This window comes from Patiria miniata, unplaced genomic scaffold (genome assembly GCF_015706575.1).
Source record: "Patiria miniata isolate m_02_andy unplaced genomic scaffold, ASM1570657v1 HiC_scaffold_7, whole genome shotgun sequence".
NCBI lineage: Eukaryota > Metazoa > Echinodermata > Asteroidea > Valvatida > Asterinidae > Patiria > Patiria miniata.
Window position 1 is genome coordinate 36,835,329 of NW_024037074.1, and position 142,480 is coordinate 36,977,808.

At 41.4% G+C, this 142,480-nt stretch overlaps 9 protein-coding genes, 1 long non-coding RNA gene and 1 pseudogene across 17 annotated transcripts; 4 read left to right on the top strand and 7 right to left on the bottom strand.

The window, feature by feature from the left end:
* Positions 1 to 807: 807 nt before the first annotated feature.
* On the bottom strand, positions 808 to 28,205 carry LOC119746458 (ceramide transfer protein-like). The gene is made up of 13 exons (XM_038223422.1): positions 27,785 to 28,205; positions 18,324 to 18,536; positions 16,438 to 16,591; positions 15,268 to 15,384; positions 14,126 to 14,280; positions 12,895 to 12,987; positions 12,350 to 12,460; positions 11,762 to 11,842; positions 10,562 to 10,651; positions 9,897 to 10,029; positions 9,229 to 9,431; positions 8,312 to 8,441; positions 808 to 1,781 (listed from the first exon to the last, which is right to left on the bottom strand). The coding sequence occupies exons 1-13, from the start codon at positions 28,064 to 28,066 to the stop codon at positions 1,654 to 1,656; spliced, it is 1,890 nt and encodes a 629-aa protein (XP_038079350.1). The 5' UTR covers positions 28,067 to 28,205; the 3' UTR covers positions 808 to 1,653.
* A 300-nt stretch (positions 28,206 to 28,505) lies between these two features.
* LOC119746457 (DNA polymerase kappa-like) lies at positions 28,506 to 39,106 on the top strand. 5 transcript variants are annotated; one of them, XM_038223418.1, is made up of 13 exons: positions 28,506 to 28,704; positions 30,128 to 30,349; positions 30,809 to 30,938; positions 31,273 to 31,384; positions 31,575 to 31,727; positions 32,153 to 32,822; positions 33,439 to 33,563; positions 34,913 to 35,079; positions 35,842 to 35,971; positions 36,678 to 36,849; positions 37,195 to 37,737; positions 38,156 to 38,213; positions 38,631 to 38,715. In XM_038223418.1, exons 2-13 carry the CDS (start codon positions 30,190 to 30,192, stop codon positions 38,713 to 38,715), a joined length of 2,505 nt encoding a protein of 834 aa, XP_038079346.1. In that variant the 5' UTR covers positions 28,506 to 28,704; positions 30,128 to 30,189. The 5 variants fall into 5 exon arrangements, with proteins under 5 accessions (XP_038079346.1, XP_038079345.1, XP_038079349.1 ...); XM_038223417.1 differs by having other exon boundaries at positions 28,506 to 28,695; XM_038223421.1 differs by having other exon boundaries at positions 28,506 to 28,659.
* Positions 39,107 to 39,375: 269 nt separating this feature from the next.
* On the bottom strand, positions 39,376 to 51,839 carry LOC119746459 (serine/threonine-protein kinase rio2-like). The gene is made up of 10 exons (XM_038223423.1): positions 51,677 to 51,839; positions 46,213 to 46,351; positions 45,379 to 45,492; positions 44,730 to 44,784; positions 44,410 to 44,530; positions 44,043 to 44,131; positions 41,701 to 41,892; positions 41,181 to 41,273; positions 40,781 to 40,853; positions 39,376 to 40,239 (listed from the first exon to the last, which is right to left on the bottom strand). The coding sequence occupies exons 1-10, from the start codon at positions 51,740 to 51,742 to the stop codon at positions 39,469 to 39,471; spliced, it is 1,713 nt and encodes a 570-aa protein (XP_038079351.1). The 5' UTR covers positions 51,743 to 51,839; the 3' UTR covers positions 39,376 to 39,468.
* On the top strand, positions 48,837 to 50,889 carry LOC119746460. The gene is made up of 2 exons (XR_005273751.1): positions 48,837 to 49,136; positions 49,857 to 50,889. It is a non-coding gene; the product is annotated as an uncharacterized LOC119746460 (long non-coding RNA).
* Positions 51,840 to 53,708: 1,869 nt separating the features above from the next.
* Positions 53,709 to 63,960, bottom strand: LOC119744493 (arrestin domain-containing protein 3-like). 3 transcript variants are annotated; one of them, XM_038220433.1, is made up of 9 exons: positions 63,717 to 63,960; positions 60,970 to 61,032; positions 60,483 to 60,633; positions 59,714 to 59,836; positions 59,136 to 59,371; positions 57,720 to 57,902; positions 56,279 to 56,464; positions 55,880 to 56,018; positions 53,709 to 54,626 (listed from the first exon to the last, which is right to left on the bottom strand). In XM_038220433.1, the coding sequence occupies exons 3-9, from the start codon at positions 60,604 to 60,606 to the stop codon at positions 54,418 to 54,420; spliced, it is 1,200 nt and encodes a 399-aa protein (XP_038076361.1). In that variant the 5' UTR covers positions 60,607 to 60,633; positions 60,970 to 61,032; positions 63,717 to 63,960; the 3' UTR covers positions 53,709 to 54,417. The 3 variants fall into 3 exon arrangements, with proteins under 3 accessions (XP_038076361.1, XP_038076360.1, XP_038076362.1); XM_038220432.1 differs by lacking the exon at positions 60,970 to 61,032; XM_038220434.1 differs by lacking the exons at positions 60,970 to 61,032; positions 63,717 to 63,960 and adding an exon at positions 63,398 to 63,672.
* A 373-nt stretch (positions 63,961 to 64,333) lies between these two features.
* On the bottom strand, positions 64,334 to 89,899 carry LOC119744492 (annotated as a pseudogene).
* Positions 76,382 to 89,821, bottom strand: LOC119744494 (arrestin domain-containing protein 3-like). Of its 2 annotated transcripts, none has more exons than XM_038220436.1 (8): positions 88,192 to 88,308; positions 84,052 to 84,196; positions 82,309 to 82,431; positions 81,035 to 81,270; positions 79,546 to 79,728; positions 78,303 to 78,488; positions 77,624 to 77,762; positions 76,382 to 77,470 (listed from the first exon to the last, which is right to left on the bottom strand). In XM_038220436.1, exons 2-8 carry the CDS (start codon positions 84,173 to 84,175, stop codon positions 77,271 to 77,273), a joined length of 1,191 nt encoding a protein of 396 aa, XP_038076364.1. In that variant the 5' UTR covers positions 84,176 to 84,196; positions 88,192 to 88,308; the 3' UTR covers positions 76,382 to 77,270. The 2 variants fall into 2 exon arrangements, with proteins under 2 accessions (XP_038076364.1, XP_038076363.1); XM_038220435.1 differs by lacking the exon at positions 88,192 to 88,308 and adding an exon at positions 89,722 to 89,821 and having other exon boundaries at positions 76,522 to 77,470.
* An 18,892-nt stretch (positions 89,900 to 108,791) lies between the features above and the next one.
* LOC119744267 (arrestin domain-containing protein 3-like) lies at positions 108,792 to 121,337 on the bottom strand. The gene is made up of 8 exons (XM_038220128.1): positions 121,196 to 121,337; positions 119,589 to 119,770; positions 118,857 to 118,979; positions 113,996 to 114,231; positions 112,908 to 113,090; positions 112,161 to 112,346; positions 110,575 to 110,725; positions 108,792 to 110,156 (listed from the first exon to the last, which is right to left on the bottom strand). Exons 2-8 carry the CDS (start codon positions 119,713 to 119,715, stop codon positions 109,933 to 109,935), a joined length of 1,230 nt encoding a protein of 409 aa, XP_038076056.1. The 5' UTR covers positions 119,716 to 119,770; positions 121,196 to 121,337; the 3' UTR covers positions 108,792 to 109,932.
* A 229-nt stretch (positions 121,338 to 121,566) lies between these two features.
* LOC119744268 (NADH-quinone oxidoreductase subunit B-like) lies at positions 121,567 to 136,734 on the top strand. Its single transcript, XM_038220129.1, has 6 exons — positions 121,567 to 121,668; positions 125,263 to 125,416; positions 132,073 to 132,181; positions 133,071 to 133,297; positions 133,542 to 133,630; positions 135,233 to 136,734. Exons 1-6 carry the CDS (start codon positions 121,656 to 121,658, stop codon positions 135,328 to 135,330), a joined length of 690 nt encoding a protein of 229 aa, XP_038076057.1. The 5' UTR covers positions 121,567 to 121,655; the 3' UTR covers positions 135,331 to 136,734.
* Positions 125,812 to 129,476, top strand: LOC119744266 (tigger transposable element-derived protein 4-like). Its single transcript, XM_038220126.1, has one exon. The coding sequence runs from the start codon at positions 125,961 to 125,963 to the stop codon at positions 127,572 to 127,574; it is 1,614 nt and encodes a 537-aa protein (XP_038076054.1). The 5' UTR covers positions 125,812 to 125,960; the 3' UTR covers positions 127,575 to 129,476.
* Positions 136,735 to 137,817: 1,083 nt separating the features above from the next.
* On the bottom strand, positions 137,818 to 141,264 carry LOC119744269 (40S ribosomal protein S15-like). Its single transcript, XM_038220130.1, has 4 exons — positions 141,160 to 141,264; positions 139,922 to 140,016; positions 138,841 to 139,075; positions 137,818 to 138,058 (listed from the first exon to the last, which is right to left on the bottom strand). Exons 1-4 carry the CDS (start codon positions 141,247 to 141,249, stop codon positions 137,945 to 137,947), a joined length of 534 nt encoding a protein of 177 aa, XP_038076058.1. The 5' UTR covers positions 141,250 to 141,264; the 3' UTR covers positions 137,818 to 137,944.
* Between the last annotated feature and the right edge of the window lie 1,216 nt (positions 141,265 to 142,480).

The following is a 142,480-nucleotide window of genomic DNA, read 5'->3' on the forward strand; positions in this document are numbered from 1 at the left end:
TAATCTTACTGTGTATTTATAAGTATTTTTTACCTCCGCATACTAAGTACACTGGGAAAAAAAATAGCACCCACTTAAGATTTACCCAATGAAACAAACTTCCCAAATCCTTGCGGAAAAATAGAATAAGACAATGTTCAACAAAATATCCAGAATGCTTTTTCAACAATATACACTGTACACACTTGTTAATTAGCACACTTTTATGATGGATTTACCATCTGTTTTTCTGCCACATATCCTCGATGAACCATTGTGATCTTTTGTGTCCTACATTCTACTTGGAAGCAGAAAAAAATTGACAATTTCCTGATCTAAATGTGAAACTACATTTATACTGAAGCCGTGTCCGAAAAACTTGGCGAAATTACACACGTGTCTATGATAGCGGCTGCAGCCACTTTACATAGACTCATGTGAATTTCAAGCTGTAACCAGGTAATTCGAACCCGGCCTAATATTTGGATTTTGAAGGTCTCTGCTTGAACTGTGGTCCTGGCTCCCTGCAGTATGAACATTGTAACTCCTGCTCTTATTGTCAACCAGTGAAGTCACCGGATTGTTGTAGTCTGGTTTCAAACAGTCGACTAGACTAACCAACCACTCGTGTGTCCAAAACTTAGTTGGATAAAACATAGTTCTAGACTGAGCTTGCTTTCTGTGAGTGTGGGTTACAATCACTTTGCAATACAGCTTTAAAGGGTGATGAGACAGAATATTGGCTAGACTGGTCCCCGCCGCCCAAAAATATTTGAATCAGAATGATAATGGAGGCATCGGGAACCAGTCCAGAAGTCGCCTCATTTATTTGCTTCATCAGAATTGTTCCTGTGCATAATACCGACCTGTGTGGGTTTGCTGAAGTGAGAAAATTTTGTTCTCTGCTGGGAATGATTTTTGTAAGTTCGATGCCGGATTGGATCAAAATGCCAGTCACCATATGCCTGTCTACCGTCTTCAATGCTCTCTCTGTTTTGAGAGTGCTGCCTTTCATTTAACAATGCCCGTAAGTTTACTGGCCAATTTTACTGCACTTCTGTTGACTTTTATTGTGCACTTTAAGACATTTCTGAAACCGTGACTTGGGCTTTGGCCATTTCAACCGTGTCTCTCTTTTAAAGTGTTAAATGCTTGAAATAAGCATAAAAAACATTCAGCCCTTATTTTAAATGTCACGTTTCACTCATTTCAAACCCAGAGCCTAGATGGCCTGAAACGTGGGGCTGGTCGATTGAAGCTGAGGCCAAGATTTAAAAACTGACCTTTAAAAAGTGCTTAACTATTTCCAGTTTCATACCCTACATGTCATAATCCAAGTCCACGATGTCATATTCCAAGTTCCACAAAGATGTCTTCACGGTGGTCTAGGGAGCTAGACAAACATCGCTGGTTTTGGCAAGCACGTCCGAAGATTTGAAGGGCAAGCCGTCATTTCCCATAATGCCATGCAACTGGTGAGCATGCCCAGTAGGGTTGATTTTTTTTTTTTTTGCCAGAGGTCATCGGCTATATATTCACCTCGGTCTTAAAAGAAGCTTAACAAACATGGCGGATGTGTCCACAGCTTTGTCCCATAATGCCGTGTAACTTTTAACGCATGCTCAGTGGAGTAAGGTTTTTATTTCTCGGACTAGGCTTTTGGACAACGGTGGACTAGTACGTGATGGGTTTGTTCTTAAAGGAGTCGACCACGTGTCCTGAGAACCGACGGAGGAATTTCGGATACTCTCGTTTGTAGACGGCGCGAATGACAGAACTCGGAACCCAACCGCCAGGATTTGCTGTGAATGTAATACAAGCGATGTGTCATTAGTATTTTTTTTTTCTAAAAAATGTCAAGACTGGGCCTACTTGATTTTATACTTGCCTTTTTTTAATGAAAGTTTCACACACCAAAAGAAATACAAAGTGCATTTTCTAGGGAATGTTAGGGATGGCAGTGTTTTTGGAGAGTAAGTGGTTGCTCTTTATAAAACATTTTACGCTCTCAGAATAAAATTTTAAGAGAAAAATTGTGCAAAGTTTGGAAGAGTGTTCCTAAAACATAGCTTCTGCTCGACATATAGTCTTTTGTCGGAATTTAAAGTAAACTACAAGTGAGTAACGATATGATGCTGTAAAAAAGGAACCACAAATTAAAAACAGATTGTGTAAGACAAAACAGATGTACGCTTCCGAAAGAAAGGAAGAGGGCACTAAAAGTGGGAAAGAAAAAAATACAATCATGAAAATGGTTATTTGTATTGAATGACTTATCAGGGTTGGCAATCACCGACCAAAATAAACACAGTCACGAAACCATTACACGGCAAAAAAACTTATCACATTGAAAATGTCATTGTAATATTAAATAGGCCACAGGACATAACCTTAAAGAACAAGTTTTGACAAGTGTTGAACAAGCGTTAAACTGCGAGAGCCTGCAATGCATAGTTTCATAGCTCCGTGAACATAAAATTTAGCAGTAGCAGGAAATAAAAAGTGGTGGGCGTGCAAGAACAAGGACGAAGTGAAACAGTTTGACTTGCAATTTTGCCTCCAAAAGCGAAAGAAAAGCAATACAAAACACAACTTTATTTTCTTTTTCTAATGTTGAGGGTTCATGAACATGCCACCACGAATACGACAGGTGATGCATAACAAACTTTTTGGCGGCTTTATTCTTCTTAACAGGTCTGTACTTGGAAAATAAATGCATTGTGTTAGACGCCAAAAGGGACCTACGTGTATGTATTCCCCCCCCCCCCCCCCCCAGTCACAATGGGAGAATGTACAATGCAGTAGCTTTCAAAATTGGGAAGTCATTCCCCAATTGTCACCGTATTTGTGCAAAGCATGGGGTGCTAACTGGCTCGGGGATTTAAAATACCAACAAATTTTCCTTTGGGAATTCTATTTTGGGGATCCATATTATGGACAATGCCCTATGCTTGAACTTCAAGAACGTCAACAACTTGGATAAACTCTTTCTTGGTACAGTGAACTTAACACGCAAAATCAGGAACTAACAAGCAATCAAAACTGCTGAACCAAAACCAAAAGTTTTTCTTTACCCATGAGAAATTCTCATAAGCAGTTTACTGGCATCATCACACTCTTGGGATATTTACTTCCTTAAGATTCCGTTACAAATTTGTTGTGTGCAATTTACAGTAATTTACACTAAAGACGTAGGTGGAAAGTTATCAACAACCCCCTCCCCTCCCAGCACCCCCCCCAAACCCCCCCCCCCCCCCCAGCAAATCCTGCGTAGAAAGAGGTCAGAACTTTTCTCCAACAAATTCAAAATTATGGGCAAGTTCGATCAAGGACCATAGTTAACAATAGTTAGACTAACTCTGATCAAACGCATGTTAGTTGGTGGACAAACCATGGCTGATCGAGTGATCGTGCCGTCATTTTAGCTGGTTATCAAAGCAATGTTCATAGCACAGTGCAGAGGGGACCAACTATCAGCAAAAATGGTGAAAAAAATGCAAACTGTGAGTGCAAAATCAAATTTTCATTGCACAGTTTTTCATGTTAGTTTACGATTCTGCCACCTTTGTCACCCTGGTACAAATAACAATGGTGATTGTGTAAGGTGTCCTAAAATACACAATCAATATTATTTGTGTAAATAAACAGAAACATCGAGTGTTGAAAAATTCTTTAGCCGATGTACGACAGCCATTTTCTCACGGTCGTTGCCAGGACAATAGGTTGACTAGAGTCTTTCGCACTTCAACGTCAGTACATCAAGAACCAACCACTAGTTAACCATTAGTCCTTGAATGAACTTCCCCTTTTTTGTCCACTTTGACCAGAAAAAAAGGCAAACCCTCAGTTTGATATTCAGACTGACTAATTATTGGGGGGAAAACAAATAAACAAACAAACAAACAAACAAACAAACAAAATGTCTAAAGAATGAACAAAAACATGTAGTACCCATAAAGAAGGCATTTATGTACATTATGCAATTATTAAGAGAACAAGCAATAAAAAAGTAAGGTCTGACAATAGAGGGCGCCCCACACAAAGCACAGTGTCTCATGTTGGTTGCAATGTTATGAAAAGAAAACCTTGATTTCATAATAGTTTTTGTCCGCTTTTTTTTGGTTTTGAAGTACACCTCTGAATAAACAGTACAGGAAGGGGTTCATGGACAAGTACGGCACAAACGTCCTTTCCATGACAACTACTCAAGGCTAGAATGAGTTCATTTGAATGACAATAGACGTTGCAGACAGGATTTACTGATGAGGAAAACAAACCTTTTCAGGTCAGGAAATGCTGACGTTAGTGTCTGGTGAATGCAGGTTGGGTGCCTGGTAAATACGAGCACTGGCCTATTTGAACATGTTTTCAGGTTTTCATTTTTACCGCAAAATAAATATGGGTGATACGAATGATTAAAAACAAAACAGCTTGTGCAAAGATCTTGATGGTACGGTGTCAATTTCTCTGTTTTTTCCCTCTAATTTTTAACACTTCCACAACCATGCGGTAGCAATTACGAGCCACCTCTATAGAAACCTGAACCAGGAAATGAAAAAGTTTTATCAGGAAATTGCCACATGTCACACACGACACCCACACACTGGAGGAAGTTCAGTTGTTGCTTCCCGAGAGATTTCTACTGAAAAACAAAACCACAAGTCCAGGATTTCAGCAGAGTTTATTAAAAAAAGAAAAGAAAAAAAGAGTGCGACATACGAGCAAGCACAAGTCATGTAATTAGAATCCCTTAACCAGTTAAAGACACTGGCAGCGCAGTGCAAAACATAGAGCTAGGTCCTAGCTTTACGGAGAAAACCTCCAGGGTGATTAACATGGCAAATACTAATTTAGGATAATAGTTTTTTAGATAAGGGAGGGGAATTACAACATATGCACTTATTTCAACATTGTGACATACATATATGAACCCCTTTTTTTCATTTTTAAATTTTTTTAGATAGCATGTCACTGAATACGACTTTGCTGTAAATGTCAATAACAATGTCAGCCATGTGTTTCTTTAATTTTTGGTTCATGTAATAACCAATTGGAAACTGTACGGGTAAGATTAGACGGTTTGCGTGGTGTACATGAACAATATACAATGTCACTATGTAATTAATGTACAGTATTCTCCTGTATTGATTCATGTGAAGATCCGGTGAATTCCGGTTCTGCAGTGAATAATCAAATCAAAATGTGACTTTGAGTTTAATTTTGTAAACGTTTAGCAAACATTTAAAAAAATGTTTAGGCAGTTAAAGGCTAAAGCTTGTCCGTCACAGTTTTTTCCCGTTTACAAAGGCAATGGGGGCCATCACAAAATCCAAGATGGCGGCACCCATAGAACGCAAAAGTGATGAAAAGTTAATGCCAAGTAAAAGCTCTCCCAGCATTTATTACAGCTTGGCACCGCTGGCTCATTGAAATCAACAGATTGGCAAGGATCTGATGATCCAGGCCATACCAAATCCACTGAAGAATTTGTAACAAATCAGCTTGATTCCGTGGCCGAACTTGGCGATGGAGTTGCCTTTCCAACCCGTTCCACAAATTCTCCAGTGGATTCAGGTCGGGACTTGGAGCTGCAATGGCCATTCCATTACCAACTCCCAACTGCCGACCCCCCCCCCCCCATTCCTCAAATGAAATGTGGGGTCGGGTCAGCCAGATATTCCTGTGTAATCAAAGCAATACGCGGCAGTGCATTGTCCTGCTGAAGCAGGAATTCTAGGCCGTTCAAAAGATGGTTAGAAAAGATCAGACTCCCGGGGATTCTAGTTTCAATATTTATGAATGGATGATGGCATTTGACCTGCTAAATATTCATTAAAACGGCCCGAAAAACTGTGTGCCTTCCTCCCACCCCCCCCCCCATTGGTTTAAATGCCAGCTTAATGAATTCATGAATACATAATGAGGCAATTCAATGAGGCGGTTTTACGTTGTCGTGACATGTGTTGCAAAGCGGCATGTTTATTTCAAGTAGGAAAGGATGTATAGTGTTGGAAACTTTAATATTACTGACTAAAATAATGACGCAAGATCCAGGTTTGGAAATATATTGACCATCCACATTTCAAGTTGAAAATTGTGCAGCTGGTGCATAAATCCTTTTGCAAGTACTTGGTACTTGGTTGGTGGTCCTCCGAAATATTCCATCTAGGGAATTTAAACTGGAGGTGTGGCACCAGGGTTTACAAGGTGCTGCGGCCACTGCCAGAAACACCCATTCTAAAATTTGTATCCTTGTGGAGACATTTCTTTGTTCTCGTGTAGTAAAGTGTTCAATTTTGAAAGTGAAGTTTCAAAATGCTCTTATTTTAACCAGAATTAGTTTCCTTGGCTGAAATTTGGACTTGATATCCCTTTTCTAAAACTCTTCCATTTGCGACAGATCAACCCACTTTGGAAATTCCTAGTTTTTGAGTAAAACCCATGTATCTATTTCGTGAAAACCTTGTGGAGACCTATTCATCTATAGAAATTGCCCTGTGGAGACCTTTACAATGTTTTGTTCCCTATTGTGTGTGTGTCTCCACAAGGATACGAATTTGTGGTCACCGGGGCGAACCCCTTCTCTTAGCGACAAGTGTTACTGGGTTCTTTAACGTGCATAATTACACAACACACAGGACCTACGGCTTTACGTCCCATCCGAAGGACGAAGCAATAGTGGTAAAGTGCTTTGCTCAAGAGCACAAGCACCATGTTCCCACGGCCAGGATTCGAACCCGTGTACCACGGCACACGAGTCTAACACCGTAACCACTGGACCACAGCACCCCACTGAGTGTTTCACTTGAAGGAAGATTGCGTCATTGTAGGTCCCTTTGATATAATTCAGGTTTCGCTTATAGGTTTTGGAAAATTTGTCCACGGATTTAGCTATTTTTAGTTCTGCACAGCTGGGGAGCCTTTTTATCACAGGCCACTGATCAACCAAAAAAAGTTGAATAGTTCTGCACAGTTGGGGGCCATTTTCTCGCAGACCACTGACCAACCAAACTAGTTGGCTCCCCCTACCCCCCTCACCCGTTTCCCTTTAAAGGTGCCCATCTATCACAAATGTCAACTGTTCATGTGGAAACCTGCTCTTAGCAACTTCGGCTTTGATGGCAATATTTACTTTGAGGATAAAGTAAAGCAATAAGGCTATCCAAACAATTGAAATGATCATCTATAAAAAAAAAAAATGTCTCACAAGAGGGCGCTTGTCATCTACACAAGCAGAAAAGCTACTAGACTGGAACCCTGGCCTCAAGTGATGTGTGGGGACTGGCAACCCCCTCAAAGCTTCTGACATTCTATTGGTTGCTACTGGCCTTGATGCTACATTGGATGTAGTCTGATTGGCTTTAATAGTAAATGTTAAGAACAAGAAGTTCTCAAGACAACATGGATATCTCATTGTGTCAAAGGTCATAAGGACAATGCAACGCTGGCCATTCTCGGACCCTATATATTGAGATACTGAGGATGTCCTCAAAATAATCAGCTACTAAATTTAACGGTAAGACGAAATTGCAAATACAGAAAGGAAAAAAATTACAGCTTGCGCACTGCTGTAATATTGGCATTACATAGGCTATATCAGTTGATTTTACGAGCACATAGGTCAAGAACGGAAAGGAACAGCAAAAGCTAGGAAGTTTTCAAACGAGAATGGAAAATAAAATTGCAAGAGACAATTAAGAGCTACGAATGAATGCAACAGACAAGAATAGAAAGTGTGCAGTGATGAACAGAGACCAAGTGAGATTTAAAAAAAAAGAGGAAAAGTTCACTTTTTTTGTAGGTTAAATCCAGGTCACCAATAAGCCTCTGTACTGATGACGTCACACTTTGTTTACATGTGCACTTTCCTATGGAGCCAGTGGGAGCCCATGTTCCACCATAGGAAAGCACACATGTAAACAAAGTGTACGTCATCAGTACAGAGGCTTATTGCATGACAGATCTGTTTTAATGTTTAGTGCAGACAATGGTGCATAAGAAAAACAAATACAATCCGCAAAACAGTCTACACAGTCCTACACATGGATTGAACATTATTTTGCTCAATAGGTTACGTGAGGATGGCTTCACAATCTTACCTTGCACAAGATTTAAGGCTACGTCCCAATTTCTAGGCTACGGCTAGGAATAACACACGTGGCTATGGGAAGTGTCTTCAGTGGCTTCCATGGTCGCACGTTTAATTGTGAGCCGTAGCCGAGCAATACAGATCCGGCCTAACACAGGGCAAGCTTGCAAGAGGTCAAGCAAGGTCATTTCAAGGGTCAAGGGTCATCCTTAAAAACTCAAGGAGAAAAAAAGAGGTACTCACCATGTGCCACGTAGTAAATCTTGCAGACGAGATTGTCTCTGGTGGCGTTTTCTAGCTTGGTGTCGGGCGGGTCCAGGAATGTTTGGCACAGCATGCAGACGTTGATCTTGGCACGGATACACTTACTCGCCTGGAGAAACAGGAATAAATGCATCACGTTATAGAGACAAATCTGACAATAATGGGGTGGCACCATGCTAGCGGGCATGCTTCAAATTGAGGTGTGCACAAATCCTGAGACGGATAGGCTTACTCTCCTGGAAGAAAGGTATATCAATGCAGAACATTTTGAACACTAATCTTAAGACCACAAGAGGAAGACACATTGAGGTGGTATCACACTAGTGGGCATGTTACAGAGGCACTTAAATTTGAAGTATATTGCACAAATTTTTGGCACGGATACACTTACTCACCTGGAGAAAACAAATCGGTGCATTTATGCTACAAAGACAATTCTGATTACCATAACGAGAAGACATAATTGAAGTTGTACTATTCCATGCACTGCTAAATTTGAGGTGCGCACATATTTTGGGCAGATGTAAGCATTTTACTGGATGTAGGAGCATTTACTACCAATTCAGTAATGGCATTTTTTTCTAGTCCCAGATTTAGTCTACAATTCAGATCACACCTAAGAGATATTTGGGGGAAAACTGATGCAGTTTTTCTTTATCATACTGTGTGAAATAACATCTGAGTGTTAACATCTGAGTGCTCAAAATTTAGTAAGACTTCAGGTTTTTGCACGGTGGAGAGCACATCCTGGGGATGTTTGTGAATCCACCACATGAAAGGACTGTAAGAAATCTTCGAAAATTGAGAGGTTGCTCGAGTTCTTCTCAAAACCACATAATTGTATTGGCAAACTTCTCCAGAGTTCTGAAACTAAAAGACTCCTTTCCCCAACTCACCGCGTCCGGGTGATCCACGGAGTAGTTGACGACGATCCAGGACCCGACGTCGCCTTGCGTTTGGTGGCTGAGATCCAGCTTGCGTATGTGGGACAGGAAGCAGGTGTCACGCTGCGTGGCGGGCCAGACACGACGCATCATCTGATGACAGACGAAGGTGTCTGGGGCCAAGGTCTCCAAGGACTTGCACCAGTCTAGGGTTCCTGCGACATGGTTAGAACGACAGTGTAAGCTGTTTTTTTCAAGGACTTGTGCAAGTCTATGTATAAAATGATTTTGCTTTTACACCCTTTTCAGACAAGCGTTCCAAGGTCATGCCAAACAAAACATGTCTTGAGCAACCCAAGTTGTCCGAAACAGAATTTTGTTTCAGAAAGGCAAACTTTTTGTACTAATTTTTCACTGACTGAACTCCAGATGTGTTTTGAAAGTCTGATCAATTGATTTTTCATGTGTAGTTTTTTGAATGGTTTCCCATGGCAAAGTTAATTTTAATCTTTGGAATAGCGTAGTTCCAGGCCGTTCTGGAAGACCAGTCTGACATGAGTTTACCTTAGCTAAGGGTTTGGAGAGAGGTAAGTTGGAGTAAAGTGACTTGCCTGAGGACACAAGTTTATTTTATGTGGGTCTACAATAAAGTGTTGTTTCAAAGAAGATGTTTGACTAACCATCCCAGTCCATTCTGTATTTGAGATCCCAGAACATTCGGCACATCTCATTTGCTGTGACTTTACGAACAGTGTGCGTCGCTTTGAGGGGGTCCAGGACGATTCCGTCAATCTCCTGTTCCATTTTGAAGATCTGCAAGGGAGGAGAAACAATCATCATAATGAAATTGACCTAGCCCTGGAGAGTGGTCCAATAGAAGGCATTCTTCAAGAAAATGACTGATGTTCCAGCGTCAAGCCAAACCAAAAAGTCTCCACCAGTGAGCAGGAGGTCGTGGGTTCGAGTCCCACCCGCGTTGGCTCGTGAAACTTTTCACACAAGCCCTTGGACAACAGTGAGCACAACCCAATAATAAATTTACGTCTACACAAGGCTGAAATTCAATAAGCCTTTTCGGAGTTCCAACTGCGCATTCATAACCTGTGACAACGCGCATTATTTGTCTCAAATGGCCTTTGACATTATCGCGCCACTGACTTTATAAAAAGGCTGTTTGTGCATTGTGGGTACTGTCAAAGGGCATTTGAGACAAACATTGTGCGTTGTCACAGGTTACGAATGCGCGCAGTTGGAACTCCGAAAAAGGCTTATCATACAAATACTGATTGGTTGACATCCTAATGCGGACAAAATGTATGGATTACGGGGAGGATGCTCCACCTACCTTCATTTCCCCTTCTTGATGAAGCAGATCCCAGTTGCTCTCGATGTTCTCAAAGGAGTACCTCACGTTCTCTTCCACTTTGTCGTGACACTGCAGAGAGATGGGAAGAAAGGACACATTTTGTGACCGAGTCCACAAAAAGTTGCGATGGAACAAAATACAAAATCAGAGATTAGTCAATGATCATTTCAATTCCACCCCTGCTGTCAAGTTTACTGTAATATACGGTGAACAAAATCAAGCATATGCACCTAGGTTTTATAGGCCTAGCCTTGCATTTGAGTTTCATGACACAAAACAGCTGACACAAGTACCGGTATGTAAAAATTGTGCATATTTTGAAGAAAGGATGCAGACTCGAACTTGAATCATAGTCCTTTAGTAAATGCTTTTTTGTGCTTGGTGAAGTGTTCTCATGAAACTCGGATTTCTACCCCTGTGTTGCGGTCAAGGTATCTGTTTTAGAAATGTAGGTGATTTCCAAGGATCAGTCAATTGACTGATTGTTAGAAATAAGAGTTATATAGACGGAATCGTGTTTCGTGATCAAAAGGTTGTGCATGGTTTTTCACCATTTTCTTGAAAGGTGTAATATCCACTGAGCTGAAACCTGAACAGGTTCGGTTTTGAATATTTATCACTGGATTTTCAGTGTTGTTATAATTGGTAATGAACAAAATGCATGTAACACAAATGATCTATATGCCTTTAACCCTACCACTGCCAGACGCAACACAGATGATGCATTCGGCTACCAACACCAGTGCATTAACGGCCAACTCCGAGACAATGAGAGCTACAATCCCGGCCAAAATGGTTGAGACACTTCCTTAAGCCTCCCACGGTCACCTACTCCCCCGTTCCCCGGTCAATGTTGTTCACTCCAGCTGATGGAGCACACACTGCGTCATGAGAGACAACACTGAGCAGGGGGGCCAGGGGTCGGGGGCCCAGCGAGATTTGGCCAGGACTGTAGTCTACCCGAACAATGCCACAGTTAAATAGAATTGAATATCTTGCTGCATATGGTGACCACAGACCATGAGGCATTTTAGGGCCTTGATAGTTTTGACCCGATGGATCTGGCTACATTTGGCAGGCTTGTCACTTAGTCAAGTGTTGCGTGTTGCTGCGTATTGACGGGGTTTTCTATGCAAAATACCCTGGAGGGTTAGGGTTACAACACTGGATCATACATACCTCCTGGATGAGTCTGTGAGGGTGGGGAGGCATGTCCTTGCTGATGGTGTTACTGGAGCTAAACGAAGCATCCTTGTGGGCCTGCAACATCAACATTTTAATATTACGTCAGAAAAAGTAGGGATTCCTTGCAAGAATCGATGGGGCTTCCTGACCACTGATGAGAGCTTGATGTGCTAGACACAGTGCATGCCGGTTCAAACACGTAGCGAGGGAGTACGGGCACAACTATTCTATCACTGTCTGAGGCCTGTCCTTAACACCGTGCTACTGCCGTGCCGCACCCAATTAAAGTGAGCTCGGCTGTCCAAACCAATGCATCTAGCAGGCATGCAACTGGGAATTTAATAGACAAAAACGAGGAAACTCCACACCCAAAAAGACTTTGTGCAGTATTTTTGTTAAGGCACTTATGAGAAGTTAAAAATAAAAACGAGGAAATCAGTGGATCCGAGGAAACTTTGCATGCCTGATCTAGACAGTTTGCCAGGTTTAAAAATAACTTCTAAGCAACTCAGTGCACTTTCAGCGTAATCGTATAATTGCGCCAATCCCCCCCTTCCTTCCCCTCCCATTATCAAGACTTACTGCCACGTCATCTGCTTGTTCAATGTCAGCCTCCGTCTGATCATGGATGTCCAATGCTGCATCAATGGCGTCGAAAAACTCATCCTCCTTCAACATGCTGTGAGGCCCCTCCTACAAAAGGGGTCATTACAAATGAGACATTGTTCAATGCAGATAGGACATTTGTTTTTTGTTTTATTACTCAAAAAAGAGGAATTATTGCAATTAATTTTCAACGGTGAGTAAATATGCTGTACACACTCCTCTGCATTAGAAAAGTTTTTTGAGGAATCAACTCCCTCTGGTACCCAAGTCCTGTTTTCGTGGGGTTTCAACTCTTGAAACTCAGAAAAAAATTTATTGTAGTAAAACGACCGGGGAGGGTTTATACTTCTTAATGTTTCACTGTTATAGGCATTATTTTATTGGGGTTTTGATGTGAAGAGTTTGTATCAATTACAACATAAACCGTGAATTGGTATCGATTTTACAAATATTTTTGAGTTCTGTGAGCCTAAAATTTGGAAACAAATATCATTTTTCAGGATCTGAGGCTTCTAACAAACCTCGTAGTCTGGACCCCCAAGACGTGCTTTCTGCTTGACATCCTTCAGAGCTGCTCTGTACGCTTCCACTGCCTTTTTTCTCCTGTCTTGCTCCTACCAAAGCAATGCAGTACAAAATCAATTGATCAGTGTATGAAAAAGTCACTCTCATCTAGAATACAATTTTTTTACCTTATGGCTTGAGAATGCTGCATAAACCCTAACTTCACAGGCAATTTCATGAATCCTCAAAATTCAGTCGTTGACATGCGATTTGACTTGTGACCGACTTGTGATGGACTTACGATTTGACTTGTGATTTGACTTATCGTCTGACTTGTGATTTGACTAACATGTACCATTTGATTGTGATTTGACTTGTTATTGACTTACGATTTGACTTGTGATTTGACTTATCGTCTGACTTGTGACTGACTTGTGATTTGACTTACATGCACCATTTGATTGTGATTTGACTTGTTACTGACTTACAATTTGACTTGTGATTTGACTTATCGTCTGACTTGTGACTGACTTGTGATTTGACTTACATGTACCATTTGATTGTGATTTGACTTGTGACTTGACTTATGATTTCACTTGTGATTCGACTTATCGTCTGACTTGTGACTGACTTGTGATTTGACTTACATGCACCATTTGATTGTGATTTGACTTGTTATTGACTTACGATTTGACTTGTGATTTGACTTACTACCATTTGATTGTGATTTGACTTGTTACTGACTTAGATTTGACTTGTGATTTGACTTATCGTCTGACTTGTGACTGACTTGTGATTTGACTTACATGTACCATTTGATTGTGATTTGACTTGTGACTTGACTTACGATTTGACTTGTGATTTGACTTATCGTCTGACTTGTGATTTGACTTACATGTACCATTTGATTGTGATTTGACTTGTTATTGACTTACTATTTGACTTGTGATTTGACTTATCGTCTGACTTGTGACTGACTTGTGATTTGACTTACCATTTGATTGTGATTTGACTTGTTATTGACTTACGATTTGACTTGTGACTTGACTTACCATTTGACCTGTGATTGACTTGAAATTTGATTTACAATTTGATTTGTGACTAACTTGTGTTTTGTTTTACCATTTGACTTGTGACTGACTTGTGATGGACTTGTGATTTGATTCACTATTTGAATCGTGATTCTTTTGTGATTTACTTGTGATGGGCTTGTTTTGAACAACCACTCCAGATCTTAGATGACCTCACCTTCTCAAGTCTCTTCTGCCACTGCTCCTCCCGCTGCCTCATCAGGTCGATGCAGTGAGACAAGGTTGCTAGGATACCAGCCGTGGTGGCCTTAAAGGTGAACGCCTCCCCTTTGAAGTCCATGCCCATCTGGTGGGGCTGGAAATTGGGCTTGTCTGAAAAGACGCACGAGACGCAAAGAGTCGATGGAAATAATTCTACAAATAAAAACTTAAAACTGGACAGGAACTAGCCTCAACATGTCTGCGTGCATGTCAAAGACAAAAAAGCTGGAATTACAGTTGAACAATGAACATTTTCCAACCACACAAAAAACATCACATGGGATCAATCAGATTTTATACCATAATTGCATTCTCAGTTTGTGGAGAAAGTTGGCACTCTACTCTTCACAACTAAAATGCAATTGTGCAAGTTCAAGATTGTTCCTGGGGCTTTTTTCCTGAGTTTCACCTGAGTTATTTTTTTAATAACTATTTTCCTAGCAATATACAAGATATCCACTTTTGAATGAGACACTGAACAAAAAATATCCAACAATGTTTAGTTATTGAATTATTACATCAGAAAATTCGAATCATTGGCTGCCAGACGATTTGGCTCTCGCAGGGCAGGCTCATTTGTGTGCACAATGAAAGCCCTTTTTCAGAGGGTTGCACATGCCGAAAATCAAATTAAAGTATGTTTTTTCGTTTAAACAAAACATAGAGGTTGAAAAGTTGTTGGGAGAAAGAAAAAATTCTGGTTCTTTTTTAAGATCACTGGGCATGCAACTTTCATTTTGGACAAACAAATTTTGGGTTTAATTTCATTTTCTGCAATACCCTTGTGATGAAATTGTCTGTGATGAAATTGTCTGTGACGAAATTGTCTGTGATGAAATTGTGTGTCGAAATTGATGCCATGGCACCCTCCAACTGAACTTTTATCTGAAGAAAATGCCCTACATTTACCGAATGCACATTATTAAGGGACGACAGCAGCAACACATTCCAAGGACTGCCGAGCTAATCCTCTGATAAGCTCATCAGCACCCTCCACATAACTCCATGGTGATTCTTTGCTGGTTGGGTTTTGCATCCAATTCGATTCATGTGGAAGGAATTCGCACAATTTATCCGCCTAAATGGCAAAGAGTGTACCTTTGTCTTTGTGAGCCGAGGGTCCATTTGTGTGGATGAACCTCATGTGGGAGTCAACGCGGGGCGTGGTTCCTGATTCATCATCAATGTCTTCTCCATCGTCATTGCCATCAGATACTGTCAAACAAACATGACCATTCATTCATTCATCAAGTTACATGTACGTGCATGGCCCAATATTAAAATCCCACACAGGAAACAGTAGCATTTGTATTCAAGGGTCCATGAACTAAATTTTTCTTAGGAACATATTTTGTGCAACTTTTTTACTCCTCTTCAACTGTATGAAAACTATCTGACATCCCTTTTGGGTTACTTTTATTAAAAAGTGCACTTCTTTTCACACTTAAAATTGTCCATGCTTTTCTGGACACCTGAGGGCGCTGTTGTTGTGATGTCAGAAAGACACTGTTCAGTTTAGGGGTTTTCTGTTCAAATGTGAACCCAAACATTTGCCCAGTGAAAACATCTGGGAGTAAAGTCTGCTCACTGGCTTACTGCCAGGTACGAGACAACAACGAATCACCAAAGAACAGAAAATTTACGACAACAAAATATCCAACATTCTAACAACTTGTGGTGCTGAAATAACTGTAACATTGAGATTTCTACCTGAAATGACATCAGACTTTTGCTCATGAATATGGAAGTTTTCAATAGCATAAAAACCAAAAATGCACCAAAATACCCTTGAAAATGGCAAACCAAAAATTAAAAATAAGCTTTATTTGGGATACAAAGGACTGCATTAAAACACATTACACTGCATGGGCACTTTAAGCCTTGTGCCACTGAAAAAGTATTTGATAGTGGATGTAATGCATTTGATTAAGTGAGTGCAGTTTTGGAATTAAGCGTCATGTTTTGTCTCTCCGCATCGCTGTGTTCCTACATGTACATCTGTGAACTTTTCCATTATGCAAAAAACCTCATTGGAATACTCTTTGCACTTATCTTTCACAGGGCACCAAGCCCCATGTCAAGAAAAAGTGACCGGTCTCTACCTTTCAAAATTCTACACAACATTCAAAAACCTTCTAGTTGATTTTGAAGGATTCAAGAGTTTTAGAATCGTTCTGACTGCTTTAGCTTTTCATGTCCGCTCACCCTTTACACTATAAGCTAGACAAAATATCAGCATTTTGAAACAATATGCTGGTTTCAACTTACACGGGTCGTCAAGCCACTTCCTCGGGTCTCCTGATCCTGTTGAGGCAGACTCAGCGCAGACATCAAAGTAACCCTGCAGGGCATCCACCTGACGACAGAGGATGTCTCGGAATGTCTCCATCTCGGCAAGCTTCTCCCGCAAGCCACGCCCCTTCTGCAGACAAATGGAACCAGTGATGAGTTCATATCTGTATTACAGATGGGACTTTGTGTTTAATTTTGGGAAACCTTTAGCAAATCTATTAATTAATTAATCACCGTTTAAACGTTTAGCCACTTCAAAAAGGCCCATGCCTACCCAAGTATATTGTTTGCACACGTTAACCCTCCTTTTGTTTGATCAGTCACAGACAGTCAACAATTCAATCCTGTTCCCCTGCCATGCCTTTTACACAGGCTAGTCACCAACAGTCAGATCATATTTCGTGTAGGCACTGTGACCGTCAAATTCCATCAACAGACAAAAGCATGTGACTGGTAGACACAGCTGGCTTATCAATCTCCTACAGTCAAAGCATGGCTATATCAGGCTTCACAACAATCACAGCCAGTCAATCCTGCTTCATGAAGGCAGGGGAGCACCCAACTGTTAAAAACAGTCACTTGATTTATTTTGGCTGCTGAGCTGGCCTTGTTGAAATTGCCAGCCAGACAGGGAGGGTTAAAGGGAATATACATCATTTGCTTTTGCTGTAATTTTCAGAAATGGATGGAATTGGGGGGTTGGAAATATATAGCAAATACAATTACACTGACTTTTTTGAGGTTTTGGGTTCGAAAATGCTATAAAAACCAAGAAAAACAATCATTTTTCTGTAGTCTGGTTCCCTGACTCCATATAAGAAGAAACAGAGCAGTTTACATACAAATTGGGGAATTGTAAGATCAGGGAACCAGTCTAGCTGGCTTGTACCCATTCATAGGTGTGTAATCGATTGCAAACAAGTGCGATGGTCAAATGGGGCCAGTATTTGAAAAAAAAAGCCAGTTTTTTCCAATGCTGGTCGGACCAGCGTTGAAAATTGATACAAAAATACCACTTTTCTTGAAAATGACAGTATACCAGGTGCCATGATTTTACAGGATGCTTTACACTGTCATTCACTAACAGTCCAGCAAGGTATTTCAAAATGATTTGGTAGTTTTATTTTTTGATGTTTGCAAAGGTTGTATTTTCCCTTTAATATGCATGAATACACATGTAGGTGCAAAATCTAAGCTTTGGGGGGGAACCCTACTACGGTGGTTTTCACACATCAGTAGCGCCCTCTTTTGACCAATAGTGAGCTGACATTTCTCACGTCCCGCGGCTGCATGCGGAGTCGTCATGAAACTTCAGCAATGAGAGGCTTTTCCCCTTCTGTTTCTTGGAGAAATCATAGCCACCTATCACTCTTCAACATTCAAACACGATGTAACCATGGGTCGTTTGACGTTCGGGAATTAAAAATGGCCCAAATAGTGTTTAATAAAACCAGTAGATTTTTTATTAATCTGTCAACATTTTTCAACAGCAATGTTCGGTACGTTTTGTACATAAAATACCTGGGAGCCAAGGATGATGTTCGGTGAAGCCGAATAATCAGCATAGCAGCCTTCAACTGTATCATATTATATGAGTCCCGGGGTCAATTCATAACTATTCATACAAACTCTGAAGAATGCATTCCTTGGTTACTGTTCAACCCATGTTATCTGTGATCACACTGTTGAATTGACTAGTGATTCATTTTGTGATTCAAACTTGTGATGGACTTTGGTTCTGGTTCTGGTTTTGGTTGTTACTGCGCAAACACCTCCTAAGTGGTTATCTCGCACAGGTGTAAGTTTTCATGGGAGAAGGGTTCATTCCATACTTTTAATGCTTCAATCTTTGAACCACAAACCTTGAATGAAGAGGAGGAGGCCAAACTAGCGGTGGAGTGTAGCGACAGCATGGAGCCCTGACGCTGTAGGCTGGTGCTCTCTGCCTCGGCGGCCGCCTTCTGGGCCTCCAATGCATCCAGCCACTTCTGACGGTCGTCGGTGTTCTTGCAGCGCAGGTACCACACATTGTCATTGATGCTGACGTCAAAGCGAAGTTCATCAAAGGGGTGGGCCTACATAAAAAAATAATAAATAAATAAACAAAATTACTTTATATTAAAACAAAAAACAATTTCTTTGTTCAACTTTACAATTATTATAATGAAACTACATGTATAGTCAGTTTCGCTATGTGGTTTATTTGGAAAACTAAAAATAGTAACTTTCATTTCATCTGTAAATTTTACACGACATTTGATGTCTGTGTTAATGTTTTAATATTATTCAAACAGGACGCTAACAAAAGTAAACGATTGATTGATAAAACCAATCAGCGGACATAAGAAAATTACCAAAAATACAATTTTGGTACAGAAATTTGGATCTGCATTTAAATAATTAAATAATGGGCTGTTGTCAACAAGCTCTTGATCTGAAATGCGCTGTCAGAACTTGACACACAAAAAAAGAAGATTTGAAATCAAAATCACTTTTTCTTGTTTAATTCTTATTTGATTCTTTTTCACCAGCAGTTATGGGAAAGTTCTGATAGGGAAAGCTCTGCTAGAACTTTCTCGTAAATGCTGATGAAAAAGAATCAACTAAGAATTATAACTAATAAACAGCAAAGGAATCTTCATGCAATAATTTTTTTTATTTATTATTACAACCCTAACTCTCTAGGCCCTTTTGGCTAGGAACCATCCTCAATCCTGCAGAATCCTCCAATTGCCACCATGTAAAAATTGGATTCAGCTTCAATCCTCCCAAATCATCTGTTATTTCTTAAATTTGTTCAGTGGAGTGCTGATCATCGCCTTAATGCTTCAAAATGCTCCAACAAGCACTGTTAACGGATTGGGGCAGTGCCGATGACATTCAGAAGCAGCGTAGACGATATCGAGCATAATGCGGGGCTCAATGATGCATGACTGGACATCAACAATGCTGGGTACAGCCTATGAACTCTACACAGTGCATCCCACAAAATCAAGCGACACTTTTTCGCCATTCAGCCTTAGTCCTCTAAAATCCTCCAAAAACGCACGGAGGATTTTAGAGGATTTTGGAAGGCTAGGGTTAACAGCACTACACTGTTTAAAACCCTAACTCCCTAGGCCTTTTTGCTAGGATGTAGCCTCAATCCTGCAAAATCCTCCAATTGGCCTCATGGAAAAATAGCTAGCCTCAATCCTGCGAATTCCTCTGTTTCTTGAATATGGTCCATGGAGAGGTGACCACTGCCTGAATCCTGCAAAATCCTCCGGCTATGACTGTCAATAGGCTGAGGCAGAGGCAGTGACATCCTGGAGCAGTGCGGAGGATGTCAAGTATAATCAAGGACTAAATTTATGCACGGCTGAGCATAAACAACACAAGGTCCGGCCCAAGACCTTGACACAGTGCGTACTCTGAAATCAGCAACGCACTTTTGCCATGTAACCTCAATCCTGCAAATTCCTCCAATTTGCAAAAAGGATTTTGGAGGATTCAGGGCAGTTAGGGAGTGTATAGGGTGCGCATGAGCAAGCACTGCTGTAACTATGTGGACCTGTGAACAAAAGATGTCAACACAGTGCAGGAACTCTGAAGACGATATGTGGACTCACACAGGTCCACACAGTGTTTTCCACTTCCTGAAAAAACAGTGATAGAGGCATTTTTGGGGGTTCAGGGTTATCAGTCGCAAAATGAAGAGGAACACTCAAGAAAATCACTATCGAAAATTCAGGTTAAAAGAGTGTTCATGGTGTGAGTAAAATGAGGTTTTTCCTCCAGTTTTTCTTAACTACAGGAAAACAAAGGTAGATGTATGGTTCCTTATGGGGTACAAAATACAATAGAACAGTAGACACAAGGAAGTCTTTAGAAATCTATCTTCCCCATAAGGAAGTCTGAGATTTGGAGTTGAGATTTCTATAGGAACAGAGAACAAAAAAAGGGAAGCAAAGGTCTTCCCCACAAGCACACGCATGTACGGCTGCAGGAAAGTCCACATAGTAGATACACATGTATGTAACACTTGTCACGATCATGGTTAATTCATACAAAGTGTGTGATCATGCGCGAGGCGCGTGAGAGGCGGCATGTGAAAACATTGTCTGACAACGTTTGTTCATTCTGACTGCAGGTGGCAAATTTAGAGTTTTCGTCAAAACAGTTTTGTGTCTAATTTACCATCGAAGTAGTTTAGTCAACCCTCCTGTCACAGACAGTCAAAAAATCAATCCTCTTCCCCTGCCATGCCTTTCACACAGGCTAGTCACCAACAGTCAGAACTTTTTTTTCAGCAAGCACTCTAACTAGTCCAATTCAGTCAACAGACAAAAGCAGGCAAGTGGTAGGCACAGCTGGCTTAGCAATCGCCTACAGTCAAAGCAAAGCTGTATCAAGTTACCGTACATAAACAGTCACAGCCAGTCAATCCTGCTTTATGCACATGTGTAGTAGGCTGGGAGCTCTTAACTGTTGAAAACAGTCACTTAAATTAAATGCATGTTTGCATAGGAGGGTTTAATGCAAATACTGCCAATGCAATCAAAGTTTGAAATGCAAACAATTGTTTTTTTGGTGTATTGTACAAACTTACACGTCATCACACGATGTGGTAATAAGTTTCAGAGGAATGGTTTTGAAACACTTCCTAAGGCTTTACCCTGGCAATAAAAAATACTGGCATTATGGGTGACATTTATGAGTTTTCTTCTATGTTTTTTTTCTTTACAAATGTTCTTCTGGTATATAAAATTTTCCCCACCTCCCCCCAAAATTATATTTTGTCTGCAAGCTTCTTATAAAGGAATGTACATGTACCGTATGTTTCAGGGTAGAAACTCCACAAAAGCATGCGCAGTATACCTTTAACAATCTTAACTAAACTCATAGATCATAAAGTTGGCTTTCTGACATGTCAACAATCAATTTCATGTTTCATCCATTAACATCCTGTGCTTTGGACCACAGATTTAGACATTCCACCAGATCTAATAATTATTATGCAGGGCTATTTATTACTCTGGCTTTCAGCACTCAAAAGCCATTTGGGTCATAGCCTGGAGATAATCTACCCTATGTAAAATCAGTTAGACTTTGAACTTCGACCCCTGAATAAACCAAATACCATGGGTGACAGTGTGTACAAACATGGAGGTGAGTGGCATGGTTGCTGCAGGTCGACAAACTTTTACCAAAGAACCTACTGGCTCCTTAGCGGGTCGTGCTAGTAAGTGTCAACAAGCGATAACAAGCATCAACAAAGCCTTTTACAGCAAAAGAAAGGTGTTCACAATACTCAGTGGGTTCCTACAAATAAGCTTACCTGCAAATTATTTCCAACTTATCACATTATTTAAAAAGTACGCCAAAATATCATTCTAAAGGTACGACGACAACGGTGCCCTTCTTCCAACGAAGCTGGCTGCCATCTTGTTTTTCTGGGGTATGGTACAATCGGGCATGCCCAAAACGAATTGCCGCTGAGAAAAGAAAGATGGCTGCTTCCAGTCACCGTAAATCGTTGCACAAAAAAAATCCTTTTCTTATGTGAGATTGTGAACCTGAATTTCCCCCTATTTCTTACAATAATACAACGTATAGCTTGTTTGAAGCTCAAGAATGCATTTTGAGCATTTTGGGCTTGTTGATGCTTTGTTGACGCTAATCATGTTTGCTGACGCTTGTTGACGCTTTGTTGACGCAAACTAGCAGGACCGCCCTTTGCTGCTTGTACAAATTTGTATTGGAACATGCTGGACTGTGTATCAACACGATGATCACATTTGTCAGGAATGTTTCGTTAGATCTTGTTGATTTACATGTAAGCATGGAAGAAAAGACCTTTGAACAGTGTGTGTTACTGTTGGGTTTGTGTGAATCAATGGGGTTTACACCTAGATGTGAGTGCTAAATTTTGTTGGGTTCTACAGGATGCCAAGAAGAATGGTACATTTGTGTACAAGTGGCAAGTTTGGCACCCCCCCCCAAAAAAAAATTACTTCATTTGGATCACGGGCCTTATGCACGAGTTGGCCATTTTTGTCGAGTTCCCTGGGTGTATTTCATTAACCCAAACCCTGCTGAATCCAACAGGATCCAACTATGTCACATACCCGATGGAGCCTGTTGGATTGAGCAGTTAACCCCTTGTGTACATTCCTCATGCAAAATGTTGGATTTAGCAGCCAACTGAACCGCATTGTAACGCATTGTTGGACTCCGTTGGATTCGGCAGACAACCGAAAATGAGGCACAGTGGATTGAACAGGAAAGTCCGGTTGGACTCTGTTGGATTTAGCAGGGTAGTCCTGAGAAAGTACTAGACATGCTAGGGGGTTAGGGTTGCTAACTGTTGAATGAAATGGTGCCAGACTATTTTTATATGCAGACATAATGCAGCCTTATTTTACTCTCCTTTTTTTCAATCCGGCTTTAAACATTAGGGAAGGTTTAATTACAAATTTTAAATTATTCATTGAAGCAGACTGGAATTTATTTGCAATTAACTTGCTTTCATTTCTCTTCGCAAGTTCCAAAAATTAAGATTTTACCTCACTTTCAATTTAACATGGCCGACTCGTGCATAAGGCCCATAGAGTGTCCCTCTTATCTTGGATGCTACAAATGCAGCAGAATCAATGCAGAAAATGTGGCATGTACTGTTATGAACCTATCAATTGTAAGACAAACCCCTTGACTCCAGAGTTGTAACGAGCCACTGATTTTTGTGACTCGAGTCGAGTCGAGTCATTTTAAAGAAGTGACTCGAGTCGAGTCGAGTCATTAGGTCAAGAAGGTCGAGTCGAGTCGAGTCAAGTCACAGTGTGTAGTCGAGTCGAGTCGAGTCGGGTCAAGTATTTAGCTCGAGTCAATTCGAGTCACAAATATGTGAGCACTATACAATAAAAAAACACAAAAGCGAAGTCATTTTTTTGCTTTTTAAATATTACATTCGGGCTATTACATGTGGCGACACCAAATTTGACTCTTAATGAAAATAAAAAGGGGGTGCCAGCTGATCGTCATTCAACTAATGGGGACACTGATCAAACCACGTATGTATATGTATACAATATTTGCGAAAATTCTAACGTGACGTGAACAAAAACCGGCACCGGCGTAAGTCATTGCAAATATTTTTCGCAAAGTTTTGCTTTTATTTTTGGGACTCGAGTCTCATTAGCCTTCCTTGAGTCGAGTCGAGTCATTCTGATGAGGGACTCGAGTTGAGTCGAGTCATTTACCCTTTGGGACTCGAGTCGAGTCGAGTCACCAAAAATTGTGACTCGAGTCGGACTCGAGTCGAGTCATTGACTCGAGTCATTACAACTCTGCTTCACTCCAGGGAGAAGAGCATCATTGTCCCATGGTGATTCAGATAAATCTACACACATCTCGCCTCAGAGTGGTGATGCACTAAATCATGTATACTTTGGGCATTATTTTTACCAAGCAACAATTTTTCTACCCACCCTTCACAGTCTGTAATTCACCTACTACCTGAAGAAAATCCATACACACCTAAGACACAACCTGTAAACTATTTGATGTGTATGTCACGCCCCAACTATCGCATCGGTCCCAACTATAGTTGGGACTGTCCCAACTATAGTGCGGCAGTTGGGTCGGCCCAACTATAGTTAGGACTGGAGTTGCGCCGGATGCTTCATGCTTGATAGATCTTGTTGGATTAAATGTTCCGCGGCGCTGGCACCGTGTATTCGTCGTGCATGCATGCCGCAAGGCTGGCCGGTCACGTGGTACTGCCTAGTTGGATGAGTTGTCCAGCTGCTGGGTTGATTGTCCAGCAACATTTTGCAAAATTCAAAGATTGCCATGGCCGGCCAACTATAGATGGGCCCCACCCATAGCTAATGTCAAAGGTCCCAAGTAAAGTCGGACAGTATGTAACAGATCGAGCTGTAGGGAATGTTTTATAGTCGTCGTACATCAATGTAAACTATAGTTGGGACCGCCAAATAAAAATATTGCGGTGGCCCAACTACAGATGGTCCCCACCCATAGAAAATTTCATTGGTCCCAAGTAAAGTCAGATGTGTATTAGAGTTGTAGGGAATGTTTTATTATACAAATAACGAATGTTTGTGAGTGCGATGGTAAGAATAATTTCATGAGGTGACAGATTGAATGTTCTATTCCACGAGGCGAAGCCGAGTGGAATAGAACATTCAGTCTGTCACCGAATGAAATTATTCTTTCCATTGCACGAACGTAAAACATTCGTTATTTGTTTTATACAACACCTGAATAAATTCTCGTCATTTGATTGGTAAATTATAAACTACAATTTATTTTGATTTTAAAGATGTTGAACTACCCCTTCACGAAAATGTTTGAACCCAACGCTGTAGCGCTGGCTCTTTGGAACAATACGCGCTACGCTGAACGCGCACACCAGCATGCATTTTGCACGCAAATACCGCGTCATGGAACAAGCGCAAAGTGAAACGGTATAACGCATGGGTATAACGCATGGTCGCACCGTGCATTATACCGAATAATATTATGTCACGTGATCTACAATTCACCAATCAGATGACGGGGATTTATTCAGGTGTTGTATAAAATCGTACAACAATGTACACTATAGTTGGGACCGCAAAATAAAAAGATTGGAGTGGCCCAACTATAGATTCACCCCATCAATAACTAATTTCAATGGTCCCCAGTAAAGTCAGACGTGTATCAGAGCTGTAGGGAGCGTTTTACAGTTGTACATCAATGTAAACTATAGTTGGGACACCGCAAAATAAAAAGATCGGAGTGGCCCAACTATAGATGGGCCAGCCCAACAGTGGAACTTACAGTTGGGACCGTCCCAACTATAGTTGGGACAGGCCCAACTATAGTTGGGCCAGCCCAACTGTGGAACTACAGTTGGGACAGGCCCAACTATAGTTGGGACAAGCCCAACTATAGTTGGGACCGATGCGATAGTTGGGGCGTGACATGTACACCAACATGTGTCTTGACACCCCCCCCCCCCCCCCCCCGCACCTTAGGAGCACAGCGGTAATGGACATAACACACCCTATTGCACAATTCCCCAGGGATCATGTGATCTCTCAGACAATTGTCAATGCATTTTATCCTGTCTTCATCCTGTCTCATCAATGCTATAGCATGCCTCAAGATATTTTGTCATTAATCTCACTAGTCTCTAACCATAACAATTGTCATGTTTGTAAAAAGAGGGGTATGATTCATTATCCTGATGTCGTTTATATTCATCATGGCTTTTCAGTCATAACAATGTATCAAAAAAGAAATTTTTTAACTTGTTAGAAAATAATTGGAAAATATTCGCGACTACCTACAGACTTTGCACACAACCACCCAAGTGGCATATGACGAATGTGACTTGGGCTGGGCAATTGTGTGGACTTTACAGGCGCCACGTTTGTTTTGGTTCTTAAGAGTGTTATTATTTTCTTACCACTTATTTCACAAGCAGTCTTATTATTTCCAGACTTCACAATATTCAGGCTTACAACTGGAAATTCAGGGAAAAAATGTGGAAATTCCAGACAACGCAAGACTTTGTACAGTGTTTTTCAATTTGTAATAGCATTCCTGAGAAGTAAAAAACGAGGAAATCAGTGGATCCGAGGAAAAGTTGCATGAATAAATAGCCTGCCTCATTAAAGTTCCTGCTTGAATGGTCAGCACCTGGATAATAGTTTCTTTTAGGACCCCGTTCCTACATATGTTGGGCACGATCGGTCGATGAGCGCTATCAGTCCATTGCATTGTGCTATCTGTCTATCACAACGCTATCAGTTGATCCCGCTGCCACTAGTCGAACACCTTTTCTTTCAAATTCACGGCTCTGGAAGATTTTTTTAAAAGGTAAGCAAAGTCCGAGATATCCTACAGAATCGACCCATCGTGCAATGCCATCTACCGAACGTGCAGATCGACTGATCCCGCCCAATATAAATATGCGAATGAAAACCCATTCTTATATTTCAAACTCATCTAAAAAGCTGGAAAAATGCCAGTCTTATAATGTTTTCTGACTCATCTAGACACTAGAATATCAACAGGATCAATTATGAATGTGGAAAGAGGTTAGGGTTTTGATTTATGAGGGAAATTATGGGTTAAACACAACAACGACCAAACACAATAACAACAGAACACACATCACTGTTCAAAGCAATAAAAACACTTCCATCTAGGAAAGAAGTACCGGTAGTATCCAGATGCCACTTCAGCAGTTGTGTACAAAGTCTATGGAGAGTCGAGAAAATTTTCCAAGTATTTCCTAACAAAATTGGAAATGTTTCTCACTCAGTCCCAGATTCATGTCTTTTCAACATTTTTGCATTGATTTACCTTTATTGCGCTTTGCATGCACGCGCTTTTGCCAAATGCAAATAAATAAAGGTGAACTTGTGCATAGAAATAGGATGGCGTAGCTTTAGAGGGTCTGACGATATATGAAGAAAAAGTGGCATCAGGTTGCAACATTATTTACCCAATGCATAAAAAAGACTGCTTGAGCCTGAGGCTGCAACAGTAACTTTTTAGAATGATAAACACCTTGCTAGATTTTTTTTTAATGAGCGAAACCAAAATAGTAACTTTTACCAGCACCTGAGCACAGTCAAGTTCAAGTTGGACTGCTTGAGTTATGTTCCTTGCTCTGCTCTATCATTACTGAGTTGGGCCTTGAACATGTTGAACATTGTTGAGGATGGCTTTTTCAGTTTTTGACAAAAGAAATTAGCTGTCATTGGCTGTTCAACCTTAGCTTGAGTGACTCCAGCTGACATGCTCATATTCATTCACATGTAGTGAATGAATATGAGCATGTCAGCTGGAGTCACTCAAGCTAGTTCAACCTCATTTTACCCTTCGAAGTGGCTATCGTTACGGCACTCGTTGTTTAGCGCCCTCTACGATATTTTTTTGATACGCACGCGGGTATATAATTATTTGTTTCTCCACGTTTTATCGAGCAGTGCGCCAGCTCAGCCGATAGAGGGTAGGATTTTGCACCGCGAGGTTGCGGGTTCGAATCTCAGTTTTGCACTCGAATTTTTTTCCTTTTCTAACCTGAGGCTTTGGAGGATTTTTTTTAAAAGGGAAATAAAGTCCGAATTTCATAAAGTTCAAATTCACTTTTTTCCTTCTAATTTTATATTTTCTTGTCATGTTTTTTTTATAAAAGTTGCCAGGTTGCAGTCTACCGTAACGATAGAAAATGGGAAATGCGTTACGGCTGCCGTAACAATAGCCACTGCGTTTACCCTTTTGGTTTTATTTTATTTTTTAAAAGCCAAATATGTTCCATTCTCACCTCGATATCCGCCCTCGCCAAACTGATAGATCCCCTGCACCCAAGATGAATGTCCGTATGCGCTTTGAAGTAGCTGAGCGTACCGTTCCGGAGCGAGACCCACCGGTCCTGCCACCCGTGGATGTAGTTGGTCCACTTGTTCAGCTTGTCCTCCAACTCCGGTACGCTCTCGATTTCATCGCTGTCGAAATCGTCGTCATTTTCTTCCTCGTCGCTCAGTAAGATTGCGGGGTCGTCGGACATTTTCCGCTCTAACTCGATCCTACTTGTGTCATGCATCATCTAATAAGCTCAGTTTATGTCTTAGAATGTCGAGGAAAGATGGGGAAAAATGAAGGTTTTTGGACTCTCTCCGTTCTACTCTGCTAAGGAAGGGTGGGCAGTGTCATGCGTTCAAGTGGGTAGTTTTTCGGATATGCGTACGGGGGTTGAACAAACTTTTGAAGCATTTAATAATAAATTGTATGGCAGGGGCCCTGAACGCTGCACGGGTATCACATTTACATATTTTCTCTGTTTTCTCTTTAAAATTTTTGAAATTATAAACTGGCCAGGCTCGCAAGTTCTTAAATTGAGTTTTAAATACATTAAAAAACATGTGAACTGGAAAGCTCGAATAATTAGGTAGCATATTGGAAAATAAGCAAGTTTTAAATTGACAAACGACTGAACGCCAGTCTAAATTTTGCGGTAAATAAAGAATATCCGATATGTTCAAATTTATATCATGTCCTATCACATGCATGGCATATGGGGTCTTGCTTGCATGCAGTGGGTTCAAATCTGTCATAATGAGTCATGTGATTGTCATTGTGTTTGATCTCAAGGTGAAATCATCGAGCGGGCTTTGAAGATTATGGATCTTTCTTGGAATTGTTGGTCATCAGCTCAGGACATAATAGTTTGAGAAGGTGGCAGATGTGAGGGATTCAGAGACTAGTGAGGGGAGGGGGTGGGTCCTGAGATTGTTGGGGGGGGGGCAGAGGTTATCGATAGCTCTGTGGATAAATGTTCCTTGAAATTCCTCCATGCTTGAAGGTTGAAGGGAGGCATAGGACCTATTCAGTTAATTTATTAGGGAATATCATGGAGGAATAAAAACACATAAACAAGCTTAGAGTAGATTTAAGCCTTTCTCATTTTCAGCATCTTCCTCCAGAAATTTCATAGTTGAGCCTAGTCCTAGTTAGGACTCTAAGAATCGCCTTTTTAAACATTTGGACATGGTCGGACGATAGTGATTTAGACCATGTCCAAATGTTAAAAAAGGCAATTCGTAAACGTAGTCCTGGGATTAAGTTGAGCTTATGTACTCTAGAGATTAGGCCTAAGTATAGACTAGAGAACGAAAATACACCTTTATCTTTTGGGACTTAATACCTAAACATTTGAGTGTGATACAACTTTACAACTACAAGCAGGACAAGTCACTTTATGTTTTTGGACTCATCCAAGCAGTTCGCTATTTAAAGATATCATGTTAATATTATTAGGCCCCCCCCCCCAAAAAAAGTCTTCGATTTCTGGTATGGAGCTTGCCCCAAAAGTGGTGCGGCGACGCGGCTTTTTAAAACTTTTTTTTAAAAACTTTTTTCCCCGTCAAATGTCAGCTGATGACTGCAAATGGTATAGTACCCAACTAAATTTAGTGCAAAATGTATGGGAGCCCAGAGAGGCCACATATATAAGCTTAAACTCGATCGTAACCCCATCAAAAAACACGTTAAAATTGTGCAGCAGCAGGATTCCAGTCAAACCAGTGAGTTTGGCGGTTTTGAGACATCATTTTACATTGAAAAAAACCTTTTTAATTTTGCCAGTGCGCATGGCTACGGTGACGTGCGCGCATACCAGAAACCGGAGACTTTTTTAGGGGGGCCTTATCAGCTAGCTTAATTTTGTGGAGAGCTGAGCTAGAGCTGGGTTTCGATTTTTGAACGGAACTTGTGAAACATAAGAAGAGGTGTATTAAATAATTACATGATTACCGAAACTAACATTGTCTTAGAGATATGGTTAAACCTTCTATCTTGTTAGTACAAACCATGAAATTATGTTTCAAAAGTGTTAATAAAGCTGACCTTGCCGAGAAAACAATGACAGTTTTTGCACGTTTTTCCAACAGGAGGTAGACCGGCAGTGGCGCCTAGTCCGATAAGGGCCACACAGTCTTAACCTCATCACAAATGTGAAGAACAAAAGCAACTATTTGCAATATACAGTTTTTAATTAGCATTCCGGCATATTTATAAAGACAATGGGAACTCCCTCAAATAACAACATTTATAGCCATGCACCCCTCCCACACAAAGCAATAACTGTTCTTTGTTTTTTGTAATGAAGGTCTCAAATTTCTCATGCGGATGCTGACCTTTCTAGGATTTGATCTTTAAAACAAGCGAGCAATGGATGCGGAGGACATTGACTGGAAAGATGAAGATGAAGATGAAGGAGAAAATGAAGAAAGATGGAATGAACCAGTGGAGTCGCTCCTTGAAACACGGAACGATGGTCTGCAGGAGGCAAGCCTCTCTTCAAATGTTGGAGATGACGGGAATCCTAGTGGTAACTACACTCTCATAAAACTCAAAGAAGCAAACAAACATAAGTCCTTAAAAAATAAAGAGGAAGAAAGTAGCACTCGGCGTACTTCGAGTTCTAAGTTTGCACAGTCCATGGGAAATTGGCCAGTCTCAAGTCAAGACGCAAGCTATTCGAATGAACAGTGAAGAACTGTTTGTTTGCCATTGTTCGTCCTCTGATACTTGTGACTGAATTACGATTTGAGCTGTGACTGGACTTGTCACTTGTGGTGGACTTGACTTAAACTCTAACGCTTCCCACAATATTCTACAAGAAAATGTTGAATTTATGTCTAAAGTGAAAAATCTATTAACAAAATGAAAATGTTTATTAACTGAAGTCACATAGAAAGTGCAGCCAAGAACAATGTCGAATTGAAACTGAAAATCATCAGTTTTGATAATTTATATTTGCGTCGATTCTTCCCTCCCTTTCGTCAAGTTTCAACTTCCGATGCGAGGGGCGACGGCATGATGTCCCGCATGGCACTGAACGACAACAAGGCCGGCATGGACGGATTGGATAAGGAGAGGATTAACAAGATAATCCTGGAAACTTCCAAAGGATCAAGGTGCAGCTCTCATGGCAGTAATGTGATACCTTCTTGATCGGCCAGTCCTAGGATTAAATTATATCGAAGTTGTATCGGCTCTTTTTGCAGAGTAATAAGCAAGCTAGGCCTTTAAAACCTGCACTTCAAATCAGACACATGGGAAGGGGGCGTCAGATCCCCCTCCCCTTTCTGTGAGTGAAAAATAAGATTCAAGAATGGAAAGAAGAAAGAAGAAAGAAAAACCGAAAATGAAAGAAAAATGAGAGGAGAAATCATGAGATTTCTCTGACTGCCCCCCCCCTCTCCAGCTAGGTAAGTCCCATGCATGTATGGCTTTTTTGTTATCTTTCAGATTTTATGAGAACGAACGTAAGAAAGAAGCACAGGTCAACCAACGAATAGATCGCATGAAGCAGCAGCTAGCTGGAATCACTCAGCAACAGAAAGCCGCCGCACTGGTAGAGGTAAGGACTGGACTGCCAAAATTTTGAGTTGGTACATCTCTATTGAGATATTTACTCTAAGAACCAGATCTGAACAATTTTCCAACCAGTTTTCTTTTCTTGCAAACAGGCAGTGTCAGAAACTGTAAAAGTTAGATTTCTATGTGGTGCGGTCTTGTGACTCCTCTCCAATCATTTCTTCTGTATTCAGGTGGACACCATGGCTGCTGAGCTTGAGGCAAGCAGAGATTTTAGTCGGAGCATCGTTCACTTAGACATGGACGCCTTCTATGCTGCAGTGGAGATGCGAGACAATCCTTCCTTGAAGAATAAACCAATGGCAGTGGGTGGTATGAGCATGTTGGTAAGTTTCTCCCCCTCCCCACCCCTTCCCCTGGCCACCCTCCTTCCCCCAACCCCCTCCCCCCACCCCCCTCCCCCTCCCCCCACCCCCCTCCCCCAACCCCCTCCCCCACCCCTCCTCCACCCCACCCCCTCCCCCACCCATGGGGATATATGCATTAAAAGACTTGTGGATTCATCGTTACTGAATAAAAATAGGGAAGGAAAAAAAGCGCCAAAGAGATAGCCCATGTGGTGTCTTCACCATGTTTACCACAGTGTTCAACAACAATAAAAAATACCAAAAACAGCCCTCGTTTATCACATTCACAATGTAATCATGTGTAAAATGAGTGTTACAATCTCACAGTCGTGAAATGACTATTAAGGTCTTCTATGTGTTTTCTATGTACACACATTTTTAATTTTTAATTTTTTTATTTTTAGAGTACCTCTAACTACCATGCCCGACGTTATGGTGTCAGGGCCGCCATGCCGGGCTTCATTGCCAAAAAGCTATGTCCCGAACTGGTCATTGTTCCGACAAACTTTGACAAGTACCGCGCGGTCAGCACGCAGGTCCGTGAAATTCTGGGCCAGTACGACCCCAACTTCTGCCCCATGAGTCTGGACGAGGCTTATTTTGACCTGACGGAACACTTGGAAAAGAGGAAAGAACTCTCGGAGGCGGAGAGAACGTTTGATTACGGGGATTGGAATTCACAATCAGAACCGACGAATGATGTCCAGGAGGGTGAGGAGAAGGATAGTGTGGGGAAAACCCAGAGTCATGGTGACATTTCTGAGCAAGATTCAACTCAAGAAAGTTGTGTCTGTGGTGGGGCAAATGACGAGACTCTATCGCCCAGCAGGATGCAAGCGGAAGTCTCCTCGAACACCAGCGTTGCTTGTCGCTGTGCCGAATCAACTAATAACGCTTCAGATCCTTGTCATGCGTCCCTTGGAGTTAGTAAGACTGAGAGTTCTACTAGCCATTGCGCTGTCGGGGCAGTGACTTCTAGAAAGAGATCTAGAACTTTTGGGTTCACTGTCGAAGAGGTGGTGGAGGAGATACGATTCCGCATTGAGCAGAAGACCCAGCTAACAGCCAGCGCAGGTGATTGTTGGTGTATTAAGACCTTGTGGCAGATATGTAGTCAGGTTGTCATAAGTCGATCACAAGTAAATTACTAGCCATCACAAATAATTACAAGTCATCACAAGTCAAGCATAAGTTTGCCAGTTTGAAGTTAAGTGACAAATTACTAAACACAGTGACAAAGGCGTTCCTATGTGATTGTTCATCTCCCATTACTTTTAACCTTACTTGTGATTTAATAATGGCATCTTATTAAGTGCAACGGGTCTATCACTCAGTGACGTTCATGGGGCTATAGGCCCACAATGAATAATTTCACAAAATACCAAATTTGTAAATGCTAAGTCCTAACACATATAAATTCAAGGGGAAATTTTTTTCTTGTGATTAACTTGTCGTTTACTTGTGATTGAATCGTGATTGACTACAACTCTGTCAGGCGTCCAAATTTGCTTTGAAAAGGAAGAAAATGTTCTTACATTTCATTGTAAATTAATACAAATTAAGCAGGATGTCCAAACTGTCCAAATTCAAAATGCTGTCCTAAAAGTTGTTATCCTCAACATTTCACCATTTTTCTCAGACCCAGAGATTTTCAGCCATTCTTGACACCAAATCATTGCACTAATTCCAGGTATTGCTCCAAACGTCATGCTGGCCAAGATTTGCTCTGACAAGAACAAGCCCAACGGCCAGTACAGGATACAGCCTGACCGGGAAGCCGTCATGGAGTTCATACAACAGCTGCCAATTCGCAAGGTCAAAATCTCAAGATTTTCGTTTGATTTTGGAAAAATTATTTCATTGTTTTTGCTCTACAGATATGTTTTCACTGACTAAACATCTCAGCACCTAACCATCCTGCTGTCTAAACAGTCACAGACAGTCAAAATATCAATCCTGTTTCCCTGCCATGCCTTTTACACAGGCTAGTCACCAACAGTCAGATCATATTTCAAGCAAGTACTGTGACTAGTCAAATTCAGTCAACAGACAAAATAAGGCAAGTGGTAGGCACAGCTGGCTTATCAGTCACCTACAGTCAAAGCATAGCTGTAGCAATTTACATAAACAGTCACAGCCAGTCGATCCTGCTTTATGTAGACTGGGAGCTCTTAACTCTTGAAAACAGTCACTTGATTGATTTTGACTGAAAGGACAACTTTGCACAGAATGTATGTTTGCATGGAAGGGTTCATTCCTTGATGAATTCACGACACAATACATTTGTTAGGCAGTTATAGGTAGTACAGGGAGTAACACGCAGGGCAGTTGGGGGCAGTACAGGGACTATGTGTTTAAAGCTTTTCAAAAGGTTTGTTTACGGTCGTATCTGTTAATCATAGTTAGTTAAATGGGGACATAATGATATTGATGTTGAGTCTAATACACAATCTTTTGGAAAATGACATCGACTGGAATGGGATTTGAGTTTGTCCTTAAGTCTCTAATCCTGCTTTTTTTCTACAAATTAAAACAAAAATTAAAATGAATCTACTCGTTTCAGCTGGGGCAAATTTCTTGACACTGCTAAGCACAGAAATCTGCTAAGCACAGAAAATATCTGCTATGCAAAAACAAGTTCCCAGCCAAAATGTCATGCTTTGTACATGTATACTGCTTTTATATTTCGTTGATACTTGCTTAGCTCAAAAATTTACTAAGCTTATCACCTCCATGAAATTTCACCCTGGTCAGAAACGTTTGAACACATCAGGTAAAATTTAAGTCACAGAAGTCACGTTACTTATTTTATTTAAATTTCTTAAAGTTCAACAAAGAAATTGACTGGAGCGGGGTTTGAACCTGCGACCTCTGGATTGCCATTCTGGTGCTCTACCAACTGAGCTATCCAGCCCTATGTTGGCAGTTCCCCATTTTGTCAATGTCTTTGTTCAAGGGGAGCTAGTCAGAACTCGGAAGCCATAAACCGCCAACATAGGGCTGGATAGCTCAGTTGGTAGAACAACAGCAATCCGGAGGTCGCAGGTTCAAACCCTGCTCCAGTCAATTTCTTTGTCAAACTTAAAAAGATTTCTTACAATACACCTAGTCAGTTTCCCTGTGTGGTTTATTTGAAAACTTATCTTATTTTACTTTTTCCCCAGGTATCTGGGATTGGAAAAGTCACTGAGAGGATGCTGTCTGCTCTCGGCATACAGAACTGTACAGACCTCTACCAACAGAGGGCGCTGTTGCACCTCCTGTTCTCGCAGATATCGTCTCAGCACTTCCTGAGGATATCGATGGCACTAGGCTCGACAAGAGTCGAGAGGTATGTTGTGTTCTTCCATTGTACTCTTGCTTTTGTCTAGGGATATTGTCCTCGGGATATCACCTCGCACAATTGCAAATTAGTGGGAACATGTTGATAAGAGACATAGGGGGTTTTCGAAACCTTTGCTTCGGCTTCGGCTTCGGCTTCGGCTTCGGCTTCGCCTCCTACTTCTGAATCACTGAGAGGCGAACTAAACGAAATTTTTCCAACTTTTGTCTTCATTGAATGTTCCTGAAGCATAACAGGCACCAAAATGTAGCTGGAGTCCCCGAAGTCGGGGCCTAAAATGTCATTAAGCCGAAGATGAAGCCAAAGCCAGTCGTTTCGAAAACGCTCATAGATGCAGCTTTCAGCTTTCATTTCATACTCAAATGAATATCTGGTCTTGGAAAGATGTCGTCTGGTCTTCTGCTAAATGTGCTCAGTTCATGAGTTTTACATGGTTTTGTAATGACAAGAGTGTTTAAATGCAGCATGCACATTTTCTTGAGTAGAAAAAGTATATAATTGTAGTCAGGAAACCTAATTACCCTTAATGAGTTATTGTATGAGTACAGACTTTATTTTATGTTGTACACACAACCAAATCCCTCAATCCCAGATCATTTACAAACGAAAGTAAGATGTTGAAAGAAAACTATAGAATTTCAAACTGCAAATTGAATGTTGACTTCTAAAAGTGTCTTAATTTGATCAGTTTACTTCAACAGAATTCCCTGAAAGTAGCTTGTGATGCAGTTTCTGTGTTTACATTTGCAGAGACAGTGAACGCAAGAGCATGAGCACCGAGCGGACGTTTAGAGAGCTGCACAAGCCGGCCGATCTCTACAGCAAATGCAGCGAGCTGTGCCAGGCATTGGCCGAAGACTTGCAGAACGAAGACCTGGTGGTAAGTAGAAACTATGAACTCGGGAATTAGACCCAAATTGGGATGTGAAGACTGCAATACACATCTGCTGAAAGATTATCGCGTTTCCTCAGGATACATCTTGTCTTTATTTTTCAAGAGACATATTTAAGAAAGAGAAAGGGTATGCTCAGTGACCAGTCTATAGACTCTTTGCATGCAACATCTATCTTTGAGGTATAGTTTGTGATCGCAACTCAGTAACAGAGAATACACATTAGACAATTCAAGCGTATCTCTATTGATTTTAAAGTACACATCTCAAACGGCCTTTTCATACTAGGGACTCTCAACCCGGGTTGAACTCAACCTGGGGCGGACCCAGTGCCGCCCCGGGTTGATTTTTTTAGTTTTCAAAACAGCGTTCAACCCTGCATCGTTTCACACTGGTTTTGTGCAAACCAAGTTTATTTTGCTCGGTTTCTACTGTTTTGAACCCTGGCAAGAGTTTCAACCTGGGTTGAAAATCTCAACACTGCTCTGGAGGAGGGTTGAGTTCAACCCGGGGTGAAATCAATCTCACAGTTGACGCAGGGTTGGCGCAGGGTTGAACACTTCTAAATGTGAAACGCTGCATGATTTCAACCGTGCCTCTACTCCAGTCAACACCGACATGTGTCTAGTGTGAAAAGGCCATAAGATGGCTGCAATGCAGAATTAATGATCTATTAATTTTCTGTTTTCCTAGGGCAAGACAGTAACCATCAAACTCAAGACAGTCAAGTTTGAAGTCAAGACCAAGGCGTGCTCCGTCCCCATGGCCATCAACTCGGCCGACTGCATATTCAGCGTGGCCAAGGATCTACTTAGAGCAGAGATCAACGCCTGTAAGCCAGAGCCGCTTCGACTCAGGCTAATGGGTAAGGCTCTCTGATCATGGGCCACTGAAGTTTTGTGAATGAAGAACTGAAGTTTTGTACATGTCATTGTTTGAAATACAGAACACCAGCTTCTGTTAAAAATAAAATTGTTGGCAAGGTACCTTGCTTAAAGCATCCATATGCAAAACCCGACATCAAAGTTGACAATGACATCTGCAGCGTTGAAGATTGTAAAATTGGCAAGGGAGACGGCACACACTATACCGTTTCTCATGTTGCTTCCCAAGGTTTAAAACACAAGAAAGAATTCCACTCACATGTAAGGAATGATGACGTGAAAAACCCTTGCTCATGTTTGTCTTACCTTTTTCGTCTAATCAACAGGAGTCAGACTGTCCAACCTCCAATCAAGCAGCGCCTCGACCAACAAACAAGGCAGCATCAAAGAGTTCTTCAAGAAACGTCAAAACCCTGCTGCCCAGTCTGGACAGTTACCAGAAGTGCACCAAGAAACCGGCAATGGTTACGAGAAACCGAGATCGCAGAATACAATGGTAGCTTTCTCATCTGATTCGCCCAAGAAGAGGACAGGGTCTGATGTGGTTGTTACATTGCCTTCGGAATCAGAGCCGCAACCGTCGACATCAGAACCACAGACAGAAAGTCCCTTTTCCCAAGTACATCCAAGCGACCGGAACTTCTGTCCGACCTTGGGTGATCGGATAACAGACGACTCTACGACGGGAAACAATCACAGACGTGACGAATCGGCGATGGAAGATGTTTCAAATGATGCCATAGGAACGTCCGAGTTTCTCTGTCCTGTGTGCAATATCCCGCAGCCTTGCACTGACCTGGAGGCATTCAATGAACATGTGGATGTGTGTCTGAACCGAGGGGCAATACGAGACATGCTCAAACAGCAAGGTGAGTCAGCAACAGATTTTGGACTCATCATCTGTCATATTATGTTCAGGTTATCCAATGTCAGCCTTACATGTTTGGTGAAGTTGAATGTTACAAAGTGGTCCGATGTTGACCAACTTTTGCATTTCACCAACTGAAGCAGTACTCTGTAGTACTCTCCTGATCAAAGGACCTGATTGCAGTCCAAGCATTGAACACCTCCCACCTGCTACTCATTCCCGGTCCCTGTCCTTAAACAAAGGGGGGGGGGGGGAGAGAAGGGGGTGATTGGGATGGAGAGTGGGGGGTGTAGGGTGTCAATTCCTGAAATTGAACTTGGAGGGCAGTTGCAGTTGATATCTTTTGTTTTGTCAATGTATTTTCAAACTTAAAGAGTTAATGAAATGAAGACTTCATATTTCCTTGTAATAATTGACAGCCTCTGAAGACAATCCCACTGCCAGCCGGAACTCAACGTCTTTAGCAAAAGGAAAAAGGTATGACTCCTGACATAAAGTTGGGACTACATATTAGAGATAAAGACAATGTTGCATCCTGATGCCACATTTTTCATCATTATATCATCTCAATGAAGGTCAGCCATTGCAAACACGTTGAAAAAGATAAGAATCTGGGACCGAGAAACATTTTCAATTTTGTAAGGAAATACTTTGAACATTTTCTCGACTTTCCGTAGACTTTATACACAACCGCTGAAGTGGCATCTGGAATACTACCTTCTTTCCGTGATAAACATTGTGAAATGTACCAACTTGGTTAACTCTCCCCAAATTGACACCAGTGGCTCAAGAATTTTCTGAAGGGTCTTGCTCTTCATACTAATTGCTTCCAGGGAAAAACACCAATTCTCTTTCAGTTTGATTTCTATTCTGATTTTTGTTTTTTGTCTGCAGGGGTTCATCAGGTCCCAAGTCTTCAGCCAAACGCCGGAAACAGGAAAAGACACAGACTAATACACTGGACAGATTCTTCAACTGAATTTACTTTTATGCCGTAAATACTTAAATTGCTTATCTTTGTAGTGAAGACGTTAATGGATGGCGCCTGTTGGTGGATGGGGACAAAAGCTCCCGACTTTGTTTTGCTTATTAATTGCTGAACATAAGAATTTTTCGTTTTCATGAAATTCTTTCTAGTGATACAAGCATGGGTAAATAATGATAGGAAATAGCCCAATGAGTCTTTATTTTGACATGAACTCAAATTAAGTGACAACATTGTATGTACTGTAACATGTTTTCTTAGAGCTATACATATTTCTATGCAATTTAAAATAGAATAAAAAGCCTGAAATAATAATTTGTTTTATCTATTTGAATAACAACTGAATAAACATTAAAGAAATGTATGATTTCAATACCAAACCAGACTGGACGTTTCAATGAAGGTTTGATAGAGTAATATCAAAGACTGAATCATGGAGTAAATTGAATGTTGGGAAATGCAAGTCATGTGACAAAACAGAAATTTAAATTAGTGTCCAAAAAATCAGGTTAGTGCATCGGAGGATGCAACCACATGAAATCAGTCCCGCAGTCTCTTAACCCTAACCACCCCAACCCTTCAAAATCCAACAGCATGTTTTGTTGGAATCTGTTTGAGTGAGGACTGCACTAGTAAAGTGATTATGCTTTACACATGGGGTTAGGCATACCACCATAATCGGAGTCCAACAGTTTGGGTGTTGGATTCCTAATAAATCACTCAAGGGGGTTACGGTTAATGAGCCCTTCAAAACCAAACGTCGCTGACGCTCTGCTTGATGTTATCTCGGTTGTCTCGCCTCATCTCTGTCACCATCCCCGCCTCCCCTTTAGCCCTCCGTCGCCTCTGCTGCGCCTTCTGCTTCTTCAGCAGGCTCTGCTTGACCTTTGCCCTGACCACGGACGAGTCCATTGTGGAGGTGGCGGTGGAGGTGAAACTGTCGCTGCTACGCTGCCGCGTGTGGTGGTTAACGTGGGCCAGGCTGGCTGCATCCCGATGCGGTCGGTACTGCTTGTTCAACGCGGCAATATCTTCCAAATCTTCCTCTAAACACTCTTCTCTTCTCAAATCAGCCTCTCCACCTAGCTCTGGACTCCTACCTCCGTCCTCGGATGCATCAACAAATTCCTCCTCGGCTTCATCCACAAGTTCTGGTAGCGGATCAACGCAAATTCTTGCGGAATTCTGTGTTGAATCGACAACTTCCTCTCTGCCTGCCTCCAAAGTCCTGCTTCCTACTCCATCCACGCCTTCCTCGACGGATACATCAACAACTTCTTCCTCGGCTTCATCCACAAGTTCTGGGTGTGGATCAACACGAGTCCTTGTGGATTCCTTAGTCGAAGCAGCATCATCCTCATCTTCATCCTCTTCGGAAGAAAGTCTCACATCAACGTTGTCATCTTCTTGGAGATTATTCTCATCGTCGCTGTCATCTCCTTGGAGATGACTTGCCTCTGCCTCCCCTTCTGCTTCATCCCGTTCCACACCTTCCTCTCCTCTCTGTGCAAGTATTTCCTGTTTTACGAGGACAATTACCTAATTAATGCATGTTTATTTTAGCTAGTACCTACCGTCGTATCTATGGGTTCAGATGTGCTTAACACGCACATTTCTGCTTAACACGCACATTTCTGCATTTGCAAGAAGTTGCACAGATAGTTTGTAACTTAATCTCAAGTCAGCTATCCGCAATGCTTTGCAACCTCGTTTCCTTCATAAGATTTTGTTGAAGGACTAAATTGTCACCAGCACACTTGGATAAGGGGAGAAAGCAAAATTAAACAAAAAAGGTTTACCTCGAAGGTTTTCTGAAGTTTAACAAGATTTTGTGGGGTACCTCGAGTAAAACCTCGAGTTACTCCTTCTTTAATTTTGCATTCATCCCTAAGGTGGTTGGTGCTAGCGAGGCAAACTTATCAGTTACGGGAAAGTCACAAAAATAATTTGAGACAATCTTTCAATGCTGAATGACCATATACTGACATTCTAGGAGTTCAAGGATTCGGGTAGTCGGCTAAACTTGAACTCTAAAAGTCAAATTTAAAAGAAATCTCACCTCTTCAAGTGTCTTCTGCATGTCTTTTGTGAAGCCACTCGCTGAGACGTCGACATCCAGAGAATTCTCCAGACTAAGCGGAAAGAAAGCACAAAAAATACACAAAAAATAACATTGGGCATATCTCCAAATCATTAATTATTGACGTGTATTCATAAACTGGTTTTGGAAAATGTCTGTACTGGGGCCATTTCATGAAGGGTTATGCACAAAAGTGCTTGGTAAAACTTGCCTACAAGCTAAAACGTCAAGTGATGCACACTTCTTATGACTGATTCTCAGTTGACTTTTCTTAGCACATATTTTTGAAGCAATATTTTTGCTGCGTAGAATATCCACGATATTGGGCCCCAGTTTCAAGTATAAAAAAACTGAGTGAATCCCAGTTTATTTCACTCACCAGACATCAGAGAACTTTGGGTACAGTTCACTCTCATACTGGAAACGTCGCAGGAAGAAATCGCGCACACACTGAACGTCCCGATCAAAATACCTACAGGATAGAAAATAAACCATAGCTATCAATAAATTTTCAAGATTCAAGAAATTTTCTGTTCTGAATTGGTATTTCTCAAAGTCAGAATCTAAGCTGAGGTTTGGCTAACCTTATATTAGAGGTCATTTTCCATCTTTGTGGTCAATATTTCCAAAATATTACCTCCTTTATATTGGGGTATATTTTTTTGATATGTCACATGAACAGCTGGTTCACAGTAATATCCACAAAGAATATTTAAAATCTTCAGTGGCATCGAATGGATGCCATTTTCGCCCACGACAGACTAAAAACCAACTAGGATTTACACAACCACGTGCATTTTTACTGTATTGCAAGTGGCCAAAATCTTGTTCCTTGGGTGGAGGGGGGTGGGGGATATCAGTGTCCAATCCTGTGCATAAAGTGTGAGATGGTCACTCACATTTCAGCATTGCTATGGGACGTAGACACCATCTGTGGGAAGTCAATCAGCGTGACGCGGTCCCGGTCGTCCAACATGAGGTTGAACTCGTTGAAGTCGCCGTGGATCAGGCCGTGGCTGGCCAGCCGCATGATGAGATTCATCAGGTCGTTGTAGGTGGAGGCTGGGTCAGTAAGGTCGTGGATCTGGTTCCTAAAAATTTAAGCAAGAAACGAAACAGAAATCTTACAAAAAAATTACTTAAAGGGAACATGAAATAAAATTTTGATTGCATTTTTTTTGCTTAAATCAATAAAGGATGATGTTCTTAACAATATTTTGTGTATGGCGGTGTATATTTTCTAAGATAAATGGGGGAAAATAATTTGTGAACATGTTTGGTCAAACTACTCCGCCCCACAAAGGGAAGCTTCATTAACATAAAACTTCGCGAGGGGTATGACGCAAGCGAAGGCAGAGACTTGCCACGCTGCGGGGGCACCGGCATTGCGGCATGCATCATAATACATGTACATATACATTGCGGCACTGAAAGTTTTTCTGGTGTTTCGTTCGGAATCGAGGAGAAATAACACCCGATTTTCGGCCATGCCGACAAGGTGTGTGGCTGCTGGGTGTAGCAAAACTACCAAGGATGGAGTAAGCCTTCATTTGTTTCCAGTAAATCCGAAATATCGGAGCATTTGGAGAGCCAAAGTGAAGGTAAATACCAGAGCAAAGTGGTCCGGGCCCAGTGAGTTCGCGGCCCTCTGCGCTGCACTTTGAGCCATCGTGCTTTGATGCTGGTCTGTACAGCAACTTGGGCATGCCCCTAAAAAAACATCGAGTCAGTGTCTGAATCATTAGAACTCTGATTCGAATCGGACGAATCTGTACCATTTTCATCGGATTCGCTAAGGAAAGAAGAGGACGGTCTTCGGAACTTTTACGGTCATGACGGTCGTCGTTGTGTTCATTCGGCAACGGTGGCACCGTGGCACGTCCACGTGTACTAGTACATATCCCATGTAGACACATTCGTACGTGTGCATATAATGCCACGTACGGGTACGCGGCGGCTGCACATACACACAGCACAGTAGCTTCGCTAATCCGTCTCGTACCCAGACGTCATTTACGGGCCCTGGATTTCTCTGCCTTTGTTTATGTCATGAACAGCGCCCTCATTTGGACTTGCCGCGAAAATTAAAAAGGGGGGGTTCAATTTTGGACGGCAAATTACCACACTAAACGTACACCAGAACCAGTTCTGCTTTTAATTCACATTTAATACACATAAATGAATGTATATATAAAATAAAATACGTTATGAAAATTTTGGACTGCATGTTTCCTTTAATACCAACCCTGCAGGACCAAGGATTGTACATGCTGTCAAGTCCATTACAAGTCTGGTCACGAGTAAGTTAAACTTCAGGGATAGTTGACTTGTTTGATGTTGTTGCACTAGGCAGTCCTGCCACCTTGTAGTTTGCATTTGGCAGGATTTCAAGCCAAAGTACCCTGTATGGTAAGGCCGAGTAAAAAAAACCCAGATTTTGTCTCTGCCCGCTTCCTTTTTTCCAAACTGCCTCTTTTTTTTTAAATTCATACATTTGCAATTTATTTTGCAAACATACTGTCAATATATTGTATTTTATTGGTTTGTATAAATTTGTAGATGTGTAGAAAGGGTTAGGGCTCCTTAGGACACAATTTCGTATCAGCAAAAGAGTTGGGAAAATAGAAGAATCCATTTTGCCATCATGGAAAATCCACCATTTGGCAAAAAAATTCAAAAAGCGCCTGCCTCCTTCATTTTTTTTAAAGGACCATACGGGAAATTTCATTTTTGTTAACCTGGCCTTAGGCCAAAAAATAAAGTCTCCGGTTTCTGGTATGGAGCTTGCCCAAAAAGTGGTGCGGCGACGCAGCTTTTTTTTTTTACCTGATTTTTTTGCCTCAAATGTCGGCTGATGACTGCAAATGGTGCCCGACTAAACTTAGTGCAAATATATGGGAGTCCAGAGAGGCTACATAAAGCTTATTCTCGATCATAACCCCATCCAAAAACACGTTAAAATTATGCAGCAGCAGGATTCCAGTCAAACCAGTGAGTTTGGCGGTTTTGAGACATCATCTTTCATTGAAAAAAAAAACTTTTTCATTTTGCCGACGCGCATGGCTACGGCGACGCGCATACCAGAAACTGGAGACTTTTTTTTTGGCCTAAGGGGTTATGATCAATTATGGCTCACACAAAGGGGGAAAAAATGAGTGACCTACAAACATCTGATTAACTCTCTTAATGCCAATCTCAGAGCAAACTGAATAAAGACAACGTACTGGCACCTATCACTTACAATGGATAAGCGTTCATCAACTCCATTACCACACAGTGTCTGTTGAAGTCCGCAGGCTTGGGAACCGGAAAACCGTGATCATAAAGTGCCTGTGTGTTTTACAAATGAAAATTGACATTCAAGAAAATTAAAAAACAACTATATATTAACTTATAATTGAAAAATAAACTCAGTAAAATACATTGCTTTTCACATGAAATTTTAAGTCACATTGTTCACTCTCTAAAAAATCATGAAGAATTGTGTTTTAAATTTTTCACTCAAGAAATGCTCAGGGCCTCGTCCTTGCCCCGAGAATAGTCTGGAGAATTTTGTCGGACAAAAAGTGAGTAAAGTTGGGCTTGATTTGGTAATAATGAAACTTTACCTTCATGAATGCGTATTCTTTCATAGCAGCTAGTCTGGAGAGGTAGAGCCATGATGCATGGCGTCGCTTGCCGAGGTAATCCCGCTTTTCCTTCAACTTGCGGAAAGAAGTACGTCCCAACCTGGACCGAGGGGAAAAACATTCATCAAGATTTATTTATACAGTTTCCCTGGTAGTGTTTTACTGTCTTAACATAACAATGCTTCCCTAGGACACCAAAGCCTCAGTTTAGGAACAAATAACCCTAAACTCCATATAAACAAACTAAGAACCCGACAAACAAAAACAAACTATTCCAAGTATTACACAATGATATGTACCTGTGCAATTTCAAGGCCAGCTGTTCCCCGTCTTCATTGGCAACAATGTAGATATCTGGAAAAAAGGGAAAAGCAGAGCAGCGTAAACACAATTGAAATAAATACTTTTGTGAGATGAGTTCTAGGGTACAAATTCTGATTGAATATCTATAAGTATCTCCGAGTGCAACACAAGTGGACTTAATTCAAGGGATCAGATCACAAAAGTTAAGATGTGCCCATACCAATTTACAGGAGTGTGAATATATCTTTATTTATTATGTGTTTTTCTTTGTAGAATGCCATGGTCCAGTGGTTACGGTGTTTGACTGCAGAACGATGGTGCGTGGGTTCGAACCCTGCCTGGAACATGGTGTTTGTGCCCTTGGGCAAGACACTAAACTACAATTGCCTCTCTCCACCCAGGAGTATGAATGGGTACCCGTGAGGGTAAAGGACCGAATGTGCGCTGATATCGGCTACCGCGTGGTTTCGTGGCCCGATGAATGGGGGAATAATTGTGTAAAGCGCTGTTGATATCATGAAAAGCGCTATATAAGCATTATTACATTTTTTTCTTTTTTAACCGAAGAACTAGTTCTGTGGGAAACTGAATGAATACAGAGACCTGAGCCTGTTTTCAAAATTTGGAAACACTGTTGATGGTTACCGGATTCTTTGCCGACTCCTATTTGGTTTCCAACTGACGTCAGTACATCCCTTGCAGCTAAAGCCTTCAGTGCCAGGTAGTCATAGCCTGGATACGTTAGTCGATAACCTGGATCTGGAGAAAAAAAATCCAATCTTGAACAACATGCTGTTCAATATAACTCCCTCTATAGTGTTTTTAATAATGGGTTTTGCCCTTCGCCGACATACTTTTTGGAAAGAATGTAGTTTCCCGACGCCACTTCTTTGGCAATGTAAAAAGTCTATGGTGAGTCAAGTGCATTTTCAAAGTATTTTCTAAAAAAATTGGAAATGTTTCTCTCCATTGCAAACATGTTGAAATCTGGGACTGAGAAACATTTCCAATTTAGTTAGAAAATACTTTGAAAATGCACTCGACTTTCTATAGACTTTGAACACAACCAAAGAAATGGCGTCTGGATATTACATTCTTTCCCTCGATATTATCTGCACTGCTTCTGAATGTCAGCGGCACTGCCTCAACCCGTCAACAGTGATTGTTGGAGAATTTTGAAGGTATGAGGCAATAGTCAACCCTCCGCTGAAGAAAGTCAAGAAACAATGGATGATTTTGAAGGATCATTTTACATGATGGCAATTGGAGGATTTTGCAGGATGCTTCCTAGCCAGAGGGCCTAGGGGGTTAGGGTTAAGGTATCCAGGATCCAAACGTGGAGAGGCAACAGGAGACATAATAGCAAAGGGGGGGGGGGGGGGAGATATGACCCTTTCTGCCCCCCCCCCTTCAACCATAATGTCACATATAGTGGCTGCTTACTTCCCGAACTAGAAGGCAGTGGCTGCTGGTACTTACATCTTCCATGTTCCCATGCAATCAACTTGTTGCGAACCAGTTCCTTGAGAAGCTTGTAGCAGCCACCGTGTCTCAGGTTTGCGATGGAAGCAACCAGCGATCCGGGAACAATCTCATGGTTCTTCATTCCCATCTCCAGCTGAACGGCCAAAGATCAAGATAACTTACGATCAGTAAACTCTTTAAAAAACTCTTAACGGGGGGCCATCTGGCATTGTCGGCGCGCGCCTGGACAGCGCGAAGGTCCGGGGGGGGGGGGGGGGGGGGGGGGAAAATTGTAACTTTTTGGTTATAAGTGATAAAAACCTGATTCAAAATCAAGTTATTGTTTATTGGAAAGATTGTTGCAACCTGACGCTGCTTTTTTTTCTTCATATAGGCCTTGGCCCTATCATCTCAATGTAGGTCAGTCATGAATTGCAAAAATGATAAGACATTTTTACCTTATTGCTTGCTATTTAACCTCTGTGAATATTTTTGGTGTCATCAAATTTAATCCAAAATTCAAAAACGGTGGCGTCCGGAAATTGGGCACAAAATAGGCCAAGTGAAGTGTTCAAATTTCGGAAAATTCCAAATTAACATTGAAATTTTTTTGTAAAGTTGATAAATTCTGATAAACCACTAATATTATCTGTACTTGCATACCCAACTAGAAGTTTGTCAGAAAATAGTTTTATCTTAGGGGGCATTTTCAAAGGGTTCACTGTACACTGCGAAATATAATCAGAAAATCATGCCGAAATAAAAATTTTCCTCTATTTTTGTAACAGGTAGGCCTAGATAAACTCCTGATTAATGAAGTGTTTAGAACTTGATCTTTCGCCCTAGCTAGGCGCTATAGGCGAACAATCAAAGTGTGCCACGTTAGGGGCCGCGCCACGTTAGGGTAGGCCATACTCCTAGAACTATGAGGCTCCGCGTGAGCGGAGCCTCATAGATCAAGAAGCCCGCAAAATTGCCTGCAGCACAAAACACTAATAAAGTACAAAAACGTCCATCAAAATGCAGCCATTTCACACAGAACCGCTGCACAGTTTGCCCCTATACTCCGTACTTTATCTCTTGACATACTCACGTATCTTGTGCGGAACTAACATACTGACACTTGAAACGTGCACGCATATGATCGAGCGATGATTTTCGGTTCGCTCGGAGCGCGCCGCGGGGGGTACGGTACAAGCTAAATGATGTGCATGCGTACAAGTGCATGTACCGTACCCCCCCGCGGCGCGCTCCGAGCGAACCGAAAATCATCGCTCGATCATAATGCGTGCACGTTTCAAGTGTCAGGTTGGCTCAATGCGGAAAGGGCATATTTTTCATCATTTTGGCCTAAAAACCGACAGAATCCACCTATGTTAGTTCCGCACAAGATACGTGAGTATGTCAAGAGATAAAGTACGGAGTATAGGGGCAAACTGTGCAGCGGTTCTGTGTGAAATGGCTGCATTTTGATGGACGTTTTTGTACTTTATTGTTGATGTACCCTAACGTGGCGCGCCCCCTAACGTGGCGCACTTTGATTTTTCGCCTGTAGCGCCTAGCTAGAGCAAAAGTTTTAACTGAAATTTCACAGAAAGTGAAATTTCATCAAGTTATAAACACTCCCGTTCATAAATCGCGAATTTATTTACCCGCTACAAAGTTAAAAGAAAAACTTATTTTGGCGTGATTTTCCGATTTTATTTTCAAGTGCAAAGTGAACCCTTTGAAAATGCCCCGAAAAATAAGAAAATAATTTTGTGACAAACATCTGGCTGGGTATGTAAGTAGAGATAATAATGATTTATCAGAATTTATCAAGTTTTCAGAAATTCTTAAATGTTAATTTGGAATTTCCCGAGATTTATTTAAGTGCGCCACGTTAGGGAACACTCCGCCAAATTGTGCCCAATTTCCGGACGCCACCGTTTTTGGAGCAACTATAGAATGCAGGGCCACGCCGAAGCAAGGTTTTTTATTTTGCCTGGAGGCGTGGATGGAATAGGAGTAATAGATATGCAAACCTGCAAAAAAGTGCTAAGTACAGCGAAGGAATGCACTGCACTTGTCTTCTAAGCTTCTCATGAAGGATCGGAAGGGAGGGCGTGCTTGTAAATGTGTTGGGGGCACTGTCTGGAGCGGCGGAGGCGCGGAGTCTTGGAGTCGCAGAATCGCGGAGACGCGGGGCACTGGAGTGGCTAGTGGCGGAGGCGCGGAGTCGCAGAGACTCGCGCCGATAGAGGGCGCAATTCTCGGCGGAATTTTTTTGAGAACGAAGCATCCATATCCATTTTAAATGGGCGGGCCAATTAGGAAGGGAGGAGGGCGACGGGGCACTGTCTGGAGCGGCGGAGGCGCGGAGTCTTGGAGTCGCAGAATCGCTTTAAATGGGCGGGCCAATTAGGAAGGGAGGAGGGCGACGGGGCACTGTCTGGAGCGGCGGAGGCGCGGAGTCTTGGAGTCGCAGAGACACGCACCGATAGAGGGCGCAATTCTCTGCGTGACGCGGGGCACTATACACTGGTGGCGGAGGCGCGGAGTCGCGGAGTCGAGTCGGAGAGACACGCACCGATAGAGGGCGCAATTCTCTGCGGCTCCACGATCGATTTTCGGAGGTAGGTCGACTGCGGTTCCACAGCGAAAAATACCCTACATGAATTGGCACGGAACGGCCGCGAGAGGGCGTCACAGCGATCTCATTATATGACGTCATCATACTGACCATAAAAGGCAGTTTTCATGAATGAAACTGTTGCGCATGCGCACATGCTTCACGTCTGTACCGCGAGTCGTTTCCACTTCGACAGAGTTCACGACGATCTTTCGAATGGTACCAAAATCGTATGAATTCGTGGTTTCCTTCGACCTTATATTCCATTTCTTTGGTGTCAACCTGAGGCGCAACAACTCGCGGATTCCTTGGTGGTATTTGAATTTTGGTAGGTCATATTTTTGTTGCGATTTTAGTGTGAAACCGCGCCACTGGCTGAAGGTGTTCGTTAATCATTGGAAAATCATATGCAACGTGTTTTGTGTGTGGGGGTTGAGTGTATTGAGTGCGCCACGTCAATATGCATGGCGACGACGACGTTGATGCGTACGTCGTACGTCAAATCGTGCGTGGCCGTTACACATATACGACCTGACCGCGATGCGTACAGTCTATCTAGGCGGCGCGGGCGCGGTACATGCACGTGCGGTTTGTTGAATGTAAATTGACATTCGTGCAAGCGATGAAATTGCAAGATTCAGATTTAATACTGATTCAGATTTGATAATCCAGGCGTGCGATTTGTCAGGATTTCAAGAATTTTTGTGTGGATTTTTCCTGATTTCAGGCATTTTTGACAGGATTTTTTCTTGTAAAAACTTTTGGAATTGTTTGGGGTCAGGATTTCCTGATTTAATTTAGGAACTTTTTGTCTTTTTTTTCTGATTTCTGGATTCTTTAACTTTAAGATTTTTTTTTAGGAATTATGAATTCCTGAATATTGTTCACTTTTTAAAGTTTATTAAGGACAGATAAAGAGATGTAAATTAAGGAAGCGTTATACAAATTAAAACATTAATAGACCCTTAATTGCTTTTTAACCATCATCGGCGACCTGTACCTTCAAACCCTTTACCAATTATTTTATGGATTTTAATTTTTTTTTCAGGTTGGCGGGAAGTGTCGTGCCCTTGTCGTGGTGTCGTCTTTCGGTCCAGAGTTTCTACATGTCACCTGAAATTGCAGCACCATGAAGAGGTGGAAGCGTGCCTCCTGTGACAGCGACAACATTTAATACATTGCCGTTATTAATGAATAGTTTTCCCCACCCAATTTTAACAAAAAAATATTTTAATGTCGTGCGACATGAAGTTTTTATTTCAAACTGTCTTTATCGCTCCCCATTTTGACGGTAGCATAACAATTCAAACAGAAGAGCTTACATGACTACACAAACTAATACAAGTAATTCAAAACTTACCGTTATTCGAGAGAAAACGTCTTGGAGGCTATGCAATGGGTTAAGCCTTATCTTAATTAGGTTTGAACCTGCCATTGTTTCCCTTAATCCTGCTGAGCTGAGTGGGGTGTGAAGGGGGCTGTTTATTGAGGAGGGAAGTCACATTGCTGTTTACGTGTTGTACATGTAGGTTAAATTTCAGTCTTATCTCTTAGACCTAATTATTCAGGTACCGGTTGAAACCACAAGAACAATGCTATACACATAGAAAACGGGTTGAATGTTTATTGAAAAAAGCTAAAATTTACAATTACAATAATGCACTTGGTAAAAATAAAGCCCTGGGAATGGACAGCAAGGAAAGCACTATTGTGAAAAAAGTTTATAAACAATCTTTAGATTTAAATGTATAACTTGAGTGTTTGGGTCAAGAGATCTTCCACTATTTTTCCAAGTGAATTGTATACTAACCAAAAACAACCAAGTTGTAATACACAAAATATGAGGTATTACGAACATGCGTATAATAAAAATGAACATCGGCCAAACTTTTCTATTAAAAACGAGTCTCTGATGTCTCTGAATTTGTATCCCGAGTCATTTCTTTGTATATTTTAGACAACTAAGAGTTAGAAAATATAGTTTAAAAATGCTCCTATTTTAACCAGAATTTCCTGGGATGAAAGGAGGACTTCCCTTACTTAAAATACTTCAATTTGCGACTATCAACACGCCTTGGAAATGACAATTGTTTAAATAAAATCCGTAATCTATTTCGTGATAAACTTGCGGGAGGTCAGCCCGCTCGACAGTGCGAAGTTCTCCGCGGCTCGGAATGCACCGGCCGTACGTGCCTGCACAGGCCGTGCGTGCGTGCGTAAACGAATCCCTGACATGTGGTTTCTGTGACGTCACGGGCCCGGCCGGGCACGTCCACCAATGAGCGCCGCGCTTGTCGCCCACGCCCCCATTCCCATCCGTGTTACACGGCCAATGGGGAATTTTTCGCTGTGGGTTCCACGCCTCCACGCAGCCGTACGGAGGCGCGGATGTAGAGTAAAGTGGCCCTGCATTCTATAGTTGTACCCCGTTTTTTAATTTCGGCTTAAATTTTATGAAACCGAAATTGTTCACAGAGGTTAAACAGCAAGCATTAATAAGGTAAAAGTACCAGTATTTCACTGCATGAATTTGAGGTTTGTCAACAAAGAGGTTTGGCAACACTACACGAGGAAATTTGGGTATGCTTCGAAGTGCGCCACGTTAGGGTACACCACCATATTAGTGTTTTGTGCTGCAGGCAATTTTGCGGGCTTCTTGATCTATGAGGCTCCGCTCACGCGGAGCCTCATAGTTCTAGGAGTAGGTAGGCCATGGGTAGGCCTACATCAACAATACACGACATATTCACGTGTGTCGGAAATACACGTGTACTGGTTAACTAGAGTGAAACATCCCCACATGATGATGGGCAGTAAAATTTAAGTCAAATTTATCCAGTTAAAACTGAAGGTTTTCATCTAACTTACGGCAGTCAGTACGCGAAAATCTTCCCGCGTGAGGTACCGTAGCATTGTAACATTCAGCTTTCCCATCCTGATGTGTCAAAGGTTTCTAAAACTCGGAGAAATTAAGACACATGCTGTCATATCACGCACCTACGATTGGAAAGTCTCAAACAGCGCCCTCTATGTAGCTCACCGGCCGGAAAAGTACAGCGCATGCAGTCGTGCGAACGAATTAGGAATTCGTGCGAACGAATTAGCAAATTCCCCCCCAAAAATCCACCCTGTCCCTTCCCGGGCTTCATATTCCTACGAATTAGGAAATCGTGCGAACGAAATAGGAATTCGTGCGAACGAATAAGCAATTCGTGCGAACGAATTAGGAATTCGCGCGAACGAATTAGCAAATTCCCCAACTCGCAAAAAAATCCACCCTGTCCCTTCCAGGCCTGTCTTCATACATGCAGTCGACAGTGGCCAAAAAGTCACGCTGGGTCCCGGAAGATTTTTATAGGGCCTCCCCGCCTGTGACCGTCTCCAACAAAGAGTAATTGTTAAACAGTCTGAGACGAACTTCACACAAGCACAGTCATCAATGACTAGTCTTAATTTTGTCATTGCTCCTTGTCCATGATTTCCTGAAGAACTGTAGGACGGTTTGCAATTCTATTTTCCTTTCTTACAAAGGGTGGATAAAATCATAGTTTCCAACAATAACGAGGTATAAAATGTTATTTATAATAGTAAACAAAAATGTGAGAAAGCCAATTTGACACTGGTGTCCCAGCGATGTATTGTTTATTTTACGGCGGCGGGCCAAGGGCATCATACAATCTCCACTGTCGTGTTTCTATTTATGATAAAAGTCATGACAGGACGAATGTGTTTGCATTAAGTGCGAGCTCTTCACAGAATGATTTTTTCTCTTAAATTTTTTAGTTTGTATGCTTTGTTTTAACATGGTTTTAACGAAAAAAGAAAAAATACCCCATTCCGATTTTGGGCATCCGCAACCTCTGAAAAAAGGGCCGTCAGTTTGTGCACTAATGAACCCGCCCTGCGAGAGCTGAATTATTGTCTGCCAGCTAAGTTAGAATTTTGTCAAGTAATAATTCAATAACCGAGCTTAAGTGGATTTGTTCCGTTCAATGTCTCATTCAAAAATGGAAAATCAAAGAACGTTACTCTTGATAAGATGTGTTTGGTAAATTATGTGCAGTATGGGCCTATGATTAATACATGTATCAGCAATAGGGCACACTGCGGACCTGGTTCACTGGAACGCACTGGTTCACTTTCGATCGATACTGTTCTTGGGATAGCGAGAACCATGCAGCAAAATATTCGCCATAAATTTCGCATGAATTTAGGTATTTCTATGTCGCGGTGCGCTGATTTCTATTAGACCCCCTGTAAATTTTCTACGAAAGAAAAACAAATGTAAACGAGTTCAGAAAACAGATACCCCAGCTCTTTTTTTCAGAGGGTTGTATATAGATGCCCCCCCCCCCCCCAATAAAAAGAAGAGGGGGAGCCTGAGGGGGGAGATTATGGATGGAATAAAACATACAAATTGAAAATGTATTCATAGAAAAAAAAAATCGAATTTGTTGAATTGAAGATCAAGGGGATCGCAACTTTAATATATTAATCCAATAATTATTCTTAATAGAATAACAGTCTTGATAAGCGTGATGGAATAATTATTCTCAGCTAAAATAATTCTTAAATATTTCAGAGTTAAAATTTCTGTAAAATTTGAGACTGCATGTGCATGAAAGCTAGGCACAAGCATTCAATACGAAGCATTTTTGTATTAAATTCCCGTTAGCTCCAACAAAACCAGATTTAAAAAAATGCACAAAATATAACAAAATAAGTAATAAAGATATTGCATAATAAACAAAAAAAGGTGACAGTGACACGCGGCACTGGTTAAATGAATACTTTTTCGAATTATTAAAATGTTATACATACTACAAATCAAGAGCAAACTTGGACACGGGAACACAAGGGCGGATGGGGGGGGGGGGCCAACGGGGGTCATGCCCCCCCCCCCAAAAAAAAAACCCCGAACCCAATTTGTTTTTTTTTAGTAACGTCGCAATAAAGGCAGGCACTGCGTACACCACTATCTTTTCCTCAAAAAAACCCCCAAACATTTGGTTGAAGTGGTCAGAAATTGCCTCGGATCGCAAAGGTAACGTATGTGCAGTCACTTACTTGATGACGAGCAGAGCACACTGTTCGAAACCTCAAGTAAAACCAACTGGTTCTTCTCAGAACCACACAACTCACTATTAAAGATATATCATTCACATGGTGTCACCGCAAACCTCCCATTCGCTACTAATATTTATGCAACATTCATGCAAACATCGGCCTATTTACAACATCTTTATGCAAGGCTTTTAAACTGGCCACTCTCAAATCATTTTCCCTTTCACAAACCCTACCAACCATCTTTACATGGACTATAGTGTCCATAATTATGGTGTGTTCTTTTACTCTTACATCAGTACTGCTTGTCAAGAAAACAGGCAAAAAGAATAAATTACAAGTTGAAGACACGAAATTGTTGTAATGATTCCACTAACTGTTGCTACTACATACAAAAATAATGTGACATCTAAAAAAAAGTTCAGGAATAATTAAAAGTTTCAGACACGAATTGCTGGCAAGACCACCCACTGACACATGTAGGCACAACAAGTTTAATTCAACAGGCATGCAGAAGTCACAAGACATAGACGTTGATCCATTTTTCAATATTTCTGAGGATACTCAGGATAGCTCCCTGGCCCTGCTTGCTGAGGCGGGTGAGCAGGGTCCCAGGTTGGGGCACTCGCCGGCAGATTGTAGGTCGGGTATTGAGGGGCGTACATGAGTTTACCAAAGGTGTAGTCGTGGCCACTCTTGCTGGGAATCTCCTGGAGTCCTTCCATGGCGACTTGGTAACTCGGGGGTGGCGCAGCTAAGTAAAGGAAGAAGAACAACAATGCGCTGTTACAATTTTACAAATCTCTCTTTTTTTTTTCTTTTTTCTTTTTTACATCGGAACAGAAAAGGGATCACGAAATTCAGCCTCTACAGTGTGTCTAACAAAAAAATGCAAACAAAACATAACAGAATTCTAGATGTAGTATGTGTAACTAAAATAGATACTATAGGTATGGTTTGAAAGATGCGCCTTTCCACTTTAAAATGAGACATCAAACGTCCATATCTGATAATTTTTGACAGAGTTATGTGTAATTTCCAAATTTGACCATGGGACCAAGTTTTCAATTTTAGGCATTGGGATGAAGGTAGCCTAATTGCCTCTGTGTGGATAATTGCCTGGCCTACAAAAAAAAATGTGTTAAGCGAGTAAACACAATACATGTACTAAACACTTACTTGCTATCAGTTTGTAAACATATTTACATGCTAAACATTTTTAGCATGAGGTGATAGCAAGATCATGTTTAGAATTGTGTTTACTCGCTAAAAACATTTTTTTTTTGGAAAGGCGTATCTTTCAAACCATACCTATAATTATCTATGTTGGTTACACATTCTACGCCTGGCATTCCGTTATATTTTGCTTGCATTTTTTCAGACATAATTTGAAATAAAAAAGCTTTTGGGTATGATCAATTTCACTATTAAGAACACGTACACGTCGCTTCCGGTTTGATAACGTCATCAGTAAAATGCGTAAAATGAATACTGATTTAGCGCAGAGAGCCTACGTGTTCACCATGAAGTGAAAAGAACTCTTACAAATTAATCACATAACATCCAGATTTTCAGAGTATTTATTAACACCTAACTTCCGGTTTGATGGCATCACAGCATTTGGAAGCCCAAGTTTACCCCCGTAAGGAATTTGTCTTCGCAAATCAAAAGTTTAACGAGACATGAATTTTTCAGATCAGATCAGATCACAAAGTTAATGAACCTGACTGTTCACTTTCTGCATGATTTATAGATGAAAGAATCTTGTTATTTTTGGGAAAGAAAATCGCTTGTAATTTTGATACCTAAAGACGACAACAGAGTAATTTGCACACCTCAGGATCAGGGTCGATCTTTGTTCAAAGTTTCATGTTTATACCTTGTACCGTTGAGAGAAAAAGTCACGGAGAATTATTATCAAGAAAAGGAAGAAGAAAGAAACAAAGAAAAGCCAACACAATTTTGATTGGGTGATCAGGGTGAGCACCAATCACGACATGGGCTTACTTGCAGCGCTAGACGACGGCTGTTCGCTCACAACAGCGGATGGATCCGGGTACTGAGTCTGGTAAAGAGGCACTGTCCCTATAAAAACAGGCAACTTCACCTCAGCATCCAATGGGGTGTTACTGACGTCACCTTCAAACTGTCAACAAAGGAAGAGTTGATTGCAGCCAAATATCGATATTCAATTTAAATTCTTTGCATAAACACACGTAGATCATAATGGTACACTCTATGGTATATATATAATTGCCTTTTGAGAAATTGTCGATCTTTTTCTTCGGGAAGATTGTGCTGTTGAAGCATAAGCCTACAGTGTTAATTGTTGGGCCGCCGTTTTATACTCAGGAAAATAGAAGTGTGAAGATTTGTTTTCATTTCAGATAATATCAGGGCATATACCTGAACCAGATACTCAATCTTGATGATGTTGCACCCCTGGGGCCCAGTCGGAGGAATAGGAGGTAAGACGAGAGGCTTCCAATTCAGGCGGGCCACCTCCCTTCTCCTACATCCTGGAGCTTTATCTTTAACGATGGTAGTCACCCGCCTGGTCTTGTGGCCGCCGCTGGAGAAGTACGTGACATACTGGAAGGAAGGGGACCAGTTAAAATATATGAAGTGCTTACCAATTTCAAGTTTTCCCTGTTTGTATATAATAATGGATTTGGATTTTGTGATTAAAGGCATTTCAACATTCTGAAGTTGCTCTAGGCTATTCCATTAAAGCAATTGGGTTCACTTGTCAACAGAATGATGGGTATCAAAGAAATCTACAAAATTAACAAGCGGTAGACGTTCGTTCGGACAAAAATGTGAGGATTATCTGTGTTCAGCCAATTTGGCAACAGGAAGAAGTACTGGCATTGATTTGGTTTAACTTAAACTCTTTGATACATATTTCCAGTATTTATTCATATTTCTCTCTTTGTGGCTCTCACTCTCACAGACTTTTTTATGTTGTGCATATTAATGAATGATCTATGACAAGCTGAGTGAGAATCCATATTCATGACATACCAGTGACGTTATCTGAGCCAAGATCTTCATTGCCATGGCACAGAGTTGTAATCGAGCCATCATTGGTCAATATTTCATCCAGTCTCAAATTAAACGTTTCATAAAAACTACGGCAAAGGTCGTACCTTGTGACCTGACTTGTGATCCGACTTGTGATTTGACCTCTGATCGATATGCGATTTGACCTCTGATTTGACATCTGATTGACTTATGACTTACATAATGACATATAGGGTCATTTGTACTTATCCCAAACGTACCTGTAACATATAGCTAACTATTTTCAAAAAGCTTACTTGGATTAAAGATTACACTGGTACTAATCCCCCTCGTGAAACTATGCCGTTTAGCTTACTGTCATTTAAAAGAAGACATGTACGTGATTTCCAACAATCAGTCAATAAATTGATTGTTTCCCTGTTATACAAAGAGTGCTACAGACAATAATTTATGATGTTGTTTTTTTTTCAATCAAAATCTGTGCATCATGCATGGTTTTCACTGTTTTCTCAATATGTGTAATATCCACATAGTTAAAACTTCAACCCGTTAGGTTTTGAACATTCGTCTTTGGATTTTGAGTGGTGTTATCAATGGAAACATTCAAAATGCATAAAAAGCAAATGATTATAAGCCTTTGCATTGTGTCCTAACATTTTAAAAAGGGAAGTTATTTACAAATATTCATTGATAAGTAAACATAACATTACTTTAATAAAAGGGGACCTCCCCCCCCAAAAAACCCCAACCAATTCGGTAAGACAAGGACAAAAATGATGACAAGAAGAGTATCTATATTTCAAATAAAAAGTAGACGTTCAACCTGAACTAGCTTGTACGTAATATCAACGATTTCTCGGCTGGTGTTGTTTTCGATCGTGCCCGACACAAAGATACTCTCTCCCGGCACGTAGGCACCCTTGTCCGTGGAAGCTTTGACTATGATCGGGCCCTGGGCGCAGCACAGGCAGCAGACTGTCTTGGTTGACTCTTGGTGAGAAGGGATCTGAATAAAAAAAAACCAGGAGAAACTGTTTATTTTGTTGGTTGGAACTTTGAATTTGGTAAAAGAGTGACATGCTCCATCTGATTATTGCAGTGGTACAGAGGAGGCTTTGTATCATGTTTAAAAAGTCCATGGAATGAATTTTTCTTAATTATAGGAACACATTTTGTGCAACTTTCTACGCCTAATCAATGTATGAAAACTATTTGGCAACCCTTTTTCATCATCATCATCATCATCGTCGTCGGTTTTAAGGCCGTTGTCCAGCCTGTTCTGGCTTGGCCTGCTTTCTCCCTATGTTCTACTCCACTTGGCCCTGTCCGTCGCGTCCCTCGCATCGACTCCAAGCAGTCGCATGTCATCAGTAACAGAGCTCTGCCACGTCTTGCGCGGTCGGCCAACGGGTGTGGGCCCACCCGCGACTATTTTGGTACACCTCGACCCAGCTGGCATCATCCTTTCTCTCCACGTGACCATACCACCTCAGCCTATGCCTCCTCAACACGATACCGATCCCCTCCACTCCAACTCTCCTCCTCAACTTCTCACTTGACAGCCTGTCACCCAGAGACACCATACCCCACACATGCCATCCCCCTGATCATTCTCATCTCTGCTCGTTCCAACTGCTGGACGTGCCCCACCATAGTGGGCCACGTCTCGCAGCCGTACAGCATGCAGCTCCTTTTTTAAATTAATTTGATTAAAAAATTATCTAAGCCCGATTTCATAGAGGTGCTAAGCAGAAAATATTACTAAGCAGATTTTTTGTTTTAATAAATAAGCGAAAATCAGCTGAAAAGTACCCTCTACAAATTACAAGCAATAGGGTATTTGGACTGGTTATTTTTTCTGGTAAGCAAATATTTTCTTGGCTTAGCAAATTATTTTGTGTGCTGAGCATCTGCGCAAACTTCTCTTGCAGAAAAAACAACCCACAACTTAGAATGCCATGGTCCAGTGGTTACGGTGTCTGACTCATGTATGATAATGGGTTCAAACCCTGCCAGGAACATGGTGTTTGTGCCCTTGGGCAAGACACTTAACTACAATTGCCTCTTTCCACCCAGGAGTATGAATGGGTACCAGAGTATGAGGGTAGAGGACTGAATGTGTGCTGATATCGGCTGCCGCTTAGTCTCGTGGCCCGACGAACGGGGGAATAATTGTTCAAACGATGGAAAGCGCTTCTAAGCGTGACAATTTATTTATTTATTTGTGTACTTAACTTACTCTGGCATGAGGCATGCTATTCAGGTCAATTGGTAAACCAACCACGGTGAACAGTCGCTCCGTGTTATGATTGAACTTCCAGGGCCGGTCGATCTTGCACATGATCCGGTAGCGGATCCAGCCCACGTACGACTCGAACGGAAACGGCAGCGGGACGTTGGGAATCTGGAAGGAGAACGGGAAGCGATGTTCCCCGGACTCAAGGGTCAGCTTCGATGCGCCGCGATCGTTTTTACCTACGGGGAAATTATACGGTTGTTACCAATGCTGTTAATTTTTTTGGTAAAAAAAAATTCAACTGTTTCTTTGAAAAAGGGTAGATAGAGTTGTATACGGTGCCGAATTCATGACGATGTCGAATTTGGCGCGATCGTGGTAACCGCAGGCCTTTTTGTCTGTATAAGTGTGCTGATATCTCTGTAGCATTAAAAGCGGCTTGAAATTGTGTTCGTGGCTGGAGAACGATGAAAAAAGAATCATGTTATATTTCAAACAAGTTAAACTACTCTACAAATCAGTCATTACGTGATCAAATTGACAGGATGCACTGAAACTGAGCGTAGAATTATTCGACCCACCTTTTCCCCAGCAGATGAGTTTTTCTTTGAAGTAGACCTCCTTGGCCGAGTAGTGTCGACGGTTTTTGCTACTGCCCTCTGACCAATGGGTGTGAGACTCGCCTTTGAACTTGATTTGAATGCCTACAAAATAAAGAAAACACAGCCTTGCAGAGCACTGAAGGGTAAAATCACATCATAAAGCACATACCACCAAACTTTGGTACGTAGAAAGGAAAGCAAAACGAGCTTCCTTAAAAGAGGGGAATAACAATACTGGTTTCAAATGGTTTTCCTGTGTTGCGCCGAACAAAATTATGCATGTATTTGAGGAACAATTTGGAGCGTCGAGACGCGAAAAATTCAATACATAACTTGACGGTCTAAAACTGACTCTGCTGTGCCACCCTAGGGAACGGGTAAAAACCATAGAGTTGCATATAATAAAGAACACGTTGCAAACGAGGTCGGTTCATACTTGGCGCGAATGCGAATGCGACTTTGTGACGTCACGGCTAGTATATGGCAAATATTCGCATCCGCTTAATAAAGGCTACTCTGTGTAACCAAACGAAAGATCCAAACTCCTTTATTTTCTGGACGAAATTTTAATACACTTACATAGTTGTTCACACAAGTTGTTGAGCAAATTTATGAAGGTTTTGGTATCAACATTTTCTTCACTACATAAATTTGAAATTAAGATCAACAAAGACATGTGGCGTGAGGAATTTTTCGCACTCGTTTGTCACGTGACGCAGCATGATTATCACGTGGTCCATATACGCACCCCTGACATCATTCTTGACTCCTCCAAGCACAATTCTCACATAGCCCCGGATGACTTCTCCTGAATGGTAGACACCAGCGTCGTTGCCGTCGAACACGACATCAAACATCTGCAACTTTGCCATGACGAACGCTCCACATGCACAATATCACTGGATAAAGGTCAATAATAACATTGGTACTTACCCGGAAACATATACATATATATCGAGAATACCTTGCTCAATTACCGTACCTACCGAGAATACCTTGCTCAATTACCGTACCTATCGAGAATATACCTTGCTCAATTGTCGTACCTACCGAGAATACCTTGCTCAATTACCGTACCTATCGAGAATACCTTGCTCATTACCGTACCCGACATAACAGGATGAGTCAAAAAGAAAGTGACCGAGTTAGAAAACACATTAAAAAGACATGTGGCTCGCTCCATTTATAAATAAAATCTAACAAAGTGTAAACCAAGTGGTTCATTTTTGACTTACTCAGACGTGGAATCTTCAATGGAAACAACCGTACCCAAACATCGGGGCGTCGCCAGGATTTTTCTAGAGGCGGCAAAGCACATTATTTCCCAAAATCATTGTACTTTCAATACCATATTCTCAGTTTATCATTTTTGAGGGTGGACGGGGGACATTTGCCCACCCCACCCCCATTGACACCCATGCGGACGCCCATGTTTTAAATGTGTTATTATAAGCAATTATGACTCCGTGCCTCTTTTTTTCTTCCCGATTTTCCCCCCCTTTTTAATTTTGTTCCAGGGGGTGGGGGGGGGGGGGGCAAGCCGTAGGCGCTCCCATTGTCCCCCCCCCTTCGCGACACCCATGTACCCAAATAGGCTCATCATCCATCCACCATATTTACCACAGAGATCAACGTGATCGTTTTGTATACAGGGTGAGTAAAAAACCCCGATTGGGACCATTGTTTTACTATTAGTGAAGCACTTTCAAAATCTAGGATATGAAAGCCCAATTCATAAGCTTTCTTTCAGTACAAAAATCATTTAAATCACCCATGTACTTTTTAAGTTACAAGATTTTAAACACAACCACCGTTTTAAGATTCTGTCCACGGATCACAAAAAGTTCAGTGCGTTCTTTCAGCAAAACGAAAACAATTTGCTGAAAGAACGCACACCTTTTGTATGATCCATGGACAGAACTTTAAAACGGTGGTTGTGTTTAAAATTCCATAACTTGAAAAGTACATGAGCGATTTGAATGATTCTTGTACTAAAAGAAAACTTACGAATTGGGCTTTCATATCCCAGAATTTCAAAGTGCTACATGGAGAACTTCAACAAACCAATAGTCCTGACATTTGGGTTTCGTTTTTTTTTTATAGGGGGATGCCCTATATATACTGGAATTCAAGATGAAAGGCGTGATCGTGAAATGCCTTATTTATCACTGGGTCCACAATACATGTAGGCAGTAGAACATGTAACCGCTGAGTATTATAGAAGTCTCATTTTAAAAGAAATCGACGTCATTGTGCTTTCTCGTCCTTTGTATTTTCAAACATTTAGGTGCATGTACAAAATGCACAGGGCTTGGTTAATATCTGCGTCTACTTTAATATGCAAATCTCAAATTTGCAGTCCTAATACATACACCTAGGCAACCCTTATAGCTTGATTTACCATGTGACATAAAGTCAATTCCTAGAGCTAAATGCACAGCCATGGAAGTTAATCGTATGCTAATTTTGTTTTTGTTTTTAATAAAGATGACTGGTGATCCGTGATTTTTCTTCTAAAAATCAGTATATTATCGACTATACCCAAAACGAACACAATCACTCAACTATTAGAAAACACCAGTGCAGGAATCACTGTAAATAGTAGTGTTCGCTTTGCGTTTTGTTAATTGTTTGGTGTATGTATGTGAAGTGAGTCGGATATTTTTGATATCTCCATTCACTCGAACTTCACGAGCCTGTTAGCTCTTCATTTCAGTCATTTTTGAATTTAAGTCTTTTTCTTTTAGTAAATTGTTGACTTAATCTTATTTTGTTTAACCACTTGGTTACAATAGGCATAAAGTAATTGAATTTATATATATTTTCTATTTGTATTTTACTACAAATATCACAACTTTCAGCTATCAACCACTGAGCATTTACCGATACGCAATGATGAATACCCTTAAAATACAATGAACAATGGAGGTTTCCTACTTCCATGAATGAACAAAAAATTGCAATGGAAAACTATCAAAAATCACTATGGGGGAAAAAACTTGATTTGTTCCTCATATACAAAACACAAAATCTGACAGCAAAAAAAAGTTTCAGTCTTGACTCAAGTTGTTAAAATCTCATTTGTATTTGAATGCCTGTGTGACATCTCTGGTTCTTACTTAGCTGAATAGCTTCAAAATGTGATTAATTGATTTTATTAGGTCAATAATTCATGAATAGTTAACATTATTAATATCGTACTTTGATTATGTATATGTATTCTTTGTGAAGGGGCCAGACCTAGTACATACAAGCTGCGACCTCCCCACACAAATAGTTCAAGTTTTGTCCTGGTATCTTACTTGCCTTATGGCATATGGAAATAAATCTGAGCCCGAAGAGAACGGACGACTGAACATGTTCAGATGCCGGCATAATTAATTATTACGAGCTGAGCCTAATTCTATATCCATGTGTTTCTGTTGGAGCTGACAACAAACCTGAAGAATTATCTGTACGTGATGCGCCATTCATGGCTTTTGCTGTAGCCGACCTCATTATTCCCCGTGTTGTACACTACACAAGTCACAGGTGTATAGGCGTGCAACCAAGGTCATGATCAAAACGTTGATAATTTTGTCCGCCACAAGTTGTTGTGTCATGCATTTCGGTGAGCATGCTGTGCGTTTTCTTTCGTCATTTCATTCCATGATTTCTTCTTACCTGAGACCTCGTATTTCCCCTGCACTAAGCTGTGCGAACGGGGTAAGGTAGTCATTTCTGTTCGTTATTAATAACAGCACGACACAGTGCTTATTCGGTGCACACATTTAACAATATTACTGTACACGTACTGACTACTGTACTGTACTGTGTTAACGCCGCGACCCACAAAAAGGCCCACATTCACGAACGCGAACCCGACCCTGCTTACAATACAAGGCTCAGTGCTGGTTATATAATCAAATCGAATTCTGTGCCCCCTTATTACTTGCTGAATTTAAAGAATGCATTATTAGGATAAATAACAATGAATACTTACGACGTCCATCATAACAATAACATGGATACCGGATGGAGGACGGTGCGACCATAGAAATCAGTGGGTGCGACACATGCACTCGGCGCGCGCAGCTAACTAGGGGACGTACAATAGACTTTCACCAGTCCATTCATGGTGGTATTTATATATCATTCGCGGGGATTGTAAAATTTGGCCAAATCATGAAAAAATTATGGAAAATTGCCTCAAAAATTGAGCAGGCCTATAGGACCCTTTAGCAGTGACATAAGCTGCCTAGTTCCGAATGTTAATGAATTGGATGAATACATGTTTCCCCCATTTGTTTTTGACACCCCCCCCAAAAGGGGGGGGGGGGATTTTAACGTTATTCACATGACCGTCAACATGTGTTTTGATGTTATCTAGGGTCGCTTTGGTCCATCTACAGAGGTGGTCGGTATTCACTACGAAAAATCCATGGTATGTCACATCGAACACCGAGCAGAATACTAGCGACACATTTCCATGGAATTGCGTATACAATGTACATCTTAGGTTCTTTGCCGAGCCCCGGCACTTACACTCCTTGTAAATTTCCTATGAAAAAAACAAAACATGAACGAGTTCAGAAAGCAGATGCTCAAGACCTTGAGAGATTCGAGTAATGACAGTTAATAAGTCAACACTTTATTTATCTAATCATCGATATAATAGTTCTGTAAATATTTTAATAAGAAGAGTTAAAAATGTTCTGTTTGATTTGATGAAACTGTACATGCAAAGTAAAACCAAAAGATAAAGTTGAGGGTAAATAAGAAGCACTTTATTAATTTACGCTCTAATAATGCTGATTTTTACAAAATGTAACAAAATAAAATACACGCGTAATAAAAAGCCGGTTACACTGACGCGCGGAATTGGTTTTAAAAATGACTTAATGATTATATCACAATTTATTCAGCCTGATACTATACAAACCAAGAACAAATTTTGACTTGGGAACACCGACGGCATATTAATAAAATAGAAAAATATTCAGCACGCACAAAAAGGCCTAGAAACTATTATGTGATCTCAAAAGGTTTATTTATGTACAACCATTTACTTGACCTACTAATATTTGCACATCTTACATGCAAAACATCAGCCTATTAATGATAGCTTTATGCAAAGCTATTAAATGGGAGCCTCTCGATCCGACCTCATGCAAACACACGTTCATCATTCCCTTTCGAAAACTTCCCAGCCATCTTTATGCGGACTTGTGTCCATATTAAGGTGTGTTTTTCTACTCTTAAATAAGTATACTGCCTGTCAGGAAAACAGGCAACGGGAATGAATTACAAGTTGTATTGTTGTAACACCACTCACTGGTGTTCATACTGTGTACAAAAATATTGTTACAGCTAAAAAAAGAAGTCACAAAAACATGACGTTCAGGCAAGAAGCACGAGTCTAAAGTTTCAGACACGAACTTCTTGTAAGACCACCCACTGACATATAGTGTAATTCAACAGGCATGCAGAAGACACAAAATATGACGGTTCCACTTTTAATATTTTGGAGCATAGTATCCCGACTGTGCTTGCTGAGGCGGGTGAGCAGGGTCCCAGGTTGGGGCACTCGCCGGCAGATTGTAGGTCGGGTACTGAGGGGCGTACATGAGTTTTACCAAAGGTGTAGTCGTGGCCATTCTTGCTTGGTATTTCCTGGAGTCCTTCCACGGCAACTTGGTAACTCGGGGGTGGCGCAGCTATATTTAAGTAAAGGAATAAAATAATGTGCTATTACAAATCTATCAAAAGTAACTACATGTACAGGGAAAAAATAGTGTTCGAAACTGGATGTATGATTGCAGGATTTTTTTTATAGGATTCTCGAAAGACTTGTTTTGACATGGACTTACTTGCAGCGCTAGCGGACGGTTGCTCACTCACAATGGCGGATGGATCCGGGTACTGAGACTGGTAAAGAGGCACTGTCCCTATGGTAACAGGCAACTTCACCTCAGCATCCAATGGGGTGCTACTGACGTCACCTTCAAACTATAAACAAAGGAAGAATATACATGTATTGATATTCGGTTTGAGTTCTTTGCATCATAATGGTACACTCTAAAGCATATTGTTTTCGAGACTAGACATGTAAAGTAATTTCATATCGACTTAAAGCTTATGCAGACTGCGCAGACAGTGCGCGGAACTGTCGGCAAAGACCATCATGTTCAACTTTGCCGATTGTCTGGGTTGTCGGTGACATTTCCGAATGAAATTGTTTCCATATGTCCGTGTTGCAGTTTTGGTCTTGTTTGCGATGGACTCTCTGCGTTACCTCGATATGGAAACTAGGCTTTAGGGAGCTGCATGGTACTGTTGAAAGCACACTGTGTTGGGCCGCTGTTTTACTCAGGAAAATCATGGAGGAAGGAAATCCTCCATGGTCCACCTTACGACCATAAGCGGTTAAGTATATCCCTCGCTCGAACTTGTGACAAGAAACTGCTATCCCTTTTGAGTCATCTATATACCAAGTAAGTATCTTTAGTTCTGCATGTCTCTTCCATTTGGCAGGGCATACCTCAACGAAATACTCAATCTTGATGATGTTGCATCCCTGGGGGCCGGATGGAGGAATGGAAGGTAAGATGAGAGGCTTCCAATCCATGCGGGCCACCTCCCCACTCTTACAACCGGGAGCTTTATCTTTGACCATGGTAAACGTCCGCCTGGTCTTGTGGCCGCCGCTGGAGAAGTACGTGACAAACTGAAAGGAAGGGGACCAGTTAAAATATACGTGAAATACTTACCAAAATAAACCGAATTCTTTTGGTACGGTATACATGTATATTTTGTATTGCACTTGGTGACTTGCAGTCAAATACTGTTAAGTTTCACTGTCACACTGAAGGGGCATCGAAAGCAAGTTTCTTTTTTCTTTATATATGTGACCAAAGGTACTAGGTGGGCATTGTTTGCTATGAAAATAAAGGTACAATATATATGTTTTCAGCTAAAGTTAGCACTGAGAGGAGATTGAAGAGCCATGGAATGATTTGGATTTACTTGTCCAATTTACCATCACATGCACCCTTCTGATGAAAACTGTAAAGTGGTCATACAATTATGACTTTGTTGTGCATTAGTGAGTGCCTCAAGAGCAATGTCTATATATCACGGTAACAGCAGTGGTGTATTAGCAAATCAGCTCCTTGGTATAGAGACAAGTTTCGAGACATTTTACCGTTTCTCATTTCTCAACCAATTGAAGTGTATGTTAATATATTGTTGCAGCAAGGCTGCAGTGTTTAGCAAACGTGACATTATCGTACCCTGAAGTTCAACTTGTCTGCAGCCCGGTTCATACTAGGATCGAAAGCGAAAGCGAACGCGAATTTGTGACCTATGGGGAGTATTCGCGCTGCTAATTCGTAAAAGTTGAACACATTTGAACTCGGGCTAATTTTGCAGCGAATGTTTCATGACGTCAAATTCGCTTCGCATTCGCATTCACATAAACCGGGCTTTAAACATCAAAAGACTAGAGATATATAGGAATGACCCGACAATCCGTTAAACTTTAAGGGAACTTGTCAACCAAGTTTCATGAGGAAATAAACACAACTTTAATACAAGTGATACCCCGAAAACTACCTACTCCGTGTCTTCACAAGTATGACGACACAAACAATACCAACATTACTCTCATAAGATTAAACCAAGTAAACAAATCAATCGCAAGTACTCCGATGAGAGAAATGTTGTAATTGAAGGAATTAGTATACAGGAAAGAAAATACACATGCGATAATTCAACCTGAACTAGCTTGTAGGTAATGTCAATGATTTCTCGGCTGGTGTTGTTTTCGATCGTGCCCGACACAAAGATACTCTCTCCCGGCACGTAGGCACCCTTGTCCGTGGAAGCTTTGACTATGATCGGGCCCTGGGCGCAGCACAGGCAGCAGACTGTCTTGGTTGCCTCTTGGTGAGACGGGATCTGAAAAATAGGAGAAAAGGTTCACTTATTGGTTTGAAAAGAGTGACATTATCCAACCGATCACTTTAATGACACAAAGGAGGCTTTCATTTTCAGTTACAATATCATGACTTGGAGTTTGTATTAGTATCACATAATTATCAGTGGATGCCACTTGGTGTATGAAAGGAGAAAAGACTTGCTGCAAAGTGTCTCGCTTAGGGACACAGGAACACAGATCCACAAGTCAACGGTCGACAAAGTGCCTTTAACCTCCTCATCATAAAGCTCTTTACCATGAGGACCCAATGCACCACATTTTCAAAATGGCTACTTTTCCAGTTTGGGATCTTCTTTGGTTTAGGGGTGGTCTTCTCTGGGTTAGAATTTCTTCAAAAAGTCAATGTCATCCCACCAAAACTTGAAAAGAAAATGATGGGAGATGTCATGTTGATCATCAATATTTTTGTTGCATCCTGAACACATGTGAGAGTTCTGAGTATCTTAAAAAGAATTTTCAGGTATGGAGATTTATCACTGGTGTATGCATGGGATTTTTTTTTTATGGGGTGCACCCCGATCATCCCCAAATGGCGTCGTTAAGTTTATCACTCTCATTCGCTCAAGAATAAGGCCTTTTTCACAGAGGTGCCACGGAAAATTAGTGCTTAGCATAATGTACTTCCTTATAAAAACCACCTGGGAACCATTCCCAAGCTATACATACAATACATGACATATGGGCTGGTAACCGTTTATTCCGTAAGGAAATAATTTCTTTGCATAGCAAATTACGTGCTGAGCAGGTGCATAAACTATAAAAAAACAAACACCATAACTTACTCTGGCATGGGGCATGGTATTCAGGTCAATGGGTATACCAACCACGGTGAACAGCCGCTCCGTGTTATGGTTAAACTTCCAGGGCCGGTCGATCTTGCACATGATCCGGTAGCGGATCCAGCCCACGTGCGACTCGAACGGGAAGGGCAGCGGGACGTTGGGAATCTGGAAGGAGAACGGGAAGCGATGCTCCCCGGAGTCAAGGAACAGCCTGGATGCGCCGGGATCATTTTTACCTGCGGGAAAACGTACAGTTGTATTTATACCATTGCCGTTAATATACCACGTGGCCTGTTCGAGTAAAACAAAATTGACCGTTTCGTAGAAAGAAGTCAACAGGGTTTTTTACGGTGCCGACTTCATGACGAAAATTCGGCGCAATCATGGCAGCCGGTAAATGCTGACTGGCGCTGTCCACGTTTACACGCGGTTACAGTTACATTCGTCGCTGAACATTCCTGTTCCATTCAAGCAAAAATTGCCAATGTTTGAAATCTTTTTGTGCATATTATTTTAGGATAACCAATAAAGATATCATTGGCAACGTTTGGGTTCAGTTCGTGTAATAAGTGGAACGCAGCAGCCCTTTTGTCTAGGCCAATAGGAAGTGTGTCAGACGTGCATGAAAGGTACTGACGTCAGACGTATATACATGGTATATATACATGGTATATATACATGGGCTTGAAATTGTGCTCATGACTGGAGAACAATTAATAAATCCTGTTTGTTTTAGACTAGAAAACTACATGTACATTCATAATTTCTTTTTTTGTGATCAAATTGACAGGAGGATCTGATTCGGATTATCTGACTTACTTTTTCCCCAGCAGATGATCTTTTCTTTGAAGTAGACCTCCCTGGCCGAGTAGTATCGACGGTGCTTGCTATCTCCCTCTGACCAACTGGTGTGAGACTCGCCTTTGAACTTGATTTGAATGCCTAACTTGAGGATTAAAACAAAAGAACGACCTTAAAGAGCACTGAAGGTTAAAACCACACTCCATTAGCACATATGGTACGTACAGGCCTACTCTACAGAGATATACGAGCTTCCCTAAAAAATGTACATTATAGTTTCATCGTCGTGTCTTTGCAACAAGGTCGTTTGCCTATCTCCTAAAATGGCATTTACGCAAAATGCGCGTTTTAGGATTACAAAAGGTCGTATCTCGCTTAAAATGAGCACAATGTACACATTGTACACACAAAGTCAATGGACGTCGAGATACGACGTTGTTGCACCGACATGTTGCACGGAGCGTATTCGCGCGAGATACGACTTTGCAGAATCGAGTAACGACCAATTGTTGCACTGACGCAACGATTGGCGTTCCAGAGTCGCGACGAACAAAATTATCAATAAGACGAAAAAATTGGAGCTATTAAACGCGAAAGATCGACTCGGTTACAGTCATTCAGATTGACGGGTTCTAGTCAATGGTAAATCATTACATAAAGGTCGCAATTCTGGGGAAAAAAGGTTTGAGTCGCCCATAGTACTTTGGTTCGGCATTACACTGGTGATAACACGTCAAGGGAATCCAATTTTTTTTTTTTAGTGACTTCGCAATAAAGGCATGGCAATGAGTACACCACCATCTTTTCCTAAAAAAACATTGGTTAAATTGGTCAGAAATTGCCTCAGATCGCACCACAGAGCATCTAGAATCCAAAAAAAAATTTGGATTCCGAACCCCACGCCGTAATTTTTTTTAAACACTTTTTGGGGACCAAATTGTTTTTGGCCCCCCCCCCAAAAAAATTGTGTTCTGGATCCGCCCTTGTAACACGTTACGAACTATATTCAGGTGTGTAGTGTGAAATTTTGACTCTATGAAACACGTACTTGTTGTATTGCGCATGTCTAAGTGAAGACAATTCGAACAGGGTCAGTGACTCACACGTGAGGGTCAGAATCCACGTATCAGGTAAAAGAGACCATATATTTCACCGGAGTTCAAATTTCATGTGACACCGGTTCCTGCTTGGCGCGAATGTGCGAACGCGAATGTGTGTCATCAATTACGCGCTGCATGAACACATTTCATGTAGGCCTAATTCCGATAAGTTTCGCGGCGAAATTTTCGATGGGTCAACTTATTTTCCGTCGAATTCGCATTCGCTTGCATGAAGTATTCTATACTCAACCATGACCCAACCAAACGAAAGACTCAAAAGCCTTTTTTTCGGACAAAACTCAATACAATTTTGTTGAATTTGTTCACACGATTTTTAGAGCAAGACGTATATGACATCAACATTTCTTCACTGATGATCAACAAAGAAATCCGGTGTGAGGAATTTTCGCGCTTGTTTGGCACGTGACGCCGCCAATTACGACGAAAAAGCATTTAATTCTCCAATACTTCTACGCAGCACGTATATCCTTCGAGATAATTATTTCGTGTCAAAAAAATTAATATGTTGCATCACACAAGACGGGAGAGGGGGGCATTGGTGTTTGCATTTCGGCAACTGACAGACATGACGTCACTGGTCACGTGGTCCATATACGCACCCCTGACGTCATTCTTGACTTCTCCAAGCACAATTCTCACATAGCCTCGGACTACTTCTCCCGATCGGTAGACAGCAGTATTGTCGCCATCGAACACGACATCAAACATCTGCAACTTGGCCATGACGAACGCTCTACAATATCGCTGGATAAAGGCACATAATAAGCACGTATGTAAATCATTGGTCATCATACCGGGAAAGGAACGAATACTGGTTTACTGAGTAAAAAAAAACCAGCTCAAGATGTACAGATACGGCGCTCGATAGTAGTCCCCAAAACCGTATGAAATTATTCCGCTTGAAAAGCGTGGATATCGTTCTGAATAAAACAATCGGGGGGGGGGGATGAGGTTACCTGCGAGAACGAAACAATATAAGCGTATGGTCAGATCCCCTAAGCTATACGCGGTCCTTTTTCTACGCATTCACCTTCAATTTACCTGCGCAGATTATGAATGGTCGAGGATTATGTTTTCTCTGTTTTCTCGATCCAAATAAACAGTAGAAAACGATCGAGCTGACACCTCAGCAAGTTAGTTGTTATGCATCCTTTACTTTGAGCAATTTTGATGCGTTCAGCGAGAAGAAACAATCACAAAGATCATCACAATACCTATGTAGTTCACTGAACAAAATGAACCGGGGTTCAATACAATGTACATGTATGTCATAATGACAATGCTTATTCCGATTAAATTCAACAAAAAAAAGGGCCAAAACAGTTGTCATGTCACTTGCAATAGTGGCGTTTTCGCATGGCACGAAAAAAAAAATCAACCGATGTTTATGGAATGATTACTTAAGAGATAGGTCGTTATTCATACATGGCCCGACAATAATTTAATTCTCACAGGGTATAATAATGCTTGTTCCAACCCCTGCCAAATCTGGGGACCAGGAATTAGCAGTGCGCTATAGCATGCTGGTGCGCAAAAGTAACCCTCCAAAACATACGGACACTCAAAGGCCGGGAACTTTGTTTCCCCCCGTCTAATTCAATTCAGTTGACATTTTTTAAGCACTCTCCAATGAACCAATACAAAGTTGGATAAAATAAGCATAATACAGTGATATTACAAACGAAAAAAAATATGAAGGTAATTACCACCACAAACAAATCAACTTTTGAAGCTAGTTATTCAAATTTAGATTAATAGAAAGAGAAATTAAGAAAAGAGTACAAGGCTGTTTCCATAAGCGTACAAGGGCAAGGAGACGCATCTTATAAGGATAGTGCAAAATTCCTGCGACTGAATACAGTCGAGTCTCGTTAATACAAACTCGTTCGGACCTAGCCAAATTGTTTGTTATATCAGAATTTTGTATTAAGAGGAACATCAGTCCCATTCATTGTGCACACAAATGCACAGTCAGGTCTACGGCTTTATGTTTGTTATAACCAGAATTTTGTATTAACAGAGTTTGTACTAACGAGATTCGACTGTATAGGCAAAATATATTATCTGGAAAACATTGATGAATGCAATTTATGGATAGGCCTAAAGTATACTTTTTCGTTAAACTTCAAACCATAATAAAAGAAAACATGTCATAAGAAAAGTCAATTTGTTGAAGAGAGCGGATGAACATCTTCAGATCGATGCCCGCCTAATTAATAATTATTACGATCCTCCTATAATATACACCCTATTTTTCTGGAGCCGACACTAAGAAGATAATAGCCAGCCTGCATGTATTACGTCCAATCATAATCCTTTGCAGTAGCCGAACTCAATTCTCCGCATGTTATTAATGTCGACCTGTTCAAGGTGAGTCCGTTGATCCAATGATAGGCTGATCGAAATGTTGACAATATGGATTGAATATACATGTATGCGCACTGTACTAATGCATTTCGCTGAGCGTGCCACTCTGAATATAGCGCATGTATGTGCGTTTTCTTCCTTGTGGTCAGTTTCTCCTTACTTCAAAAAAAGTCACCCTCTTTTCATTAAAGCTCTTTGAGCGCGAACACAATGATGTCTAGAAGCCTTTTTCAACATGGAGATAGTAGGCCAACATGTACAGTGCCGTACTGTATAACATAGTGTACCACGTCATGACTCGCTGCACATCATAATGCCGGCATGCAGATACATCTAAATGAGATCCGTCCGAATATAGCGCCCAAATACTTTTCAACATGCATGTTCACGAACGCGATCACGACCCTGCTATCAAAATACACGACTCGAAATATGTGCTTCTTACCTACTGAGTTTCAAAGGCTACGTCAAACTTGATTTCGGGATTTCAAGTTGGGTTCATGGTTCAACTTCAGTGATATGCAGCAAAGCTTAGACGGGCGCGTGGCAACCGCATATCAGACGTAGGCAGGCTAGGATATACATGTACAATGTACATGTACCGCATGTACGTACAATAGAGTTTCACCAGTCCGTTTGTAGCCGACATAGCAAGGATTTTGTGCGCCACCAAACTGAGAAACAGCCGTGCATGGCTTATTCACCGATTCGAAACCGAAATAAGACCGTGATCTCCTAGTGGACTATTTATGCATACTAATTAAATAACGTGGAATATGCAGGCTCGCTCGCTCTTCAAATGTAAAGCAGCTGTAATTATGCAGGTGTTAGTCATATTGACGGATGTGCAAAGTATAGGCATACATTCCAACGACTCAATTTCAACACAATAATATAAGTTGTGAAAGAAGCCAGCAGCAACTGTTTACAAAATTCACCTATAATCCAGTATCTTAAAAAAAACCTTCTATTTTTGTATCATCCCGAAAAAAGAATAGTTTTCCTGTTGTCCGATATAGCGAATGAGCCGTCGATATAACGAATGAAAAAAAAAAAAGAACTACAATTTTGGAACTATGGTGGCCGGGTCTGACTATAATTCAGGCCAATATGTCTTCGGGCATAAAAGCGTATCGGCCAACTTGGCCACGTTTTTTTTCTCCCGAGGGTTGCATGACTTGTCACTTTTATAGGCATAGGTGCTCAAAATAAATAAATTGGAAGGCAAAACGCGGGTTTTTTTTACATTCAGTCCTTCAGAACTGGTCTCCGTACGCACTTTGCATGGGTTCTTTTGCGTGAATTTCTAAATGTTAATCTATGTGGACGCACTGCGCGCTCGGGCTTGGGGATCTCTGTTTATTTGACGGACTGCTGACTGCATGCATTGGCCGTGATGTGGGAGTCGCGTCACCGCACATCTTGTTACCCGTAAAGTTTAATCCATTCCCTTGACGTTGGTTGATGACAAGTTTGAATGAATGGAGTAAATGATGAACAGAATAGCTCCGTGTATGGGTGGGTTGACAAACAGACATTCTGAATTAGCACACGAAAAGAAAACTAAGTTATTGCATATGCCCTCTCCAAGCTCATAACACATATAATATATACCGAAATAAAAACGTCAAAACTGAGGCATCGACATGATCGCTTCACTGTAAAACCGCGTTTTTAGGTTTAGAACACTTAAATAAACACCAATCTGTGATTAAATCGTGATGTAGTTTATCCAATTAACATGATTACTGATTTGGATATCTGGTGTTTAAAGGGAAAATACAACATTTGCAAACATCAAAAAATAAAACTACCAAATCATTTTGAAATACCTTGCTGGACTGTAAGTGAATGACAGTGTAAAGCATCCTGTACAATCATGGCACCTGGTATACTGTCATTTTCAAGAAAAGTGGTATTTTTGTATCAATTTCCAACGCTGATCGGCCGATCAGCGTTGGAAAAAACTGGCTTTTTTTCAAATACTGGCCCCAGTTGACCATCGCACTTGTTTGCAATCGATTACACACCCAAGAACGGGTACAAGCCAGCTAGACTGGTTCCCTGACCTTACGATTCCCCAATACATGTAAACTGCTGTGATTCTTCTTAAATGGAGTCAGGGAACCAGACTACAGGAAAATGATTGTTTTTCTTGGTTTTTATAGCATTTTCGAACCCAAAACCTCGAAAAAGTCAGTGTAACTATATTTGCTATATATTTCCAACCCCCCCATTCCATCCATTTCTGAAAATTACAGCAAAAGCAAATGATGTATATTGACTACGGAACAGTGTTAAAAAAATAAGGACCTATACCAAAGGCGCGTGTAATATGACTTAGTAATAAACAAACGGTAAAAAAGAAAACACATCAATCTGTTGTAATTTTAACTACTTCTATCGATTCAACAAATGACAGCAACATCTTCAGATCAGATGATAAAAAAATGGACACTAGTACTACGGGTAGGTAGGAAAATAAAACTTAAGAAACTTGCATACCACGATGTTTGCCGTTTGCCGATTGCAGGTGGAAAAATTGCCCGGTGTGCTGAGAAATCGTACCCACGGCACGTGCGTTTCCACCCCTCGTTCCGAATAAAGTCTTTGCGGAATGGAGAAAAAACGTACTGGGTAAAATGACGCATAACCAGGATGCCCTAAACCACAATTCGCAACACGCTTGAGCGCACACAGGGTAAAGGAACCCAAACAAATCGATGACCTATTTTGTGTATTCAGCAATTATGCAACCGGTTGTGTGGAAACGCCGCAGAGCGGCCTTCAAGGGTGACCGTTTTAGCCGATTTTCGGCTAACCGACAGAAATTTGGTTAAAAACGAGTTTGACAGAAAAATTGACAGCATTGATTTTTTTGGCAGATTTCTGGCAGAATTCTTCAAAAATGGTTATTTGACAGAAAAACAGCAAATTTGAACACAAAAAGGGTACATTTGTTTTAAAAGCTTCAATCCTTTCAAACAAACCCATGAAAAAATGATGGAAAATTGCCTCAAAAATTGAGCAGGCCTATAGGACCCTTTAGCAGTGACATAAGCTGCCTAGTGCCGAATGTTAATGAATTGGATGAATAACATGTTTCCCCATTTGTTTTTGACCCCCCCCCACACACACACACACACAAAAGGGGGGGGGGGGGAGATTTTAACGTTATTCACACATATGACCGTCAACATGTGTTTTGATGTTATCTAGGGTCCCCTTGGTCCATCTACAGAGGTGGTCGGTATTCACTACGAAAAATCCATGGGATGTCACATCGAACACCGAGCAGAATACTAGCGACACATTTCCATGGAATTGCGTATAGGAGGTTTTTTGCCGAGCCCAGGTGTAGCATGAATTTAGGTTTTATGAAATACGGACTCATTGGTGGTATTGCGCATGCTCTTGCATAGATAATTAGGAAAGGGGCCGGTCACGAGAGAGGGTTTAACCAATAAAAGGGAAAAAGAGTCCGATTTTCATACGAGTCCGATTTTCATATGACACCGGCACTTTCTTGTAAATTTCCTACGAAAAAAACCAAAAACATGAACGAGTCCAGAAAGCAGATGCCCCAGACCCTGAGAGATTCGAGTAATGACAGTTAATAAGTCAACACTTTATTTATCTAATCATCGATATAATAGTTCTGTAAATATTTTAATGAGAAGAGTTAAAAATGTTCTGTTTGATTTGATGAAACTGAACATGCAAAGTAAAACCATTAGATAAAGTTAAGGGAAAACAAGAAGCACTTTATTAATTTAGGCTCTAATAATGCTGATTTTTACAAAATATAACAAAATAAAATACACGCGTAATAAAAAGCCGGTTACACTGACGCGCGGAATTGGTTTCAAAAATGACTTAATGACAATTTATTCAGCCTGATATTATACAAACCAAGAACAAATTTTGACTTGGGAACATCGATGGCATATTAATAAAATAGAAAAATATTCAGCACGCACAAAAAGGCCTAGAAACTATTATGTGATCACAAAAGGTTTATTTATGTACAACCATTTACTTGACCTACTAATATTTGCACAACTTACATGCAAAACATCAGCCTATTAATGATAGCTTTATGCAAAGCTATTAAATGGGAGCCTCTCGATCCGACCTCATGCAAACACACGTTCATTTTCCCTATCGAAAAACATTCCAAGCCAAGGACTAGTGTCCATATTAAGGTGTGTTCTTCTACTCTTAAATTGGTATACTGCCTGTCGGGAAAACAGGCAACGGGAATAAATTACAAGTTGAAGACACGAAATTGTTGTAACACCACTCAGTGCTGTTCATACCGTGTACAAAAATATTGTTACAGCTAAAAAAGAAGTCACAAAAACATGACGTTCAGGCAATGAGCACGAGTCAAAAGTTTCAGACACGAACTTCTTGTAAGACCACCCACTGACATATAGTGTAATTCAACAGGCATGCGGAAGTCACAAAATATGACGGTTCCACTTTTAATATTTTGGAGGATAGTATCCCGACTGTGCTTGCTGAGGCGGGTGAGCGGGGTCCCATGTTGGGGCACTCGCCGGCAGATTGTAGGTCGGGTACTGAGGGGCGTACATGAGTTTACCAAAGGTGTAGTCGTGGCCACTCTTGCTTGGTATTTCCTGGAGTCCTTCCACGGCAACTTGGTAACTCGGGGGTGGCGCAGCTATATTTAAGTAAAGGAATAAAATAATGTGCTATTACAAATCTATCAAAAGTAACTACATGTACAGGGAAAAAATAGTGTTCGAAACTGGATGTATGATTGCAGGATTTTTTTTATAGGGTTCTCGAAAGACTTGTTTTGACATGCACTTACTTGCAGCGCTAGCGGACGGTTGCTCACTCACAACGGCGGATGGATCCGGGTACTGAGACTGGTAAAGAGGCACTGTCCCTATGGTAACAGGCAACTTCACCTCAGCATCCAATGGGGTGCTACTGACGTCACCTTCAAACTATAAACAAAGGAAGAATATACATAATCGGTTTGAGTTCTTTGCATCATAATGGTTCACTCTGAAGCATATTGTTTTTCATAAAGCAATTTCATGTCGACATTAAGCTAATGCATACTGCGCAGACAGTGCGCGGAACTGTCGGCAAAGACCATCAGGTTCAACTTTGCCGATTGTCTACGAGATAGTTTGCGTCTGTCTGGGTTGTCGGTGACATTTCCGAATGAAATTGTTTCCGTATGTCCGTGTTGCAGTTTTGGTCTTGTTTGCGTTGGACTCTCTGCGTTACCTCGATATGGAAACTAGGCTTTAGGGAGCTGCATGGTACTGTTGAAAGCACACTGTGTTGGGCCGCTGTTTTACTCAGGAAAATCATGGAGGAAGGAAATCCTCCATGGTCCACCTTACGACCATAAGCGGTTAAGTATATCCCTCGCTCGAACTTGTGACAAGAAACTGCAATCCCTTGTGAGTAATCTATATACCAAGTACGAGAAGTAACTTTAGCTCTTCATGTCTCTTCCATTTGGCAGGGCATACCTCAACGAAATACTCAATCTTGATGATGTTGCATCCCTGGGGCCCGGATGGAGGAATAGAAGGTAAGATAAGGGGCTTCCAATCCATGCGGGCCACCTCCCCACTCTTACACCCAGGAGCTTTATCTTTGACCATGGTAAACGTCCGCCTGGTCTTGTGGCCGCCGCTGGAGAAGTACGTGACAAACTGAAAGGAAGGGGACCAGTTAAAATACGTGAAATACTTACCAAAACAAACCGAATTCTTTTGGTACGGTATACATGTATTTTGTATTGCACTTTGTGACTTGCAGTCAAATACTGTTAAGTTTCACTGTCACATTGAAAGGACATCGAAAGCAAGTTTCTTTTTTCTTTATATAGTGACCAAAGGTACTTGGTGGGCATTGTTTACTATGAAAATAAAGGTACAATATATCTGTTTTCAGCTAAAGTTAGCACTGAGAGGAGATTGAAGAGCAAATAGAATGATTTGGATTTACTTGTCCAATTTACCATCACAGGTACCCTTTTGATGACAACTGTAAAGTGGTCGTAAAATTATGACTCTGTTGTGCATTGGTGAGTGCCTCAAGAGCGATCTCAACAGCAGTGGTGTTTCTTAGCAAATAGCTCCATGGTAGACACAAGTTTCGAGACATTTTACCGTTTCTCATTTCTCATCCAATTGAAGTGTATTACGTTAAACTTATTGATACAGGAAGGCTGCAAACGTGTTAAGACAAAGCACGGACATATCATACCTTGAAACTCAACTTGTCTTAAAGAGCAAAAGGCTATATAGATACAAATGACCTAACAATCTGTGAAATGTTAAGGGAATTTGTCAACCAAGTTTCACGAGGAAATAAATATAACTTAAAACACAATTGATCCTTCAAATTATCCTAGTCTTCACAATGGCGACACAAGCAGGACCAGCATTACTCTTATAAGATTCGCTCTTTTCACACTTCCGCCATGGGCATGTACAGCCTTGATCTGGTAACTTTACACAATAAACATAGCCGGTTCAGTGATTCCCTTGTCGGGGTTCAGATCACTGAACCGGCTATTTTTATTGTGTAAAGTTGCCAGATTGAGGCTCTGCATGCCCAATGGCGGAGCGTGAAAAGAGCGAATCAAGTAAGTAAATTAAAGATTAACCAAGTTAATAAATCAATCGCAAGTACTCCTATGAGAGAAATGTTGTAATTGAAGGAATTAGTATACTGGAAAAGAAAATACAAATGCGATAATTCAACCTGAACTAGCTTGTAGGTAATGTCAATGATTTCTCGGCTGGTGTTGTTTTCGATCGTGCCCGACACAAAGATACTTTCTCCCGACACGTAGGCCCCCTTGTCCGTGGAAGCTTTGACTATGATCGGGCCCTGGGCGCAGCACAGGCAGCAGACTGTCTTGGTTGCCTCTTGGTGAGACGGGATCTGAAAAATAAGAGACAGTGTTCATTTTGTTGGTTTGAAGGGTGACATGCTCCAGCTGAATATTGCAATGACATAGAAGTAACTTTTATTTTGAGTTTCAATCATGATTTGGAAATTTGGAGATTATATTAGTACCACATAATATCAGTGGATGCCGCTTGGTGTAAGGAGAGAAAAACTTGATGCAAAGTGCCTCGCTTAGGGACACAGGCACACAGATCTATACAAGTCAACGGTCGACAAAGTGCCTTTAACCTCCTCATCATAAAGCTCTTTACCACAAGGGCCCAATGAACCATATTTTTCAAAATGGCTACTTTTCCAGTTTGGGATGGTCTTCTTTGGTTTTAGGGGTGGTCTTCTTTGGGTTAGAATTTCTTCAAAAAGTCAATGTCAACCCACCAAAAATTGAAAAGAAAATGAGAGATGACATGTTGATCATCATTTTTCTGTGCAGCCTGAACACCTGTGAGAGTTCTGAGTGTTTTAAAAAGAATTTTGAAGATTTATCACTGGTGTATGAGAAGATTTTTCATGGGACGCGGCCCGATAATCCCCCAAAATGGCGTCGTGACATACATCACTGTCATTCGCTCTAGAATAAGGCCTTTTTCATAGAGGTGCCACGAAAAATTAGTGCTTAGCTTAATTTACTTCCTTATAAAAACCACCTAGGAACCAAGCTATACAGGGTGAGTAAAAAAAAGCGAAACCCAAATGTCGGGACCATTGTTTTAGTGAAGTTCTGCACGTAGCACTTTCAAAATCTCGGATATGAAAGCCCAATTCATATGCTTTCTTTTAGTACAAGAATCGTTCAAATCACTTATTTACTTTTCAAGTTACGGAATTTTAAACACAACCACTGTTTTAAATGGATCCAAGGATCACAAAAAAAGGTGTGTGCTGTTTTAGAAAAATGAAAACAATTCACACACATCCCTATGTGATTTTCTTTCGTTTTGCTGAAAGAACACTTATCTTCTTGTGATCCGTGGACAAAACTTAAAAACGGTGGTTGTGTTTAAATTTCCGTAACATGAAAAGTGCATGAGTGATTTGAATGGTTGTTGTACTAAAAGAAAGCTTATGAATTGGGCTTTTACATCCGAGATTTTGAAAGTGCTACATGCAGAACTTCACTAAAACAATGGTCCCGACATTTGGGTTTCGTTTATTTTGACTCACCCTGTATACAATACATGACATTTGGGCTGCTATCCGTTTCTTCCATAAGGAAACACTTTGCATAGCAAATTACGTGCCGAGTAGCTGCATTAACTTTAACAAAAACACCACAACTTACTCTGGCATGGGGCATGGTATTCAGGTCAATGGGTGTACCAACGACGGTGAACAGCCGCTCCGTGTTATGGTTAAACTTCCAGGGCCGGTCGATCTTGCACATGATCCGGTAGCGGATCCAGCCCACGCACGACTCGAACGGGAAGGGCAGCGGGACGTTGGGTATCTGGAAGGAAAACGGGAAGCGATGCTCCCCGGACTCAAGGGTCAGCTTCGATGCACCGGGGTCATTTTTACCTGCGGGAAAAGGTACGGTTGTTACCATTGCCGTTAATCTTCCACGTGTCCCGTTTGAGTAAAAAAAAATGAACAGAAAGAAGTTAGCAGGGTTTTATACGGTGCCGAATTCATGACGAAACTTGGCACGATCATCGCAACCAGTTCACGCACTTACTGTCGCTGTCCACGTTTACACGTGGGTACAGAGAAATTTACATTTGTCACTGAACATTCCTGTTCCATTCAAGCACAAGTTGCCAATGTTAGAGATCTCAGTTTGTGCATCAGGATAGCCAATAAGGATATCATTGGCAACGTTTGGGTTCAGTTCGCGTAATAAGTGGAACGCAGCAGCCCTTTTGTCTAGGCCTATAGGAAGAGTGTCAGACGTGAAAGATACTGACGTCACACGTATACAGGGTCAGTAAAAAAAAAACCCAAAAAACAAATGTCGGGGCACTTTCAAAATCTAGAATATGAAAGCCCAATTCATAAGCTTTCTTCTAGTACAAGAATCAGTCAAATCAGGCATGTACTTTTTAAGTAACGGAATTTTAAACACAACCACCGTTTTAAAGTTTTGTCCACGGATCACAAAAGGCATTCTTTCAGCAAAACGAAAACAAATCACATAGGGCCAGTGTGTGAATTGTTCTCGTTTTGCTGAAAGAATTATACGCATATCTTTTCTTGTGATCTGTGGTCAGAATTTAAAAATGGTGGCTGTGCTTAAAATTCCTTAACTTAACTGAAAAGTACATGGGTGATTTGAATGGTTCTTGTATACTAAAAGAAAGCTTTATATGAATTGGGTTTTCATTTCCTATATATTGAAAGTGCTATATATACATGCAGAACTTCATTAAATCAATGGTCCCGGCGACATTTGGGTTTCTCTTTTTTTTTACTCACCCTGTATATATGGGCTTAAAATTGTGTGCATTACTGGAATACAATTACTAAATCCTGGGGTTTTTTTTGACAAGAAAACTACATTCATAATTTTGCTGTGTGATCAAATTGACAGGAGGATCTGATTCGGATTATCTGACTTACTTTTTCCCCAGCAGATGATCTTTTCTTTGAAGTAGACCTCCCTGGCCGAGTAGCATCGATTGTTCTTGCCATCTCCCTCTGACCAACGGGTGTGAGACTCGCCTTTGAACTTGATTTGAATGCCTAATCGAGGATTAAAAACAAAGAACGGCCTTGAAGAGCACTGAAAGTTAGAATCACACTCCATTAGCACACACCATTAAACTTTGGCACGTATACTATAGGCCTACTCTACACAGATATACGAGCTTCCCTAAAAAAAAAAGTGCATTATATAGTTTCATCGTCATGTCCGTGCAACAAGGTAATTTGCCAATCTCCTAAAATGGCATTTGCGCTAAATGCGAGTTTTTAGGATTACAAAAGGTCGTATCTTGCTTAAAATGAGCCGGATGTACGCACAAAGTCAATGGACGTCGAGATACAACGTTGTTGCACGGAGCGTATTCGCTCAAGATACGACTTTGTCGCAGAATCGATTTACGACCTTGTTGCACTGACGCAACGTTTGGCGTTCCAGAGTCGCAACCAACAAAATCATAAGGCGAAAAAATTGGAGCTATTAAACGCAAAAGATCGACTCGTTTACAGTCATTCAGATTGACGGGTCCTAGTCAATGGTAAATCATTACATAAAGGTCGCAATTCTGGGGAAAAAAGTATCTGTTTGAGTCGCCCATAGTACTTTGGTTCGGCACCACACTAGTGATAACACGTCAAGGGCGGATCCGGGGGCCCCTGGCCATGGCCCCCCCCCCCCCCAAAAAAACGATCACGATTTTTTTTTTAGTGATTTCGCAATAAAGACATGGCAATGAGTACACCACCATCTTTTTCTCAAAAAACATTGGTTAAAGTGGTCAGAAATTGCCTCAGATCGCACCACAGAGCATCTAGAATGCAAAAAAATCAGGGCCCTTAAAGTTGGACCCGAACCCACGCCGTAATTTTTTCAAACACTTTTGGGGGACTCAATGGGTTTTTTTTGGCCATCCAAAAAATTGTGTGCTGGATCCGCCCTTGTAACACGTTACGAACTATATTCAGGTGTGTAGTGTGAAATTTTGACTCTATGAAACACATACTTGTTGTGCGCATGTCTAAGTGAAGACAATTCGAACAGGGTCAGTGACTCACACGTGAGGGTCAGAATCCACGTATCAGGTAAAAGAGACCTTATATTTCACCGGAGTTCAAATTTCATGTGACACTGGTTCCTGCTTGGCGCGAATGTGCGAACGCGAATGTGTGTCATCAATTACGCGCTGCATGAACACATTTCATGTAATTCCGATAAGTTTCGCTGCGAAATTTTCGATGGGTCAACTTATTTTCCTTCGAATTCGCATCCGCTTGCATGAAGTATTCTATACTCAACCATGACTCAACCAAACGAAAGACAAAAGCCTTTTTTTGGGACAAAATTCAATACAATTTTGTTGAATTTGTTCACACGATTTTTAGAGCAAGACGTATATGACATCAATATTTCTTCACTGAGGATCAACAAAGAAATCCGGTGTGAGGAATTTTCGCGCTTGTTGGCACGTGACGCCGCCAATTACGACGAAAAAGCATTTAATTCTCCAATACTTCTACGCAGCACGTATATCCTTCGAGATAATTATTTCGTGTCAACAAAATAAATATGTTGCATCACACAAGACGGGAGAGGGGCATTGGTGTTTGCATTTCGGCAACTGACAGACATGACGTCACCGGTCACGTGGTCCATATACGCACCCCTGACGTCATTCTTGACTTCTCCAAGCACAATTCTCACAAAGCCTCGGACTACTTCTCCCGATCGGTAGACAGCAGTATTGTCGCCGTCGAACACGACATCAAACATCTGCAACTTGGCCATGACGAACGCTCTACAATATCGCTGTATAAAGGCACATAATAAGCACGTATGTAAATCATTGGTCATCATACCGGGAAAGGAACGAATACTGGTTTACTGAGTAAAAAAAACAGCTCAAGATGTACAGATACGGCGCTCGATAGTAGTCCCAAAAAACCGTATGAAATTATTCCGCTTGAAAAGCGTGGATATCGTTCTGAATAAAACAATCGGGGGGGGGGGGGGGAATGAGGTTACCTGCGAGAACGAAACAATTAATGCGTATGGTCAGATCCCCTAAGCTATACGCGGTCCTTTTTTCTACGCATTCACCTTCAATTTACCTGCGCAGATTATGAAGGGTCGAGGATTATGTTGTCTCTGTTTTCTCGATCCAAATAAACAGTAGAAAACGATCGAGCTGACACCTCAGCAAGTTAGTTGTTATGCATCCTTTACTTTGAGCAATTTTGATGCGTTAAACGAGAAGAAACAATCACAAAGATCATCACAATACCTATGTAGTTCACTGAACAAAATGAACCGGGGTTCAATACAATGTACATGTATGTCATAATGACAATGCTTATTCCGATTAAATTCAACAAAAAAAGGGCCAAAACAGTTGTCACGTCACTTGCAATACTGGCGTTTTCGCATGGCACGAAAACAAATCGGCCGATGTTTATGGAATGATTACTTAAGAGATAGGTCGTTATTCATACATGGCCCGATAATAATTTAATTCTCACAGGGTATAATAATGCTTGTTCCATCCAACCTTACCCCCGCCAAATCTGGGGACCAGGAATTAGCAGTGCGCTATAGTCTGGTGCGCAAAAGTAACCCTCCAAAACATACGGACACTCAAAGGCCGGGAACTTTGTTTCCCCCCGTCTAATTCAATTCAGTTGACATTTTTTAAGCACTCTCCAATGAACCAATACAAAGTTGGATAAAATAAGCATAATACAGTGATATTACAAACGAAAAGAAATATGAAGGTAATTACCACCACAAACAAATCAATGCTTTGAAATTAGTTTTTAAAATTTAGATTAATGGAATGAGAAATTAAGAAAAGAATACAAGGCTGTTTCCATAAGCGTACAAGACCACGATGACGCATCTTATAAGGATAGTGCAAAGTTCATGTGACTGAATATAGGCAAAATATATTATCTGGAAAACATTGATGAATGCAATTTATGGATATAGGCCTATAGTATACTTTTTGTTAAACTTCAAACCATGATAAAAAAACATGTCAGAAGAAAAATCAATTTGTTGAAGAGAGCGGACGAACATCTTCAGAAGGATGCCCGCCTAATTAATAATTATTACGATTTACGATCCTCCTAAACACACCCTATTTTTCTGGAGCCAACTTCACTATTATGAAGATAATCTAGCCAGCCTGCATATATTACGGCCAATCATAATCTTTTGCAGTAGCCGAACTCAATTCTCAGCATTTATTTATGCATGTTATTAATGTCGACCTGTTCAAGTTGAGTCCGTTGATCCAATGATAGGAAGATTACCTCCATATGGTTGATCGAAATGTTGACAATATGGATTGAATATAATGCGCACTGTACTAATGCATTTCGCTAAGGCGTGCCACTCTGCATAGCGCATGTACTTTTATGTGCGTTTTCTTCGTTATGGTCAGTTTCTCCTTACTTCAAAACCTCACCCTCTTTGAGTGCGAACACTGTGATATCTAGAAGGTTTTTTTTTTTAACATGGAGATATAGTACAATATACATGTACATGTACAAGTACAGTGCCGTACAGTGTAGTGTACCACGTCAAGACTCGCTGCACACAATGCCGGCATTGCAGGTACACAAATCGCTAAATAAAAGTCCGTCCGATAGCGCATGCATCATGAAGATAATCTAGCCAGCCTGCATATATTAAGGCCAGTAATAATCTTTTGAAGTAGCCGAACTCAATTCTCCGCATTTATTTATGCATGTTATTAATGTCGACCTGTTCAAATGGAGTCCGTTGATCCAATGATAGGAAGATTACCTCCATATATGGTTGATTGAAATGTTGACAATATGGATTGAATATCTGCGCATTGTACTAAGGCCAAAAAAATAATAGTTCTGCTTCCGGTTTCCCTACCTACCCTATTCTGACAGCCCCTACCCTAATTTTTTTTTATGGGAAAAATGAGGGGAAAACACCCAAAACCATCAATTTTACCATTTATCCTTGACTACACGCGGACGCCTCCATGTGATCGTACACAAAAAAAAATTGGCAAAACATTTTTTTCCCCTACCTACCTACCCTAATTTAAAATGCCATGTAATCGGAAGCAGAACTATTTTGTTTTGGCCTAATGCATTTCGCTGAGCGTGCCACTCTGCATAGCGCATGTATGTGCGTTTTCACTGAGTTCCTTGTGGTAAAACCTAGCTCTTGATTGCGAACACACTGATGTCTAGAAGCCTTTTTCAACATGGAGATAGTAGGCCAACAAGTACAGTGCCGTACAGTATAACATAGTACGAAAGCCCTGTAGTGCCATCAAGTATATATTTTGTCCAAGTTCGTTTTTATGAACTATATATTTCGCAAAGTTCGTTTTTATGAGTTATATATTTCGCAAAGTTCGTTTTTATGAGTTATATATTTCGCAAAGTTCGTTTTTATGAGTTATATATTTCGCAAAGTTCGTTTTTATGAGTTATATATTTCGCAAAGTTCGTTTTTATGAGTTATATATTTCGCAAAGTTCGTTTTTATGAGTTATATATTTCGCAAAGTTCGTTTTTATGAGTTATATATTTCGCAAAGTTTTTTTTTTATGAGATATATATTTCGCAAAGTTCGTTTTTATGAGTTATATATTTCGCAAAGTTCTTTTTTATGAGATATATTTTACGGAGTTACGGAGTTTTATGAAGTTACGGAGCCCCTAAAGTGACATCCAAATTTTTTTTTTCTCGTGTGCACGACATAGTATCTCGTGCGCACGAGATAATTATCACGTGCGCAGGACATATATCTCGTGCGCACGACATAATTATCTCATGCGCACGAGAAATATGAAGTGCACACGAGATATTATGTCGTGCGCACGAGGTAAAAAAATAATTTTGGATGTCCCTTTAGGGGCTCCGTAACTGACGCGCTGCTTTCTTTACACACAAACTCGTCCGCTGCACGTGCAGCAAGCTCCGTTAATACTTATTATTATCTCGTGCGCACGAGATATATGTCGTGCGCACGAGATATATGTCCTGCGCACGAGATATATGTCCTGCGCACGAGATATATGTCCTGCGCACGTGATAATTATCTCGTGCGCACGAGATACTTTGTCGTGCGCACGAGATAAAAAAATAATTTTGGATGTCACTTTAGGGGCTCCGTAACTTCATAAAACTCCGTAACTCCGTAAAATATATCTCATAAAAACGAACTTCGTCAAAATGTATCTCATAAAAACGAACTTCGACAAAATGTATCTCATAAAAACGAACTTCGTCAAAATGTATCTCATAAAAACGAACTTTGGGAAATATATAACTCATAAAAACGGACTTGGACAAAATGTATCTCATAAAAACGAACTTTGCGAAATATATAACTCATAAAAACGAACTTGGACAAAATGTATCTCATAAAAACGAACTTTGCGAAATATATAACTCATAAAAACGAACTTTGCGAAATATATAACTCATAAAAACGAACTTTGCGAAATATATAACTCATAAAAACGAACTTTGCGAAATATATAACTCATAAAAACGAACTTGGACAAAATATATACTTGATGGCACTACAGGGCTTTCGTAACATAGTGTACCACGTCATGACTCATGACTCGCTGCACATCATAATGCCGGCATGCAGATACAATGTCCTGTTAAATCTCTAAATGAGATCCGTCCGAATATAGCACCCAAATACTTTTCATTTTCAACATGCATGTTTACGAACGCGATCACGACCCTGCTATCAAACTGCTGCCTTTGTACATGCAGACACTCGAAATATGTGCTTCTTACCTACTGAGTTTCAAAGGCTACGTCAAGCTTGATTTCGGGATTTCAAGTTGGGGCCTTGTTCATGGTTCAACTTCAGTGATATGCAGCAAAGACGGGCGCGTGGCAACCGCATATCAGACGTAGGCTAGGATATACATGTACATGTACATGTACATGTACATGTGCATGTACGTACAATAGATTTTCACCAGTCCGTTTGTAGCCGACATAGCAAGGATTTTGTGCGCCACCAAACTGAGAAACAGCCGGCCGTGCATGGCTTATTCACCGATTCGAAACCGAAATAAGACTGGTGGATCTCCTAGTGGACTATTTATGCATACTAATTAAATAACGTGGAATATGCAGGCTCGCTCGCTCTACAAAAGTTAAGCAGCTGTAATTATGCAGGTGTTGGTCATATTGACGGATGTGCAAAGTATAGGCTTTAAGTTTAATACATTCCAACGAGTCAATTTCGACACAATAGGTCGAATATAAGTTGTGAAAGAAACCAGCAGCAACTGTTTACAAAATTCACCTATAATCCAGTTTCTCAAAAAAAAAAAACCTTCTATTTATGCATCATCCCGAAAAAAGAATAGTTTTCCAGTTGTCCGATATAGCGAATGAGCCGTCGATATAACGAATGAAAAAAAGGAACTACAATTTTGGAACTATGGTGGCCGGGTCTGACTATAATTCAGGCCAATATGTCTTCCCGCATAAAAGCGTATCGACCAACTTGGCCACGTTTTTTGTATAAGCATAGGTGCTCAAAATAAATAAATTGGAAGGCAAAACGCGGTTTTTTACATTCAGTCCTTCAGAACTGGTCTCCGTACGCACTTTGCGTGAATTTCTAGGCTATGTTAATCCATGTGGACGCACTGCGCGCTCGGGTTGGGGATCTCTGTTTATTTGACGGACTGCCGCCTGCATGCATTGGCCGTGATGTGGGAGTCGCGTCACCGCACATCTTGTTACCCGTAAATTTCCATTCCCTTGACGTTGGTTGATGACAAGTTTGAATGAATGGAGTGAATGGTGAACATGATAGCTCCGTATAGGGGTGGGTTGACAAACAGACATTCTGAATTAGCACACGAAGAGAAAACTAAGTTATTGCATATGCCCTCTCCAAGCTCATAACATATAATTATGTCCAGAAATAAAAAGGTCAAAAGAGGCATCGACATCGCTTCACTGTAAAACTGCGTTTTTAGAACACTTAAATAAACACCAATCTGTGATTAAAACGTGATGCAGTTTATCCAAAGAACATGATTGCTGATTTGGAAATATAGGCCTATATCTGGTGTTGGCATCTTGACTACGGAACAGTGTTCAAAAAATAAGGATAGGCCTACCAAAGGTGTGTAATATGACTTAACAAACGGTAAAAAAGAAAACACATCAATCTGTTATAATTTTAACCACTTCTATCGATTCAACACATGACAGCAACATCTTCAGATCAGATAATTAAAAAAAAATGGACACTAGTAGATACGGGTAGGTAGGAAAATAAAACTTAAGAAACTTGCATACCACGATGTTTGCCGTTTGCCGTTTGCCGTTTGCCGATTGCAGGTGGAAAAATTGCCCGGTGTGCTGAGAAATCGTACCCACGGCACTTGCGTTTTATCTCGTTCTGAAAGTCTTTGCGGAACTACTAAATGGCGGAAAAAGTACCGGGTAAAATGACGCATGACCAGGATGTCCTAAACCACAATGCACCACACGCTTGAGCGCACACAGGGTAAAGGACCCAAACAAATCGATGACCTAATCTGTGTATTCAGGAACATTATGCAACCAGGTTGTGTGGAAACGCCGCGGAGCGGCCTTCACTAGTTCCATTTGTGGTGAAATGTAAACATAATAGTGGCGTGTACACGGCTACGGAAGCATAGAAGGGCCAAAAGAAATTCAGAAAAATTTTGTTCCTATTTCGCCGCGGCGAGATAGGAACGAAATTGTTCTTAATTTCTTTTGGCCCTTCTACGCTTCCGTACACGGCCAAGTAAAAACAACAAACGTAAAATCACATGTCATAAAGTTAGGAATACTGATGATCCAGGGGTGTAAATCCGAGAGGGGGGGTACAAAAAGGTAGATTCTGAAGGCATTTTGCGAACTTCCCAACAACCAAAATGTATTTATGAAAAAAAAAGGGAGAAAGAGTACAAATTAAAGCTTTAAGGGCAAAGGAACCAAACAAATCGATGACCTATATTGTGTACTCAGCAACTTGAACATCATGAAACCAGCTTGTGTGCGCGGACATGGAGAGCTATTAAAAGGTGCGAACAACGAATTCGACGACCTTCAAGTTCCTTTCGAGGTGGATATTTTAAACATACGGAAGACGGAGAGTACCACTCAATGAGTGTGAATATATTTTTTTGGTGTGAAAATGTGTTTTTTGTACAGCGGCCGCCACTTATTATGTGACGGCCGCCACTTATTATCTGGCGGCGGCCACCACTTTGCTGTACAAAAAATATGTTCACACGCACCAAACAAATATATTCACACTCATTGAGTGGCACTATCCGTCTTCCCAAGTAATCCGAAGTTTAAATTTTTTTTAAAAATATATATATATCCCTCCCACTTTTTGAATAGGGGGATGGGCTGTTGGATCACCCCTCCCCTCCCCACTTTTTGGTGTTGTGAAAAATAAAAAGGTTGATTCTGAGGCATTTTTCGAAATTTCCCTTTTTAAAATTTTTTTATTAAAAAATGCGCCGTTTTGATGTACATGTATAACGTTATGGAACGTAACATCTGTATCATGAACAGCGCCCCCTAGTTTCATGTGGTATCCAGCCAGCCCCCATGTACCCCCTTTTTCGAATTTCCTCAATTGGGCAATCAGTTGTCGGTGATTTTAGTCGCCCCCATCCCCCGGCTCCTCCCGCTCAGATTTACGCAACTAAATAGAACCTTTTCATTGAGACCTATAGTGATTCATCAAAAAGGCGTTTCAAAACACGCATTTAATTGATATATTAAAGTGAAACAAAATTGTGGAAAAAGTCAAAAGCATTTAAAAACCACTACTAGAAAGTTGCAAGTTCGCAGGCCTAGATATTTCACAGACATCCTAGTCATGCCAGATACACACACCAACCTTTAATCAAGGGCGGATTCAAGGGGGGGGGGGGGGGCAACGGGGTCCATGGCCGCCCCCCCCCCTGCAAAAAATAGATAAATAAATAAAACGAAACCAATTTTTTTTTAAAGAGACGTCGCAATAAAGGCAGGCACACGTGTACACCACCTTCATTTCTTAAAAAAAAAGTGGTTGACATGGGCGTCGCCAGGATTTTTTCTAGAGGGGGGCAAAAAATTGTTTTGCCAAAAAAGGCTTGTATTTCTCAACACATTCTCGATTTATCAGTTTTAGAGGGGGGCAGGGACATTCCCCCCCCCAACTCATTAAATTTACACCACTTTGTCTTCGCGCCTCTTTTTCTTTTCTTTTTTTACTTTTTTTTTCTTCCTTTTTTTTTTTTTTTTGCTTTTCCAGGGGGGGGGGGGGGCAAGTGCCCCCCTTGCCCCCCCCCCCCTCGCGACGCCCATGGTGGTTGATGTGGTCAGAAATTGCCTCAGATCGCACCACAAGATCCGCCCTCAGCGAATTTGCAAATCATTTGCCTACAAAGGTTTAGAATTTAGTTTGAAGTAACTTGTATTTGCAAAGTCCTCTATAATTAGAAATGCTTTACGGGCGAATGGGGCGAAGTGGAAACGGGGCGAAGTGACCGACAACCTTAGACTAGAGCTGCTCATGTATAATGCCATTCCCGGAGCTCTCCTTATTTGGGGGTTGGAATAATCGTTCACATTGTTAATGCAAACGAGCGAAATGCCTGTGCTTAGTTGAGCGTTGAGGCGTGGCGGGTGCGGCGCGAAATTTAAGACAGTCGTACTGCACATGCCGTCGTGAGAGAAGGACATCACTGTAGTCTGTAGAGCGCTGTACTTGTATCGTGCACCATGGAGTCTGCCCGTACACGAAAAAGACGATTTTGGACGCCTGGAGTCTGGCAAGTCAACCGCAAAACGGGCCACATGTACGGGGCCACTGCATGCTACATGTCGACGCAGGCATGTTTGGTCGTCGTAACCAATACTGAAAAACTGACTTGAACTTTTCTGTAGGCCTACAGAACTTGTCAAAAAAACTTGCGCTTTTGAGCGTTCATTTTGTGGTGAACTGAATTGAATGTGCACATGGGATTTTTTTGTGTGAACTAGCGATTTTGTCGAATGATCTGATGATGGTTTTGGAAAAGACTCAAGTCAAGCTCTTGGAGTTCGTCGGGGGTAAGTCCCACCGTATCATGGTATTATGACTATCGAGGTGAGTGAAAATTTATCTTCTCCGGTCACACAGAACAAAAAGAAGAAAACTCTTTAATTGTGTCGTATTATTATGAGCAATGGTACCTATTTTGTCTCCATTTTTAACATCTATTTACCATAAATTCGAGCCACAAAATCCCCCTATTTGGTCCTTGTGTAGTTATTGCTAACATAAGTCGTCCATGTGCTCTTTGTGCATGAAAATGTTTTGCATTGCTGAAGTTTGTACTGTAAAAATCTTAGATTTTCCCCTTCAAATCGCACTTTCTAGTATGCTCTGTTGCTAACTGTCTTCCATTTTGTTTCTCCTGTGATTTTGTCTTTTGGCATTGCTGGATATTGTCCTTGAAATACCATTCCCAGTAGGCTAAGCCCTTTTGATTTAGAGTAATTTGAATATTTCGTCCATTTTGTTTCGCCTACATGAGTTTGTCTTTTGCATTGCTGGAAATTGTACTTAAAATGCTATTCATGTATAGGCGAAAGCCCTTTTGATTTAGAATAATTTGCAATATGAATTCACTGTAAGTGCCAACTTGTTTTTCATACGTGTGCAATGTACCGTGGTAAGTTTTTTTTTAACACGACTTGCCTTTCTAATTGGAGCATTGCGCATTTTACACATGGTTTCAAAAGCCGTTCGAAAACAAAACAGTGTTGCGAATCGTGCACGTAGGCCGCACGTGGATACGATGATTGTTATTGGTCGACAAGTTGAAAAGCCGCGCGCGTGGTATGCGGCCACGTGCACCGTTTTGGCTGAAATTTCAAAGACATTCCAATGAGGGGCTTTTCGGGATTTACTCAAATGTTGCAGTAAACAGGTTTTAGAGATTTGTTAAGAGTGGAGGGTTCCTTGGAATTTAGTTTGCCTTTGCCGTTATAATTGTATTAAAGTCATTGGTTTAAGTACTGATAAGAGTTAATTTCGAGCTTTCTTTTCAAATTAAGAGAAGATTTTTTATTAAAACCTAAACACCATGAAATCGAGGAGTTATTACGGAGACAACGGAGTCATTCAAATCAGTTATCAGTTGCATTAATGTAGAGCGGTATTCCAAATGACCAAAATACTTTTCATGGATGTATCCAAGGCACCCTTGATGGGTGCTACTATTGAGAAACACGACACCCTTGATGGGTGCTGCATCAACAACAGAATTATAATGTATAAGAATTATATTGAGTAAGGACACCCTTGATGGGTGCTACTATTGAGAAAGACAACACCCTTGATGGGTGCTACTATTGAAAAACACGACAGCCTTGATGGGTGCTGCATCAACAACAGAATTATAATGTATAAGAATTATATTGAGTAACACGATACCCTTGATGGGTGCTACTATTGAGAAAGCCAACACCCTTGATGGGTGCTACTATTGAGAAACACGAAACCCTTGATGGGTGCTGCATCAACAACAGAATTATAATGTATAAGAATTATATTGAGTAACACGACACCCTTGATGGGTGCTACTATTGAGAAAGACAACACCCTTGATGGGTGCTACTATTGAGCAACACGAAACCCTTGATGGGTGCTGCATCAACAACAGAATTATAATGTATAAGAATTATATTGAGTAACACGACACCCTTGATGGGTGCTACTATTGAGTAACACGACGCCCTTGATGGGTGCTGCATCAACAACAGAATTATAATGTATAAGAATTATAGTGAGTAATACGACACCCTTGATGGGTGCTACTATTGAGAAAGCCAACACCCTTGATGGGTGCTACTATTGAGAAACACGAAACCCTTGATGGGTGCTGCATCAACAACAGAATTATAATGTATAAGAATTATAGTGAGTAATACGACACCCTTGATGGGTGCTACTATTGAGAAAGCCAACACCCTTGATGGGTGCTACTATTGAGAAACACGAAACCCTTGATGGGTACTGCAGCAACAACAGAATTATAATGTTTAAGAATTATATTGAGTAACACGACACCCTTGATGGGTGCTACTATTGAGAAAGACAACACCCTTGATGGGTGCTACTATTGAGCAACACGAAACCCTTGATGGGTGCTGCATCAACAACAGAATTATAATGTATAAGAATTATATTGAGTAACACGACACCCTTGATGGGTGATACTATTGAGAAACACGAAACCCTTGATGGGTGCTGCATCAACAACAGAATTATAATGTATAAGAGTAATATTGAGTAACACGACAGCCTTGATAGGTGATACTATTGAGAAACACGACACCCTTGATGGGTGCTGCATCAACAACAGAATTATAATGTATAAGAATTATAGTGAGTAATACGACACCCTTGATGGGTGCTACTATTGAGAAAGACAACACCCTTGATGGGTGCTACTATTGAGCAACACGAAACCCTTGATGGGTGCTGCATCAACAACAGAATTATAATGTATAAGAATTATATTGAGTAACACGACACCCTTGATGGGTGATACTATTGAGAAACACGAAACCCTTGATGGGTGCTGCATCAACAACAGAATTATAATGTATAAGAGTAATATTGAATAACACGGCACCCTTGATGGGTGATACTATTGAGAAACACGAAACCCTTGATGGGTGCTGCATCAACAACAGCATTATAATGTATCAGAATAATTTTGAGTAATACGACACCCTTGATGGGTGCAACTATATAATTGAGTAATACGACACCCTTGATGGGTGCTACGATTGAGAAAGACAACACCCTTGATGGGTGCTATTATTGAGAAAGAAGACACCCTTGATGAGCGCTTCATCAACAACAGAATTATAATGTATAAGAATTATATTGAGTAACACGACACCCTTGATGGGTGATGCTATTGAGAAACACGAAACCCTTGATGGCTGCTGCATCAACAACAGAATTATAATGTATAAGAGTAATATTGAGTAACACGACAGCCTTGATGGGTGATACTATTGAGAAACACGAAACCCTTGATGGGTGCTGCATCAACAACAGAATTATAATGTATAAGAATTATAGTGAGTAATACGACACCCTTGATGGGTGCTACTATTGAGAAAGCCAACACCCTTTTGGGTGCTACTATTGAGAAACACGAAACCCTTGATGGGTGCTGCATCAACAACAGAATTATAATGTATAAGAATTATAGTGAGTAATACGACACCCTTGATGGGTGCTACTATTGAGAAAGCCAACACCCTTGATGTGTGCTACTATTGAGAAACACGAAACCCTTGATGGGTGCTGCATCAACAACAGAATTATAATGTATAAGAATTATATTGAGTAACACGACACCCTTGATGGGTGCTACTATTGAGAAAGCCAACACTCTTGATGGGTGCTACTATTGAGAAACACGAAACCCTTGATGGGTGCTGCATCAACAACAGAATTATAATGTATAAGAATTATATTGAGTAACACGACACCCTTGATTTGAGCTACTATTGAGAAAGACAACACCCTTGATAGGTGCTACTATTGAGAAACACGAAACCCTTGATGGGTGCTGCATCAACAACCGAATTATAATGTATAAGAATTATATTGAGTAACACGACACCCTTGATGGGTGCTACTATTGAGAAAGACAACACCCTTGATGGGTGCTACTATTGAGCAACACGAAACCCTTGATGGGTGCTGCATCAACAACAGAATTATAATGTAGGCCTATAAGAATTATATTGAGTAACACGACACCCTTGATGGGTGATACTATTGAGAAACACGAAACCCTTGAGAAACACGAAACCCTTGATGGGTGCTGCATCAACAACAGAATTATAATGTATAAGAGTAATATTGAGTAACACGACACCCTTGATGGGTGCTACTATTGACAAAGACAACACCCTTGATGGGTGCTACTACTGAGAAACACGACACCCTTGATTGGTGCTGCATCAACAACAAAATTATAATGTATAAGAATAATTTTGAGTAATACGACACCCTTGATGGGTGCAACTATATAATTGAGTAACACGACACCCTTGATGGGTGCTACTATTGAGAAAGACAACACCCTTGATGGGTGCTACTATTGAGCAACACGAAACCCTTGATGGGTGCTGCATCAACAACAGAATTATAATGTATAAGAATTATATTGAGTAACACGACACCCTTGATGGGTGATACTATTGAGAAACAAGAAACCCTTGATGGGTGCTGCATCAACAACAGAATTATAATGTATAACAATTATATTGAGTAATACGACACCATTGATGGGTGCTACTATTGAGAAAGCCAACACCCTTGATGGGTGCTACTATTGAGAAAGCCAACACCCTTGATGGGTGCTACTATTGAGAAACACGAAACCTTTGATGGGTGCTGCATCAACAACAGAATTATAATGTATAAGAATTATATTGAGTAATACGACACCATTGATGGGTGCTACTATTGAGAAAGCCAACACCCTTGATGGGTGCTACTATTGAGAAAGCCAACACCCTTGATGGGTGCTACTATTGAGAAACACGAAACCCTTGATGGGTGCTGCATCATTGCAACAACCGAATTATAATGTATAAGAATTATATTGAGTAACACGACACCCTTGATGGGTGCTACTGTATTGAGAAAGACGACACCCTTGATGGGTGCTACTATTGAGAAAGCCAACACCCTTGATGGGTGATACTATTGAGAAACACGACACCCTTGATGGGTGCTGCATCCACAACAGAATTATAATGTATAAGAATTATAGTGAGTAATACGACACCCTTGACGGGTGCTACTATTGAGAAAGCCAACACCCTTGATGGGTGCTACTATTGAGAAACACGAAACCCTTGATGGGTGCTGCATCAACAACAGAATTATAATGTATAAGAATTATATTGAGTAACACGACACCCTTGATGGGTGCTACTATTGAGAAAGACAACACCCTTGATGGGTGCTACTATTGAGCAACACGAAACCCTTGATGGGTGCTGCATCAACAACAGAATTATAATGTATAAGAATTATATTGAGTAACACGACACCCTTGATGGGTGATACTATTGAGAAACACGAAACCCTTGATGGGTGCTGCATCAACAACAGAATTATAATGTAGGCCTATAAGAATTATATTGAGTAACACGACACCCTTGATGGGTGATACTATTGAGAAACACGAAACCCTTGATGGGTGCTGCATCAACAACAGAATTATAATGTATAAGAGTAATATTGAGTAACACGACACCCTTGATGGGTGCTTCTATTGACAAAGACAACACCCTTGATGGGTGCTACTACTGAGAAACACGACACCCTTGATTGGTGCTGCATCAACAACAAAATTATAATGTATCAGAATAATTTTGAGTAATACGACACCCTTGATGGGTGCAACTATATAATTGAGTAACACAACACCCTTGATGGGTGCTACTATTGAGAAAGACAACACCCTTGAAGGGTGCTACTATTGAGCAACACGAAACCCTTGATGGGTGCTGCATCAACAACAGAATTATAATGTATAAGAATTATAGTGAGTAACACGACACCCTTGATGGGTGATACTATTGAGAAACACGAAACCCTTGATGGGTGCTGCATCAACAACAGAATTATGATGTATAACAATTATATTGAGTAATACGACACCCTTGATGGGTGCTACTATTGAGAAAGCCAACACCCTTGATGGGTGCTACTATTGAGAAACACGAAACCCTTGATGGGTGCTGCATCAACAACAGAATTATAATGTATAAGAATTATATTGAGTAACACGAGACCCTTGATGGGTGCTACTATTGAGAAAGACAACACCCTTGATGGGTGCTACTATTGAGAAACACGAAACCCTTGATGGGTGCTGCATCATTGCAACAACCGAATTATAATGTATAAGAATTATATTGAGTAACACGACACCCTTGATGGGTGCTACTGTATTGAGAAAGACGACACACTTGATGGGTGCTACGATTGAAAAAGACAGCACCCTTGATGGGTGCTACTATTGAGAAAGAAGACACCCTTGATGAGCGCTGCTTCAACAACAGAATTATAATGTATAAGAATTATAGTGAGTAATACGACACCCTTGAAGGGTGCTACTATTGAGAAAGCCAACACCCTTGATGGGTGATACTATTGAGAAACACGACACCCTTGATGGGTGCTGCATCCACAACAGAATTATAATGTATAAGAATTATAGTGAGTAATACGACACCCTTGATGGGTGCTACTATTGAGAAAGCCAACACCCTTGATGGGTGCTACTATTGAGAAACACGAAACCCTTGATGGGTGCTGCATCAACAACAGAATTATAATGTAGGCCTATAAGAATTATATTAAGTAACACGACACCCTTGATGGGTGATACTATTGAGAAACACGAAACCCTTGATAGGTGCTGCATCAACAACAGAATTATAATGTATAAGAATTATATTGAGTAATACGATACCCTTGATGGGTGCTACTATTGAGAAAGACAACACCCTTGATGGGTGCTACTATTGAGAAACACGAAACCCTTGATGGGTGCTGCATCAACAACAGAATTATAATGTATAAGAATAATTTGGAGTATAACGACACCCTTGATGGGTGCTACTATTGACAAAACAACACCTTTGATGGGTGCTACTATTGAGAAACACGACACCCTTGATAGGTGCTGCATCAACAACAGAATTATAATGTATAAGAATTATATTGAGTAACACGACACCCTTGATGGGAGATACTATTGAGAAAGACAACACCCTTGATGGGTGCTACTATTGAGCAACACGAAACCCTTGATGGGTGCTGCATCAACAACAGAATTATAATGTATAAGAATAATTTGGAGTATAACGACACCCTTGATGGGTGCTACTATTGACAAAACAACACCTTTGATGGGTGCTACTATTGAGAAACACGACACCCTTGATAGGTGCTGCATCAACAACAGAATTATAATGTATAAGAATTATATTGAGTAACACGACACCCTTGATGGGAGATACTACCAAGATAAACCCTTGAAGGGTATTACTATCAGGTAAGACAACACCATTGATGGGTGCTACTGACTATTGAGAAAGACTACACCCTTGATGGGTTCTACTATAAATTGAGAAAGACTACACCCTTGATGGGTGCTTCTTTTAAGAAACACGACACCCTTGATGGGTGCTGCATCAACAACAGAATTATAATGTATAAGAATTATATTGAGTAATACGACACCCTTGATGGGTGCTACTATTGAGAATGACAACACCCTTGATGGGTGCTACTATAAATTGAGAAAGACTACACCCTTGATGGGTGCTCCATCAACTACAGAGTTATAATGTTTAAGAATTATATTGAGTAATACGAAACCCTTGATGGGTGCTACTATTGAGAATGACAACACCCTTGATGGGTGCTTCTATTGAAAAAGACGACACCCTTGATGGGTGGTTCTATATTGAGAAGCACGACACCCCGGGGTACAACTATCGAGAAACACGACACCATGATGGGTGCTGCATCAACAACAGAATTATTATGTATAATGTATAAAACACGACACCCTTGATGGATACTATACGAGAAATTCGACGGATTGGTGCTGTATCGACGACATAATGATAATGTGTAAGAGACATAATGTATAAACTTGTTAACCAGCACAACAGATTGTGTTTTGTAAAGAAGGCATATAGGGTTAAAGATGATAAACAAATTTCCAAGGAACCTCTCCGTACGATTCTTAAGACTTGACCCTAACAGAACTCAACCCATCAAACCCCATCAGCATTGTTGCAATCTGCCTGGATGGGTACATCAGTACCTCTAAACTGAAAGTCTTTTACATTGGGTTGACACACCTCCAAGTCAGAAATTGGTGTGCAAAGTTTTCCATATGGTGTTGGAATTTGAGGATGGGTATGGTTCCTAGTAAATCATGCTAGGGAGTTAGGGTTTTAATCTTGCCAAACATCAGATGGGAAAGAAATGAATAACTCGCCGCTTGGATCCGGATATGCAAAACAGATATTGGATAGTTACAAAATGCAAAACGTTTTCTAGCGTCTAGTAATGTAGGATTTCCGAACATCATTGGTAGCGCACTTAACGTTGACGGATTGAAAATGAACTTCGAAAAAGATAACATTTAACTTAGCACGTGGAAATCCTCAATTAGGGTACAATAAAATCAATGACAATAGGAGCATGCAATCGAAAAAAAATATTGTAATGGTAAATTGAAGGTAATAAATGTCAAACAGTCGTCCGATATGATCACGACCCACGCAGTGTAACACTACCAAATAAATATTTGAAAACATTTGGGCAAAGTAGAAGAAACGGAAGAAACGAAATTACCCTTAACAAGTAGAAACGGCACGCACAATTAATGCACGGTGTTGGGGATATCATCGATTTTGTGTTTCATCTCGTTACATTCTTGAGTTGAAAAAAATCGTAAATTATAGTTTTTGGAATACCATTATCGTGTGGTAATTATTTGTTTCATAACCCCACTATGAAGAGCGGATTGTTTTGAGTAGCAGATGAGAAATGAATGAAAATCCCATAGCTCAGGAATAAGGTGTATGTGTTTATTGTTACATATCTGCCTCGGGTGTAAATGATTATTTTTATGTGGCCCGTCATGTCTCCTCAATGTTAGCAATGAACACATCGTTTAAACGGGAAATTATAAAACGAATAATTCGCTGTTGACGAAAAGTCTTTTTTTTTATTGTGAAATGTCGAATTATCAGATACATGTAAACAGACATTCTTATTTTAATTGTGAAGTGTCGAATTGTCGGATCGAGGTAAAACAAAAATTCTTACTTTAATTGTGAAATGTCGAATCATCAGATACAGGTAATATTCTTATTTTAATTGTGAAGTGTCGAATTGTCGGATACAGGTATAGAAAATTCTCATTTTATTGTGAAATGTCGAATTATCAGATACCGGTAAATAGATTCTTATTTTAATTGTGAAGTACGGAATTATCGGATACATGTACAGGTAAATAGAAAATTCTTATTTTAATTGTGACATGTCGAATCATCGGATACGGGTAGATAGAAATTTCTTATTTTAATTGTGACATGTCAATGAGCGGATACAGGTAAATAGAAAATTCTTACTTTAATTGTGAAATGTCGAATGAGCAGATACAGGTAAATAGAAATTTCTTATTTTAATTGTGAAATGTCGAATTATCGGATCAAGGTAAATTGACATTTCTTATTTTAATTGTGAAATGTCAAACTATCGGATCCAGGTGAATATAAATCCGCCAGAGATGTATTTGAAGGGCGATCTCATTTTGGAATAGACGCAAATTGTTTAGCGAGGGACGGAAAGCAAAAAAGCGGTTTTAGACAGAAACGAGATGAGAGTACGCCAAGAAGCGCAGAACATCAGCAATCTGAACAGAAACGAATAGAAATTTATATTATTTTTGAGAGATTTGCAAAATATTCAAGGGGCATTTAGACAAATACTCTTTGTAGAAAGTTTGCTAGAAATTCTCTTTGTTCCACCCCCAACTTATTTTCTCTCTGTGTGTGTGACCCAATCTTGTGAAAAACAATTATAGGGACATGTGTAGTTTTTAGCCGCATTGTAGAAGTTTTTTAATTAATCAACCAGACTTTTTTATATTAAAAACTCAACCTGTGGTCTTCCCATGTAACTTGACTGATATTCATTGTGTAGAATAAGTAAGGCCATGTGTTGAAATTAATCCAAAATGTTTTTCACTCGGTGTAGAAATGTCTTTCAATGCCACACTATGTAGACGCTCCCCGCGATTATAGCAGCCTGCAAGTAAGTTGCTTAAACAAACGACCTTCTTTTGTAAACATCTAGGGTCATGGATACAAGTTCTAACTTTTTAAGTTCCTGGTCTGCATTGTTTGGTATAATTAAGAACCATTGTGCCAGCTAATTTAGGGTCATGCCATGTGCAAATATTGTCTATTTGCTGTTTTGTATAGAACATTGTCTGATTGTGCCACGCTCGCTCGATTGCAAACAAAGTAACACGAGGACAACATAAATATTTTACGGCCATGTGTACAGATCAAACTTTGAAATTTCAGTTTCATCGTTACGTTTTTCTCATCGTTCTATTTTGATAAAGGCCTACATTGTTCTCAATTTGAAAAAAATATGGCCATGTGTATGTACACAAAACCTTCCATCGCCGTTTTGTAAAGACTCCTGCCAAACCCAAAATTTCGATTTTCTTCTGTTTTTTTTTTATATGACAGATTGTAAGTTACAGGATCCTACATGGCCATGTGAACAAATGTCTTCGTAGAAATTTACTCGTTAGTACCACACTCGTTCGATATAGCGAACAAAGTTGTTCGCGTTGAGTACGAAAGAAGTGAGACGAAACAAGTTCGTGTTTCGGATTGAGTCGAACTACGATAACCAGTTCATCCGTGTTCGACGGTTACGAGTTACACGAGTTTGAGTGCGAAATGTAAGGGCGAGTACGATTTCGAGTACGAGATCGTGTTCGAGGTCTAGTGCGAACAAAGGTCATGTTGGAGCTCAAGCGCGAATTAAAGAAAAGTTAGTTCGTGTTGAGTTTGAAACAAAAGTAAGAAGAGTACGAGTTCGTGTTCGGGGTTTGAGTACGATTGCGAGCAAAGCTACGTCCAGGGGTACGATTCGTGTTCGAGTTAAAATGCGAACAAAGTTTGTGTTTGAGCTTGACTGAGTGAATAATATATGCGAATTCGATTTCGAGTTCGGAATCCAGTACGAAAATAAAAAAACGAGTTCGAGTACGGTACGTGTTCGAGTTTGAGTGCTGACGAAGTGTTCGCGAGCGCTACACGAGTACAAGTTAAGAGTTTGAGTACAAAACTGCGAACACGAGTTCGAGTATTTGAACTGCTTAACCACCACCAGCTTAGATTGAAGGATGTTAGAGGGAACTATGCTAAGGCCATGTGTATAGTAGTAATCATATTTCGCCGTTTTTCGTTTTTCTTTTCCAATTGCAACATCTGCACTTGAATTTTGGTTAAATCTTGCCCACTCAGTATCTTCTGCATGACCGTAACTTGCTGACGCTTGTTGAGATCTGAATTGTGACATTGTGTTAAATATAATTTTGGGGTCATGGTACAAATCAAACTTTGAAATTCCGTTCATATCTATACTCGTGATTCTATAGGGCCTACGTTGATATACTCATTGTGGAAAAATTCTAAGGCCATGTTATACAAACCTTTTATCGTCGCTTTGCAGACATTTCTGCAACTTCCCGTACAGGCTCTACGTCTTGTGTTTTCTTCTGTACTTATGTGACAGATTACATGTACATAGCCTTCAGGATACTAAGGCCATGTGGACAATTATACTTTGTCTTAGTAGAAATTCGCTCAAAATTATTGCAGGGCCGTGTGACGTACAAATCTTATATTCATCCGTTTTGTAGACATTTCTCCAATTGCCAGACGCGTATTCTTGAAAACCACTAGTTCCTTCCTCCCGGCCGCCTTGTCGAGGTTCATTGTGTAAAAAACTCCAAAGCAATAATATGTTTCCATAGCTTTTTGAAATACGCTAGGGACATGCACCTTTACGAGTCAACCATATTTAGCAGTAATTTCCTGTAATTAAACGCCACGCCCATCCCTTGTAACGAAAACATCGAGAGTTGATATACACGTAAGGGTCATGTGCATATGTTACAGATTACGTGACGTAATGATCGTGTAACATGCAATCCGTAGCGATGGTTTGGCCATGATTAGTTTGCGACATGAAATAGTCCCTGATCCTTGTCGAAATATATATATATTCTTTATTTCACGTAGATTAATGTTTGTGATTTGTTCTATTAACTCCGATCTGCATAAATCGGTAATGCCTATTGTGTTAGGGTCATGCATGGTAAACCAAAATCGATTCATTGATTGTGTTAGGGCCATGGTGACAATGTTGCTAATAATCAGGTGATGATACCTGTTATGTTAGATACTCCACCCCATAATCACTTTGTGAAGCGTCATCCGCCGTCTACAAACGGCATTGATATTCAAAGACCTGCAAAACAGAGGAGGTTTTGATTGACATAGGGCCTAGTAACTGTCAATTCCAATAAGTCCGATCGTACACGACGATTGGTGATGCCTATTGTGTTAGGGCCATGGTGACTATGTTGCTAATAATCAGGTGATAACACCTGTTTATACGTCGAATACACGTATCCATAAACACTTTGTGAAGTGTCGCCTGAGTGTACCGATGAAAACAAATGGATTTATTGATTTTTTTCCAGACCTGCAAAACAAGTAGAGATTTTGATCGACAGTAACTTTCAATGGCAGTATGTCTGATCTATAAACTCTGATCCGCAAATGAAAGATCGGTAATGCATATTGTGTTAGGGCCATGGTGACTATGTTGCTAATAATCAGGTGATGACACCTGTTACGTCGGATACACGTATCCATAAATGCTTTCTGAAGTGTCGCTCGAGTGTACCGAATAAAACAAATGGATTCATTGTTATTATCAGACTTGCCAATCAGCAGGTTTGATCGACAGTAACTTTCAATTGCAGTATGTCCGATCTATAAACTCTGATCCGCAAATGAAAGATCAGCGATGCATATTGTGTTAGGGCCATGGTAATTATGTTGCTAATAATCAGGTGATGACACCTGTTACATCGAATACACGTATCCATAAATGCTTTGCGAAGTGTCGCTCGAGTGTACCGAGTAAAACAAATGGATTCATTATTATTTTCAGATTTGATCGACAGTAACTTTCAATTGCAGTATGTCGGATCTATAAACTCTGATCAGCAAATACAAAATCGGTAATGCATATTGTGTTAGGGCCATGGTAATTTTGTTGCTAATAATCAGGTGATGACACCTGTTATGTCGGATACAACCCATAATCACTTTGTGAAGGGTCATCTTAGTCCACAGAGTAAAACAAAAGGCATTGATGTTTAAGGCCTTCAAATCAAGTGGAGGTTTTGATTGACATATAGTAACTGTCAATTCCAATAAGTCCGATCTATTATCTCTGGCCACAACAATTGGTACTGCCTATGTTAGGGCCATGGTAACTATGTTGCTAACAATCAGATGATGACACCTGTAATTATGTCGGATTCAACCGATAATCACTTTGTGAAGCGTCATCTGAACCTACACAGTAAAATAAAAGACATTGACATTTTAAGACCTGCAAATCAAGTGGAGGTTTTGATTGACATATGTAATTGTCAATTCCAATAAGTCTTCTCTAAACTCTAATCCCCAACGATTGGCAATACCTGTATTTGTGTTAGGGCCATGGTGACAATGTTGGTAATAATCAGGTGATGACACTTGTTACGTCGGGTACACGTACCCATAAACAAGGTTGTGAAGTGTCGCCTGAGTCTACTGAGTATGGATTCATTGATATTTTAAGACCCGCTAAACAAGTGGAGGTTCCTCGGTTTGATGGACATTGAACTTTTCAATCATCCCGTACGTCCAATATATTTACTCTGATATACAAAGATCGGTAATGGCTATTATTATTGTATTGGGGCTATATAGTGACAACTGATATTGAGAGAGGAGTCCCAACCTACGTTTTTCCATTCGCTACTCTCTAATGCGCATTACTGTATTTTCACAGTCCGTATGTATGAGATTTTACAGCCGGTTATATAGGCCTAGTAATCTAGAAGGGGAGACCGAAACTAAGTTTCCCCTTTTCTTTAGTTTTACCCATTACAGTGGCCAGGTAAGGGCCACTAAAATGCCTAGTTAGGCCTAGTTAGCCCTTTTCTTTGGTTGTATCTTTTGTTAAAATGTTCCGGTAAGGATCACATTTCACCTCGTTTCACCACAATACCGGTCACTTATTTGACTCATTCTCTGTACATGTACATAATACTTACTTAACTTAGCTCCGCTAGGTAGACTTAATTTGTTTTTTTTTTGTAAGTCCATTTTCAGCCACTTGCTGTTACATTATGACGACATGCAAGCCTGAGTGTTCCTATCAGATGCGGAGGAACCGGAAGCAGGGAGGAGGAACAATGGATGACTGAGGACCCTGCTTGCTGGGCATCCCATTACTGAATTCTTGGGTATAAACATTAATCATGATAATGTCTTTTCGGAAAGAAAAATGATAGTCTTAATTGGCTCTCCTTGTTGTGACCATGCACAATTACTGAAAAAAAAGCCAAAAATAAGATATCATCTACAAGAAACTTAATTTATATTATTTTTAAAAGAATAATCACTTAACCAGTACCACTTCTACAAATCACTAAAAGAAGAGCAACAGGCGCATAAAATTACCCCACCCGTGTTTCTTATAATCGTCTGACAGACATGAGGGTCCACAACATCGGAGTCATTCTGGACGAAGTTGCAATCGATTCCAACGGAAGGACTGCATGATGACCTGCTTGCAGAGCAAATCTTCACACCAATTCTTGAGGCAAGTAGAAAAAGAGGTTCAGATGTGCATTTTTTTCATTTTCAATTTTTGTCCACGTCTTTGGGCAGTGTTGCCCCATTTTTTTTTACGACACGAGCATCAATCAGATAGTTCGTATGTGGCTTCGATTGTAAAAAGGAATGAATAAATTGGACCATATTGTTTTATCTTTGCAGATTCTTCTGGCTTACTTGATGCAGTTCTTCACCATGCAGTGCTTCAAGACCAAACCGCGGCCGTTTCATGATCAAGACCAAACCCCGGCCCGTGGAACAAAACCAGCCTGTTTCAAGGCTACATTTTTATGGTACCATGTGAGATGCGTCCTCGTCGCGGTGCTGGAAATGCGCAGGGCTTTTTTTTTGCCTTATGCGTAGCCAAATCTCACCCCAGCCTCCCACCCCCCCGAAGAAAGCCAACCAAAAATGATGGCTTTTCAACATAGCCCCATCCAACCCAAAACCTGCCATATGTTTCCGAATCCAACTTGTACCTCTCGCAGATTGGGGACCCTTCTCTATTGTGCAACGTCCCCTGTTGAATGCAGAAACAAACTCAACGGGATCGGGCACGATGTGACTGACAAGGCCGATGCTCACTAACATATTTCACGCACAGAGTGCAAGACTGAAAAGGAATGGCGACATACTAGACATTTATTTGATACTTATAAAGTAAAAACAAACGTAAAAAAAGAAAATAGCATTTCAAAAACCACTACTAACAAGAACGTTTCACTTTTCACAAGTTCAACGTCTTAAATATTTAACACTACAGACATAACAGGGTGACCCAAAAAATGCAACCCTAAAACATTGCCTTTAAAAAAAAGATCGGTGGATTCTTATGTTTAGTATTAGATTAAAGCTGCCAGCTTTTTGTTTCAAATACTGAGAAAAAAATCACGAAAATAGCACATTTGGTTGCTGAGAAAATGTCAATTATGTAAAAGTGGTCATTTTTCATCCTGTACACAAATACTTCAAACATTTTACTATTAGCCTATTGAGCAATTATCCTTCATTTGTGCAATGTCTTTAATATTTTGACATAATTATGATGCTGAAAGGGCATTTCGATCACATTCACTTGTACTTTTGTCATATTATGTGCCGTGTGTTGTTTGTAAGAATAAGGACATGCACAAATAGGTACAGTGACAATCCCTTACTGTGGTAAATTTTTTGTGTACAGGATGAAAAATGACTACTTTTACATAATTGACATTTTCTAAGCAACCCAAAGTGCTATTTTCATGATTGTTTCAGTATTAAACGAAAAAGCTCTCAGCTTTAAGAAAAATTCCAACAGTATCATCTAATGTGGTGATTGACGTTGGATGACTACACTTTTGCAACTTAATTACGACAACCACCATACGAAAAAAAAATATGTTTGACTAAATACAGAACGGCACACTGACAATTCACTAGCAACCTACAATCCTGGCCAAATCTCGCTGGGCCCCCAACCCCCAGCCCCCGTTCAATGTTGTCTCTCATTGCGCGGTGTGTGCTCCATCCGCTGAAGAGAACAACATTGACCGGGGGAGCGGTCGAGTTGGTGACCGTTGGAGGCTAAGGGTATTTCCTAGTGTCCCAACCATTTTGGCCGGGATTGTAGCTGAAGTTAAAATAACAAAGATTAAAACAATTGCTATAGAGATTAATACCCAGTTACAATGATGAGGCACATTTTATGAAAAAGTTGCACATTTTACCAAGTGCCGAAAAAAATGCAACCTTTTGTACATTCTAAATTGTATGCTCCGATATACACAAAAGAAATAACAATTAATAACAATTAACTTCAGCGCATTATTTACTCATAATTGTCAATGTACTTTCTTGATTATAAATTGAGAATTTGTCAGGCAAATGTGGCACACTTACAGAATCTATTAAAAGTTATTTACAGTGACGTGTATAAATATAATCCCTTAAATACTCTACAAGCTAAAACTATCCAATAAATATACTAGGTACTAAAAAAAAAAAAGTCCACGGTACAACATACAGTATTAGCCAAAAAAGTGCATTTTTGGTCAAATTTTTAAGGATATTTCAAACAGATTTTTTGTAAATCACAAAGCAGAATTTGGCAAGCTATATACTTTCAACATTACAACATACATCATTTTTATTTCAAACCAAAACTCTTTGATCATATTTGCTACAAAGTCCAATTTTAAAGAGGCAGTAAGTAGGAAAATAATTATTATATATTATTCTGATTATTTCAGACGTTTCAGTTATTATTCAGCAGCACAGAAACACACCCGTCCTTATTGCACATTATTTATATATGTAGATAAAAAATACATAAATTCAAACTACAAAGTTCAAAACGAAATACAGAAATACCTGAGGGGCAAAAGGTATTCAGCGATCAGCAGTAAACTAGCTGATGGTCAAGTGCCAATAAGTGCATTAAAACAGAGACATTCAAACTTTGAAATTTTCGACTCCAAAGGCACGGTTGATACATTTTGGTAGAAACACATTTTCATTAGGCCAAAAATTGAATTCATATCCGGGATGAGTTCCAGACAAGCTGAGACATTTGTATCGGGTATGAGTTGCAGGATTCTGACAAAACTATCCCGCAATCCTCCTGCAATGAAGGTATCAGCGTCTTGGTGAGTCAAGCACTTGCTAATGAAAATTTCCCCGAAACACGTCCAGGACAAACGCGTACAATGTAGCTTTTTCCGGACAGAGTGAATGATTCTCGTGAATTATTGAATTTACAACACCCGACGCAAAGTTCCCTCGTATGAATAGTTTAGTTGCAGTGCCATCTGCTATATCGGATTCGAACCAGCCTACCGACCCTGTTAAGCTCGCTGGTCGAGTGGTGAAGACGTCGATGCACTAGTAAGAAAGAAGTCGTGGGCTCATATCCCAGTAGTTTCCCTCCAATCTCTAGATCTTCCCCCGCCCTTAATTGACAGGGGGGTAACCTGGCCCGCTGGGCGGGTACGCAGTGTCACCCTGCTGAGGTGGGTACGCGGGGTCCCAGGTTGGGGCACTCGCCGGCAGATTGTAGGTCGGGTACTGAGGGGCGTACATGAGTTTACCAAAGGTGTAGTCATAGCCACTCTTGCTGGGAATCTCCTGGGGCCCGCCCATGGCTACTTCGTAGCACGGGGGTGGCAATGGTGGAGCTGAGTGTGTAAAATCACAGACCAAAGTTATTTCAGAGTAAATGTGAGAAGAAAAACTGCTCAACACTCCAGAGCCATTTAGGAAACTTTGGCTCATTGCCAACAGTGGCTGCAATTCAGGTCTGATGCTTGGGTTACATTGATTTGAATGGGAACAAAATCAAGATGGCCGCAACATATATGGTCTTTCCCAGAGAACAATTGTAAAGTCTGGGCATAATCTCCAAAGACAGAAGCCATAAGCTGGATAGGGTTTGAGATTCGGAAAGTATCCAAGCCCCCTGACCGCTACTCCCCCCACCCCACAGCCCCTACAGTACTCCCATTGAAATGAACCAATATCACAACGGGAAGAAGAATCCTTCTTTGCTAATAACGTAGCAGTGACTTTCTTTGGTTATCAAAGACAGAGACGTACCACTAGCATTGCTGGATGGTTGGTTCAAAACCACGGCCGAGGGGTCTGCATACGAGGGCTGGTACAAAGGTTGGTGCAAGGGTATGGTCCCGATTGTGACTGGCAACCTCACCTCAGCATCAAATGGGGTGTTGGTGATGTCACCTTCGAACTGTAAACAAGAGCAGGGATTGGTCAGCAAAGTAACGCTTAATTCTGTGTCAAGGCTGTATTCGGATTTCGTTCTCTAAATGTAACTTTAGGCCAATCCACTGTTGAGGGTGATATTGCCAAGATTAATCGAATCCTGTCTTGAGAAGTTCGGCACCATGACCCAAGAATTCCTAGAATAACCTCATGCGTGTGCATCAACCATACGCTATATTAAAAATACTAGAGCACTAACTCCTCATTCTTACATGCGGAAATACATTGAAGCCGTTCCGGGCGCAGGCAAATTGAGCTCGTGTGCATGGTTGTAGAACATAATGCAATTAGATGGAGTGAATTTTGAAAGTGTACTCTGAATGCAATGCTCAGACACAAACAACTTCAGGGCGTCATAAGGGTTAAAAAACGTCACTGCAATATCATCTGCAACAGATTCGCACACGCGTTTGCATTGTTTGCGCAGAGCAAATATTTTTGGGTATGCTGTTTTTGCTGTTAAGTGTTCGGGGGAAATGACCTCTATACTAAACTGGCGTGGTTGCTACATGCTAAATAGCCTAGCTGCACGGCTTTGACGCAATCAAGCTAGTATTTCCCCAGATCTTCCTTTCCCCAAAACTCATTTGCCCTAGATCATTGGAAGCTCATGGTTTCTAAGGACCCCCCCCCCCCCAAAAAAAGGCTTGGCTGGCTCTGACTAGATTCTCAGTTAGCACACTCAGTGACTAAGTCAGCCAGCTAATTAGATAGGTTGTGTACAAATCACTTGTTTTCGGCTTCTAATATAACGCAAGTCTACGAGAAGTGCTTGCAGCTACTTCCCATAGATTTGTGTGTAATTTCAAGCCTTAGCCAAGTACTTGGGACACGGTCTAAGAGAACAATAAGCTGGCCCAGCGGCACCGGAACGGTTTTCAAACTGGGGGCATCACTAAAAAGGGGCAAATGTTGACACGTTTTTTTTTCACTAGGCCTCTGTAAAATCAAATAGTTGGGGGGGGGGGCGGACTGGTTACATCTTCAAAAATAGGGGCGCTCTTCAAAACTGGCCATTGTGCAAACTACGCATTATGGGCCCATTTCCAGGGTGCATTGTAAGGGTTTTGGGGCTTGGTTTTCATATTCCTTGTTTGAATCAGAAATCTCTATACCATTTTGGGAAATGGTTACTGAAAACAACTTAGCCAAAATTGTTAGGGCCAGATTTGTTTTCATCTCGAGAGGGCACATTTATGCCCAAGGAGGCACATTTATGCCCGAGGCAGCACATTTATGTCCACAAAGGGGCACTTAAATCAGGGGGAAGGGAGGGGCGGGGGGCGAGCAAGTGCCCCCCCCCCCCAGCCCCTCCCAGGTTCTGCCGGCCCTGAGCTGGCCCTTGGGCTCTACCCAACTATAGTTGGGACCATTGCTATAGTTGGGGAGTAACATCCTACCAGCACGTAATACTCAATCCTGATGATGCTGCACCCCTGAGGGCCAGTGGGAGGGATAGGAGGAACCAGGAGAGGGCTCCAGTCCATCAGAGCCACCTGACCTCCACCGCATCCCGGTGCCTTCACCTTGACCATGGTTTCAGATCGCCTCTCAGTGTGCCCCGAAGTGGAGAAGTAAACAACCATCTGATCAAACAGAGAGAAAGAACAAAAAAGATCTAGGGGTGTACCCTGAAAAGAAATTTAAACACAAATTCACAAATTCAACTAATTGCCAAGTTGAACAAAGAAATTGACTGGAGCGGGGCTTGAACCTGCGATCTCCGGATAACCGTTCCGGTGCTCGACCAACTGAGCTTTCCAGACCTATGTTGGCCGTTCCCTAATGAGTCAATATCTTTGTTCAAGGGGCACTAGTCAGAAGCCATGAACCAAAAATTTAAATAGATAAAAATCCATCAAAAGCCCCACAACATAGTTTTTCTTTTGAAATTTGCAAAAAACTTGTATTGTCTACACAGGTTTAAAGTTTCAGCCTAGTCAATTGGTAGGTCTCCGTCTTTTATCTGAAATCAAAATACTCTCACAAAAATGCTAAACATACCTCTATCAGACTATAACAGAAAAAGTGACTGTTGTCACGTGGCACATTATTAGGCCTGAGCGATTAGTGAATTTCATTAGTCGCGACTAGTAACGCAATTATTTATTTATCAAGTAATATATACCTCAATTTGGCAAACAGACCTGTACTAGCTTGGCCGTGAGATCTATAATATCACGACTGCTGTTATTTTCCACCGTTCCCGACACAAAGATACTCTCCCCAGGCACATAGGCACTCTTGTCGGTCGAGGCTTTAGTTAGGACGGGCCCGCTGGCACAACACAGGCAGCACACCGTCTGGGAGGACTGATCTCTGACAGGGTACTGTGGAACGGCAAAAAAACCCAGTAAATTCAATGTTGGGTTTTGCCCTTCACATGTTGTCCGAATGTTTGCTAGAAATAAGTGCCCAAGCTTACATACTTGGGTGGAAGTCGAACCCACGACCTTCTCTGATTGCAGATGTCTTACCACTCAACCACCTTGCCAGGGTCAGATGGCAGTGTTTCAGTCGAGGACATTTGTACGAGTTTGAGTACTTTGTCATGAGTATGAGTACTTAATCATGAGAACAAGTACAAGTATTACAACTCTGTGGGATGGTCAGTTTGAAAAATGTCAAAAAGAGCAACATCAGTTTCCAATGAGCAAAATCTCAGACCTATTACTCAGAAGTAGCTCCAAAGATTTGTGACTCATTTTGTGGGGTTGGGTTGCGTTCAGCAAAGCACAAGGCATTTTTTTTTGCAAGAGGAACCTAAGTGAATCATCCAGAATTGTCAGATGTGCAGGAAACCACTGGCACATTTATTTTACTCAAATATTTGAAGGCATCCAGATCTCCCATGTACATGTACCTTTACAGTGGCAGGGCTCTGCCTTCCTTAACCCATTACCAATTGTGCTACATTTGTACTTCATTGTTTTCTACTGTATTTATTTCCCAGATGAAGTCCATAAAACCATACACTGTTGGAATGGTATGGGGCGGTAAAGGGAGCAATTATAACAGGCTGCTTGTTCGGGGTGGTACGTAGACTAAAGGCATAGCCGTAACAGTCCTGAATCCTCCAATTTCAATATGATTTTGCACACCCTCTAGGGAGTTAGGGTTAATCCTGCAAAAATCCTCTAACCACATCAGTGTTTGATTTTGAGGATCTCGGGTGTAAATAGGTTAGGGTTATAGATTGAAGTACATTTGTACAATAAGCTCAAACGTGACTCACCCTTGCGCTTGGCATTGTGTTCAGATCAATAGGGATCCCAATAACTGTAAACAGCCTCTCCGTACGGTGGTCAAACTTCCAGGGTCGGTCGATCTTACAGCTCACCTTGTACCGTATCCACCCATGGTAAGACTCAAATGGGAACGGCAGGGGCTTGTTTGGGATCTGGAAGGAGAACGGGAAACGGTGCTCCCCGGACTCCAGAGTCAATTTTGTCGCATGTACATCCTGTTTACCTGAACCGGGAAATAAGTGCATCGATCCTAAGTCTTAAAACATGCAAATGCAGACACTGACTCACTTTGCAGATAATATAAGGGGGAGGGGGTGAACACGGGGCCATGATTAGGCATTTGGGGTAACATATGGCATGTATGGGACGGTGTGAACTGACCGTTGTATCGTGTAGTCTACATACACGTCGACACGAAACTGAGCATGCGCAAAAGAGCCTTCGATGTTAAATCTGGTTTCCTACTCATAATGCATGCTTTTAATACATATGGTGGGAACACAGTCTTAATAATAAGTACTAGGGACGCAGTCCGCATCACAATGTACTTTCTTTCCATTGGTTACCAGCGTCTTTATTATCCGTCGTGCGGCATGAATCATCGCACACACGTGTCGTTCTGTCTTCATGGTCTTGCTTCTCTCGTAGATTCGTATCTCATCTTCTGGGTTTTTTTTAAAGTAATTTCATTCTTAGATTATTAATTACTTTGTTTACTCCTTCCTTTCCTTACGATGCCATGTCTAAGAAGAAGAAATTAGATGTCAATGATTTCTTGACAGACTTACGCCATACTTGGACAGTGTCATTTCAATGTATTTAACGGCCAGGAATCCCCTGCTGAGTAACGTGGCAAACTTCGCCAAGGCGAAGACGCTGTCTGTCTCTGACAAACTTTGTCTATTGGTTGCGAAATTTTTATTTGAAGAAGTGCAAAGGGTGAGAGATTGTGTTATAGAAAGTAGACTGGAAGACCCAGTGCTATTGTCGGAGGGCCTATCTGCCGATCTCGATTTGTGTTCAGCACTACTGAATATTTTGCGTCCCATCCCAGCTCAACAAGATAGTTCTAGGCCTACCTCCAGCAGCTCTTGTGCATGGACCAGTTTATGCGGGTGTCCTTGATGACAATCAACGCCCGCCGAGCTAACGTGTTGGATACAATCTTTGTTCCCTCTGATCGTTTGAGGTCCAGCCTGGAATCCATCCCCCGACTGAGTTCCGACTTGTTTGGAGGGAAATTCCAAGAGATCATGCAAGCTGAAGCGAAGCGGATAAAAGTTACGAACAAGATCAATCTCAATAGACAGCCTAATCCGAAGGGCAGCTCTCGTCCGGCAAGAGGTGGCAGTGCAACGACTAAGGGCAAGACATTCCCCCGTAAACCGTTGAAGCCGTTTGCCTCCAACCCATCGGGCTCGTCTTACAAAGCCACTACAACAGTGGGACAGAGTCAGGCCTTTGGATCGCATACCCGGGGTAGAGTTGGCTTCACCCCCCGCTCCAAAGCTTCACGCGGAGGTTACCGGGGCGGCGGTTGGCACCGGTGACGGCACCCTTCCCACAGCCCCCTATCCAGGGCCCATAGGGGGTCGACTCATACGTTTCGCAAGGACTTGGGCTTTTTTGTGCAACGACGGGTGGGTACTAAAAACAGTAATTTCCGGCTACGACCAAGCGTCACGCTCTGGAGTCAGAGATATCTGCCGTCTTAAAGAAAGGGGCAATACGCAGAGTGCCGACAGAGGATGCAGCTCGAGGATTTTTCTCGACATTCTTTCTAGCGCCAAAGAAAAAACCGGGAGAATGGCGACCGATTTTGAACCTTCGGCCGTTAAACAAATATGTCCGACCCAAACGGTTCCGGATGGAGTAGCCCCCCCAAATTTTGTCTACCCCCCCCCCAAATAAATTCCGTAAAAAAAAATTGCATTAGCAAAAAGAAGGATTGTGATGTACATGTGAATTTCTGGATCGACCGTGCTAGCCCCCCGAACATATTGGTTCTAGAACCGCGCCTGCGAGGAGCGAGTCCAAAATCTTGTGGACTGCATCGCCCTATTCCAGACCGCCCCGGCAATAGCCTGGCTTCGGCTATTGGGCCTAATGGCAAGCATGGTGGATGTGCTTCCATGGTGCAGGATGCGGATGCGCCCACTACAATTACATCTACTTGCCCACTACCAACCGTGCATTCACCAAATCCAACGGCCAGTGCCAATCCCAAACATGATTCGCCCCCATCTGGACTGGTGGTCTCAGTGAACAAACGTCAAGGCCGGACTGATTTTTCCACGACCACAACCTTCTGTGACTCTGGTGACGGATGCCTCCAACACAGGTTGGGGGGCACATATTGGAATAGAATCAGCAGCAGGGTCTTGGTCCCAGGCGGACAGACAGTGCCACATCAATATCCTGGAACTGCTTGCGGTCTTTCGGGCTCTGAAGCACTTTGTCGGACGGGTGACAGGGGAAGTAGTTCTCATAAAATCGGACAACTCAACCGTCGTGTCTTACATAAATCGCCAGGGCGGGACACGGTCCCCGCAGTTGTGCATGCACACGTGGGAGCTCCTGCTGTGGTGTCAAGCGAGACAGGTTACGCTTACGGCGGTCCACCTGGCGGGGAAACTGAATGTCATGGCGGACGCTCTGTCCCGGGGGAAGGTCCTTCCAAGGGAGTGGACTCTTCACCCGACAGTAATTCAGTCGATCTTCCAAGTATGGGATCGTCCTCACATCGATCTTTTTGCATCAGCACTGAACCATCAGTTACCGGTGTATTGCGCACGCAACCAGGACCCAAAGGCATGGGCTGCAGACGCGTTTTCCATCAGTTGGAAGGGCATGCTGGCATACGCTTTTCCACCAATCTCGCTCCTGCCAAGAGTATTGACATAGGTCGAGACAGAGGAGTGCAGAGTCATTCTCATCGCTCCCTTTTGGCCGCACCAGCCTTGGTTTCAGAAAATCGTTCGGCTGTTGTGCAACCCACCGATAATTCTTCCGGGGCGACCAGACCTACTGCGTCAGCCCCGGTCTCTGATCCCGCACCCAGGGATAGAGTCGCTTCACTTAACATCTTGGATGCTGTCGAACAGTCACTGCGATCAGCAGGCCTTTCAGCAGACGCTGCCTCATTGGCAGCCCGAGGCCGCAGACTGTCTACCCGTCGAACTTACGACAGCCGATTACGACATTATCATAGGTGGTGTGAAGAACAAACTCATGATCCATGCACAACACCTTTAGCAATGGTAGGAGACTTCCTCATGCACCTGTTCCATGAGGATCTGACGGTATCCACTATTCGGGGCTACAGATCAGCCATAGCGGCTGTCCATAAGGGATTCCCGGATGGATCTACGGTGTCGGATAATGCTAGCCTGACTCAGCTCATGTGGGGGATGTTCGTTGAGAGGCCTCCATCTAAGAAGCTGGTTCCGTCTTGGAATCTGGCACAGGTCCTTCAGGTCTTGGCGGGACCGCCATATGAACCTATGGCCAACGCCTCTTTGTTTGACCTATCCGTCAAAACGGTCTTCCTGTTAGCCACGGCCACGGCTCGACGAAGAAGCGAGATTCATGCCCTTTCGGTGGAACCGGGGCATATCCGATGGGAACCTAACGGGGTACGACTGGTGCCTCGTCATGGGTTTTTAACGAAGAATCAATCTCCATCCTTCTTCCCTCCACCGATTTTTGTTCCGGATCTTAAAGGGTTTTCCTCCGTCCCACAAGATATATTATGGTGTCCAGTTCGAGCACTGAAATGTTACTTGGCTAGAACAAAAACCTTGAGAGGAGACACCACCCAACTATTCATTTCAACAAATAAACCGCACGGGGCGGTGTCGGCAGACTCTATTTCCCAGTGGATTGTTACGGCTATCCAAGCGTCAGTCAAAGACTGGCCGAATTCACCAACCAATCCGGTCAAGGCACATGACACGAGAGCCATGACAACGTCATGGGCTTACTTCAAGGGGGTCCCTTTTCTGGACATTTTACAGGCAGCCGCCTGGAAAACACCGTCAACTTTCACGGCCTGCTACCTGCGGGATGTTCTCCAAGCAGAAGGACGGACGGGCCGTACAGCCATCTCAGTAGGTGCATCCAGAGGAGGTTCTACCCGGGAGTGATGGGATGTTCCCTCAGGGTCAGGAGAGAACACAAGTTACTGGTGAGTTCTGTAAGTTGCCATGTACACCACTGGTTAGAGAGAACGTGAAGGGACAAGGTTTAGGTTTCCCGAAGCGTGGTTTTTGGATAGGCTCGCTCTGAAGCCCACCATCCGTTTTTTGGTGCTAGTCTATACAAATTTTAGGTTTAACAGGTAAGGGAGTCCCTGAAGTGGACTCCCCCAAATCAAAGGTGATTTGGGAGTCTGCGAAGGGACGATGCTTACCTGTTAAACCTCCCCCCCCTCCTTCCCCACGGTGGCTCGCCCTACAGTTAGATACTAGAGAAAAGAGGACGAGTTGGCCGTAGGCGGGAGCGGGGGCGGGCAATGGAGGGCGCACTTGTGTGGTATTAAAATCTAGCGTGGAAGCCTAAGGCTTAGAGAAATATGCAAATTATAGGTTTAACAGGTAAGTATCGTCCCTTCGCGGACTCCCAAATCACCTTTGATTTGGGGGAATCATCCCGAGGCAGCCAAGAACCAATCCCTGAATTACCCAAGAATTGCTTTACATGGGGATTGTGAGAACCTAGCATAACCAGGGCATAACCAGGGCAATTTCTAACTGTACAATTCAGTGCAATTCAGAAGTGACATCCGTTTACAGCAGATGATAAAATGAAAGTTAAGTTGAGAAAGACAATAATATTATTGAATCCTACTTTTTCCCCAGCAGACTAGTTTTTCTTTGAAGTAGGTTTCATATCCAGAGTAGCTCCTTCTATTATCACCACTTCCCTCTGACCAGTGAGTATGGGCTTTGCCTTTAAATGAGATCTTTATCCCTGGAAAAAAATAACAAAGACCACATTTTTTTTTAATTTGACAATATCAATGCTGAAAGACAAAAGGTAGCTTCAGCAGGGTTTATACAACAGTGGCATATTTGGTTAGGGGTGGTGATTGGGTGGCAGTGGGAGGGCGGTGGGGGGGGGGGGGGCAATTTGTCCCCTCCACCCTCCCCTGACGATATTTTGACTTTTTTGGGGTGGGGGTTTCTTTGGAGAATTTTTTTTTATGCCCTGGTAAACGGAGAAAGAAATGAAGGGGACAATGCAACAATGCCCATAGTGTGTATAGTGTTTTACTACAAATGACCGTCACTGCCCACACACAAGTCACTGATCATTTGGCATTAAATTTTCTCGAAATTTCATGTGTGCAAACGAATCTGGAAATTTCACGAAAAATAGACACCAGCATCTAAAAAAGGCAGCACTTTCTGATTAGCCTATAAAGAGGGTGAGTATGCTTCTAAAGCAAAAATAAAAACCTACAAACTACATGTAAAAATCAAAATTTGACAAAGTTCGACATGGCCACATTTATGGGGCTACACAATGGCCATACTACGGGGTTAAAGAAAGTAAATTACGACACTGAAATAAACACACCTCTGACGTCACTCTTTGCATCCCGGAGAACAAGTTTTACGTAGCCTCTGATGACGTCTCCCGACTTGAATACATCCACATCGTCGCCATCAAAGATGACCTCAAATGCCTGTAGTTTGCCAGTCATGGCTGACGTTCCTTTTCCAACGTTGCTGAAGCAACTTAAAGTGTGACTCAATTCCCTTAAAGAGAGGATAATTTAATACGAGAAACACAAATTTAATTTATTAATTGAATATAGCATTAAAGAAATGATACTTATTAATTATGCATCTTTATGTATTGATTGTTGCTCCTCAACCGCATACGGCCAAGTAAGCAAATAAACTGTGTTCCTTTCTAAGTTTCTCCATGAGAAACAAGAAGTAGAGTTGTAACGAGTCACGGAATTTTGTTCATTTTCAAAAAGTCCGGACAAGAAACTATAGAAAGAATGTTGCAACCTGATGCTACTTCCAAAACAGAAAAAAGAATTTTTTTAGCTTACCTTGTACCTCAGATAAAGATGGAGTTACCTCGGCCCTAAATTTTATCAACCCAATTGATGATAAAATTTAGGGCTGAGGTATAAACTCCAGCTATATTAATTATTATTATATAACCCACATACAGATCCTTGTCATTTGATTGGTGGAACTCACCAATGGAGTTCTAGCGTCCCAGTTAGTGGGTCTATGATTGAGAAGTCCAAGCTCTTCTCAACCAATCCACACACTGACAGCGGCAGAGGACACAGTTTAATACAAGCTGTATAAGCCAGCTCTGAACAAGGGGCTGAACTGTAGAAAACATTTCTTCTCAGTCAGAGTGATCACAGAGTGGAATAGTCTCCCATCTCATGATCAAGCGTCAATTTAGCTAATTCCACAAACCAGTTCAAGACGCAGCTGGATAAGTTTTGGAAGGAAAAAGGATATGGGGTCGTAAACTAAGGCTTAAGCCAGATTGCCCATCAAACTAAGTGTATTAGTGTATATAATCAACACATAAAACATTAGTACATCATGCACTCACCTAGCCCCATAAATGTGGTCTAGTCCGAGTAACTTGGACCCAACTTATCGCCTTTTTAAAACATTTTGACCATGTCCAAATGTTAAAAAAAGGCGATAAGTTGGGTCCAAGTTACTCGGACTAAATGTGGCCTATTTACTGGACTGCCTCCGTAAAGATATAGGTCACACATCCACATGTACAAAAACGTGTCGCACTTTACCAAATTTTGATTTTCACATTTAGGCTTAGTTTGAAGGGTTTTTTTGCTTTAGAAGCATGTACTCACCCTCTTTATAGGCTAATCAGAAAGTGCTGCCTTTTTCAGATGTCTAATTGTTGTGAAATTTCATATTGAAATTTTGAACGTACGTGTAAAAATGAATCTGGAAATTTCACGAAAAATATACATCTGAAAAAGGCAGCACTTTCTGATTAGCCTATAAAGAGGGTGAGTATATATGCTTCTAAAGCAAAAAACCCCTACAAACTAAGCCTAAATGTGAAAATCAAAATTTGGCAAAGTGCGACACGTTTTTGTACATGTGGATGTGTGGCCTACGTTTACGGAGGCAGTCCAGTAAATAGGCCACATTTATGGGGCTAGCACTCACCAAGAGCCTTAATTAATGGAGATGCATGTGGTGTTGGCAAACTTGTACTTGTCATCTTTTGCAATGATGGGCCGCAGGCCAGGCCGCATGCAACAAAATAGTACCAGGCAGTACACACTTTGTTTACCAGCTGCAGGACATTTAGCACATTTCTTTGTGAAACCTCGGCTAGGCTCCGATCAGGCTCAATTTTTTTAATTTAAAACAAAATTTAAATCCCTTCTTACTACCTTGAAACTACCACTGACCTGCGTTTAAATACTTTTTTTTTTTAGCTACAAGAACATTGAATTGTGCAAGAAAATGAAACCAATGTTTATCTTCTTAAAACCGAAACCCGAAGATGGAGCCAGGTCAATTGCAAACGAAGCCTTAATTTAACAAACGACATTATATTATCGGTTGATATTCACAGCGCCCTCAACGTCCAAGGTTGTTATGTTACATATTCTCTACCAAAATGGCGTTTTACGGTGAGCAACTTAACTTTACTCTCAATTGAATGTTACATTTCTTGGCATTAAACTTTAATGTAAGGTCTTACAGTTAGCTTTTCCATTTACTGATAGTTGCTAGACCGGAAATGTGCAGTAAAGTACTTGTGGAAAAAGTTGTCGTGGTTGTGAATTTCATTTTTTCGTCAGTAAAAAAGGATTTTCCTAACGAAGTGGCTATCGTTACGGCAGTCGTTGTTTAGCGCCTTCTACGATACTTTTTTGATACGCACGCAGGTATATAATTATTTTTTTCCACACGTTTTAGCGAGCAGTGCGACAGCTTTGTCGATAGAGGGTAAGATTTTGCACCGCGAGGTTGCAGGTACGAATCTCAGTTTTGCACTCGAATTTTTTTTCCTTTTCTAACCCGAGGCTTTGGAAGATTTTTTTTAAAAGGGAAATAAGGTCCGAATTTCATAACGTTCAAATTCACTTTGTTCCTTCTAATTTTATATTTTCTTGTCATGTTTTTATAAAAGTTGCAGTCTACCGTAACGATAGAATTAGAAAATGGGAAATGCGTTACGGCTGCCGTAACAATAGCCACTGCATTTTCCTAAAAAAGCACGCTGTCCTTTTCTACGCACTAAATTTGTGTGTGACAACATGCGCGCGTTGCAAGCGTCACCTGCGCAGATAATGGTTGGAGGGTCGAGGTCGATAATACATGTTGTAGGCCTACAGTCGTTTTCCTAGTTCTGGATTTTTCCTAGTTCAGGATAGCTTCAGATAAAACCTAAGAGCAACTATAGAATGCAGGGCCACTCCGGAAAGTTTTTTTTTTGTAGTTGGAAATTGGATGCGATGTGAGGAGTGGGGTCGTTGAGTAGATGGCACTCTTTTGAGAACAAAGCAATATTGGTAATGGTATGAGACTTCTCCTATGCGTATGCGTACGCATCTCGTGTACGCGGGTATGAACGTAGATGTATGAAAAAAATAGAAGGCGGTATAAAGAGTGAATGAGCGTGAAGTAAATTGTTATCAATAGAGGGCGCTATAGGGAGTGAATTATTGACAAGTACGTAGTATATATACCGAGTGAGACGTCTTGGATGCATGGATGCGCGGATGCGCGGATGGATGTGATGAGCATGAAGTCATCAAGAGAGGGCGCTTTATTTACCCCAGGACCCTCGTCCCATATGTTACCCTAGTCCGAGTAACTTGGACCCAACTTATCGCCTTTTTTAACATTTGGACATGGTCTGGCGATAGTAAGGTCCAAGCTAATACCGAGACCTAGACAACACAGTCCCAAAAACCAACATTTTCCAACAAAAAACATCAGATTTCACCTTCAAAACGGCCTCCAAATTACTAGATATGTCACCTGAGGTACAAGTAGACATAGATGATTAAGATGGTTGTACTTAAGTTTATTTACGATCCGGAAAAAAAGTGAAATTTTCCGTTCAATTCTGAAGACCCCCTCTGCCTAGGTTGTCGTTGTTGTGCTCACGTTCAAAACTGCATGATAATGGCGTCTGACCTCGACCTCATGCAAATGTCTGGACGGCGCGCTTGCGCATAATGCACTGCATGAACGGCAGATTCCCCTGCGCCACGCCGACGACTGTTTCCTGATGTAGAGCGCCAGCCATGCGCCTGGCTAGCCAGCGCGACTCCTAGGCGTACCGCGAACTTACACAGCACTCTACATCAGGAAACAGTCGTCGGCGCGGCGCAGGGGAATCTGCTGTGCATGCAGTGCATTATGCGCAAGCGCGCCGTCACGACATTTGCATGAGGTCGAGGTCAGACGCCATTATCATGCAGTTTTGAACGTGAGCACAACAACGACAACCTAGGCAGAGGGGGTCTTCAGAATTGAACGGAAAATTTCACTTTTTTCCGGATCGTAAGTAAACTTAAGTACAACCATCTTAATTATCTATGTCTACTTGTACCTCAGGTGGCATATCTAGTAATTTGGAGGCCGTTTTGAAGGTGAAATCTGATGTTTTTTGTTGGAAAATGTTGGTTTTTGGGACTGTGTTGTCTAGGTCTCGGTATTAGCTTGGACCTTACTATTGCCAGACCATGTCCAAATGTTAAAAAAGGCGATAAGTTGGGTCCAAGTTACTCGGACTAATGTTACCCCAAATGATTTACCCTATAAGACATGTATTTCCCTATCTAAACCCAACCCCAACCTACCTATCATTCCGTCTTGGATGCGCGGATGCGGGGTGGGCATGAAGTAAATTTTAATCAATAGAGGGCGCTATAGAAAACTGACTGCGCATTCACGGCCACCAAGCCATGGATGCGCGGATATACATTGTAGAATGGAGTGGCCCTGTATTCTATAGATGTGCCAAAACCTACCTCTTTTTGATTAGTCTCCAATATTTTTTTTTCTGATGAAGTGCATTTTGAAAAGGAAAATGTAAGCTTCTTGATACACGAAGATCTTTTTGATAAAATCTTTAGAAGAGGAATTTCGGCCAGATTTCCGACTCGCACTTTGACTTGTTTGGACGGTTTGTAGAAAATCGCGGGAGCTGCAAATCGATGAAAAATTTTCTCCTCGGTCATGTCGGTACATCACTCGAACCGTGTGATTTCGAATATTGTGTTTATTCACTACAGTCGTATAAACTCTTCCATCGAATGTTTGTTGAATCAAAATAAGTTGTGGAGTCTCTAATTTTTGAAAATTCGCCAACGAATGACCATATGCATTTGACTTGTTCCGGATAGCGCGTGTACTTATTCGCCCCTTACGACCCAACCACATTTTCATAATGTGAGTAACCGATTTTGTGCGTCTTGTTTATCATACACAATGCATTTCTCTGGATGTCATCTTTGGTGCTCAGGTAGGTCTAGGTCTACTCTATCTACCATGGGGATAACAGTTATTAAACCTTTTCAGTAAGGTAATTACAGCCCAAGGAAACTCAACAGTACATCAAAAATGTAACGTGAGTAACCGTGGAATTGTCCTTTTGGATATGGCTAGCAGATATTTGCACTAATGTCGTAATGCCGTAGCACATTGTGTTTATTCTGTCCATTACCTGACTCCCTACTGTCTTTTACTAAGTAGAGGACCAAGTCAGCCAAAATCCATCAATCATACTGCTTCCAATACATGACATACCGGAATCCACCACTGAAGAACGGGTGAATATTGATGGACTTAGTACACATGGCTTTAAGTGACAAAAGCAGTACAGGAAGCTATGGGAATTCAATCAGATTTCAGTAGCCTTGCTTCAGGCCTCCAGGCCCAAGTCCATCATACTCCATCAAAATCTAGTCATTTCCTGCGGGACCAAGCTAGTGTTAATATCAAGGTTTTCATCGTCTTATGTGCTGATTGTTGTTTTTACTGTTTTATTTTACTGCTTTTACACCAGGAAAAACCATTTCATGTCTGTTTTAACTTACATGACTAATAAAATCTGACTCTGATTGCACACCTTGACAACTAAACCACATCAATTTATAGTCTTAACTGTAAATACACATTGCGTAGTTATGCAACAAGCTGTCTGAAATGATGCACTTTTTATTCATAACCGTGTATATTTAATCTCTACATCTTTGTCTTCTGTGCAGCTCGGCCGGTTGGCAGCTTTATGCTGAGGATGGGGCGGTTTGGGCTACTGCCAGCCAGGCAACTACCCACCACCTCACAGTCTGTGCGCTCCCTGTACGACCAGAAGCCATCTAGCCTTCCAGTGCAGACAAGTAACGCCACAAACAGCTTGAGGTATTGCACCGTTTTCTTGTAACTGTTGTTTGTGAAACTGATAAAGTCTGGAGAACAGACCAGTCATTGACCAGTTGATTTGTGACTTTCATTGCCCCTCAGCACTTACATTTACATATAGTAAACTCCGGCCAAGTCGACATCGAACAACTCGCCAAATTACTCAAGTCGGCATTGAAATAATTTTTATTTCCAAGTCGGCTTTTATGAGTCGCCATTTCACTCTAGTTAGCGTGTTACTCTCGGTCCCTTTCACAAAAAGCACAAGAAAATCCTTTGTGTAATCGGCATTCAAAAAATCATATACTGGCATCCACTTCCTGCACTGCAGTTGGCAACAAGAGTCGAGTGAAAAGTCACACACTGCTTTAAAGTGACGTCTGTTTATTGTTTGTTTATTGGCACGGCCCGTGATCGCTGCATCAGTGTTACGTTGCAGCCAAGCCACGTCTGAGCGTTGCGTGCACTTGGACAGATCCCGGACCTCTCTTGGCCAGCACATGCTTTGTTTCATGTTTCAAGCCCTGTTCGTTCCGTCTGAAAAATGGCTTCCAATTCCTGTTCAAAGAAACGGAAACTGGAGACAAAAACATACAAAGAAAAGTACAAGATCGTGAAGTTTTGTGAAGCCAATCCTAGGATGAGAAAGGTGGATCTGGCTCAGAAGTTTGGCCTTCCTCGAGGAACCTTGTATGATATTTTGAAAAACAAGGACAAGATCATCGAAGCTGTGGAAAAACCTGATGCCAGGAAGGGCGGTATAAAGCGCGTCAAACAATTAACTTACGATGATGTGAACTCTGCCCTTATCGTGTGGTTTCGGCAGAAAACAAGTTTGCCGGATATTCGAATCGACGGTGAAATGTTGCTAGTGCAGGCACGGAAATTCGCCGCTGACCTTGGCCATGAGGAACCCGAGAAACTGAGCCCAAGTTGGATCGAGCGATTTAAGGCCCGCTGGGGAATCGGCCGAGTCCACAAAGCAGGTGAATCTGACGGTGTTGACAGGGCCGTTGTCACCGATTGGAAGGAAGGCAAATTGCAACAACTTCTAGAGAAATACCAGCCAGAGGACATTTATAATGCAGACGAAACTGGGCTCTTCTGGCAACTGCTCCCGGAGAACTCCCTTGGTTTCAAAGGGCAATCTCACCACAGGAGAAAAGAGATCAAAACTCGTATTACACTTCTCGTATGTGCCAATATGGATGGCTCAGACAAGCTACCCTTGTATGCCATTGGCAAGAATAAAAAACCACGCGCCTTCAAAAATGTATGTCATTTGCCCATCACCTACACTGCAAATAAGAAGGCTTGGATGACATCACATCTGTTCGACAAGTGGCTAAAAAATCTTGATGACCAGATGGGAAGTCAAGGAAGGAAAATCGCCATGGTCGTTGATAATTGCCCTGCCCATCCACAAAAAGAATATGAGAACATCAAACTCGTATTCCCGCCTCCAAACACCACAAGCTGCACCCAACCGATGAATGGTGGTGTGATCAAGAACCTGAAGACCCACTACCGAAGGATTCTTGCAGCGCATCGCCTGGAAGCAGCGAGGAGAAATTCTCCCTTCAAATGGGACCTCCTTGATGCACTCTTTGCTGTCAAGAATGCTTGGGGTCAGGTCACCCAAGCTACAATCGCAAACTGCTTCCGAGGAGTTGGCTTTGTATGCCCTGATGAGACAGGTCCGGCAGAAGCTCCATCTGCCGATGATGCCCCGCAGCTGTTAAGTGAAGGGGACGCACGCCAGTTCCGCAACATCTGGAACAGTCTGGCAGACATCTTCGGCCAGGATAGAATCCCATCTCTTGGGGACTATGTTGATATCGATGCAGAATGCGGCGGCAACACCCAGGAACTCACTGATGAGGACATCGTCAAGTTTGTGACGTCTGGGAATGTCACCTCGGATATGGATGCGGAAGGTGCTAAATCCAACGGAAGTGCCAATGAGGTCCCTAGCGAGCCTGCACCGCCTCCTTCTATCCATGAGGCTTTCAAAGCTCTTGATGTTATCAGGCGCTTTGCTCTGTCATCAGAAGTTCTCCCGGCCAGCCTGATCGATTTTGGCGACCGCGTGGAAACGTTCCTTGTGGCTGAGATGCCCAAGAGAATGAAACAGTCACAAATCACTGATTTCTTCTGAATGGACAATACGTAGAACTTTCCGAGGGCGAGTCAATCACATACATGTACATGTACATAATTTATATGTAGAATCTCTCATATTTTAGGTAGGTTTAGACGAACAGTTTTCAATTTAATAGAGGCTTCCCATTCATAATATGAATGTTTGAATTTACAAATGGTGGAGATTGTGAAGTCAAATTTACTAATGTTATCAGACTTTTCAACTTTGCCCACTTGCAAGAAATTCATCTGAAACTTTTTTGTGTAATTTACGAAGTTCAAAAAAAGAAAGTATATCAAGGCATAAATGAAAACGAAGGAAAAATATTCCGGTGATGAATTTTTATTTTATAGCTGTTCATAGTGCAGCAGATAACTGTAAAAATCTTTCAAATGTGGATACAAGTACCAAAATCGACACAAATACTCCTAAGGTATAAACTCTTTTGAAAAATCTCATTAGCCACTTGAATTTTAGAAATGGCCGCCATTTTCCAAGATGGCCGCCATTCCTGCATAAACACCTACATGTATTTTACTACAAAATTTTTTACCCACTTGACTGATTTTGATAGTTTTGCTACTGAATCCTATATATGTTTTGACGCTGGGGAAGTCAAATTTACAACTCCACAACTTCTACAGAGCTTCTTTGTGCCATTTCTAACAAAGAATGTGAAAATGTATACATAAAACGCCGGATAATTGGGCAGAGGAGAGGGGAAGAGATGTACTCGGTGCTGCAACCTGGGGGTTTGTGTAGGTCATGGCAGGGAGATGAAGTGCAAGCCCAAGCCGTTTCAGTAGTGCCATTGGAGTGGGTATGCAGCCCAGACAACTATCTCTTTGTCTTCAACAGCAAGTAACTGTTCCTGTCACTCCGATCCCTGTTCCCACCAGCCCTGAATCCGCTCCCCCTCAGTGGAAGAATTTGGCTCTGACCACTGACAAGAGGAGCTGGTTGTCAATGCCACAGGATGTGTCAACCTCAGTCGGGTCTACTTCACCCCGGCCCATAGTTGGCGTCGGTCACCCGAGCTGTTTATGACAGGCGCAAACGGCATTTCTATAAATGTTGCAGACGACGTACAAGATCTATTGCTCCGAAATTGTAGCCGTTCATCCAGGTTTCCAGGACGGTTCTTCAATTTCCGATTTCTCCCCCCCCCCCCCAGCCACCGAACACTCCTACTGTCATGGGGTCTTGCAAGCTCTCGCCCAGCCTCCTTTTGAACCTCTCGACCACGCTACTCTTATGAATGTTGCCTTGAAAACTGCCTTCCTCCTGATGGCAGATACAGCCCGCCGCCACAGCTCATCACATGAGTGAATTCCATGCCCTGACCATAAGTCAAGGACATTTGCATTTGGAGCCCCCATTGCTCTTTCCTCAAGAAGAACTAGTTTGTGATGTTCTCCCCGCCTTACATCTTCGTCCCTGACTTGAAATCCTTCTACTCTGTCCCGGAGGACAAGCACTGGTGTCCTGTCCTGACCTGACCCTCAAGTGGTAGGCCTGCCTTCATTGGACTTCACCAATCTGCGGTGACCAACAGGCTCTTTTTATAACTACGGTTTCACCGCCTCGTCCAGCATCCCGCGATAATCACTCGCTGGGTCGTTACGGCAATATGACTCGCATCCCCTGACTGGCCTATCCTGAAGTACAAGCCCAAGAAGTTTGCTGCATGGCGACCTCTTGGGGCGTTTTCAAAGGAGTGCCTCTAGCAGATACCATACTAGCGGCATATTGGAAATCCTCCAACACCTTTGATCACCTCTTAGTATCTCAAGAATGTGCTGAAAGGCGACAGCAGAACCAGTCGTGCAGCCTATACTGCCTCAGCGGTGTATTCGGATCCAGTTCCTCCTTCCCTGGTGCCCCACAGTACCAACCAGTGATGGCTTAACCCATTATGGTAAGAGCCGATTCATATACGTTTGACTTTATTGGGTTTTATCTGTTGGCTTATGGCTCATGCTTCCTAGTTGCCCGCCTTCCACATTGTACTCTCTCATGTCATACGCTAACCCACCTACCTAAAACAGTGCTATTCTGCATATGTAGTGTAGTCCTGCACATATGCGCTCTGTCCATTTCGGGGGTCGTCTTATTGAACGATGTAGTCAATGTTACTTACCACTCACGCATTTAATTCGTAACTATACACGTACAGTAAACACCCTGGCCAAGTTGGTACTCTTGGGACCTGGAAATTTGTGACGACTTACGCAAAAGCCAACATCTGCTGTAAGTCTTCATTTTGCCGACTTACTTGAATGGCCTTTTAGCACGCATGATTCATTGCACTAATTGGCTTCGATTTACCCAGGTAAACTTAACTTAATGCTTGAGTTGAATCCAGCAAATTAATCCTCAAATGTTATCATTATGTTTTGGGTAGAGACAGTGAAGACCATGTGTACAGAATAGTAATACATGTACATTTTTTTACATGTACGTGCTCAGTTGCGAAATAAATGCGTGCGTGGTATACCACGCACGCATTGACTGCATCATTGCAGGTATTGACTGTATCAAAATGGACAGAGTGTATGCGTACAGACTAGAGGGGGTACTGGTATTGATATGCTCACGATGCATATGCAGTAGGAAACCCTTTGGCTTGGCTGTGCAGCGACACGGATGCAGAGATCACGGGCTGTGCCAAACCACTTTTCACTTGACACTTCTTGCCATTCGCAGTACAGGGACTTGATGCCAATGTATGATTTCTTTAATGCCGACTTACACAAAGGATTTTGTTATGCTTTTTATGGAAAGGGGACCTAGAGTAAAACCACGACTTGAGCGAAATGGCGACTTATAAAAGCCGACTTAGAAATACAAAAATCAATGGAAATGCATTACAGACAACCAGGACTTTAGTCAGACGGCTGACTTGAGCGATTTGACGAGTTGTACGATGTCGACTTGGCTGGAGTTTACTGTACATGTAGAAAGCACACCTGGTCTCCACTATAACAATGCTACATTGAACCGACAGTATGATCAATACCCCAGCTCAAGATGATAGAAATCGAGGATTAATTTGCAGGAATCAACTCAAGCATTAAGGAGATAAACCAGGGTAAATTGAAGCAAATTAGTGCAATGAAGCATACATGTATGTGTAGAGGCCATTCATGTACATTGTAAGTCGGCAAAATGACAACTTACAGCAGATGTCGGCATTCGCGTAAGTCGTCACAAATTTCCGGGTCCCAAGAGTGCCGACTTGGCCGAGTTTACTGTAAAGTGTGAACATCGTCACAAAAAAACCCTCAGGGTCCATGCTCCCTGCTGTATATATTGCACAGTTTTTAATAGTCGAGGTAGCCATGGATCAAAAATACATCCAAAGTTTGGTCACAATCAAATCACTTGTCAATTCACAAGTCCAGTCACAGGAAGCAGAGAATGCACAATGTAATTGACTCAGGATTTACTCGTGACTGACTCGTCATTGATTCGTGACTGACTCATGACTGACTCACGACTGATTGGCGACTGATTCGCGACTGACTCGGGACTGACTCGCGACTGACTCGCGACTGACTCGGGACTGATTCGGGACTGATTCGCGACTGATTCACGACTGATTCGCGACTGACTTGGGACCGACTCGGGACTGACTCGAGACTGACTCGGGACCGACTCGGGACCGACTCGGGACCGACTCGGGACCGACTCGGGACCGACTCGGGACCGACTCGGGACCGACTCGGGACCGACTCGGGACCGACTCGGGACCGACTCGGGACCGACTCGGGACCGACTCGGGACCGCCTCGGGACCGCCTCGGGACCGACTCGGGACCGACTCGGGACTGACTCACAATCAAATCACTTGTCACAATCAAATCACTTGTCAATTCACAAGTCCAGTCACAGGAAGCAGGGAATGCACAATGTAATTGACTCGGGATTTACTCGTGACTGACTCGTCATTGACTCGTGACTGACTCATGACTGACTCACGACTGATTGGCGACTGATTCGGGACTGACTCGGGACTGACTCAGGACTGACTCACGACTGACTCGGGACTGATTCGCGACTGATTCACGACTGATTCGCGACTGACTCGGGACCGACTCGGGACTGACTCGAAACTGACTCGGGACTGACTCGGGACCGACTCGGGACCGACTCGGGACCGACTCGGGACCGACTCGGGACCGACTCGGGACCGACTCGGGACCGACTCGGGACCGACTCGGGACCGACTCGGGACCGACTCGGGACCGACTCGGGACCGACTCGGGACCGACTCGGGACCGACTCGGGACCGACTCATGACTGACTCGAGGCTGACTCGTGATTGACTTGTAATGGAGACGTGATAAACTATCACAAGTGTCTTGAGTACAACACTGCATTGCAGTATGCATGGTTTTTTAAAACTGAGCAATACAACTAACCTAGGCCACTGGCCTAGTGCAACCACTGTCCAAGAACTTGAATTCAATTCAGTCTTACTTTGGTTAATTTGTGTCCTCATCTCCTATCAGCCTGGTGCCCTACAGACAAAAGAGTTCGTCACCGGTCCCTGTCCCTAAGGACAGTAAAGCAGAGGTGGTGGTCGCCAAGATGGACGATCTCATCAATTGGGCCAGAAGGGTATGCAAATGATGTTTTCTTTTCTTAACTGGAGTGACCTTTTGGTCTTGAGCCCAATTCATGAAGCTGCTAAGCACAAAAATTATTTGCTTAGCAAAAACAGGATACCAGCCAAAACGCTACATGTATGTATATCGATTGTGACTTGTTCTCAGATGGCTCTGTGCAAAGTGCACAAATAGTAGTGCTCTTTTTTTTTTTGCTTAACGGGTCCACAAATTTTGGTTCTGGTGCGTCCAACTCCAGATCATGAGTAAAGTCTGGACAGTTTACCCATTCCTATAGGTCGAAAGCCCATCACGTGGTCGCTTTTAAACAGTCGATAAAGATTTGGCTGGCTGGTCTTAAACACTTTCCCAGTGTCACCTGAAATTTGGACCCCTATGAAATCCAGTGCCAGCACCGTTTTATTGGTTAAACATTCAGAATCCTCACGTAGGCATGCGCAATACTACCAGTGAGTCAGTATTTCATAGTCCTAAATTCAAACTACACCGGTACATCTGCGTTCTGCGTGACATCACGCAGTACGGGCGATGTGCGCGCCAATCTCCATAAAAGGAGTTGTTTACCAGAGGGCCCTACCATTTTATTGCTAGAGGGGTGTTTTGTTGAACAAAATCATTAGAAATGTATCATTTTTTACTTTTGTTGACTCTTGTGACCGAAAAGTGTTTTTTTTTTAGACTGAAAAGGTATTTATGAATGTGGATGAACAAGTGCTTGGTCGGTATTAAACACTATGTTTAAGACTGGTTGGAGTCTGGATGCTGATAATTACCCTCGGCTCTGTTAATTATCAGCATCCAGACTCCAACCGGTCTATACCTCCCAATCACAGATTTATTCCCTTATTTATCAAACATGGCACACGTGTGTTTGCTTTCAGAGTTCCCTGTGGCCCATGCTGTTTGGCCTAGCCTGCTGTGCGGTGGAGATGATGCATATGGCAGCACCGCGCTACGACATGGACCGTTTTGGCGTGGTGTTCCGCGCCAGTCCCCGACAGGCGGACGTAATGATCGTTGCCGGCACTCTGACGAACAAGATGGCACCAGCGCTTAGGAAAGTGTACGATCAGATGCCTGAACCAAGATGGGTCATTTCTATGGGAAGGTAATATACCAATTATTTGTTGTATTTGTGATAGAGTAATTTCAACGAAAGAAGAGAACTGACATTTTGTATCCGTAATAATGTTTGAAACCATTTGCTATCGCATATGCTTCATTCGGTGAAAAAAATCATATAGGTACATTTCTTGAATTGAAATGCTTTCAATAATTTCTGTATTCTTTATTTGTTAATTTTTCTTTTGAATATTGTTTCTAACGACAATGAAACTGACCCTTTTTTTCAGCTGTGCCAATGGCGGGGGTTACTACCATTACTCTTACGCTGTCGTCCGAGGCTGCGATAGGATTGTTCCTGTTGATATCTATGTACCAGGTATGATAGGTATCCATGTTTGTATTCATTCAATAATTGATATACTTACAGTATAGAAGACAAAGATATTTGCTGACTGTTCAAATCCAAGGGCAGAGTAATTGCAAAAAATTGTCAACAATTGGACAAATGATATGAAGCCTGTAAATATGTGAATCCTAAATTTACTTACTTTAAAGAACTTCAAATTTGACAAATGGAAATGAGTTGTTTACATTTGGGTATTTTCTTGGACACTATGCAGGTTATTTTGGACACCCTGATAAATCTTTTTTTTCCAATTGCAAGTTTAGATGACCAATTTTCAAATGCTGGGCAAATTTCAGTTTTTACTGCCCTTTCTGTGTTTGAGGTAACTTCCTTCAAGTCTACTTTATTTGAACCGTATTTGGAGAATTTTCTAACCTCCTATTGTTTTCTCAATAATCCAGTCTTAACATAAACCTCTACTCTAGTCTTTGTAGAAATTCCGAATGTGATTTTCTGATTTAACTGCAATTGAATTTAATTCAGTATTTATTCACGTAAAAAACACCCACAAAATTGGAGCTCAATGGCAATTCATCTAAAAAAATATCGAGTGAAATTATCCTGAATATGAATAGAGCCTGTAGCAGTTTCAGATAACAAAAGTTACAGATATTGTTGCTACAGTGAAGAGAACGCAGGGGCACGGATGAGCCGATAATGAACGCCTCTTGACTAGCACAGGTGTATGCAGCTGGCTGCACGTGGTGGCCGGCTGCATGACCATGACAGTCAGACACATCTGCAATGATCTGAGTAGCAAAGGTCAACTCAGCTTGGCATACAGGCTCTTACAGTACACGTAGTCAAGTCAAACCACAACTTAAATCACACCTCGGGTCACAATTAACTTTGGATGAACAACGACCAAGAAATGTCTCTGTCATAGTGCATTTGAATAGCTTGACATTTGATTTTGAGAGTACCAGAGATGACACGTCCATCACAAGTCCATCAGTAGTCCATCAAAAGTCCATCACAAGTCCATCACATGTCCCTCACAAGTCCCTCACAAGTCCCTCACAAGTCCATCACAAGTCCACCATGACTCCATCACAAGTCCATCACGAGTAAATCACAGGTCCAAGGGAATGCTTTTGCCGAAGCTCCTTTGAATAGCTTGCGAGTTGAATAAGGACTGGAGGTCCCGTGATGGACTTAATACAGGGACTTACAAATGTATGATGTACTCGACTACATCCCTGGGATTATAGTGTCTGACTCATGTGCGATGGTACATGGTGCTTGTGTTCTTGGGCAAGACACTTGACCACAATTGCCTCTCTTCATCCAGTAGTATCAAAGGTTACATGCATATTACGCTGATCTCGTGTTGCAGCAGAAAAATGGCCTTGCAGTCTGAAGAACAGGGGTAGTAGTTGTGAAGTGGTCTGAGATATTGGTAGGACATGTAACGACTTGTGAGAAGTTGACGTCGGTTCAGCTCACAGAATGATCGTGTTGTTCAGAAGAAGGTACTTCAAAATGATAAGAGAGTGCTATGTGGTGCCTGGGTGTATGTACGTGGCTCCGGCAATATTGAACCATGCCGTATTTTTTCTCATCATTATGCAGGATGCCCACCTACTGCCGAGGCCCTGCTCTACGGCGTTCTCCAGCTACAGAAGAAAATCAAACGAGCTCAGAACATCACCATGTGGTATCGCAAATAGATTGGTATCCTGTACCGGACCTAACAATCCTTGGCTTTGGTCACAGAAGGAAGTAGCAAGACGCCATCTCATAAAATCTGCTAAGCGAGCCAATTTCAAGGAGCTTGCCTCAGCAGAAATATTGCTAAGCACATTTATGTGCTAAGCAGAAATCTGCCGGGAACCAGTGACAGGCAGTATGAATCCCATGATGATTTGGCTGGTAACCTGTTTTTGCTAAGCGAATATTTTCTGTGCTTAACAAATTTCTGTGCTGGGCTAGTCCATTCACAGTTCACTGAGCTATGAAATTGACCGATAGAATCACGTCAGTGAGCTTGTGAAATATTGTCCAGTTACATGTATGCGCAAAATCTGAGGCAAACAAAACTCAACGTACAAAAGTTCCATAGGGTTGTCCACGGGGCATGGCTAACTCGCAAACGGCGATGGGTCAATTGGGCCCAGGAGAGTCCTATTTAGATAAAGCGGGGCACCAACCAAATTATAGTGTTTAGTGTATTGCGTGTGACTGGTTCTCAGCAATTTTACACTTGGAAAGTTCATCTTTCGTGTTACTATAGGTGTTTTCGAAACTTTTGCTTCGTCCTGGTCTTAAGTTGTCTCCGAATTCTGAATCGCTGAGAGGCAAATTTACCAAGTGAAAATATTCCAACTTTTGGCTTCATATCAACCGATTGAATGTTTCTGAAGCATAACAGGCACCAAAATGAAGCTGGAGTTCCCGGAGTTGGGGCCTCATATCTCCTTAAGCCAAAGACGAAGACAGGGTTTCGAAACGGCCCTCAGTTGATAATAAAATTGACCCAAGCATATTCCTGTTTCCCAGAAATTGATGAGCTACATTGGGACTGTGGGTAGGGCACTTATAATTTTTTTTTTTTTTTTTTAGTCATTATACTTAAAGATTTGTTAGGTCTCGGTTTCAGATACATGTGTGTGTGCAAAGCAGATGATTGTTTTGCATTGTAAATAGATTAAGATATACTTCGTATAAAATAAGATCTTTTGGACGTGCTATTCATATTGCATTTGACTTTCTGTAACATTAGTTAGGAATTCCAAATTTTTAAGGTTTGCCTTTGCCATTGTATGCATTTGATTAAAAAAAACCCCAGAAAACATGTCTGCATGCTCAAATCTCCCGTGTTGACATTTCAGTGCAGTAAAAATGTGTGTAATTTAATTTATTAAAGCTACAGATATCCCTTTGGTTATTAATTTGAACCAAAGCAAGATTTGCTGTGAATTTAGTTCAATGCCCGAAATTCTAATTTCCTTGGCGAGTAACCTTTATTTTCATTTTCAAGAGTGATCTTGTTTTGTTTTGCAAAGGTCTATCCATTCATCAACACTTCCTGTATAATAAAAGAATTGTGTAATTGCATGGTACGATTTGTAAGGGGTGATTTTTTATTTCATTTTAGCATTAAGACATCTGTGTAAGATTTGAGGCTTTGCATGGTGGGGTATCGGTATCGTTTCGGGTTTTGCGGTAACACCATGTGGTAATAACTACTGCTTAGAAGATATTAGTTCTGAGAAGAACTTGTCCTGCTTATTATCAACTTGCTAAGTAGTTTTTTTTTTGTTCTGTTTAGAACAGTCCTGCTGTAAGTTCTAAAAGAACTTGTCTTTGGTCTCAACGTTTCGACTAGCCTGCTCTAGTCATCGTCAGGAGACTGTGACTAGAGCAGGCTAGTCGAAACGTTGAGACCAAAGACAAGTTCTTTTAGAACTTACAGCAGGACTGTTCTAAACAGAACAAAAAAAAAACTACTTAGCAAGTTGATAATAAGCAGGACAAGTTCTTCTCAGAACTAATATCTTCTAAGCAGTAGTTATTACCACATGGTGTTACCGCAAAACCCGAAACGATAAAGACATCTGTGGTTATTATCAAACTTTCAGCAACCTAGGAGTACAATAAATGAGCATTCAATAACAATTTGACTGAAAAATGCTGCGGTTGTGAAGTCGTTAGGCCAAAAAAAAAAAGTCTCCGGTTTCTGGTATGCGCGCGCGTCGCCGTAGCCATGCGCGTCGGCAAAATGAAAAATTTGAAGCACATTTGAAGCAAACAAGTCGGGTAAAAAAAAAAAAAAGCCGCGTCGCCGCACCACTTTTTGGACAAGCTCCATACCAGAAACTTTTTTTTTTTGGCCTTAGTTGGTCTTGTGCATGCAGAAACATTTGAAGCAAGATATGTGAGGTAGGAGAACCCCTTTTGTGTTGGTTATTGTGTTTCCTGAATTCTTTTGAGATATGGGAGTGCATTAGGCAACGATAGTCTAGAGTGTGTATAGGGACACTGGGGGTACCCCTTTGTCTCAAATCATGCACGGCATATGCAGAAAGTGATTTCTGCTCTATCCGTTGATTACAATTTAAAAAACTCTGAATTAGATTTTGGCAAATTTTCTCATTTCGTCAGGGCAGGTCTGAAATTGTCTTGAACACTAAAATAAGAAGCAAATACACAATGCGGTACTTGTCAATAAAAAGGCTCTTGTGGCCCATTTTATTAATCTTTTTCGTCATCATCATCATCATCATCGCTAATTACAAAGTCCAACAGCCCTAAACACCAATCATCTCTGCATCCACGGCGGGTCTACTTGAGTGGGATGAATCGAGAGGAATGGGTGGCACCGATACCGGGTCGGCCGTGCTTGACTGGCTTGTAGGTGATGCTGAACTCTCCTAGGTAGTGGCCGATCATGTCAGGCTAGGGGAGAAAAGAAAAAATACTAACGTATTAATGTCCGTGTCAGGGGGGGGGGGGGGGGAGACATTTTATGTTCCGATCTGATTTTACCCAGGGTAAACAAGTATAAATAAACAAACAATCTAAGGACGGCCTGAGCAGGAATGTAGAGAAATTTACAACATTACTGTAGCAGCCCTTATTACAACATTACTGTAGCAGTAAATCATTAAAGCGCTTCATATTTAGGTATCCATGTAGCGATTTTACCAAATATTTCAATGTAGCCTATGTTTTGAAAATAAAACTCTCGGAATCCCAAACCCTGCTTTTTAATATCTGACATCACCAGCACATGATTTATTTTGTGCCACGCCTTAATGTGTGGAGTGATGTTTAGCAGACAATTTTTTTACCAATTCAATGAAAATCGATGTAGTGTACATGCAATATGTCAACTTTTTGACTTGAGGAAAGGAAAAATCTTTGATCTCCATTAATCGTGCCTAGGAAAAAGAAGTCATTCACAGAAGGAAATTTGGAATACGACCAAGACTTCAAAAGCTCTCCCAAATTGAGCTATGAAGTGTATGAAGCAAGAATGTCTCTACAAGTGTACTAAACTTCAGAATAACTGGATTTCCGAGATCAAAGGGTGAGAAAGGAAGGGTCGGTTGCCGCAGAATATACCTCCTCACTGTCAGATGGCTAAAACAAAAATCACGCCATTCTATCTTTAAAATTTTTTTACATTTGAACATTACAAAACTAAACGGACAGTTACAGCCCTGAACATGACCCACCTTGACCTCCACCTGGTTGAAGGTCTTGCCCTGGTACACGCCCACGATGCTGCCCACCATCTCCGGCACGATGATCATGTTCCTGAGATGGGTCTTGACCACCTCGGGTTTCTCCATCGGGGGAGCCTCCTTCTTGGCCTTGCGGAGCTTCTTGATGAGGGCCATGGGCTTGCGCTTCAGGCCACGGTTGTACTTACGGCGGGCCCGGCAGCAAAACAGCTCCATCAGCTGCTCGCTGTTTGTGAAGAAAAAAAAGGAGTTTTCTTATTGTCGATACTTTCCGTAAGATCTTTCAAGAACCACCGGGTGGTTTTGGAGTATTTTGGATAAGCTTGAGCAAGTCCATTTTGGAATAAAAAAGAATTCCGACCTTAGAATTTGCAATTTTGGCTCGACATTTTTGTCCCTCAAAGAATGAATTCCAGACACTTCTAGTACATGATAAATGATCAGGTTTGAAAGGGAAAACCACCATAAATGACCTTGCATAAACTAATCCAGTGCTACAGTTCATTAAGGACATTATGGAGGTTTTCCCAATTTCTACATTTTTTTTTCTCCATCTGGGTAAATTTTGAAGTTGATTCAGAATCCATTCCAAAAATGATAAAGTCGCCTGAGCCAAATTTTGAAACAAATAAGCAAGGTAGACTTTTGCCCATTGTTGCTTTTACATGTGTAAAGTCTGTAAGGCCAAGTAAAAAAACAGAACCAGTTTCACGTCCAGCTTTTTAAAAAAAATGACAGAGGCGGGCGCTTTTCTTCCTCTTTTTTTCCCCCTGAAATCATCTTTCCCCACAATCGTCTTAGACGACGGCTGGATTCTTCCATTTTCTCGACTTTTTTTTTTTTTCTGATAGAAAATTGTGTCCAAAGGAGCCGTGACCCTTTCTACATAACTACACTTTTGTTGGAAACAAATACAAAGAGAATATATAGGCAATATATTTTCAAAATACACTGCAAATTTATGAATTAAAAAGAAAAGGGGAAAAAAAGGGAGAGTAGGGAAAAGGAAGCGACAGGTACAAGAAACTTGTTTACTTGTTTTCTTGGCCTAACCCATGGACTAGCAACTCACTTGTTCATGTCCAGTAGCTGTTCCAGGTCCACACCTCGGTAGGTGTACTTCCTGAAGGTACGCTTCTTCTTAACCTCACCTTGAGCGGCGTCAGCCTGCAAAGACAGCAGAAATAAGTCATGGTTTAACAAATTGACAAACAAAACAGGTCCACATACTGGACAGGCCCCATATCCTTGGCCCCACTTCTACCCGTGTAGGCACGTTACGTCCCAATTATGGCGATTGTGTAGTGTAGGGTCCATCTTTAGTTTTGATCAAATTAGAGTCCAGGGTGTTTTTTTATCATTCCAAAATGACTTTTTCAATGTCTATGACATCATTATTTGTAATTTTGTTTAGTTAGACAAATGCAATTTTTCTTACACGTTTTACGGTTGGTGCCATGCGAATCGACGTAATTTTTCATGTGACACTGTGATTGCCAGCTTTATTTTTATTTCACCAGAAGGAAGCACGGGGAAGTCCTAATTTTTGACAAAAGTTGGGATGCCTGGGTAAGTGAACCCACATGCCAAGTATGAGCCGGAAGGATTTCCATGAATTTTAAATTTTTTTTTATCAATAACCGACCTTTTGGGCTGACGTATGTATGGCCCTAACTTAAGCACAGAGTCTACTCCATTGCAGGGCCAAAAATAGGGCTGACCAAGAGCCAAAGACCCTGAAGTTGAATACTTGTAGGCCTAATACTAGGTCAGGGAACGTTACCAGACGGTTGACTAAAAGTTAAACCACTGCACGTAGATGGTGATCACTGCGATGCACCGTGATTCACCCTGAACATGCTGAATCATAGTGAAAGTGCAAAACCACATTGACATTGATTCGCATGGCACCAAATGATCAACTAATAAGACAACTGCATTTTCTACCAAAAGATAGGCCAACTGTTCCAAATATAACCAAATAAGAATAAGATCCCAAGGATTAGGCTTAAAACGAAAAGACTGCTTAAGGTTGGATGCAGAAGTCATTCTGGAATGACAAAAACACTCCGCCTAGCCTCCGGATCATTTTTGGATATCAGCTCTACACGTACATTGTACACATCTCATTAGTAATTTCCGACACAAGTTTACATCCAAATATGTATAAAAAAATGCAGGTTAGGTTAAAATAATGAGCAGATGTTCAACAGAAACATCTTAATTTTCAATTTAACTGAAAAGAGCAAGTGGATGTCGATTATAAATATGAGATTTTATGTGGATTTTAATGTTTTTATTCTTCCATACCATCTTGTATCGAGAGTATACAGCAAAAGGCCAAATAAGACGCCCTCTGTTGACGCTTTTTTTTATTGAGGGCGCGCGCCTAGTCATCATGCGGCCGATCGCAATGCACTGTCCAAAACTTTTTGACAAATTTACAAAAAAAGTATTAACCTGAACTTTTTTTCGGGGACCATTTGTTGCCGAACTTGCGCCCAGAGTGACAGTACAATCATACCGAAGTGTTTGTCAGTATTATTATAATTTCTGTAAATTCAAAAGTCACCCGCGAAATCAAATCAGGCAGGATACGCCTTCTGAAACGAAAATCAACGGGGAAATTAAGTCACCGTGTTTCTTTCCGATGTTTGTTTTATAAAAAATGATATGACCATGAAAACTGTCTTTTTGTTTAATTCTTGAGCACCAAAAGGCATGTGCATAGCGCTCTTAGAAAGTTGAACCTGCGACCTCTCGAACGCCGGTGACTGACAGGATTAGGACTGGCATGGTGTTCAACCAATTGAAGAGTACTGAAGGCAAACTGTGCGAAATATCTCGGTTGGAAGAGCGCCGTTTTGGAGATCTGGAGATCGCAAGTTCAACTTCCCGCCCTGGTCACTTTTCTCTGTTCACTTTAAAAATACACATTTTAAAAGAAAAAAACAAGTGCGGCTGCGTGCACAAAAAGCTCTGGCCGTCTTGCATGAAAGTCCTGCATGAAATAATACAATTACTCACTTGGTCGTGATTGTCATTTGAAATCTCCTAAGTTGTTGAAAGTCACAGTCATGTCACAATGCAAAATAAAACTGTGACCTTCATAATGCAACTGCATCCCCACTCCTACGCCCTGGAGACTCATTAAACTGACACAGGGCCAGAGGCAGGGGTGATGTTTAGTGACAGGTGTGTAGAAGCATGGTAGAATCACCCTAAATTCCCAAGTTCGTAGCGCACAAAAATACCACGTGACTACAATATTACCACACATTATCTTGCCTCTATTCAAAAAAATTCATAAACAATGTCATGAATTGTTACAAACAATTTTTGTCAAATATTTAATGTATTTAATGTATTTTTTTTGGGGGGGGGGGACAGTTACAATTTGGTACTTACATTACAGTTTACTTTTATGGGTGAGTTAGTTTTTTGGGGGACCGGCCGACCGACCGACCGACCGACCGACCGACACCCGGGTGACTTGCACAAGCTCTGTTTAAGTTGCCAGAGCTTAAAAATCAAAAGCGGCCAGTGGGCGTTTGTTATAAATCTTGTCTATACATATGGCCTAGTAATAGTGCGCCTGAGTATCGCAAACTGAAACTGCAACACCCGTTTT

Excerpts from the sequence above, each read along its gene's own strand:
- LOC119746458 (XM_038223422.1), bottom strand. The coding sequence starts at position 28,066 with ATGATGCATGACACAAGTAGGATCGAGTTAGAGCGGAAAATGTCCGAC. Across the intron at positions 18,537-27,784 it reads TGGCGAGGGCGGATATCGAG|GCCCACCCCTTTGATGAACT; the intron begins GTGAGAATGGAA and ends TTTTTTATGTAG. Across the intron at positions 1,782-8,311 it reads GATTTACTACGTGGCACATG|CAAATCCTGGCGGTTGGGTT; the intron begins GTGAGTACCTCT and ends TTACATTCACAG.
- LOC119746457 (XM_038223418.1), top strand. The coding sequence starts at position 30,190 with ATGGATGCGGAGGACATTGACTGGAAAGATGAAGATGAAGATGAAGGA. Across the intron at positions 31,385-31,574 it reads AAGCCGCCGCACTGGTAGAG|GTGGACACCATGGCTGCTGA; the intron begins GTAAGGACTGGA and ends TTCTGTATTCAG. Across the intron at positions 32,823-33,438 it reads CCAGCTAACAGCCAGCGCAG|GTATTGCTCCAAACGTCATG; the intron begins GTGATTGTTGGT and ends CACTAATTCCAG.
- LOC119746459 (XM_038223423.1), bottom strand. The coding sequence starts at position 51,742 with ATGGGAAAGCTGAATGTTACAATGCTACGGTACCTCACGCGGGAAGAT. Across the intron at positions 44,132-44,409 it reads AAGAATACGCATTCATGAAG|GCACTTTATGATCACGGTTT; the intron begins GTAAAGTTTCAT and ends TAAAACACACAG. Across the intron at positions 40,854-41,180 it reads CCAAAGTTCTCTGATGTCTG|TCTGGAGAATTCTCTGGATG; the intron begins GTGAGTGAAATA and ends CTTTCCGCTTAG.
- LOC119744493 (XM_038220432.1), bottom strand. The coding sequence starts at position 60,606 with ATGGCAAAGTTGCAGATGTTTGATGTCGTGTTCGACGGCAACGACGCT. Across the intron at positions 59,372-59,713 it reads ACTCATCTGCTGGGGAAAAG|GTAAAAACGATCGCGGCGCA; the intron begins GTGGGTCGAATA and ends ATTTCCCCGTAG. Across the intron at positions 54,627-55,879 it reads GCCGTCGTCTAGCGCTGCAA|CTGCGCCACCCCCGAGTTAC; the intron begins GTAAGCCCATGT and ends TCCTTTACTTAG.
- LOC119744494 (XM_038220436.1), bottom strand. The coding sequence starts at position 84,175 with ATGGCCAAGTTGCAGATGTTTGATGTCGTGTTCGACGGCGACAATACT. Across the intron at positions 82,432-84,051 it reads AGTCAAGAATGACGTCAGGG|GCATTCAAATCAAGTTCAAA; the intron begins GTGCGTATATGG and ends ATCCTCGATTAG. Across the intron at positions 79,729-81,034 it reads ATACCATGCCCCATGCCAGA|ATCCCGTCTCACCAAGAGGC; the intron begins GTAAGTTGTGGT and ends CTTATTTTTCAG.
- LOC119744267 (XM_038220128.1), bottom strand. The coding sequence starts at position 119,715 with ATGACTGGCAAACTACAGGCATTTGAGGTCATCTTTGATGGCGACGAT. Across the intron at positions 110,726-112,160 it reads GGATTGAGTATTACGTGCTG|TTCGAAGGTGACATCACCAA; the intron begins GTAGGATGTTAC and ends TCTTGTTTACAG. Across the intron at positions 110,157-110,574 it reads ACCATCCAGCAATGCTAGTG|CTCCACCATTGCCACCCCCG; the intron begins GTACGTCTCTGT and ends TTACACACTCAG.
- LOC119744268 (XM_038220129.1), top strand. Across the intron at positions 132,182-133,070 it reads TCATCAATTGGGCCAGAAGG|AGTTCCCTGTGGCCCATGCT; the intron begins GTATGCAAATGA and ends GTTTGCTTTCAG. Across the intron at positions 133,298-133,541 it reads TGGGTCATTTCTATGGGAAG|CTGTGCCAATGGCGGGGGTT; the intron begins GTAATATACCAA and ends CCTTTTTTTCAG.
- LOC119744266 (XM_038220126.1), top strand. The coding sequence starts at position 125,961 with ATGGCTTCCAATTCCTGTTCAAAGAAACGGAAACTGGAGACAAAAACA.
- LOC119744269 (XM_038220130.1), bottom strand. The coding sequence starts at position 141,249 with ATGATGACTAGGCGCGCGCCCTCAATAAAAAAAAGCGTCAACAGAGGG. Across the intron at positions 140,017-141,159 it reads TATACTCTCGATACAAGATG|GCTGACGCCGCTCAAGGTGA; the intron begins GTATGGAAGAAT and ends CTGTCTTTGCAG. Across the intron at positions 138,059-138,840 it reads TCAACCAGGTGGAGGTCAAG|CCTGACATGATCGGCCACTA; the intron begins GTGGGTCATGTT and ends TTTCTCCCCTAG.